This window comes from Rana temporaria, chromosome 8 (genome assembly GCF_905171775.1).
Source record: "Rana temporaria chromosome 8, aRanTem1.1, whole genome shotgun sequence".
NCBI lineage: Eukaryota > Metazoa > Chordata > Amphibia > Anura > Ranidae > Rana > Rana temporaria.
In genome coordinates this window covers 73,572,347-73,716,525 of record NC_053496.1, presented here as the reverse complement: position 1 = coordinate 73,716,525, position 144,179 = coordinate 73,572,347, and the positions used below count along the sequence as shown (strand labels likewise).

The 144,179-nt window shown below is 43.3% G+C and overlaps 2 protein-coding genes across 5 annotated transcripts in view; both read right to left on the bottom strand.

Annotated features, from left to right (window-relative positions):
• The window catches only part of FAM13C (family with sequence similarity 13 member C), a 250,535-nt gene extending 197,204 nt beyond the window's left edge, over positions 1–53,331 (bottom strand). For 2 of the 4 annotated variants that reach the window (XM_040362039.1, XM_040362041.1), the window contains exon 1: positions 53,182–53,331. In XM_040362039.1, coding sequence (XP_040217973.1) covers positions 53,182–53,224 — 43 coding nt within the window. In that variant the 5' untranslated portion in view covers positions 53,225–53,331. The remainder of the gene's footprint in view (positions 1–53,181) is intronic. The other 2 variants (XM_040362042.1, XM_040362040.1) reach the window with 1 other exon arrangement.
• A 40,953-nt stretch (positions 53,332–94,284) lies between these two features.
• Positions 94,285–142,176, bottom strand: SLC16A9 (solute carrier family 16 member 9). Its single transcript, XM_040362038.1, has 7 exons — positions 141,822–142,176; positions 130,052–130,109; positions 123,322–123,538; positions 111,708–111,851; positions 106,042–106,137; positions 98,232–99,110; positions 94,285–95,271 (listed from the first exon to the last, which is right to left on the bottom strand). Exons 3-7 carry the CDS (start codon positions 123,512–123,514, stop codon positions 95,093–95,095), a joined length of 1,491 nt encoding a protein of 496 aa, XP_040217972.1. The 5' UTR covers positions 123,515–123,538; positions 130,052–130,109; positions 141,822–142,176; the 3' UTR covers positions 94,285–95,092.
• Between the last annotated feature and the right edge of the window lie 2,003 nt (positions 142,177–144,179).

Genomic DNA, 144,179 nt, shown 5'->3' with positions numbered 1-144,179 from the left:
GTAACAGCCATTTCTGGCAAGTATAGAGAAAAAAAAAAAAGAGAAAAAAAAAACTTTTTAAATTTGGAGCTTTTTTCTCCAATTTTTTTCTTTTTTTTTTTCTTTTAGGGTGGACCTCCGCTTTAAGTAGCGAGATATCTGCTCTGTTAAACAAACCAAACACCAAAATGAAAGCTCCATTTAAAAGATGCCAAAAATATTTGACAAATTTAAGTTACTGTTGAAATTAATGGAAAACTTGCTAACACTGTGCCAACTTTGGGTGCTTACACCCAGTCTTGTCAATAAGGCAGTATTGGCTCTCTTATCCCCATAACCCAGTTTAAATTAAACCTGTGCTAGGCACCAACCATAACAATTGCTTCAAAGCCTTGGTAAACACTTGTGATTGGGTAAATGAATTGACAAAGATTGTTTTAAGGTAGACCTCCACCCGGAAATGCTCTCATCCTCTTTTCCCTTTTTTTTGGGGGGGGGGGGGGGGGGGGGAGACTACCTTTTTGTTGGTACCAACTCATACTTCTTTGCCTAGGCAAGGGTGACATCACCTCAGCTGCCCCAAGCAATCTGTTTAGATATCACACATCCTAGGAGGCTGCAGTAACAATATTTAGCTCCTGACTTTTGAAGTGGTTCTAAAGGCTAGACATTTTTTACACTAATGTATTCCCTGCATTAAGGTAAAAAATGTCCTAGTATTTGCATCCCCCCTCACACCTCTATATACTTATCTGAATCCAACTCCAATCCAGTTTTGTGCCCATCTGCAGTGGTGCTTGTCTCTGTTCATCTCCACATAGGCAGCAGGAGGAGCCATTGGCCACTGCTGCTGTCAATCAAATCCTGTAAAGGAGGGAGAGGGAGGGTGGGGCCAAGCCATGCTGTATGTGTCTATAGACGCACAGACACTAGCTCGGGAGTGAGCCCACACATCTGCCACATAAGCAAGTGGTATGTTATGGTGGCAGACACAGAAGAGGAGGAGCAGAGAGCATTACACAAAGCAGGCAAGTATAAAACATAACATGTTTGGTATTTTAAGCCAACCATAGACAATTCAAATCATGTATGGGTAGGCTGAATGTACCCAAGTTGATCGATCAACTTGGGTACAACCAGCTTGCCGGAATTTACATGCGATTAGTGCAAGTAGCTGTTGTAACCGCTAGCAATAATAACTGTTTTCCCAGCAGGGACAGCTTCCCCTGTCCTTCGTCAGGAGAACACAATGGCTCCGCTGTCAACATTGTCTGTGTTGATGGGGGCAGCAAGTGGTTGCAGGAAAGACATTTGCTTTGTCTATGGCCAGCCTGATGCCCTGTACACACGATTGGTTCATCCGATGAAAACGGTCTGATGGATTTTTTTCATCAGATATCCGATGAAGCGGACTTTTCATCAGTCTTGCCTATACACCATCAGTTGAAAAATTGATCATGTCAGAACGCGGTGACGTAAAACACAAGACGTGCTGAGAAAAATGAAGTTCAATGCTTCCAAGCATGCATCGACTTGATTCTGAGCATGCGTGGGTTTTTAACTGATGGACGTGCCCACAGACGATCGTTTTTTTCTATCGGTTTTTTAACCATCAGATCATTTTAAAACAAGTTCCTAATTTTTTCACCGATGGATAAAAAAAACGATGGGGCCCCCACATGATCGGTTCGTCTGATGAAAAACGGTCCATCAGACCGTTTTCATCAGACGAATTGATCGCGTGTACGCGGCATGAGAAAAAAAACAGTCAAGCCTTTACGACCACTTTAAAGAGCCTCAATTTACGCAAGACTCAAAAATCTAAAGCAGTGTATTTGCATTCAAAAGAATAAAAATAAAAATTGCATTGATAAATTTGCACACAATACCAAAACATCTCAAGGAACGGCTGTTCGAATTGCTCTTCTGGATGAAATACAATCTTGTGAATTAGTCTTGCATGGAATTAGCTTTCTGTTATTTGCACAGGCTATCTTAGTAATATAGGCTGAGTCAATCTGTATCTGGCTGCATTAAACTAACCAACTTTGCACATCTACAGCTGTCACCCAATCTGTTATTCAGCTCTGAGGCAATATTTGTGCTATCCTTGCTTCAATCGAAAATGTCCCTCTATTATGCAACCAATACTTCCTAAATATGGTTATTTCACATGCATGTTTGCTCCTATGACAATTATTTACAGTATGCATGTACTTTAACTAAAACATTGTTTAGAACATCTTTAAAAAAATGTGCAAAACAAAAATAATTCTAAAAAGGACATATAATATAAACAAAATGAAATGCATGCAGCTCTGCTCTGGTGATTGTTTCATCACAAGAGAGGAGAAGTGGCAAAATTAGTGATGCCATGTCTGGTTTAGATTCTGGACAGTCAATGTGATACCTACGTAAGGCCACTGCACCATTTCACTTTAGGGCGCATGCCAATGCACAGCTCTTAAGACCCACCTAAATCCTCAGCACCAGGCCCATAATGCTCTTAATCTGGCCCGGATCATAGTCCAAGCTGACTCCACAGCTTCCCAGGTGATTGTATACTGTATATAATGGTTTACAACCTGTTCAATGATATTTTGTGCTACAAAAGTCTGAACCAGTTAGAAGCAGTCTACAACACTAGAATCAAATCCAAGACTTGCACAAGGAAATAATAATAGAATACATGGGTCTGGCAAGGGGCTCAAAATTCTTGAGGGAGTGGAAATCCTAAACAGGGTCAATAGCTGCCTTGGGCAATGGGCAAATCCATTTGGGCATAAGTAGATGATCAGAAAAAACCTTAGCAGAATACTTAGGTTTTTAGAAGGCCATAGCAGCTACCTTGCCAGGAGGAGAAGATGGGTCTTAGAACTGCAAAGTCTTAAAGCGGGAGTTCACCCTAAAAAAAATGTTTAACCTTCCATTGATGCTCATGTTGTCTAGAGGAATTTTTTTTAAAATCGAAGCTGTACTTACCGTTTTAGAGAGCGATCTTCTCCGCCACTTCCGGGGATGGTCTTCGGGACTGGGCTTTCCTATTTTGATTGACAGTCTTCAGACAGGCTTCCGACGGTCGCATCCATCGCGTTACGAGTAGCGGAAAGAAGCCGAACGTCGGTGCGGCTCTATACGGCGCCTGCGCACCGACGTTCGGCTACTTTCGGAAAATCGTGACGCCAAGGAATGCGACCGTCGGAAGCCTGTCGCAAGACTGTCAATCAAAATAGGAACGCCCAGTCCCGCAGCCCATACCCAGAAGCGGCGGAGAAGATCGCTCTCTAAAAACGGTAAGTACAGCTTTGATTTTAAAAAAAATAGCCGATTCCCCTAGACAAAATGAGCACGAATCTATGAATGAATGAATGAATGAATGAAAACTTATATAGCGCAGCACATGCGAATTTAATCGCCTCTGGGCGCTTGTTGTTCCTGTCTCCTTTGGTATCAAAAGAGATGAGTCTTGATCTTTCTCCTGAATGCTAAGTGATTCTCCTCCAACCGAATGCTGGTTGGTAAAGCGTTCCATAGTCTAGGCCCTTGGACCGCGAATCTCCTTTCTCCTTTGGATTTGTATCTGGCTTTGGGTATCTGGAGGAAATTTTGATTGGTGGAACGCAGAATGCGATTGGGTTTATGAGCTTTTATTTTTTCGCATAGATAATGGGGAGCATTCCCATAGATACATCTATGCGTTAGACAGAGTGCTTTAAAAGTGATTCTGTCTTTTACTGGTAACCAGTGAATCTAAGGTTAAAAATTGTCATTTCCGGGTGAACCTCCACTTTAATTAAAACCTGACTTAGACCTGAAACAATCACATTTTGTCAGACTAGGAAAGGTACAAATTCCATCTTAGAGGTGTGTGCTTTAAAAAGCAAACCTTCTGGGCCAGGAAAGACTGTATATTTACAGCCTGAGTCAGAGAAGGAATAAGGATAAGGAAGGCAATTCCCATGTGCTTAGATGCCCTTTAAGGTAACAGAGTCCAAGAAAAAAAAAAAAGGTCTGCTAAAGGGGAGTTGTCATCAAGCACATGACAATTGTCTATTGTGTCAGACATGTTGCCAAGTTTAACAAAAGTCAGATAAGTAAAAAAAAGTAGATGGGCCTTTAAGGGGTATGGCCAAGGCCTATACTAGTTCCCAAACAGGTAGTGGGATACACAAATGGGTATGGACCAGCTTGCTGGCCTTTGGGTGCTGGGGTGGTGAGCCTGTAATCCTAAAGTTAGGAAGATAACCATGCTGTGTCCTGTGTGATGGGCGCTGACCCAAATGCAGCAGTAGGTCAAGGATTAGCCAAGCCTACGTACTAAATAAGAGAATCCAGGTATGAAGGGTCCTATAGTAAGGTAGCCAGAGACATTATAAATTTGCAGGAGCCTTGTTAAATACAGAGCTTTAAATGCAAATTAAAAGAAAGCTATCATCACTTTGAGGGACCAGTGAAGGCAGTGAAACACAACCACTAACTGCACAAGCAAATGTGGGTTTGGGAATCTGGTCCATTGACCCTGAAAACACACCAGAGAAAAGTAGGGTCAGGGCCACTCTGTGTAATTCCATTGTACAGAGCAGGCAAGTACTAATAGATTATATATCTAGATCTATAGCTATCTATCTCTCTCATGTGGCCCTTGCACCCAGAGCTTTTTTTCAGCTGGAACATGGCAGAACTCCGTTTCACCACCTCTGGCTCTACCCATTCATCACAAAAGTCTTGTGATTACTAGTGTTGCTCACGAATATTCGCATTGCGAATATTCGACTCGAATATAGCATATTCGAGAAATCGCGCTATATTTCGAAATTCGCGGTGAATATTCGCAATTCCGAATATTCGATTTTTTACAATTTTTTTTTTGAATCAGATCACATCCTAGATATCTCCATCGACGTCTAAAAGCATTGCTGGTATCATTAGAGACCCTGGGCCGAGTAGCTGAAGCGTTCATTGAATTTTCCAGAAAGATCGCAATGCGATTATTCGGCAAACGCAATATCGCGCGATTATTTTCCTCGCCCCGATCTTCCGCATCAGAGCGATTTTTACAGTTTCATTTTTAAAACAGATCACATCCTAGTGATCTCCATAGACGTCTGAAAGCATTGCTGGTATGATTAGAGCCATTGGGCCGAGTAGCTGAAGCGATCATTTTATATTGCCGAATATTCGCAATGCGAATATTCGGCAATAGGAATATTGCGCGATTATTTGCTCCGCCCTTTTGCATCAGAGCCAATCAGAGTTCTCCTTCCACACTCGTCACAGGTTAGCAACCAATAGGAACCTGCCTGCATGGACATTATATAAGCTCACTCCCAGCACCATTTCATTGCAGATTCAGAAGCTTGCTATAGAGTGTGGAGGCTGTTTCTGTGTTCCTGGTTTCCTGGTTTCCTGTGTCTTTGTTCTTGATTGATTTAGATCATCACCAGCATTGCTATTTAGTGATTCCAGTGGATCTTTTCCAGTATATCAACTGCTTTTTTCAAAGCAATAGACCCAAGAGCTTTTTTCAAAGCTACGTTTTGTGCTGTTTTGTGCTGTTTTTTTCATTTGTGTTACTGTTTGATCCTGCAATCCTCCCTGTTCAGTTATATTTGCAAGAGATTTCAGAACACATATTGATCTGAGCTTTATAAAAGAGCTTTTCTAAAAGCTAAGTTTTGTTCATCTTGTGTTACTGTCAGATCTTGCAGGTTCACTGTTCAGTGATATTTGATAGGCATCTCAGTTCAAATTTTGTTTAGTTTTCCCTAAAGAGCTTTTATAAAAGCTAAGTTTTGTGTTCAGTTTAGTTAAATTTTGTGTAGTAAGTGTACACACTGTTAGTGTACATTTATTTCATCTAGCTTAGCTTAGTGTGTGTTTAGTGTCTGTGTTTAAAAAAAAAAAAAAAAAAAAAGTTAGTGTTTGTTTAGTGCTTTTTTTTTTTTTCTTTAATTTTGTAGTCCTTGTCTGGTGTACTACTTTTCTTATAGTTTAGTAGCTGTCTGTGTACGTCTTTGTCTGCGTGCCTGTCTTGTAAAAAAAACACAAAAACACATTTTGTTCACATTTTCCCCCCCAATAAAGTTTAACCCCCCCACACACATATCAGCAATTATGAGCGGCATCCGTGGCCGTGGCAGTAGGGGTAGGGGAGTTACTCCCAGTGCTGGATCGCTGCCAGCACGGGGTACCTCTCGTGCCCCTACTAGTGGTAGAGGATCGGGTGCAAGGGGAGTACGCCTGATCCGGGAGTTCTTCCCATCGGGCAGCCGCCCGATATTGCCATCTCAGGCTCAAGTAGTGGTGGACTACATGGGGCACAGCAGTGCCACTGAGTCGTCGGTCCCGACTCACAGTAGTACCACCATTACACCGTTGCCTGTACTACCCCCCCCCAGCCCCCAAGAGTCCAGCATCTTACTGTTCGACAGCGACAGTGATAGGGATCTCTTGGGGGAGGCCATGCATCAGGCAGACCTCCAGCTCTGTCCTGATGGTCAGGACCTTTTTGAAGGGATGGATGAGGAGGATGGGATACCTGCTGGCAGTATCCCAGAGACATCCCTTCAAACTGGTGCTGCTGTTTTGGTGCAGGAAACAGCAGCACCTAGTCAGACCCAGGCGTGGGTGAGGGGACAGCGGAGCCAGGCTAGAGGCTCCATGTCACGTGGTTCCCTCAGACCAACACATCTCAGCCCTTGGTCTGACATCTCTGGGGGCGAAGAGGGTGACCCATCATGGTTGCCATCTGACGCGTCGGCTCACTACGTCAGTGACGACGGGGAAGGTAGGCACCCTGGTGAAACGGTGCGCCAGGTCACCACCAGGGAGACCATCGTCAGGGTCTCCACTGGTGATGGCAGCAGGAGGTGTCAGGAGGAGGAGCAGCAGCAGCAGCAGCAGCAGCAGGCAGCTCCACCTGTGCGCACCGAATCCCAGCAGGTGCAAGTAAGCGTCACCCCATCTGACAGGAGGGCGGTGCTGAAGTCACCTGTCTGGAATTTCTTTACCCTGGTGGCAGACAACCCTACCGTGGCCATCTGCCGGATTTGTAAAGTGAGGGTGAAGAGAGGGAAGTGTTTGGCTCGGGTGGGTACCACAGCCCTGAACCAGCACCTCAGGATAAACCACTGGGCGTTGTATGAGGAGATGAAGCGTGGTGGTGGTAGCAGCGCCACCACCACAAGTGAGCAGGGTACAGCAGCCCCTGCCACATCTTCATCTGTTTCCAGCAGGTCATGCCCCCCCGCTCCCTCTAGTAGAGGTACTGGTACCGGCAGCCAGACCTCTACTTCCACAGCACCCTCCACGTCTGTGTCCCGCACTGCCGTCCGGCGCCAGGCGTCGATTTCAGACGCCTTTGACCGCACCACTCCCTTCCCCCCTGGAGACCGACGTGTGCGTTCCCTCAATGGGCTCCTGGCAAGGGTTATTGCCCAACATCTGCTGCCCTTCAACATAGTTGACAGCAACCCCTTCAGGCAGATGTTGGAGCAGGCCCAACCCCAATGGCGTGTCCCCAGCCGCCATTTCTTTGCCAGGACTGGTGTCCCTGCCCTACACCAGCACATTGTTCAGAATGTAACCCTGTCGCTGGATCACGCTGTCAGCGACAGGGTTCATCTGACAATGGATGGCTGGACCAGCAGGCATGGGCAGGGACGCTACATCAGCTTCACGGCCCATTGGGTTTCCCTCCGAGGCGTCGGTGAGGGATCGTCGGCAACCGATCTTGTGGTGCCGCCCCGGGGTGTCCAGGGGAGAACTGCTGGTCTCCCTCAAGCCACTGTCTCCGCAGCTGCTGAGCCTCCCAGCAAGCGCCCCCGTAGCTACTCAAGTGTGGGGCACGTGCGCTGTCAGGCCGTGCTCCAGCTTGTTAGTTTAGGGGACCGGAGACACACTGCAGAAGAAGTGCTGAAAGCACTTCAAGCTCAGGTCCAGAAGTGGCTGACACCCCGAAGGCTCCAGCCAGGTATGGTTGTCTGCGATAACGGCAGCAACCTACTCGCCGCCCTCCATGCTGGCAGTCTGACGCACGTGCCCTGTCTGGCACATGTCCTCAACCTGGTGGTGCAGAAGTTCCTGCGCACTTATCCAGGGTTGAGTGACATTGTGGCAAAGGCGCGTAGGATTGCCAGCCACTTCAGGCGCTCCCCAACCGCTACCGCGTCCCTGTCCAAATTGCAGCGGAAGTACAATCTGCCCCTTCACAGGCTGATTGTGGACAGTGTGACGCGGTGGAACTCCACCCTCCACATGCTGAAGAGGTTGTGGGAGCAGCAAAGGGCGGTGAGGGAGTACCTGATGGAACTAGGCACTCAGAGGGCTTCACCACAACTCCCTTTCATCGCCTGTGCGGAGTGGGGGCAGATAAACCAGGTCTGCCAAGTGTTGTCCTCCTTCGAGCAGGCGACCAAGATGGTCAGCAGTGAGCAAATTGGCCTCAATAGCGTGCTGCCAATACTGTTCATGCTGGAGAGGACACTAGATCGCCTGCTCGAGGCTGGGGAGAGTGCCTTGGTGGAGCAGGAGGAGTCAGCAATGCTCCACCGAGACCAGGGCCAGGACCAGGAGGAGGAGGAGGAGGATGATGATGAAGAGGAGGAGGAGGTGGTTGCTGGTGTCGTCCCGGAGTCAGGGCCTGGTCAGGAGGGAGAGCCGGTGTTGGGGGCACCGATAGTCCGGGGGTTGGGCATGTCTGAGTTTGACCAGCAGCGCCTCAGGGAAGAAGAGTCGCACCTCATTCACCTGGCCAGCATTGAGGAGTCACAGCGGGCTGTGCTCTTCCCCATGGCTGCCCACATGCTCAGATGCCTCAGGAGGGACCCCCGGGTTAAGACCATCAAGACGAGGGATGATTTCTGGATGGCCACCCTTTTGGATCCCAGGTGCAAGGGGAAACTGGAGCAGTTCATCCCAGCCAGCCGGAGGCAGCACCGGATGGAGGAACTGCAGGCAGCCATTGTCAGACGGTTGGAGCAGGCAACTCCCCGGCCTCCAGTTGTCCCCCCTCATCTCACCCAGCAGGTGGCTGCACCCAGCTGCAGCCGAGCAGGGGACCTAATGGAAGAGATGAGGATGTTCTTCCAAACCGAGCGACCCAGTACCACCACCAGCAGCAGCAGCAGCAGTCACCACCAGCGGCTGGCCCACATGGTGGCAGACTACATGGCGTCCGTCGGTGCTTCTGACAGTATGAGCACCGACGACCCCATGGAGTACTGGGTTGCCAGATTGGACACCTGCCGCGAGCTCGCTCAGTATGCGCTGGAGTTATTGTCTTGCCCCCCCTCCAGCGTACTATCTGAGCGGACATTCAGCGCGGCAGGTGGGGTGGTCACGGACAAGAGGACCCGTCTGTCCACAGAGTCCGTGGACAGACTCACATTCATAAAGATGAATGAGTCCTGGATCGGCGGTGACTTTCTGGCACCCGTCGTCGGTTCAGGGCGCTGAAGGGTCCCTTGCCATGCATTCCCTGATGAAGCCCCGGACCTGATGTATTTACAGTGCTGAATATAACTATTTCAACATCAGAGAAAATCAATGTTAATATTTGGTACAGTAGGCTTTCTTTGCAATTACAGCGGTCAAAAATTTCTTGTAGTTTTACACCAGCTTTGCACACACTGGAGGAGGGATTTTGGCCCACTCCTCCACACAGATCTTCTCTACATCAGTCATGTTTCTGGGCTATCGCTGAGAAACACGGAGTTTGAGCTCCCTCCAAAGATTCTCTATTGGGTTTAGGTCTGGAGACTGGCTAGGCCACGCCAGAACCTTGATATGCTCCTTACAGAGCCAATCCTTGGTTATCCTGGCTGTGTGCTTTGGGTCATTCTCATGTTGGAAGACCCAGCCTCGACCCATCTTCAAAGCTCTAACTCAGGGAAGGAGGTTGTTGCCCAAAATCTTGCAATACATGGCCCCGGTCATCCTCTCCTTAATACAGTGCAGTCACCCTGTCCCATGTGCAGAAAAACACCACCAAAGCATGATGCTACCACCCCCATGCTTCACATTAGGGATGGCGTTCTTGGCATGGTACTCATCATTATTCTTCCTCCGAACACGGTTAGTGAAATTATGATCAAAAAATTATATTATAGTCTCATCTGACCACATGATTTTCTCCCATGACTCCTTTGGATCAGTCAAGACAATTATGTCAGCAGTTATTTCACACCCTATATACTCTTATTAAGACTGCTGTACATCATGGCAACTCCTGCCCATGTGATATGACTCTGTATCAACTACTACTGTTAATACTACTACTGCAGCTTCTGCTGCTGCTGCTGCCCAGTCAAGACACCTATGTCAGCAGTTATTTGACACTCTATATACTCCTATTCCTACTGCTGTTCATCATGGCACCTCCTGCCCATGTGATATGACTCTGTATCAACTACTACTGTTAATACTACTGCTGCTGCTTCTGCTGCTGCCCAGTCAATACACCTATGTCAGCAGTTATTTGACACTCTATATACTCCTATTCCTACTGCTGTTCATCATGGCACCTCCTGCCCATGTGATATGACTCTGTATCAACTACTACTGTTACTACTACTGCTGCTGCTTCTGCTGCTGCTGCTGCCCAGTCAATACACCTATGTCAGCAGTTATTTGACACTCTATATACTCCTATTCCTACTGCTGTTCATCATGGCACCTCCTGCCCATGTGATATGACTCTGTATCAACTACTACTGTTAATACTACTGCTGCTTCTGCTGCTGCTGCCCAGTCAAGACACCTATGTCAGCAGTTATTTGACACTCTATATACTCCTATTCCTACTGCTGTTCATCATGGCACCTCCTGCCCATGTGATATGACTCTGTATCAACTACTACTGTTAATACTACTGCTGCTTCTGCTGCTGCTGCCCAGTCAAGACACCTATGTCAGCAGTTAGTTGACACTCTATATACTCCTATTCCTACTGCTGTTCATCATGGCACCTCCTGCCCATGTGATATGACTCTGTATCAACTACTACTGTTAATACTACTGCTGCTTCTGCTGCTGCTGCCCAGTCAAGACACCTATGTCAGCAGTTATTTGACACTCTATATACTCCTATTCCTACTGCTGTTCATCATGGCACCTCCTGCCCATGTGATATGACTCTGTATCAACTACTACTGTTAATACTACTGCTGCTGCTTCTGCTGCTGCTGCTGCCCAGTCAAGACACCTATGTCAGCAGTTATTTGACACTCTATATACTCCTATTCCTACTGCTGTTCATCATGGCACCTCCTGCCCATGTGATATGACTCTGTATCAACTACTACTGTTAATACTACTGCTGCTGCTTCTGCTGCTGCCCAGTCAATACACCTATGTCAGCAGTTATTTGACACTCTATATACTCCTATTCCTACTGCTGTTCATCATGGCACCTCCTGCCCATGTGATATGACTCTGTATCAACTACTACTGTTAATACTACTGCTGCTGCTTCTGCTGCTGCTGCTGCCCAGTCAATACACCTATGTCAGCAGTTATTTGACACTCTATATACTCCTATTCCTACTGCTGTTCATCATGGCACCTCCTGCCCATGTGATATGACTCTGTATCAACTACTACTGTTAATACTACTGCTGCTTCTGCTGCTGCTGCCCAGTCAAGACACCTATGTCAGCAGTTATTTGACACTCTATATACTCCTATTCCTACTGCTGTTCATCATGGCACCTCCTGCCCATGTGATATGACTCTGTATCAACTACTACTGTTAATACTACTGCTGCTTCTGCTGCTGCTGCCCAGTCAAGACACCTATGTCAGCAGTTATTTGACACTCTATATACTCCTATTCCTACTGCTGTTCATCATGGCACCTCCTGCCCATGTGATATGACTCTGTATCAACTACTACTGTTAATACTACTGCTGCTTCTGCTGCTGCTGCCCAGTCAAGACACCTATGTCAGCAGTTATTTGACACTCTATATACTCCTATTCCTACTGCTGTTCATCATGGCACCTCCTGCCCATGTGATATGACTCTGTATCAACTACTACTGTTAATACTACTGCTGCTGCTTCTGCTGCTGCTGCTGCCCAGTCAAGACACCTATGTCAGCAGTTATTTGACACTCTATATACTCCTATTCCTACTGCTGTTCATCATGGCACCTCCTGCCCATGTGATATGACTCTGTATCAACTACTACTGTTAATACTACTGCTGCTGCTTCTGCTGCTGCCCAGTCAATACACCTATGTCAGCAGTTATTTGACACTCTATATACTCCTATTCCTACTGCTGTTCATCATGGCACCTCCTGCCCATGTGATATGACTCTGTATCAACTACTACTGTTAATACTACTGCTGCTGCTTCTGCTGCTGCTGCTGCCCAGTCAATACACCTATGTCAGCAGTTATTTGACACTCTATATACTCCTATTCCTACTGCTGTTCATCATGGCACCTCCTGCCCATGTGATATGACTCTGTATCAACTACTACTGTTAATACTACTGCTGCTTCTGCTGCTGCTGCCCAGTCAAGACACCTATGTCAGCAGTTATTTGACACTCTATATACTCCTATTCCTACTGCTGTTCATCATGGCACCTCCTGCCCATGTGATATGACTCTGTATCAACTACTACTGTTAATACTACTGCTGCTGCTTCTGCTGCTGCTGCTGCCCAGTCAAGACACCTATGTCAGCAGTTATTTGACACTCTATATACTCCTATTCCTACTGCTGTTCATCATGGCACCTCCTGCCCATGTGATATGACTCTGTATCAACTACTACTGTTAATACTACTGCTGCTGCTTCTGCTGCTGCCCAGTCAATACACCTATGTCAGCAGTTATTTGACACTCTATATACTCCTATTCCTACTGCTGTTCATCATGGCACCTCCTGCCCATGTGATATGACTCTGTATCAACTACTACTGTTAATACTACTGCTGCTGCTTCTGCTGCTGCTGCTGCCCAGTCAATACACCTATGTCAGCAGTTATTTGACACTCTATATACTCCTATTCCTACTGCTGTTCATCATGGCACCTCCTGCCCATGTGATATGACTCTGTATCAACTACTACTGTTAATACTACTGCTGCTTCTGCTGCTGCTGCCCAGTCAAGACACCTATGTCAGCAGTTATTTGACACTCTATATACTCCTATTCCTACTGCTGTTCATCATGGCACCTCCTGCCCATGTGATATGACTCTGTATCAACTACTACTGTTAATACTACTGCTGCTTCTGCTGCTGCTGCCCAGTCAAGACACCTATGTCAGCAGTTATTTGACACTCTATATACTCCTATTCCTACTGCTGTTCATCATGGCACCTCCTGCCCATGTGATATGACTCTGTATCAACTACTACTGTTAATACTACTGCTGCTTCTGCTGCTGCTGCCCAGTCAAGACACCTATGTCAGCAGTTATTTGACACTCTATATACTCCTATTCCTACTGCTGTTCATCATGGCACCTCCTGCCCATGTGATATGACTCTGTATCAACTACTACTGTTAATACTACTGCTGCTGCTTCTGCTGCTGCTGCTGCCCAGTCAAGACACCTATGTCAGCAGTTATTTGACACTCTATATACTCCTATTCCTACTGCTGTTCATCATGGCACCTCCTGCCCATGTGATATGACTCTGTATCAACTACTACTGTTAATACTACTGCTGCTTCTGCTGCTGCTGCCCAGTCAAGACACCTATGTCAGCAGTTATTTGACACTCTATATACTCCTATTCCTACTGCTGTTCATCATGGCACCTCCTGCCCATGTGATATGACTCTGTATCAACTACTACTGTTAATACTACTGCTGCTGCTTCTGCTGCTGCTGCTGCCCAGTCAAGACACCTATGTCAGCAGTTATTTGACACTCTATATACTCCTATTCCTACTGCTGTTCATCATGGCACCTCCTGCCCATGTGATATGACTCTGTATCAACTACTACTGTTAATACTACTGCTGCTGCTTCTGCTGCTGCCCAGTCAATACACCTATGTCAGCAGTTATTTGACACTCTATATACTCCTATTCCTACTGCTGTTCATCATGGCACCTCCTGCCCATGTGATATGACTCTGTATCAACTACTACTGTTAATACTACTGCTGCTGCTTCTGCTGCTGCTGCTGCCCAGTCAATACACCTATGTCAGCAGTTATTTGACACTCTATATACTCCTATTCCTACTGCTGTTCATCATGGCACCTCCTGCCCATGTGATATGACTCTGTATCAACTACTACTGTTAATACTACTGCTGCTTCTGCTGCTGCTGCCCAGTCAAGACACCTATGTCAGCAGTTATTTGACACTCTATATACTCCTATTCCTACTGCTGTTCATCATGGCACCTCCTGCCCATGTGATATGACTCTGTATCAACTACTACTGTTAATACTACTGCTGCTTCTGCTGCTGCTGCCCAGTCAAGACACCTATGTCAGCAGTTATTTGACACTCTATATACTCCTATTCCTACTGCTGTTCATCATGGCACCTCCTGCCCATGTGATATGACTCTGTATCAACTACTACTGTTAATACTACTGCTGCTTCTGCTGCTGCTGCCCAGTCAAGACACCTATGTCAGCAGTTATTTGACACTCTATATACTCCTATTCCTACTGCTGTTCATCATGGCACCTCCTGCCCATGTGATATGACTCTGTATCAACTACTACTGTTAATACTACTGCTGCTGCTTCTGCTGCTGCTGCTGCCCAGTCAAGACACCTATGTCAGCAGTTATTTGACACTCTATATACTCCTATTCCTACTGCTGTTCATCATGGCACCTCCTGCCCATGTGATATGACTCTGTATCAACTACTACTGTTAATACTACTGCTGCTGCTTCTGCTGCTGCCCAGTCAATACACCTATGTCAGCAGTTATTTGACACTCTATATACTCCTATTCCTACTGCTGTTCATCATGGCACCTCCTGCCCATGTGATATGACTCTGTATCAACTACTACTGTTAATACTACTGCTGCTGCTTCTGCTGCTGCTGCTGCCCAGTCAATACACCTATGTCAGCAGTTATTTGACACTCTATATACTCCTATTCCTACTGCTGTTCATCATGGCACCTCCTGCCCATGTGATATGACTCTGTATCAACTACTACTGTTAATACTACTGCTGCTTCTGCTGCTGCTGCCCAGTCAAGACACCTATGTCAGCAGTTATTTGACACTCTATATACTCCTATTCCTACTGCTGTTCATCATGGCACCTCCTGCCCATGTGATATGACTCTGTATCAACTACTACTGTTAATACTACTGCTGCTGCTTCTGCTGCTGCTGCTGCCCAGTCAAGACACCTATGTCAGCAGTTATTTGACACTCTATATACTCCTATTCCTACTGCTGTTCATCATGGCACCTCCTGCCCATGTGATATGACTCTGTATCAACTACTACTGTTAATACTACTGCTGCTTCTGCTGCTGCTGCCCAGTCAATACACCTATGTCAGCAGTTATTTGACACTCTATATACTCCTATTCCTACTGCTGTTCATGATGGCACCTCCTGCCCATGTGATATGACTCTGTATCAACTACTACTGTTAATACTACTGCTGCTTCTGCTGCTGCTGCCCAGTCAATACACCTATGTCAGCAGTTATTTCACACCCTATATACTCTTATTAAGACTGCTGTTCATCATGGCACCTCTTGCCCGAGTGATTTGACACTGTATTGTCAATGTCTACTACTACTATTACAGCTCAGTCAAGACACCTGTGTCCCAATTTTTTGGTACACTATTGACTACTATGACCACTACTGATGCTGTACAGTATTCCCCAAGTGTTTTTATGCTATGTATTACTATTACCACTACTGCTTGTAAATCATGCCTGTGTGATACTTAGTGGGAATGCTTTAATAAGCATTCCCAGTATGGATACCCGTAAATATATTAATCTTAATTAGTGTGAATGCTTTAATAAACATTTCCAGTATTGATATACGTAAATTTAGTAATCTTATTATTCCTTACGTTTTTTGGTTCTGCGTAACTTCGGCATACTTTCAGCTATTGAGACCATTCAACTGTAAAAATGTTCGTCTCTTTCAGCTAATGATGGGACTTCTTCAAGTTTTTTTCTACTTTTTACACTTTTATAAATTTTAAGCTTTTAGACCCTTTTTTTAACATTGAAGTCAATGAGAACATCCTTTTCCCCTTTGAATTCACATGCCCTGCCAAAAGTTTCAGCTACTTCATACTTTCACTTACAGACACTGAAAAAACTGTAAAGCGGTCACAAAATATTTAGCTATCCGGCTATGACTTTTCAGATCTTCATCGTTTACAATTTTTTGTTGAAAACGCAATTTACGTTTTGCGAATTTTTCACAAAAATGCGATAGGTTATAATGTAATCCTATGGAGGGGATTTAGAGTCTGTCATGTGACCTTAACATTGGAGATCTTTGTAATTAAAAATATCTTTACAAAAAGGGGAAACAAAATGGTCTCACGCCCACAAGATCTACTTTTCATACACAATTTTTATATCAAAACGTAGCTATGCTTGTCTGGTTTCTGGCAATGTGATCAATTCTGCGATACGTATTTTAGTTTTAGTTATTGGAGCAACAGCCAGAAATTATGTCTCATAGACTCTCATGTTAAATTATCTAAAAAATGTTGCTGCAAAACTCACAAAGACGCTGTTTTCTAAATCGCAGACATGGCCACATTTTTAAGTTTATCAACATAAATTTAATATCAATGCGTTCACAAGGGCCGTGTATTTCAAACGGTGTAGTCGTTGTATCGATCGCATGTACGGTTGAGGATTTATTAAGCTTTGTTTGGAGGCTTAAATCATGTATTTGATCTGTGAATTAAAAGCGTTTGTAATGTTATTTCTTTCCATAAATAACTTTCCTGACCTCAGTGCAATATTCCTCCTCACTGACCTGGGGGGGAGGGGAAACCTCTTGAGGGGGGAGGGGCGACCAGGAAGTCAGCATACTCTATACTTTGCAGATAGAGAAAGAAGCTGTGTGTCCTAAAGATAGTGTAGTGGTTATGGTGAATGACTTTGGCAAGGGGCTCAGCAATTAAGCTATTCAGCATTCCCACTCGCATTTTCCTCAGGAAATGCATTGTCTAGTTACATTATATTTTAATACTACTGCTGCTGCCTCCATGCTGAGTAAAGCTTCATGACCTCTCTGGCACAGCGGATTCACCAACAGCCTCCGCTTCAAGCTACCAGACCGTATCGTAACAGCAAGTGTAACTAAAACAATTAACCTTATGTTAAACCCTGGTTTGCGGCCTTTATACTGCAACCATTAGGCTGTCTGCAAGAGCAAATCTGCACTCTCTCTCTCTTTCTTGCTCTCTCTCTCTCTCTCTGTATATATATATATATATTTATTGTTGCTTTTGTTATGTTCATTTTTCAACAGTTTATTTTGTGTTCGTCGTGTCTGTGTCCGTGTGCTTTAGTTTGTCCTAGGTTTGTGTTAAATAAAATGATAGTATAAAATGTTTTTGCTTATTATGAAGTTAGATGTGTTGATGTTGATTTGTTCGATGTGAAGTTTGATGTGTTGAAAAACCTAAAAATCGATCTCAAAAAGAAATGAAACATTTCCAAAAAAAAACATTTTTTAATCAAAAAATTAATTCAGACATAGCTGAGCATGAGCTTCTGAAGCCTTTCCAGCTCAGCAATATATTCTAATTGCTGCTGTTCTAGCTGCGTATTTTGCTGGACCAGGTATTTAATTTGTTCATGATTTCCCTTTATCCTCTGATGTGTCTTCTTTAGCAGCGCGTGCTGCTGCATCATCTTTCTTGCTACTGTTAGGATATAATAAAAAAACATTTGGGTTTCAAAGAACGTTACCAAATAAATAAAATATTTTTTTTGCTTATTAATCAATCATTATCATGTGTATACACTTGTTATGTGTCTAACACATCCCGGGAGTGCAGAATTATTAGGCAAATGAGTATTTGGACCACATCATCCTCTTTATGCATGTTGTCTTACTCCAAGCAGTATAGGCTCGAAAGCCTACTACCGATTAGGCATATTAGGTAATGTACATCTCTGTAATGAGAAGGTGTGTGGTCTAATGACATCAACACTCTATATCAGGTGTGCATAATTATTAGTCAATTTCCTTTCCTTTGGCAAAATGGGCCAAAAGAAGGACTTGACAGACTCTGAAAAGTCCAAAATAGAGAGATATCTAGCAGAGGGATGCAGCACTCTTAAAATTGCAAAGCTTCTGAAGCGTGATCATCAAACAAAAGAAACGTGTGGAAAAACAAAGGCGCAAACTTAACTGCCCATGACCTGAGAAAGGTTAAGCGTGCAGCTGCCAAGATGCCACTTGCCACCAGATTGGCCATATTTCAGAGCTGCAACATCACTGGGGTGCCCAAAAGCACAAGGTGTGCAATACCCAGAGACATGGCCAAGGTAAGAAAGGCTGAAAGACGACGACCACTGAACAAGACACACAAGCTGCGACGTCAAGACTGTGCCAATAAATATCTCAAGAAAGATTTTTCTAAGGTTTTATGGACTACTGAAATGAGAGTGAGTCTTGATGGGCCAGATGGAAGAGCCCGTGGCTGGATTGGTAAAGGGCAGGGAGCTCCAGTCCGACTCAGACGCCAGCAAGGTGGTGGTGGAGTACTGGTTTGGGCTGGTATCATCAAAGATGAGCTTGTGGGGCCTTTTCGGATTGAGGATGGAGTCAAGCTCAACTCCCAGTCCTACTGCCAGATTATGGAAGAGACCTTCTTTAAGCAGTGGTACAGGAAGAAGTCACCATCCTTCAAGAAAAAAATGATTTTCATGCAGGACAATGCTCCATCACACGTGTCAAAGTACTCCACAGCGTGGCTGGCAAGAAAGGGTATTAAATAAAAAAAAGTAATGACATGGCCTCCTTGTTCACCTGATCTGAACCCCATTGAGAACCTGTGGTCCATCATCAAATGTGGGATTTACAAGGAGGGAAAACAGTACACCTCTCTGAACAGTGTCTGGGAGGCTGTGGTTGCTGCTGCACGCAATGTTGATGGTGAACAGATCAAAACACTGACAGAATCCATGGATGTCAGGCTTTTGAGTGTCCTTGCAAATAAAGGTGGCTATATTGGTCACTGATTTGTTTTTGTTTTGTTTTTAAATGTCAGAAATGTGTATTTGTGAATGTTGAGATGTTATATTGGTTTCACTGTTAAAAATAAATCATTGAAATGGGTATCTATTTATTTTTTGGTTAAGTTGCCTAATAATTCTGCACAGTAATAGTAGTCACCTGCACACACAGATATCCCCCGAAAATAACTAACACTAAAAACAAACTAAAAACTACTTCCAAAAAAATTCAGCTTTGATATTAATGAGTTTTTGGGGTTCATTGAGAACATGGTTGTTGTTCAATAATAAAATGAATCCTCAAAAAATACAACTTGCCTAATAATTATGCACTACCTGTATACTTCTAGCATCAATACCATATTATGGTTCTATAATCTGACAGGTGCGCTTTATATGTTGTCCATTTTTATATCTACATTTTGTTGTTGAAATGTTATTAATCATTGTGCACATATTTACCTTCCTGAGCGAGGCTCACAGGACCGCTCTCTTCCTCCTGCTCTTCCGCTTGAGAAGCTGGGGTGGTGGGGGGGGGGAATCTCCTCAGCTTGCTCCTCAGCAGGAGCTGGGGTTGGGGAGTGGGAGGGCCCTGGCTGCTCCTCTTCATCCATCTCCTCCTCTGCCGCATCCTCCTCTGCCGCATCCTCCTCCTCCTCCTCATCGGCCTGGCGCCTTCTGCGCTTGGCGCGGATAACTGGCATTGGAGCTCCTATAATAACACAATGTTCATATATTATAAAAATGTTTTCTAATGACGTATGCAAATTCTGTGTACTCTGCTGTATTGTATATGAATACAAATTGATTTATATAGACAGTTAACCAATGGGACAATGTTATATTAAAGGGTCTTGTGGGCACTACAGGGGACTGAGCGTGAGCTGGGATGCAACCATGTTAAAATGAGCTGTTTTTGTCTCCTTTGTTTTGTTCAGACCATCTCATGTTAAAAAAAGGGCCTGATGGAGCACACGGGATTACTATAACAACCCCACTCCTAACACAGGAATTTAGTGGTAATCTATATATATAAAACTCAACGTGTGTGTGTGCATAAATGTATGTATGTATGTATGTATGTATGTATGTTCCAGCATCACGTACAAACGGCTAAAGATATTTATATGAAACTTGGCACACAGGTTACTTATATGTCAGCCACAAACATAGGATAGGTGGTTTAAACCTTACCCACCCCCACTTGCCATGGTCGGGGTTTTTCTTTAAAGTCCCATGCAAAGCAATGGGAAAATTATGTTCCCACATAACTTCTGTGTTCCTGTCTGCTGCCCCATGTCTTTTTTCAACAGTACTATGAATACCTTGGCCGGTGGTGATATATGTTAGCACAACATGGCATCTTGGTTAACAACATCTGACCTTACATGAATTACATATGACCTTACATAACTGTCACCAAAGGAGCTGCGGTGGCTCCACGCGATTGCCACTGCACTGACAACTGATTCACCTCTGCAGCTAGGGGTTCGGATCCCGCTCTCGGCTACCTGTGAATTGAGTTTGGTGGTCTCAGCCCCGCCACTGGTGGGTGTGCTATGCGAGGTTGGGTTGGGAGGACCCCCTCACACCCGCCATTGCCAACCGGGGCATGGAGAAAGGTGGCAGATTGCCTCTGGGGGAGGCCTCCCAACTCCTGCAGGCCGGCTCCTCTCTCTTTCGAGTTCACGCACAAAATACACTTTTTTAAAAAAAAACATAACTGTCAACAATAACTTACCTGGATGATATTTAGCCCGAAGACGTCTGACATTACCCATTTGGCGCCTCTTGAGGTCAGACCACTTCTTAACAATGGCCTTGTGGTCATGTTGGCCGCCAAAGTCAGCGATTAGGGCGCTGACCACAGCCCTTTTCTGTGGCTGCCGCCGCAGGTCATCATATCCTGTTTCCAGGAACTTCTGCAAGATGAAGAACAAAGTATATTGTAATACTTCTGTTGACAGCCTTATGGATATATGACGTAAATGTATGCTATTCAACAATTGGAAGCATTCTCGCCTTATTAATCAATGACAGGGGTAACATGAAAGATTTTATATCCTGCCATTTCGGTCGCCACCTTTTTTGCATAAATATAGCAGCCATTATCATTTGCATAATTATGAATATATTATTAACAACACAGGATACACGTATAGGGGAGATATGCGTTGCTAACTCTTTTCCCTGTCAGGAGCCTAACGCCCCGGGGGGTCAGAGACGGGACCTTTTTCGGAGGACCACTGACGTATGTACCAGTCGCAGTTTTTTGTGATGTCACTCTTTAGGTGTGTGCACATTTTTCACTGCATCCGGGTGGAGTTTTTGGGTTGTGTTTTGCACGCCACAGGCTTTTCAACAGGAAAAATACAGCTGGAGGCAGAATGGTTGCAAAACACTACGTGTTTGTTACTTTACTCTGGGTTTCAAGACCAGTCCACCTCCAGCTGTTGCAAAACTACTACTCCCATCAGCCACGGTCTGTCAGTGCATGCTAAGAATTTTACTTTTGCTGCATTTAGGGTGCCACAGTTTAGAGACCCGTGCATAAAGGCCTGAAAAATGGGGGCCTGCAGAACTTACAATACTAGAAGTGCCAGCATTCCCAGGCATGCTGGAAGTTGTAGTTCTGCAACATCTAAAGGGCAATATGTATTCGAACGTCCTTGGGCCTTGAGGACACTGAAGTCAGGACGTTCGCATACGTCCTATGTCCAAAAAATTTTTAAATTCATTATGCTAAATAACAAGGAAAAGTGCCTAAATACACATTTGCCAACCAGGGTGTCTGCAGCTGTCCAGGCATGCTGGGACTTGTAGTTTTGTAAAAGCAGGAGACACATTTTTTGTGAAATACTAATATATGATCATATATACTAACTTTTAAACTAGACTAAAATGCTGGGCTGGGCTGGGACTTGTAGTTTTGTAAAAGCAGGAGACACATTTTTGGTTAAATACTAATATCTGATCATATATACTAACTTTTAAACTAGACTTAAATGCAGTTGAAGATGATGAAATAACAGTGGTCAAAATACTTACACAAATCAGCAACTTTTCCTCAGACTTAGTGAAATTGCTTCCAACCATGTTGCTGTGTGATTGCGCTGCGATCATAAGTTGGAAACTGGCAAGGCTCCAGGAAATGGTCGCGTGTTGTTCGCGTGTTGATTGCGCTGCTTGGACCGAGATGGGTCCATATGGCTTCGGCTGTATGGACCACAGTAACTCTTTTCCCTGTCAGGAGCCTAGGAGCCTAACGCCCCGGGGGGTCAGAGACGGGACCTTTTCGGAGGACCACTGACGTATGCAACCGTCGCAGTTTTTTGTGATGTCACTCTTTAGGTGTGTGCAAATTTTTCCTTGCACCGGGTGGAGTTTTTGGGTTGTGTTTTGCACGCCACAGGCTTTTCAACAGAAAATAACCAGCTGGAGGCAGAATGGTTGCAAAACACTACGGGTTTGTTACCTAACTCTGGGTTTCAAGACCAGTCCACCTCCAGCTGTTGCAAAACTACTACTCCCATCAGCCACGGTCTGTCAGTGCATGCTAAGAATTTTACTTTTGCTGCATCTAGGGTGCCACAGTTTAGAGACCCGTGCATAAAGGCCTGAAAAATGTGGGCCTGCAGAACTTACAATACTAGAAGTGCCAGCATTCCCAGGCATGCTGGAAGTTGTAGTTCTGCAACATCTAAAGGGCAATATGTATTCGAACGTCCTTGGGCCTTGAGGACACTGAAGTCAGGACGTTCGCATACGTCCTATGTCCAAAAAATTTTTAAATTCATTATGCTAAATAACAAGGAAAAGTGCCTAAATACACATTTGCCAACCAGGGTGTCTGCAGCTGTCCAGGCATGCTGGGACTTGTAGTTTTGTAAAAGCAGGAGACACATTTTTGGTTAAATACTAATATCTGATCATATATACTAACTTTTAAACTAGACTTAAATGCAGTTGAAGATGATGAAATAACAGTGGTCAAAATACTTACACAAATCAGCAACTTTTCCTCAGACTTTGAGAAATTGCTTCCCACCATGTTGCTGTAATATTGGGAAACTGGCAAGGCTCCAGGAAATGGTCGCGTGTTGTTCGCGCAATTGCGCATGCGCGATCGAAAAATCGCAATCGCAATATGTATTTTGGTTAAAATATCATACATATTCGATTTCAGAGTGCTGCTACAGCAGTTTTCGAAATATCTGCAATAAATTTCGCATTCGCATGTTGCGATATTTCGATAAAATATCAGGAATATTCTGAGCCAATCAGAGCGCTCCTCCAGCATATCTCGAAATTGCGCAATAAATATCGCAATCGCATGTTGCGATATTTCGATAAAATATCACGAATATTCTGAGCCAATCAGAGCGCTCCTCCAGCATATCTCGAAATTGCGCAATAAATATCGCATTCGCATGTTGCGATATTTCGATAAAATATCACGAATATTCTGAGCCAATCAGAGCGCTCCTCCAGCATATCTCGAAATTGCGCAATAAATATCGCATTCGCATGTTGCGATATTTCGATAAAATATCACGAATATTCTAAGCCAATCAGAGCGCTCCTACCGCAGTTATTAAAAAAATCGCAATTATTTTCGCATTCGCAATAGCGAAAAATCGCATTCAATTAATTTCGATAAAATATCACGAATATTCGAATTTAGCGAATATATCTCGAATATTCGAATATATATTCGAGATATATCGCGAAATCGAATATGGCATATTCTGCTCAACACTAGTGATTACAAGGACAGCTTTACCCTCAGCGGATCTCAGCCTTCCCTGCATTCACTCACAGTGTGGACAGATGCCAACCAATAATCTCCCTGCAAGTGTTAGAGAGAGAAATGTGGAGCCACCTACACTGCCAGGAGGTACTAGAGCCAGGTTTGGTAGGTGAGATGCAAGGAAGCTTTTGGGGAAGCGGGGGGAGATGAGGGCTGTGGAGGGAGATGTGTGCAGAGATTGGGGATGGGGGAAGAGTGCTGCAAAGGTCAGAGTCAAGGAGGAGGGGTGGAAGTGAGATATAGACATCCTGTGAAAGAAACCTGAATCCTGCACACTCCTCAACCCTGAACTCTGTATACAACGTGCTCCTCAACCCTGCACTCTGTATGTAGAACACAACTCAACCCTACACTCTGTATGCCACGCAATCCCAAACACTCCTGAACTCTGCACTCTGTATGCCAAGCACTCCTGAACTCTGTACATAATGCACCCCTAAACACTGCACTCTCTACGTAACGCACCCCTAAACCCTGCACGACCCTTTGAGGGCAACCATAATGCAGATGCGGCCCGCAATGAAATTGAGTTTGACACCCCTGTCTTAGCAGTTCAGTCCCCAAAGTGCTCCTCCTTACCTGGATTCAGATCCCTTTTTACATGTTTTGGGCAGTGCTCTTCAGAAAACCCTGGAAAACCTGGCCTGCAGAGTTAACCTTTAGGCCCCATTCACACCTGAGCCTAGTATTTTCAGGCAGAAAGTCGCAAGATTTTACAGCTTTTTTGCCACGATTTTGTACAGGTCAAAGGGACACCAATGTAAAAAAGCAGAAAAACGCCCAAATCTGCTTTAAAAAGTTCCAGAACTTTGAGCTTCAGGCGTTTTGGAGTGGAAATGTGAACCATCTCCATAGAGAATAATAGATTTTTTCCCAGGCTTCAAGCTACAAAATGCTCAGGTGTGAATGGGGCCTTACCTACCAAACAGCGCGACCTCTGCTGGGCAAAAATCAATTAAGCCAGTGGTTCTCAACCCCGTTTCTCAGGACCCACTATCAGGCCAGGTTTGCAAGATAACTGAAATACATTTACAGGTGATACAATTTGCTGCTCAGTGATTGCAGTATTCTAGTCTGCATCTGCCCAAGGCATCTGGCCTGTTAGTGGGTCCTGACAGGTGTTGAGAACCACTGAACTAAGCATTGCAACTTACACAGCAGAAAATACTTTTAACCCCAAAAGTACTGAATATAAGCAGCACAGGAATACCTCATACCGACATATGACAGTTGGTGGCAGGAAAAGAGATATGGGTGTGAATAAGGTTTAGGAGGGCACCATTTTCAATATGATCAAGAACATGGGGATTTGGCCTCCAATTGACAGGGGGGGGGGTGAATCTCACCACTAGTCTTAAAGGAGTTGTAAAGGAAAAAAAAAAAAATTGACCTTAATGCAATCTATGCATTTAGGTGAAAAAAATCTGATGATACCGCCCCCCCCCCCAAAAGCCCCCGTTTTACTTACCTGACCCGTCGAAAGTCCCACGCTCGGTCCCGAGATCCTCTTTTGCCGCTCAGCCTGGCCGCTGATTGGCTAGAACGGATGGATTGAGAGCAGCGCAGCCATTGGCTGGCGCTGTTGTCAATCACATCCAGTGACGCGGCGCGCCGAGGGGCGGGCCTGAGTGATACAGCCAGCGGCCATAGCCGCTCACTGTATCACGGGAGCGCGCCCGCAAGGATTCATCACCATGCGAGCTCTCTCACATGAATGTGGTGAGTTTATGCAGGGAGGACCAGAGACAGCCGCCGAGGGACCCCAGAAGACGTGGATCGGGGCCACTCTGTGCAAAACGAACTGCACAGTGGAGGTAAGTATAACATGTTTGTTATTTTAAAGACATTTTTTTTCCCCCTTATAGTAACTCTTTAAGCCTCATACAAATGCCTAGATTCTCAGGACTACCGTTTTTTTGTGGCATGCTAGTCTCATGTCAAAAGTGAAGAGGTTACACAATACGAACATTTTCGTACGTCAGAAGTGACGCAACGTGTTGAATAGTTTTGTATGTATTCTTTCGTTTCTGAGCATGCGTAGGCTTGCTCTTACGATTTTTTTTTTCATATGAAAATCGTACTAATGAAACGAAAATTGGACATTTGAATTCACATCCGACTAAAATTTTATGGTCTGCACATCCAGCTTTTGTCTGATAAAAAAAAAGCGAAAAATCGGCTGTCAAAAGCACCATACCAATGATCCAAAAATCGTCTTTCCATCCGATTATCGGATCGTGTGTACTGGCCTTTAAAAAGTCTTATTTTACCAAATCTGTAGTTGATGCTTGAAACAGACTTCCAGAATAGATAGTGAGTCGATCAACAGTAAGCGAATCATGCTTAGGGAAAAACATAGATCTATTTTCAGACAAAGGATTAAAAAAAATAATAAAAACAAACACACACACACACAATAGGGGGCAAACTCGAGGGATCACTTGATCTTTTTCTGCCATCATTCTTCTGTTCTTCCTACATTGGAATGTACCCAGGACTATGTACCGATTAAAATGGTCCATGAACTAGACATACCACTGAATTGAACTTTATGTGCAGTATGAAAATAAACCAGCTAAGGGTAAAATAAACTATCAAAGAACACAAAAGGCTGCATGTAACATTTTAATTTCTGCTTGAATTCTTTTCGCTTTTTGCTGTGTTGTTTTTGGCTCTATTAAGCTAAATGTTCTGCATACTGTAAACTTTGTCACTGAACAGTGAAATTTGCAGTCGTTGACTAATATGTGCTTCCTTGTTCCCACAGTGCTCAATCAGAAAGGATCTGGAAAATTATTGATAGTGTGCTAAAAGAAACCAAGGAAAATAAAAAATAAATAAATATGTGCATATATATATATATTATATATGCACATATCTCTGCACTTGCAAATGTGCAAAAAAGAAAATAGGAGTGTGAATAATAATAAAAAAAAAAACCCCGGACAAAGTCTTTCCTTTTATATTACAATTTAAAAAAGAAAAAAAAAAACAATGATAATATGCAATGCGCAGTTTCCAAAAATATTCAGATTTTGCGTCCCTGAAGTGGGATGTTGTATTTGTGCACTGCTTATTGCCTTATTACAGTGCCTTGCGAAAGTATTTGGCCCCCTTGAACTTTTGCGACCTTTTGCCACATTTCAGGCTTCAAACATAAAGATATAAAACTGTATTTTTTTTTTGAAGAATCAACAAGTGGGACACAATCATGAAGTGGAACGAAATTTATTGGATATTTCAAACTTTTTAACAAATAAAAAACTGAAAAATTGGGCGTGCAAAATTATTCAGCCCCTTTACTTTCAGTGAAGCAAACTCTCTCCAGAAGTTCAGTGAGGATCTCTGAATATCCAATGTTGACCTAAATGACTAATGATGATAAATAGAACCCACCTGTGTGTAATCAAGTCTCTGTATAAATGCACCTGCACTGTGATAGTCTCAGAGGTCCATTTAAAGCGCAGAGAGCATCATGAAGAACAAGGAACACACCAGGCAGGTCCAAGATACTGTTGTGGAGAAGTTTAAAGCCGGATTTGGATACAAAAAGATTTCCCAAGCTTTAAACATCCCAAGGAGCACTGTGCAAGTGATAATATTGAAATGGAAGGAGTATCAGACCACTGCAAATCTACGAAGACCTGGCCGTCCCTCTAAACTTTCAGCTCATACAAGGAGAAGACTGATCAGAGATGCAGCCAAGAGGCCCATGATCACTCTGGATGAACTGCAGAGATCTACCGCTGAGGTGGGAGACTCTGTCCATAGGAAAACAATCAGTCGTATACTGCACAAATCTGGCCTTTATGGAAGAGTGGCAAGAAGAAAGACATTTATTAACGATATCCATAAAAAGTGTTGTTTAAAGTTTGCCACAAGCCACACCAAACATGTGGAAGAAGGTGCTCTGGTCAGATGAAACCAAAATCGAACTTTTTGGCAACAATGCAAAACGTTATGTTTGGCGTAAAAGCAACACAGCTCATCACCCTGAACACACCATCCCCACTGTCAAACATGGTGGTGGCAGCATCATGGTTTGGGCCTGCTTTTGTTCAGCAGGGACAGGGAAGATGGTTAAAATTGATGGGAAGATGGATGGAGCCAAATACAAGACCATTCTGGAAGAAAACCTGGAGTCTGCAAAAGACCTGAGACTGGGACGGAGATTTGTCTTCCAACAAGACAATGATCCAAAACATAAAGCAAAATCTACAATGGAATGGTTCTCAAATAAACATATCCAGGTGTTAGAATGGCCAAGTCAAAGTCCAGACCTGAATCCAATCGAGAATCTGTGGAAAGAACTGAACCGGTTCACAGCTGAAGTGGCCTGATGGTCTGATTTGCGTACACACCATCGTTCCAAAAACCGATCGGGTCAGAACGCGGTGACGTCAAACACACGACGTGTTGAATAAGACCAAGTTCAATGCTTCCAAGCATGTGTCGACTTGATTCTGAGAATGCGTGGGTTTTGAACCGATGCTTTATGTACTAACCATCGGTTTGGACCGATCGGGCAGCGGTCCATCGGTTCGATTTTAAAGCATGTTTTAAAATTTTGGACCGAAGGACAACAGACCGATGGGCTATACACACGGTCGGTTTGGACCGATGAAAATGAACCTCGGTCCATTCTCATTGGTTTTGTCCAACCGTGTGTACGCAGCCTTAGAGTCAATCATCAGGGAACAGCAGTAGAGAAGTGTGGAATATGAAGTCCAAACACAAGGCAGCCCGATTGGCTGTGTAAGGGGGACAGGACTGCAAGTCCCAGGCTGCACTGCTCAGAGTCAGGAGGATTGTGGGAGAGACTATAAAGGACACAGAGCGGACCAAGCCAGAAAGCCTTGTTCCTGGATCCCATCGGGAGAGCAACCCTCTGTTTCTTGGTGAGGGGGATTGCAGCTTACCAAGGGGCACACCACCTGCAGCTCCAGCCCAGAGGAACAGAACCTGCATGCTTCCAGAAGGACGCTCTGCAGCGGCGCAAAGTGTCTTACTTATACAGGCCTTGGCTGACTAATATTAATCTAAGCTTTTCTTTGATTCAAGTAAACTTGGGAAAACAGAACTGTTTATGTATTATTGGGTTATTCCATTAATCATATTGCTAGGTGTGGCAGAGGGGCAGGAACAGTTCTTTGGGGGTCGAGAGGCAGCGTAACAGACTGAACAAATAAAAAAGCAGCTTCTTCAGGAATGTCGCTACCAGGGCCGTCTTTACCGCAGGGCAAATGGGGCAGCTGCCCAGGGCCCTGTCACTGTTGGGGGCCCAAAGCAACCCTCCGGAGGTCCCCAGGGCCCCAGATGGCAACCCCCCTTTTTTTATTTATTTTTAAATAAAAAAATGTTTTTATTTTTTATTAAAGGTCCCCAGGGCCCTATTGGCAACCCCCTTTTTTTTGTACTTTATTTTTATAAAAAAAATTATTAAAGGGCCCAGAGGTCCCCAGGGCCCCAGATGGCAACCCCCTTTTTAATAAAAAATATATATATATTTTTTATATATATTTTTTATTTCTTTTTTTCTTTTTATTAAAGGGCCCAGAGGTCCCCAGGGCCCCGGATGGCTACACCCCTTTTTTTATATATATTTTTCTTTATTTCTTTCTTTATTTCTTTTCTTGTAAAGGGCCCCCCGCTTCTAAATTCACGGCAGCCCCCCCTGCTTCTTATTTTCAGGCGGCAGCACCCCCCCCCTGGTTCTTTGCTCCAGGGGGCCCATGCCTGAAGCTGTGTAAGTGGCCCAATAATTCCTGATGGCTGCCCTGCCGCCTATTAAGCCCCTGTGCTGCCCACAAATCAGGCTGAAAATCATCAGCGGCACGCAGCCAGTGACAGTACTGCTTCCCTTCCCAGTGTTTTAAAATGTACAGCACCCCTGGCTTCCCTTTAGACGTGCACTTCTCCCTTCCTGCCACTGGGTGCTGCTTGTATATAAAAGTGAATTAGAATGTGATTTTATAACATCCCCAGTTTGCTCTTCCCGAGGCTGACTTCTTCATGTCCTGCTCCTCAAGGTATGTCACTGTTTGCTAATCTATATTGTAAATATAAGTTTTCTGTAGAGTGTGCCAAAGTCTTTATAATATTTGATGATTCACTGCAGGTCTGGTCAGTGTTTTAAAAAGTTCCTCTATTTTACACATGGCATGGCATGGGGTCACAGCACCGTCTGTCCATTCTGCTTTAGCACCATGGGACCCCATGCCATGCCATGTGTAAAATAGAGGAACTCTTTAAATCACAGACCAGACCTGCAGTCCAGGCTGAGTAAGGCCTCAGAGCACATGGCATTACTGTCTGTATTTAACTGCTTGATGGGCTTATTTTGGGCCTGGCTGGTTCACATGTATGTGTTTTGGCGGCCCACATTTGCGCAGGCACAGCAGCCCATTCATTTGAATGGGCCGCCATGCCTGCGTTTCCTGCAAAGAAAAGCGCATGCCTCATGTAATAGGCTGCACACGCGGCACACCTATGCCCATGAACCACTGAAATACAGCACTGTCTGTCCATTCTGCTGTCTGCTGTGACTTATCTGCAGTTCCCGCACTGTCAAACTTGCTGCATTTTTAGACGTTTAGGTCACGCTTTTAAAAACATAGTGCGTTTGTGTGTGCAAGAACTGCAGGTAAGTAGCATGGTGCAAAAGCAGAATGGATTTCAAGGCAACTGTATTTTTAAAATGCTGAATGCACCTTTTTTCTGCAGGAAACGAAGGCATGGCAGCCCATTCAAATCAATGGGCTGCTGTACCTGCACAAATGAGGGCCGCCAAAACATACATGTGAACCAGCCAGGCCCAAAAAAAATGTTTGCCCTGGGCCCAAACCATATTAAAGACGCTACATATACATTTCCAGCCTTGATTGAATGTCATGATTCAGCTAGACGCAGTGGTCATCAACCCTGTCCTGCAGGGCCCACTAACAGGCCAGGTTTTATGTATTACCTTGGGGAGATGCAGTCTAGAATACTGCAATCACTGAGGAGCAAATGATATCAGCTTTGATGTATTTCAGTTATCTTGCAAACCTGGCCTGTTAGTGGGCCCTGCAGGACAGGGTTGGTGACCACCGAGCTAGAGGAAAGGCTACAGAAGCTTTACGGTGCTCAGTCATTGTCATAGCTGCAGCTGTTGAGGGAGAAAGACACTATCCTTGTAAGTTTACGTATTTTGTGTCTCCCCCCTGCTGCACAGTATGTACCATTCCTGTTGCCCCCCTCCCATGGCAGTAAATCGTTAGGCTGACAGCTGATCGACCTATAGCGACTCACTGATTATCGACACAAATGCCGAGAATAAGAGCAACTGAGGCTGTGCAGAGGCAGGTGAGAGAGAGCATAGCTGTACGTGAAAAAGGGACTGGTATAAAGCGATCGATCAGGATAGAATTTTCTGAATAAAAAGGTTCACTTCAACGTAAAAAATGTTTAGCCTTCAGTACTACTTTTCCAACACTTTCTACTGCTATCTTGAATGCAAAGTGTTAAAAGAGGAAGCACATAGAAAAGCAGGTTATTTCACAGTTTTGTTGTGGCTGTGACCTACCTCCAGTTACAATGCAAAGAGATATTAATAAATACCAGACAAGCACTTCCTCCTTAATAATAATAATGATAATAATAAGTTGAGAAACACTGTGCAGCCGCCACAGTATGAGGCTGACCATTGGTCCATGTTGCTTAGTTTCCTTGACAACAAAGTTCAGGGTTATGATTACTGGTCTTCAGCATCATTGTTGTGTTTCCATGGTGACACTTTTTTGCCGTATTAAAGGAACATTAGATGCTTGATGTGAAACTGGAAAGTATGTGTCACTCTAAAAACAATTAAAGAACACATTAACAATCTTTCTAGATATTGAAAAACAAAACAAAATGGACATTCATCCTGTGGTGCATACTTATATATCGTATATACTCAAGTTTTTCAGCACATTTTTTGTGTGCTGAAAATGCCCCCCCCCCTCTGCTTATACTCGAGTCACCTTTTTGCGCCTGATATTCCCGTAGTTTGGGCACGCAGTACCGGCCAGTCCCATGGACCCCAAACTTGGCACACATGTAGCCCCACTCTTCCTCTACAAGTGTGCAAAGTTTGTTGTCTGGGGGACCTATGGCTGTGGTGCACCACTTCTATAGACTCCCATGTTAAATGTTAGTTTAGTCATGGACACAGTGAGGCATGGGCACAGTGAGGCATGCAGATGGACACCCTAGGCTTATACTCGAGTCAATAAGTTTTCCCATTTTTTTTGTGGTAAAATTAGGTGCCTCGGCTTATATTTGGGTCGGCTTATACTCGAGTATATACGGTAATCAGTTTTGCTTATAAGTTTACATATCCTTGCAGAATTTATGATTTCTTGACCATTTTTCAGAGAATTTGAACTTTTCCTTTCACTCATGGTAGTGTTTGGCTGAAGCCATTTATTATCAATCAACTGTGTTTACTCTTTTTAAAGGGGTTGTAAAGGTTAGTTTTTTTTATTTTCTAAATATGTTCCTTTAAGCTAGTGCATGGTTTGTTCACTTACCTTTTCCTTCGGTTTCCCTTCTAAATGTTTTTTTTTTCTTTAAAATAAAGAAAAAACTGCGCTAATTCGGAAAGAAAATGCCAAGCTGCTACATACAAACAAACAAAGCCAGCAAAATAGTAAACAGAAAATGTAGCGCTAACAAACTCAAAAATATATAGTACCAGGTGAGGTAACAACCTTCATATTATGAGTGCATGTAAATGAACTACTGACATGGAAAAAAGTAGCTCAAACGGTGTTCAATATAAAAGGAAAAAAGTCCATAGCTTAAAGTTGAATAAACATCAATAAAGGAATAGGTGCAAAGAAGCAGGTGAGCTGCTATCCAATGATGGAGATACAACAGGTGTACAAGTTGTCTGTAGGACTCTATGATGATCACAATCACATCTAGGTATGGAGTGGATAAAACACGCTTACCAGATGGGTTGGACTCTAGTACTGTACAGCAAAGAGTCAGCCAGACGTTGTGGTCTTTGGAAGCCGGGACCACTGAAACCGGAATAGGACCATAAGCGGGACTGGAACTCCAACGGAATGGACAACAGGAACCAGCTGTGCTTAAATGGTGTATTGCGTCAATACCACAAACTCTGAATACGATCCTTGGACCATCAGTCAGGAGGTGCAGGCAGAGAACGTAGCTATAGCTCCAAAGAAGCCATGAGATGGATGATATGAAATGGAAAAAGGAACTCCAATAGTGCAGGTCAATTAAAACCAATTAGGTTTATTTGTAAAAGTCATAGACAAAATATGACATGAATAAAAGTGATCACGTACAAAAAAAGGCAATGTGGGGTGCTCAATAGCAATGGGTATTGCACCCCACATTGACTTTTTTTGTACGTGATCACTTTTATTTTATTATCACTTTTATTCATGTCATATTTTGTCTATGACTTTTACAAATAAACCTAATTGGCTAAAAAAAAGAAAACTCAAGAAACAGCTGGAAACAGCCCCTCCCTGTAGGCGATCGCCTAGGACATGTGATAGACGTGAAACTAAAATGAATATTTTTGTGTTATGATTAGAACCACTGAAATGGAGTGTATATTTTCCTTGAAATGATTCTTCAGATTTTGTCAGATATGTTCTTAAAGTATATTTTAACTTGGATGGACATACAGAGAGAGCTGTTGAAATCAAAAAGCAACTCCATCCACTCACTCACTCTGTGTCCCCCCTCCCTCCTGGATTCCTCAGTTGTAACAGGAAAAGCCTTCCCATCCCCCACATCCTGACTTTTACAGACCCCAGAAGGAGCCTGTATGACTTTTGGAAGAACATGAAATGGACTTGTGAGGAGAAACCACCCTTCTATGAACTGGCCAATAAAAGACTCACAAGGGTGATGGGGAGGGATTGATGGGTGTGTATTTTGTGACATCATGAAGTCAATAAATCTAAGAGGAGAAGGCCCGCCTCTCTCTCCTCTTTCATTATTTTCTCACATTCTCTGTGTGTGCATCTGTCTGTTCTTCTCTTCTCTCATCTTCCTGCTGTGCACTTCAGCTCCAGACCACAAGAAGCTGTGTGTGTGTGTGTGTGTGTGTGTGTGTGTGTGTGTGTGTGTGTCTCTGTTTGTTTCTGCTTATTTTAACAGATTATAGCAGTGAATCATGGCAAATCTAAGTCAATTGACGCTCAACGTGCTTCTTTTGGACTTCAAGGACAGACTTTGTGGACGCACAAGAAACTGGCTGAGAATTGAGGGACCGTCTACCATTGAAAGGGGCGTCATGAACCCCTAAACACGGTAAGTGCGAGTTTTTTTTGGCTCCCTTACACCGTGTTACAGGCTGGACGGCCTCTATTCCCATCTAGTTTGTCTACAAATTCCGAGCCTTTGAAACAGACGGTATAATTCTGGTCCAGAAGCGAACCCCGGTTTGTGTTGATTCACTGCTATTAATTTTTTTTTTGGTTCTTGCCTGTTTGTATGCTGTAAGGGTGTGAGCTTGTGGGTTGTTTGCTGCCTGTGAGTAGAAGGGTGAGCTTGTGGGTTGTTTGCTGTCTGTTTGTGGTTCTGTAAGGGGTGTGTGAAATCGGCCTACTAAGTTAAGGTACTGGTCGTGCATCGTCTCGGATTAAGCCGATGTGATAAAGGTTGTGTGCACGGGGAGTGCATGCTGGCTGGGATTTGAGCCTGGGACAGCTCTAAGGAAGTTGGCTGCGAAGATATGGGTTTGTTTTATTTTATGCTTGTGAAAAAATATTCCAAACCTCCTTGTTTAGATTAATTGGGGAACTGGGATTCTGGGGTTTATTTGAGTATGTCTGTGGTGAGATATTGAGTCAGCTTTTCCACATTTTGTCCTTGCTTTGAATAACGCGGGGGTTTTTTTGTTTACTGAACTTCCCTGTGCTAGGAAAGGTGGGGGCTGAGCTGGAGGAGGTCGTTTTTGTGTGGCTTCTGCTAGCTGGCTATTTGTGTACATTTGTGTGTCTTAAATTGCTTTTTCCCTTACACTTCTGCCTTTTGTTACAGCTGGCTTGCAATAGCTAGCTTACTTAACCCTTTATCTGGACAAAGGCTGCTAAATTCTGTGTCTGGCTTCTTGCTCTGCTAACTGTGCTAATTTGTGACCTGAAACCTTTTGCTTTTCATCACAGCTGGATACCAATTAAGGGTTTTCTGCCTAGCAGTCTTAACTCTTTGCAGTCTGAACAGGAAACTTTTTCATTTCTGTGCCTTTCCTAGTTAATTTTTTTTGCTGGGATGATCCTTTTGTCTTTCTCAGTATGTATGTGTTTTTATTATGCTGGATAACTGTGTTTGACTGAATAGAATACCTGGCTTTCTTGTTGTATGTATTGACTGCTGTTGGCACTGACTTTTGTTTTTCATCTACAGAAGTCTGAAGTTTTTCTTTATAACTTCTGACTCCCCTTCTTCTTCGTCTTCCATTTTGCTTTTCTTTGGCTTTAGATTTTTCCCGCCTTTTCTGAAAAGCTCCTCCCCCCTCTGCCATCTTTTTCTTAGCTCCTCCCTTTCTTCTCCCTTTTTCATAGCCCCCCCCCCCCCCCCTCCGCAATCTTCTTCTTAGATCCTCCCGTCTTCTCCAAATCTTTGCCGCTCTTTTTTCATAGCTCCTCCCCTCTCCACCATTTTCTTCTTAGATCCTCCCGTCCAACCCTTTCTTTGCTGCCTACTACACAGCCCCCTATCTTCCCCTCCCTCTATGTAGCATGCTGATTGTACTGACTGTGCTAGAAGTGATTTGATTGCGTCTAATGGTACATTGTGTCTGTAACATATAACTTATGGTGTCTTTCTTTGCATGCATTTTTCGTTTGGGTTCTCAACTCTGTGCTGGAATCGAACTCTTTCTTTCTTATTTCTTTCTCCTTTCTTCAACCCTTTTTTTTCTTCTTCCCATTGAAATTCATTGATCCCTTTTCCCAATTCCTTGTTGGCAAGTGGTGAATGAATTCTTATTATTATTTTTGCTGTTTTTTTTTATATATATATTTCTGGGATGCCTCCCTGATATAATATATACTCCTGCCCCCTCCCTGGTGGGGGGATAGAACTGGGTGTGTGAGGAATGTGGGAGGTCCAGACCCCTGCATCCTGCCCGCCCTGAGCTCTGCCACATTTGCAAGTTGGAGGATAGCCCCCCTCTTCCCCCCCAGGGACGACAACCTAGGAGACAGTTTTTTTTGTAACACAGAGTTTTTTTTAACAAAAGGTTGACTTGGGATATTGCAACTGTTTCTGTACAATTAAAATTGGTCTGAATATGCCTGTTACATTGTACGCTGATTTATCAGATAATTCGATTTAACTAGAAATAATGGGATATTTCTCCTGAGGTTTAAAAAATATGGAACAGACATTTGATGCACATAATAAGCAATTGTTAAGTCTTTATTTTACAGTTAAAATCTTCTACAGAGAATTAATTTAGGTGAATTATTTCGTCCCGTTTTTTTTTTTATCCTTTTAATCGGATGGATTGAATGCGTGTTCTGTGGGGACCTGTCCCATCTGGGTTGCCCACTTACACTTACACTGACGATGCCATGCACTGTATTTTGACTTGATACATAGAGGGCTTTTTGCCAGTTTTGAAATTTATAATGTGATACCCAGGGCCTGTTATTGTCTTTTCATTTCCCTCATGTTCTGCCCACGATGCCTGCTGGAAGCATGGGCCCCGCCCGACTGCTTGAGGCCGTGCCCCTTCTTTCCCCTCACGTTCTGCCCAACTGTATGCCCCGCTGGAGGAAGCATGGGCCTGCCCGGATGCTCTTCCCTGCTGAAGGCTTTGCCTCGTTCTGAACGCATATGGTGTCGCCGCCCGCTGCCCATACTGGATTCTGTGCCCTCCGGCCCACGGGCCTTCTTCTTCATGCCCTCCTTAGTCTGTCCAGGGGGGGGTAACTACAATGCCACTTCGCTGGACAGACACGTAAGGGAGGAGAATGATGTAGATGGGAGTGGCAGACCTACCTGAAGGTAGAATCCGCTCATATGCTGTCCTGTGTGCCCCGACCTCAATTCCTTGACCTCATGGGGTGCCCAAAAGCGGTAGAGAGAGTGTGTAAATCCTGGCGTTCATGACTACAGAAGCTGCGTTCACAAGTCACAAATGAGGGATGAGGAGATTCTGGGTATCACATTGGAACAGTAGAACATTTTGCATAGTACATTTAAATGGTTTTATTCCACATGCTGTGCCATGCCATCCTCAGGGTTAAGTGGGTAAGTGGCCCCAAGGGGGGAGCATTCAATACATTATCCCTTTCTGAAATCTTGTTTGAGACAGTCTCTAGATTAGATTGTTATGAGCTATGATTATGTGACCGCTTTTGAAAATAGGTAACTAATATTCGTGTACGAGTTTTTTCTCGCATTCCTGATGTAGGTACCGATAATTACCAATATCCCCTGGGTGATGATTAAGAGGTTCCTTCGAAAATATTCTCTGGAAGATGAGTGATATTATGGATTGTGCCGCCCAAATCTGAATGAAATTATATATCTTTTTTCAAATACATGGGATTGTGACAACTGGGGTTTGTGGGTTGGAATATCTCAAAGGGGGGTCCTTGTTACATGGGGTAATTAGTTAATTAATGTCAGAGTGTAAAGAAGTTCTTTAATGAGATAATTAAGTTTAATTCTGCCTGTAAATGTTTATGAATATGTTTACTCCAACAACTGAAAATGTATTATGACATGTCAAAACATGCATGGGATTAGAACAAAGGTTTAATGGGAAAATTGTTGATTGAGATTGTGTGAAGAATTGTATACAATTCAGTAAATGGTAAACAACATGGTATTTTATGTTTAACTGAAATCCTACAGATCTGGTTGTAAGAATTAATAAGTTGAGGTTTGAGCAATGTTTACAACAGATTCTAAACTTGGGTTTGGTTTATTATAAGGTTCCCCAGAGAAAAATATTAAAATATGAAAGTTATGTTCAATCTAAAAAACTTTATAAAAAATATTATTATAAAAATTGTAAAAATAAAATTAAAAAATAAACAAGTGTTAAAAGTTATTATAAAATGACATTTCTGATAAAATATAGATTGTGAGTAATTATGAGTGACTTTATCAGTAGAAAACAATGGTCGGTTCATGCGCAGGGACTGGTCAGTGGATTTCATGAGATTTGTCCTCTAAGCGATCTTTTGTCGCTATTGGAAGTTAAGGAATGTCATGTTATAATGTGGTGTACATGATTTTTGGCAGATGTACAAACCAAATATGTTTTAAAATTTTTGAAAAAGAGTTAAAAATGAGAAAAACGATGCAATTCGATTGGATTGTATATGGTCTAAAACTTGTACAATCTGCTCCAAGCATGGGGGGGGACAGATGTTTTCCCTTAGAGGTCATTAACAGCAGATCAGGTTACAGGCTGTGGTGGTTTACAGGAGTGAGTGCTAGCTTGAAATCCGACTCCCAGTGTAAACATCCTCAACTTTGCCTAGTTTGAAGGGAAAAATAAATAAATATCAGAGTTTATGTTAAGTAAACTATGGAAGCGTATTATGAGGGTAAATCTTTCTTTAATAATAAAAGGTAATTTGTACACAATCATTAGAAGATCTGAAAGAAAGCCCTTATTAATAAAGTATTATTTTTCTCTTTCTTTTCCTTTCTTTCTTTTTCTCTCTCTCTCTTTCTTTTGCTCTTTCTTTCTTTCTTTCTTTCTCTCTCATTCTTTCTTTCTCTCATATGTTACTAAACTGTGTTTTTTTTGCACCATTTGGTTTGAAGAATACCTTACTTTGAGGGTGTCATTTTAAAGAGAATGATAATGGTGTTAATCTGCATAGCTTAAGAAAGTCAGTTAAAATAGTTTAAAAATAAAAATACAAATATGGATAGATGATGCGGTATGATACAGCCATATTTATGGATTAAAGGGTCATCTTCCAGGTTTTGGAGTGACGAAGGTGTTCAGTTGGAAAGGAGAGTTGTGTTTTGTAGAAGGATCCCTATGAGACACAGTGAATCTTTAAGACTGAACCAATTTATAAGAATATTCATGCTGCATGATCAGTCCTGAAAACTAGTGTAATGTAATAAAGTTTCTTTAGGAAATAAAATATTTAGGACAGAGCCCAATATAACATTAAAATGCTAATGAAGTGAAATATAGTAATTATGTGGGAATGGATGCTTTTATGAAATTGAATTTAGTAATGGGAATGTAGATTGGATAAATTATGGTTGCTATGGTCAATAGAGGTTTGTTAACTGTAAACAAGGATGCATTCCAGTATATTACTGAACACTTAGAGGCCACTTCACAAATGACTTTGTATAAAATTATGGCCTTATACAGGATATTAGGTGAACAAGGGGGGCATTTAGAATGTCACCTGCGGACAATATTTTGGGTGATAACACATTTGTACTCAAATAGGTATAGCAATTCTGTTTATATTGGTTATGATAATGTTTTGTTATATTGACCATGTCCTCCATTACCGTCCTTGTCTGTTAAGAAATAACAAAGAGAATGAACTGATGAAATATTCATTTCAAGGGGGGGCTGTGATAGACGTGAAACTAAAATGAATATTTTTGTGTTATGATTAGAACCACTGAAATGGAGTGTATATTTTCCTTGAAATGATTCTTCAGATTTTGTCAGATATGTTCTTAAAGTATATTTTAACTTGGATGGACATACAGAGAGAGCTGTTGAAATCAAAAAGCAACTCCATCCACTCACTCACTCTGTGTCCCCCCTCCCTCCTGGATTCCTCAGTTGTAACAGGAAAAGCCTTCCCATCCCCCACATCCTGACTTTTACAGACCCCAGAAGGAGCCTGTATGACTTTTGGAAGAACATGAAATGGACTTGTGAGGAGAAACCACCCTTCTATGAACTGGCCAATAAAAGACTCACAAGGGTGATGGGGAGGGATTGATGGGTGTGTATTTTGTGACATCATGAAGTCAATAAATCTAAGAGGAGAAGGCCCGCCTCTCTCTCCTCTTTCATTATTTTCTCACATTCTCTGTGTGTGCATCTGTCTGTTCTTCTCTTCTCTCATCTTCCTGCTGTGCACTTCAGCTCCAGACCACAAGAAGCTGTGTGTGTGTGTGTGTGTGTGTGTGTGTGTGTGTGTGTGTGTGTCTCTGTTTGTTTCTGCTTATTTTAACAGATTATAGCAGTGAATCATGGCAAATCTAAGTCAGACACATGACAGGTCCTAGGAGATCGCCTGTCCAATCAAACAGCGCAGCGCCGCGCATGCGCAGTGCCGCTCGCGCATGCGCAGTGGGTGCCCGGCAGTGAAGCCGAAAGCTGTCACGGGTGCCTACAGTGACAATGAAGACGCCGGCCGGGGAGGGGGGGAGAGGAGCGGAGCCCCGGCCGGCGCGTCGCTGGAACGCTGGAGCAGGTAAGTGTCTGTTTATTAAAAGCCAGCAGCTACACTTTTTGTAGCTGCTGACTTTTAATAAACATAAATATTGGCTGGAACTCCCCTTTAAGTCCATATGAACTTTGAAAGAGAATGCTGATGGAAGGAGGAAGCAAGGTCCAATAAGCAGACAGAGTCCAAGGTTCATCCACAGTCACCAAAAAAGGGAAGAGGAAGTTGTAGGAGAATCCCGATGGGAAATCTTCCTCACTCTTATGAGTGGGTTCCCTTACCGATAAGGTGGACCTCCTTATTAGCAAGGTAATACACACAGGCAGATACAGCCCTCTGCAGGGACAGATAAATCTCCTCAACCACAGGACTCTCCTCACTGAACTCCAATCTTTGTGACAATCAGCAAGTGGAAAAAATCCGGGACTCCAATCTGAAAATTTCACTCTTAGGCTAACAGGCCATAAGTGTAAAAAGACAGGTGTATCAACCGCATGATACATAAAAAAAATACCTGGCAAGCTTTAAAATACATACAGAAACAAGTGCCCATGTACCGGGGTCACGTGGGGCATATTAGCGTAATGGCGTCAGCACGTCGTGGCACCACCCTTGCTCTTTTGCTGGGTCTTCTCCCTCTGTCCGCTGTCTTCTGCCTCTGCTGGGTCTTCTCCGCTATCTTCTTGCTCTTTTGCTGAAGATAGCAGAGAAGACCCAGCAGATGCAGAAGACAGCGGACAGAGGGAGAAGAACCGTAGAGAGAGCGGAGAAGACCCGGATTGGGGAGAAGAACCTGCAGAGGCATAAGACATCAGCGGAGGAGGCAGAAGAGTAGGAGAGGGGAGAAGAAGTTCAAAGAGACGCCGGAGCTGCCATAATAAATGACATTAAAAACCTGTGTAAATTTAATTTTTTGACACTTTTTTTTTATTTTAGGTGAATGGGTAGGGGTACAATGTACCCCATACTCATTGACATAGGGTGGGGGCAGGATCAGGGGGCCCCCTTATTAAAGGGGGCTTCCACATTCTGATAAGCCCCCCCACTTGTAAACTTTGAAAACCAACAGCGAGGGTTGTTGGGAAGAGGCCCTTGTCCTCATCAACATGGGGACAATTTTTTTAGGGTGGGGGCGCAGGGGCCCCCTGCCCCAAAGCCCCCACCCCCCATGTTGAGGGCATGTGGCCTGGTATGTTTCAGGGGTGCCCCCCCACCCCAAAGCACATTGTCCCCATGTTGATGGGGACAAGGGCCTCTTCCCTACAACCCTGGCTGGTGGTTGTCAGGGGTCTGTGGGTGGGGGGGCATGTCAAAATCAACAAGGGGGCCCCCAGATCCCAAGCCCCTACCCTATGTGACTGAGTAGGGGGTACATTATACCCCTACCCATTCACCTAAATAAAGTAAAACAATATTCAAAAATTAAAATAGTACACAAGTTTTTGACAAAGAAATTTGTTGAGGCAGCTCCGGCGTCTCTTCCGATTTCTTCTCCCTTCCCGCAATGTCTTCATCCTCTGGTTCTTCTCTCTCCGCTGAAGTCTCCTTCCACTGCCAGTTCTCCCCTCTTAAAAAAAGGAAAAGTTCAGCGCTGGAATAATAATAACAATAAAACCAAAAATAATGCAAGCCAGCACTGAAGGATCAATTCAAATAAAAAGTCCCATAAGCAAATTTCAATAACAAATAGTGCAGCGCAAATAAAATAAATAACAATGAATATATAAAATAACTGTAAGATATCAAAAAAGAGTCCATAAAGTGCACTGGTGAAATAAAGTCCAAACGTGCTCCAGTATAAAGGTGACTGAGTGCAATTAATCCAAGATCAGTGACCCACAGGAAAGATCCTCCACCAATTATTAAAGATGGCCTCTCACCTCAGCCATTCGACCCATGGCTAGGTCACAAAACATTTTTACACCTCCAAACTATGGGCAATACACCTCCAGATCTCAATTAAGGGCAAGCAGCAGGCAGCTCAGCAGTTCCCCAGATCCACGGAGAAGTATATGCAAATATAGAAGAAGGGACAGACTAGTGCTCTCTGTATAGCAGACTAGGTTTAATTAAAACAAAAGTAAACAAACTCAGGCCGAGTGTGGAGCATAACAAATGAATCACGGAGCTCCAGGCTTCCGAATCCACAGACAGCTCACAGGTCAGCGCGTGAGGCGGCGAACGCGGGTGACGTCACGTGACTCCTCTCCCCTCTCCGCTGTCTCCTTCCACTGCCAGTTCTCCCCTCTCCGCTGTCTGCTTCCACTGCCAGTTCTCCCCTCTCCGCTTCCACTGCCAGTTCTCCCCTCTCCGCGGTCTCCTTCCACTGCCAGTTCTCCCCTCTCCGCTGTCTCCTTCCACTGCCAGTTCTCCCCTCTCCGCTGTCTCCTTCCACTGCCAGTTCTCCCCTCTCCGCTGTCTCCTTCCACTGCCAGTTCTCCCCTCTCCGCTGTCTCCTTCCACTGCCAGTTCTCCCCTCTCCGCTGTCTCCTTCCACTGCCAGTTCTCCCCTCTCCGCTGTCTCCTTCCACTGCCAGTTCTCCCCTCTCCGCTGTCTCCTTCCACTGCCAGTTCTCCCCTCTCCGCTGTCTCCTTCCACTGCCAGTTCTCCCCTCTCCGCTGTCTCCTTCCACTGCCAGTTCTCCCCTCTCCGCTGTCTCCTTCCACTGCCAGTTCTCCCCTCTCCGCTGTCTCCTTCCACTGCCAGTTCTCCCCTCTCCGCTGTCTCCTTCCACTGCCAGTTCTCCCCTCTCCGCTGTCTTCTCCCTCTGATCTTCACCCGACGCTCGCTCCTGCTGTAATGCTGGGGCCGCCATGTGCCATTACGTATATAGTCATGGGGCGTGGCCACCCAGTGAATGGCCTATGACCTCACATGAGGCAGGCCTCCGGATGATATCGCCGGGTGGCCATGCCCCATGGCTAAATAAGTAATGGAACACGGTGGCCTCAGCATTACAGCGGGAGTGAGCGGTGGGTGAGGATCGGAGGGGAAGAGGGAGAAGACATCGGAGAGAGGAGAACCAGCACCAGAAGAAGACAGCAGAGATAGGAGAATCAGCAGAGGGAGAAGACAGCAGAGAGGGGAGAACGGACAGAGGGAAAATACAGTGAAAAGAGGAGAACTGGACAGCGGAAGAAGACATGAGCGGAGGGAGAAGAATCGAACTGGAAGAAGTCATCAGCAGAGGCAGAAGAACCGGAGGATGAAGACATCGCCGGAAGGAGAAGGAATCCGAAAAAGAGCTGCAGTAATAAATCACTTTGTCAAAAACCTGTGTACACCCTTTATTTTTGGCACTTTTTTTGGGTGAAGGGGTAGGGGTATAATGTACCCCCTACTCATTCACATAGGGAGGGGGGTGGGAACTGGGAGCCCCCCAGGGTTGTCAGGAAGAGGCCCTTGTCCACCCCAACATGGGGGGGCAAGATGCTTTTGAGTGGGGGGCACAGGGCCCCCCTGCCCCAAAGCACCCACCATGTTGAAAGCATGTGGCCAAATATTGTCCGGGGCCCCCCCCCCCCTCGCTCAACCCTGACGTGCCAAGCTGTCTGCTTGGATAAGGGTCTGGCATGGATTTTGGAGAGACACAACCCCCTTCAAGATTCATACCAGGCACAAAGGGACTGGTATTGTTGGGATCAAAGTCAGATCCCATTCATTGAAGTCAGGTGGAAGTGGGAACTTCAAGTCGCAGGGCAAAGTCGGATCCACAGTCGTATGACTGTCATGTCATACCAGTGTGCACCCATCATAGCTCTCCTTTTTAATACACCTTATCTATGAAACCGTAATTCAAATGTCCAGTCCAGGCAGCTACAGTTGTTGCTGATACACAGAACAAGGTGGTCTCAAAAAGAACTTTTGGGTCTCTGAACTTTGAACAAAGGCAGTACACAAGAATATGTAGCCCACCACACTGAACGCCACAGTAATTTAGCGCAGTATAGCAGCATACAGCAACCTCCTTACAGTCTGCCAACTCTTTCCAAACTACTTTTAAACACACTGACAAATGGCTTTTGGGAACCCTTTCCTAGTGAGGGAACTAGCACATAACAAAGCCTCAATTGCTATCCCTTATAAGCCAGTTGACCCAAGTTCAAAGGCCAGGCAGTACATTATATTTACAAAGAATTCTGACAGGCGAAAGTCACCTTAAATTCATCAAGTACCTTGCTGCACCATATAACTGTATCCAAGCTAATTATATGACACACGGGTGAATAATGAAAGGAAAGCGTAATGAAATACTAAACGTTGTATGTGTAGATAATTAAAATACATGGGGTTTCCCATTAATCCAATTCAATTTCTGTCAATACTCACTTATCCCTAAGGTTTATCCTAACAGACATCAAGTGTTATGAAACTCAAAATGCAATTAATTCTCACAAGATGCACATTTGGAAGCTGTGTCAGTTTCCATGGCAACCAAAAGGCTTAGCTCCAGAAACGTCAAATTTGTGACACTAGATTTGCGTATAAATAGCATTAATTTCATATTTTTATTTCTTGCTGCAATGTTAAAGTCAGAGACCATCTAAAAATGCTATTTCAGATTTGGATAGGCATAGATAGTTCATTCCATACAGGTGAAACCAGTGGCAAGATTTTCTTACCCAAGTATGTGCCTCGCAACAATGGCAACTGCTATTTCTGATCTCCTTTTCTTCCTTGCTGCATGACTGCAATGCTGATTCATCAGTTTTGGAGAAGATTGAAGTCGCAACACCCAATCTGCATACTTCTTATAGATTAGCAACTCAAAAATAATGCCAGTGGATCATCAGCATGCTAGCCAGGCACCTAGCAAGGAGCATGACTATGTCAGTCTACATATCGGCCTCTGTTCAGCAGAAACTGGCCAATAGGGGGGGTGTCCACATGTCAGAAAACAATAGCTCAGTAGAGAAGATCAATGTACTAACATTAAATTGTTAGTACAGTGGCTCCTCCAGTTTTTTCATTCAGTCTGTTGGGTTAAGCGGAAAAAAAAAAAACTACTAGCGTGTACTACCCTTTAATTTACCTACATTGTGTGGTATGACACTAAGCCTCCTCACACAGAGAGGATCTTCAGGCAGAGAGGGAGGGCACCAGAGACAGTCACAGCAGGGTATAAGGTAGGTGATAGGCCTGCACTGTGTCCCCCTAGAGTGACATAAAGAGCATTTAAACCTTGTAAGGGTGCATTTTTTATTTATTTTTTATTCCTGGCCTTGCTACTGTTTAAGCTGTTCTGAGTGCCAAATGTCATCTTATGCCTAGTCCTTACCGTTATCACTTTGCATACTAAATTGTGTTATTACCATTGTTAATCCATTTTAGGAGTGCCTATTTACCAACCATATTGGGCGACAATATTATGGAAAAATGTTATTAAATACTTACCGTAATTTTCCTTTCCTGAACTATCCTCATGTAGCGTCCCCTTACTTCCAGTATGGGCACTACGCTAAAGTGAGTGGGGAATGGGAGAGTTATTTTGCTCCCATTCACAATTTGTCAAATTTGGGCTGCTGTCATTCCAGAAATGACCTGTAGGTCAGCTTGCACTCCAGAGGTGTTGTTTCCACCTCTGGGCGACAGGTGGCGCTAGAGGGGTTCTGGCAGAGCGACTCTCCCCAGCAGCCAATTAGGAGTTTTCCCTCGCGGAGCATGCTGGGGAGGGGTATATCTGTGGCAGACGCCATCTTTTTTCAGTCTTCGCTGGGTCCCGGTTCAAGGTGCGGCATCCACCTTTAGGGTGCGTGCATCCATGGACCCCGCTAGCGTGGCCCACCTGGCCAGAGTCGTACGCTACACGAGGCTCCATCCTGATGGAGAAGGGAGCCCCAGTGACATACTGGGTCCCCAACTATTCTAGGAAGATCCTAAGCTGAGGGCTGTACGGTGGGGGATCAGGGAGAACCCAGAAGCGGGTTATCCAGAAGACTGTAACGAACCATCTGGGATCTGGTCACCAAGGTATTGACAGGTATGTTACAGCTGTCAATTGGTGACCCTGTTTGACTTATGTGTAAATCTACTGGAGGATTCGCTCAATTTGTCCATTGAGCTCATCCAAAGTAATAGGCCTGTGGCAGAGGCCCTAGAGCCGGGTCTGTGAGAGATATCTGTTCCTCCCAGAAATCTAAAGTGACACTTCGGCTGCCAGGCTTGTGGCAGAAGTCTGTCCGGGGCACTTCACCCACTCTGGCTAGAGTGGCGACGAATTGCAATTTGGTACTACTGAGAGCAGGATTGCTTGGTTCTTATCCAGGCCTGATACCGCAAGGTTCTCTCTTTCTTTATCAACCTTTTCTTCCTATTTGATGTTGATGTTGGCCAGGAAATAAAGCATTGAAAAAACCTTTATTCGCTGTCTGGACATTCGCTCAATACTCTGTTCTTCAATTGCACCCCTAGACAACACTAAGGCCTCGTACAGACGAGAGGATATCCCCTTGAAAACGGTCCGCCGGACCGTTTCCAGCGGATAAATCCTCTGGCGGATTTGGATCTGATGGCTGTACACACCATCAGATCGAAATCCCCGCGGAATACATCCGCGGTGATGTGGCCTCGCCGTCGCCGCGACGATGACGCGGCGACGTGCGCGACCCTGGAAGGTAAATACTTCCTCACATGCGTCGAATCATTACGACGCATGCGAGGGATGGGAGCGGACGGACTGATCCGGTGAGTCTGTACAGACGACCGGATCAGTCCGCTGGACTGGATTCCAGCGGATAGATTTCTTAGCATGCTAAGAAATTTTTATCCGCTGGGAATCCGTCGGCTGGATTTTTATCCGCTGGGAAATGTCCGCTAGGCCGTACACACGACCGGATCTATCTGCTGGAACTGATCCGCGAATCAATCAGAGCGGATAGATCTGGTCGTGTGTACGGGGCCTAAGGTAGCTCAATACGCCAATCCCAAAACAAACCAGCAGCTCCTTCGGGGGTAGCGCTACACTCAAATCAGCACACAATAGGTAACACTTCCTCTGGAGCCCACACTGTTAGGATTGATTCACCTGCTTGTGGCACTGTGCTGATTTGGGCTGTTTGCAGTGTTGCCAACCACCCATAGATATACGGGCAGCCCGTAAAAAGAGGGCACTTTTCTCTTGTCCGTAAAAGTTCTTAGCTGGGGAAAAAGTGCCAGTAAAAATGGTGGCGATCGGCTCGGGTCAGAATTGCGCATGTGCACTTCCAGAAATTCCCGAGAACTTCTGATCCTGAGCCACCCGAGTCGGACCACGACCGAGTCTAACTCTCCTGCTGCCTCTGTGCCGCAAGCAATGATCTCAGTCATTTTTTCCGCCACACCGCCGACAGCCTTTAAAAAAATCAGGAGCTGAGTGGGAGGACGGAGGAGCCTTGTGGTGGAGAGTGGACAGAGCAGGCACGTGTGAATGGACTGCAGAGGGACGTGCAGCGTGGACTTTTTTCACCAGACCGGATGGACCCCTGCCTGGCTGAACCTGCAGCCCACCCTGGTGAGTGCAGTAGTAGTCTGTCTGCAGTTCTCCAACTTAAAATTCCAAAGCCGCCTGCCATAATCATTGCCAAAAAGGGTCGGACTCAGTCGGGACACAGTGACTGACAAACTAGTGTCTCTCTCTCTCTGAGAGAGACAGACAGGCCTCAGCCTGCAGGACTCATCGTCTCCCCCGTCGCCTCACTCCAGTCACAGTGCAGTCCAGTGATCCAGTCGGGACCACTTGAGTGAGGGGAGGTGCACTGCAGAAAGAGAATGTATTATAGTGACTCGAGTAAGTCCGACTCCAGTCACCAACTTGAATTTAGAGTCCCACACCGGACCCCTGGCCTGGTTGCAACATGCATCCATCCATCTCTTGACTGGATGCCATCTACGTGATGTCTACAGGCAGGTACAGGCAGCAGTTATCAGACAAGAATGGCAGTGGTGTGATTGTACAGAATTACAGATGTTCACAACCTCTGTCTTGCCATCTCCTGTATCCTGTCTGAATCCTCTGACCACCACCTGTACCATTTCCTCATCCTTTGACCACCTTCTGTATCCTGTCCACCATCCTCTGACCACCTTTTATGTATCCTGTCTGCCAATCTCGGACCACTTGTTCTGTATCCTGTCCACCATCCTCTGACCATCACCTGTATCTTGTCCGCCATCCTCTGACCACCTCCTGTATCCTATCTGCCATCCTCTGACCACCTCCTGTATCCTATCTGCCATCCTCTGACCACCTCCTGTATCCTATCCGACATCCTCTGACCATCTCTTGTATCATGATAGCAATCTCTGACCATCTGGAGTGAAGTCAAGAGTGAGAGTGACGCCAGGATGGGGATTATGGGAGAAGTCAGACGTGTGTGGACTGTGGAGGAGACTATGGAAAAAAAACAGCCACCAACCTGGAGCTGTCTGACTGAGCCCTGCATGGTGCACCTGAGAGGAGGCCAGTGACAGCGCCGCTAGGCCAGTCTGAAGAGGGGGGTCATTGATGCAAGGAGTGAATACAGTAATGTGAGGGAGCACTGATATAAAGGTCCCCCCTTATCTTAGTAACCACTTCCCCTTACCTTTGTGTATTCACTTTGTGGAAGGTGGTCTCTGGTCACCAGAGCCCCCCCACCACATCAGAGTCACAAGCATTCCCCTTTACAGCAGAGTCTGCAGGATTCCCAGCTTACAGTGCAAAGGAGAACTCTGCGAACCCTGATGTAAAGAGGAACTCTGATGTAAATGGGAATGCAGTGGACTCTGATGACCAGAGTCCCCCTTAGATCATGAACTGCAGCATTCCCCTTTACATCAGAGTTCCCTTGCACTGTAAGGGAGGGGGGGGGATTTTGCAGACTCTGATATATGAGGGGATCTCTGCGCTAGCTGTTTGCTATAGCTCCAGTGTGTAGGCTGTAGCAAGCAGTTAAACCAGTGTTCAGCTGCCAGGTGACTATTTAAAGGGTCACTAAAGGATTATTTTTTTTTAGCTAAATAGCTTCCTTTACCTCACTGCAGTCCTGGTTTCATGTCCTCATTGTTCGTTTTTGCTTTGATGTTGTTGAATTTCCTCTCTGTTCTGGACACTTCCTGGTTGTCGGTTTCCTGATCACCACAGTACTGGGAAATTTCTCACTGTGGTGACTAATCAAGGAGGTGTGTCTAAAACCCCTCAGCACCAATCCAGTTTCGTTTTGCAAAACCTTCACTGCCCTCTATTGGCTCTTTGTCTCTGTACATCAGAGAACCAGGAAACAACAACAAAAACGAAACTAAACTGCAGGTACATTATATGATTGGTTTTTATCACTTTTTAATCATTTTTAAAAGGAATCAGTTAACTATTATGTCTCTCTACCCTGTAAACAGTCATTTCAGCAAAACATTTTTTTTCCTTTAGTGACCCTTTAAGGCTGCTTCTTCCTCTCCTCAGCATTTTACTATTTTGATTGCCCCCTTGCTGTCAGATCCGTGCACTTATTTGTCCTGTTATCCTCATCCACCCGGCAACCATCTGACTTGCATCTTCTCCCTGGCGTAGTATCAAGTCTTGATCCCCTCTTCCTTGTACCCCTTCATTGCCTGTTACACTTGTCATTATATTTGTATATAGTCAGTAGCTAGGTTTATTAGTTATTTTTGTCATTGGGGCTTGTTCTTGTTTGCAGGAGTTTCCTATGTTAATTGTTTGCTGTGCATGCTTGTTTGTGTGTTTCACTTGTAGCACTACCCCCGGAGGAGCTGCTGGTTGTTTCTGGGGGCACATTTACCTCATGGCTCCCCCGAATTCCTAGGGGTGAATGATGCGTAATGCATTTGGTAGAAGTAAAGGAATGTCCGCAACAGGTGCTCTTTATTACCCAGCCGGGTAAAAACAATAAAACTTGTGGTGAGGAAAGTAAAGTTGAAGAAGAAAGGAGAATAGGAAGTTAAGGCGCGGTGATAGGGAAACAGTCCTGCTCCCAAGCGCAACACTTCTCTGTGCCACTCCTGCTTGAGTGGGATTAGTGTACCCAGACAGGTCTCTCTCACTGACCTGGCAGCCGGAGTATCACTCAGACATTTGTAGGATAAAGTCCCTGCCACAGAGCCTCCTTAGTGAACTTGAACTTGAGGAAAAGTCTCTGCCACAGACCCTCCTTGGTGAACGTCAGGGAGAAACCTCTGCCACAGGCCCTCTCTGATTTGTAGTTACAGAGGAAATCCTTCTTAGATGAATTGCGCCTGGATCTCCTTCAACTTGTCGCCCAGGTACCGACTGACAGGTGATCAATCCTTCAGTGTCCGGCTACCTTGATCCCCGGTGGTATGTCAAGGCCCTTTTGGACCGCCAGCCTCTCAATGGCGCACCTCAGACGGACTCCCCACCGAACAGCAATACAGCTTGAGATCCTCAAAGGTGGGAACCCAGTCGCTCACTGGGTCCTCGTCGCTGTTCAGATGCTCTGGGCCATTGTGGTCCAGGAACACCACGTGGCACGCATGCCCCGGCCAGGTAGGCCATAACGCCGGGGCGCCGTGATGTGGTCACCCTAAAGGTGGGTGCCACACTCGAAGAAGAAGACCCAGAACCAATGATGTCTGTCCCGTAAATACCCCTCCCCAGCATGCACAGCAAGGTCAAACCCTCCTGATTGGCTGCTGGGAAAGAGCACCCAAGCCTCGACTCAACTGCTGCCACCTGCAGCACAGGGGTTGGAAGAACACAGCACAGCCAAGCTGAGATAGAGACCCTGTTTAACACATAACAATTTGGATCAGAGTTTAAACTACACTCTGATCTTCCTCTAAATTTAACTAGCACCGGTACTGTAAAGTAACCAGGCGCTACACACTATAAACAAATCTCACTTTAAGGATATCTATATTGTTTGGTCTGTTTCCATGAGCCATCTGCCTTCATCCACTCACTTTAGAAACATCAGGTGAGCTTCAGGCAGCATTTCCAAAGGCAGACATCAGACACTGTTAAGCTGGATACACACTATACAATCTTCTCTAGATTTCTTCCCTCAGATTCACCAAAACCACATACAAAGAGGCTAAAACTTAAGGGCCAGATTCTGAAAGGACTTACGACGGTGCAGCGCCATGTACGCCGTCGTAAGTCCCAATCCGACCCGTCGTATCTATGCGCCTGATTCTTAGAATCATTTACGCATAGATATCCATTAGATCCGACAGGCGTAAGTCTCTTACGCCGTCGGATCTTAACTGCATATTTTTTTTGACCGCTAGGTGGCGCTTCCGTCGCATTCCGCGTCGAGTATGCAAATTAGCTAGATACGCGAAATCCCGAACGTACGCGCGGCCGACGCAGTAAAGTTACGACGTTTACGTTAGGCTTTTCCCGGCGTATACTTGCCCCTGCTATATGAGGCATAAGTGCGGCGTAGCAATGTTAAGTATGGCCGTCGTTCCCGCGTCGAAATTTGAAAAAGTTACGTCGTTTACGTAAGTCGTCCGTGAATGGGGCTGGACGCCATTTATGTTCATGTCGAAACCAATGACGTCCTTGCGGCGTACTGGAGCAATGCACACTGGGAAATTTCACGGACGGCGCATGCGCCGTTCCGCAAAAACGTCAATCACGTCGGGTCACAGTAGTTTTACATAAAACACGCCCCCCTCATCCAAATTTGAATTAGGCGGGCTTACGCCGGCCGATTTACGCTACGCCGCCGCAACTTACGGAGCAAGTGCTTTAAGAATACAGCACTTGCCCGTGTAAGTTGCGGAGGCGTAACGTAAAATCAGATACGTTACGCACGCACAATTTTACATGGCTGTACAAGAATCTGGCGCTAATAGTCTATTTGTATGCAATCAGGCAGGCCCTAGCACTACATGGCTTCGCTAAATCCATTGGAAATCAGACAAAAAAAGTTGCATAGTGTGTATGGGGTCTTATGCCGCATACACACCATCACTTTATGTGATGAAAAAAAACGACATTTTCTGTGAAGTAAAAAACGACGTTTTTGAAACTTCAATTTTCAAAGACGAAGTTGCCTACACACCATCGTTTTTTCACAATGCTGTAGCAAAGCGAGGTTACGTTCACCACGTTTTTCCATTGAAGCTCGCTTCATAACTAGCTTCTGGGCATGCGCGGGTGTAAAAACGTTGTTTTAAACGTCGTTTTTTGATACACACGGTCAATTTCTGTGAAGTAAAAAACGACGTTTTGAAAAACGACACATAAAATTGAAGCATGCTTCAATTTTTTTTGTCGTTTTTCACAAGACATAAAACAACGTTTTCCCCCACACACGGTCATTTAAAGTGACGTTTTTAAAAACGTCGGTTTTTTTTCCATCACATAAAGCCATGGTGTGTACGTGGCACTAGAGTCTGGGACAAAACCCAATCAGACTGTCAAACCCACAGAAGTACACAGCATAGCAAGGGAGCCAGAACACCACATTCAGAGACAGACAGGGGACTCGTCAGAATCTGAGGTAAGTCCTTCACCTCGCAGGACTGCAGAGAGAGAGGGAGAGAAACCCTCCCAATTGCAGACCTCCAAGATCATTTTCACCATTGCATGGTGTCTGGCGCTTCCCATCCTGTGCTGCCCATCTCCCTGCACCCTGTCACACCTTTCACAGCCGCTCTTAGACTGACAATAAAGCCAGGAGAGCAATGTGGTACACTGCATATAAAGACAGGAAAAAACAAAAGGGAGAGACAATGATGACACTGCAGAGGTCTTATAATTCCACACCTGTACAATATCAATGCTGTTTAAGCATCATTGTTTTTGCGGCCTTGGCACAAAAAGGCACCCAGTTTTTAAAAAGGATTTACCTTCAGCATTCAGGGTCTTCCAACTCCATGAGAGGCTGAACATGTTGGGGAAGGTTCAGCAGGGGGGATACAGCAAACAAATTATTTACCAACTGCAATCAACAGGTAGCCTGGAGCAGACCAAAAAAGAAGAACATCTTAGTTGGGGGAGTGGATGTCTTAATTCAGCTAGGTGCAGGTGGTCATGTGGGGCTTCAGAGGAGATGTTAACCCGTTGTGTGCTGATGTGAGGTGGGCCAGGAAATGAAGTTTCTGGGCCAGATTCACAAAGAGATACGACGGTGTATCTACAGATACACCATCGTATCTCTGACGTAAACTGGTCCTATCTATGCGCCTGATTCATAGAATCAGATACGCATAGATAGGGCTAGATCCGACAGTGTTACACTGTGTTACACTGTCGGATCTTTTTTTAAATTTAAAAATGGCGCCGGGGGCGTTCCCGCTGATTTACGATAAATAATATGTAAATCAGCGAGATACGCAAATTCACGAACGTACGCGGACCCGTCGCATTGTTTTTACGTCGTTTCCGTAGCGGTTTTCCGTCGTATACTTACCCTTTCTTTTATCAGGCGCAGCCAATGTTAAGTATAGCCGGCGTTCCCGCGTCAAATTTGAAATTTGAAATTTCCTACGTCGTTTGCGTTCGATTCACGAACACGCGCGTCGCAAGTCCCGCTCACGTCGCAACCACTGACGTCCTATTGACGTCAGTGGGAGCAATGCACGCCGGGAAATTCCCCGGACGACGCATGCGTATTTAAATCGGCGCGGGAATGCGCCTGATTTAAATATGACACTCCCTTAGCCGCGGAATTTGAATTCCGCTGGGGGATTTAGGATCCGCCGTCGCAAGTTTGGAGGTAAGTGGTTTGTGAATTAGCCACTTGCCTCCTAAACTTGCGGGAGCGGATCTTAATTCACGTAGATCGAGCGGATCTATAGATCCGCTGAGCTACGTGAATCTGGCCCACAGTGTCTTTCTTATTTTTATATATGTGTCATAAATAGGAAGTGTCCCATCCAAGGGATTTATTTCTATTCACAGACATTTATCCTCTCTAGTTTTCTTGGTGACCATTGTCACAACACAGAAAATGATAATGATTCTAAAATGTTCTGTTTGTTACTGGAACATAAGGTGAAGAGTAATCTTTCAATGAGGGCAGTTATTCTAAAGACAACTATCTAAGTAAGCATATATATGTGTACATACAGTATGTATGGAATGTTTGTGTACTTTATGGAATGCATGGTATGTTAAGTGTACCTACACTATACTTAAACAGCTATTTATTTTATTTATTTATTTGCTTGTCTTATATGTGTATTCTGAGCATATTTCAATAAGAAAGAATTATATCTCCTGGGTAGTTGAAAACAAAACAAGACTTATACCTCCTATGAAGTCAATTATTTTGAAGACAAGAGAAATAATTTCATAACTAGATGCAAAGGATGCATTTTCAATATAACCGCTTTGGTTACAGGAAAGATTAGCTTTACGGTGATTACAACTGAATTAGACCCCCAAAACAAAAATGTATTAAATTGTAGCTCACCAGTTCTTGGGCCCCTTTCACACGGACGGACTATTCAGGTCCGCCTGTCAGTTTTGACGGCAGACCGGAACGGCCGCATCTCTATGGAGCTTCGGATGTCAGCGGAGACATGACCTGATCCGATCTGCTAAAAACAGACGTATGGGGATACGTCCCCATCCGTCCATGGTGGATCGGATCAGGTGAAATCTGATGAAAACGGACATGCTGTCCGTTTTCATCTGATCTCTCCATAGGAGACAGTGGCGCCCGACAAGCCCCTCCCCGCTCAGTGAGCAGAGAGGAGCTTGTCATCCGCCAGCTCATCGGAGATCAACGGACTGACGGAGTCCGCCTCGTGTGGAAGGGGCCTTACATATGGTGGCTACATTTGTTTTCTTATTTAATTTCTTATTTTATTTTTTTCTACCTGTTGATCCAGCCAGTAAGTTTTTTTTTTTTTTTTACGTTCTTTAACAGACCAAGCTGACTAGCAAAAGTGGCAGCTAGAGGGTCGAGACAAACCATAACACGGACAGGGGTGCTTACAGTGGTCAAAACTTTTTGCTGTAACAGCTTATAAAGTGTTAGCTGGCGTTCAGGTTCAATTTGTTTGTCAAGTTCATGTAAATCTGCTAGTCTAACATTACTCCCTCCCCAGACTGACAATGTTGCTGCCCGCATGGCCGTGACAGCGGGTACAGGGAACATCTTCTCATACTGCTGTCACAGGGAGGCAGCAGATCGCCGAGCGACTACAGGAGCGGGAGAATGTTACATGTTCCACCCTAAAAACGGATGGAACATGTACATGTTCCGAAAGGTTAATTTATCCTTTAATCCTGCTTTAAAGTTGAACTTCACTCTCTCAATTAAGATAGATTATTTCTAATCCTCATGCTGCTAGCATTAGTATATAGATAGGAAAGTATATCATATTTAATTGTTTTAAATGTTTGTTCTCTAGTCATTTTCCAGAACGGCACACCTGAGAGATGACTGGTCCACTAAACACAACATTAAACACAATCAACACATGAGGTTAAAAAGCTCCTCCCTTCCACCTGCACCTCAGTTCTTAATTGTGTTTCCCGGCAGCAAAGCGTTTGTTACTTTTTTTTAGACCTGAAGTCGGTAGCAGATGGTCCCCCCCTGGGTGCTGGATGCCAAAGCCAGGGAGGGTGCGGGGTCCAGCTAGATTTCATTCCCACTTCAGGGAGTCCCCATTGCTAGGGGTCCTCCCCAGGGAGGGGTTTTCCGGTCACAGAGGAGTGTTCCTGGTGCTCCTGTGAGAACATACCTCCCCTATTACCTTCCACCTAGGTCAGGTGCTGTGGGGATTGAAGGAACCGGCGGGTCAGCTGGAGTACAGGTCAGTCAGGAAGGTGCGGATGGCTGTCTCTAGTCCTTCCCGCAAGTACTGACCACAGTCATGCAAGAGAGCTCGCATGGTGGTGAGTAATTGCGGGCGCGCTCCCGTGATACAGCGAGCAGCCATAGCCGCTCACTGTATCACTCGGCCCTGCCCCTCGGCGCGCCGCGTCACTGGATGTGATCGATGGCAGCGGCAGCCAATGGCTGCGCTGCTCTCAATCCATCCGCTCTAGCCAATCAGCATCCAGGCTGAGCGGCGAAGAGGATCTCGGGACCGCGCGCAGGACTTTCGACGGGTCAGGTAAGTAAAATGGGGGCTCGGGGGGGGGGGGGGGGCGGTATACACTGACGTTTTTTCACCTTAATGCATAGATTGCATTAAGGTGAAAAAACATTTTCCTTTACAACTCCTTTAAGACTCATCCAGTCTGAAAAGTCACTTCAGTCTTATATCACATGATTGATGTGACAGTCACATTTTTATAGTCTATAATTATGCAGTTCTACCCTGCAATTGTAGAAATTCCCTTTTTACTTTTCTTTAGTGAATAACCCACACTATACAGCACACAGTTAATACTGCTGTGAAATGTTCTGCTGTGTGCACAGAATACAAGGACATGCTTTGTGAATTAACACTGTTCATCATGCTATAGACATTGAAGTCTCAAGTTCAGGTTTAAATATAATAACAGTGATTACATCTAAGTGGCTGGTTCCTTTGCCTTTCTTTGACTTTTACTGGTAAAACTGTTAAAATGTCTAAGAATCAGTTACTGATCGCATTTTTCTTCTTGAAATCTGTGGAAAATAGTGCAGAAATTAAAGGAAAATTACTCACTAGTACACTAAAGGTTCTATTTATAAAAAATAAAATACATATTACTGTACGAATGTGAAAAGCATTCACACACCCGCAGGCAAAAATCACTGTATTTTGTCTAATATGATCAACACCATCTAGGTGGCCATAATGTGGTATTTCCCTTATTGAGGTATTTCAGGAAAATACGGCATTATGGCCACTAGAGGGCACTTACAATCATAGGAAATAATTATATTAGACAAAAATTCTAATATTCGAACAGCAATTTTTTATTTTTTTTTACTAAATATACCCTTTACTAAAGGAAGTGAAGTGACTAATTTGTTTTGGGCGAACTTTAGCTGGTTAGATATCCTGGGGCTGTATTACACGCGATTACATTAACTACTGTCAGGCTGTACCAGTTGTGCAAACCTTTTGTTTTAAAAGTAAATTTTTTTTATAAATGTGGCATGTACCAATAACAGTTGTAAAACTGGGAGCACCTGGCAAATTGGCTAAGATGTCGACATCCTCTGAAAATGGGGTCATGAACAGAAAAAGCAAAGAAAAAAAAAAGGTCTAGAGGGCAAAGGGTTGTTTACATATTTGTGCCTTATATTGTATCAGCTGTGACATAATTACTCATAAGTATTGAGAAAGACCCGTGTCTTCCATTCTGCGGATATGTCTGCCATTAGGCTTTTTTTTAACCCTTCACTACCCAATCTGCACATCTTTATTCACAACATAATGTCCACGTTCTTTTTCTCAAATGAACTGTGATCTCATTAGCACGTCAGCTGTGCACTTTGAAGAATTATGACCCTGGGTATGAAGATAAATGTATGGAAAAGCTTCCGAAGATACTAGTGTTTTGATGAGCTGTCATTTATTTTACGATAATTGTTTTTTATGATGACTCTAGTCGTAATGAGTAATGATGAACTTATTATGTCATCGGTTCTATGTAAAATGCAATAGGCTGAAGGTCTTTAACAGAACATGCCAGCTTTTTATACAGCTTGGCAAATGTCAGGAGGATTTAGGGAGCCAGAAGAAACAATATTTAGGAATGCATCTGAGAGACACATCGATTTCAAACAGTTCATCTGCGGAGCTCATCAATCAGCATCCATTTTACTAAAAGGAATATCTGCATTCATATTAGAATGCTTACTGCCATTAAAAATAAAAGCAATTTTAAAAGTTTTCTTTACCCATTATGTTTATCCAGGTCTATCATCTGAACAGCTCTACCAATACAGTACAGTCCCGGCTGTCAGAGAAAATGACCTGATTTCTTTTTCACCTGCTGTTTTGACTCACTTAGGGCCCTTTCAGACATGCGCTTTTTCATCCATCCGTTTGCGGATGAAAAAGGGACATACATTGGTCCCTATGGGATTGTGAGTGTCAGTGGATGAACATGGTTGGGATTCAAACCAACAACCCTTGTGCTGTTAGGTGAAAGTGTTAACCACTTATGCCCTGTACACACGATCGGTTCATCCGATGAAAACGGTCTGATGGATTTTTTCATCAGATATCCGATGAAGCTGACTTTCATCAGTCGTGCCTACACACCATCAGTTAAAAAACGGATCGTGTCAGAACGCGGTGACGTAAAACGCAACGACGTGCTGAGAAAAATGAAGTTCAATGCTTCCAAGCATGCGTCGACTTGATTCTGAGCATGCATGGATTTTTAACTGATGGACGTGCCCACAGACGATCGTTTTTTTTCTATCGTTTTTTTAACCATCAGATAATTTTAAAACAAGTTCCTAGTTTTTTCACCGATGGATAAAAAACCGATGGGGCCCACACACGATCGGTTCGTCTGATGAAAACGGTCCATCAGACCGTTTTCATCAGACGAACCGATCGTGTGTACGCGGCATAAGCTACTGTGCTTCCTTGTTTCTTTGACAATCTGCTTACTCTTTCTAATGCCGCGTACACATGACCGTTTTTAAAGTCATGGAAAAAAACAAAGTTTTTCTCTAAGTGATTCTTGTCAAACCTTCCTTGCATACACACGATCGTGAAAAATAAATGCTTGAGCAAAGAGCGGTGACGTACAACACGTACAACAGCACTATAAAGGGGAAGTTACATTCGGATGGCGCCACCCTTTGGGCTGCTTTTGCTGATTTTGTGTTAGCAAAAGTTTGGTGAGAGACGATTCACACATTTCAGTCTTTGTGCTTTTCAGTCTGTTACAGCGTGACGAATGTGCTATCTCCATTACAAATGCTAGTTTTACCAGAACAAGTGCTCCCGTCTCATGACTTGCTTCTGAGCATGTGCGTTTTTTCCCGTCGTTAAAGCCTACACACGACATGAAAAACGACAAAAAAAAAAATAGAGCATGTTCTTAATTTTTAATGGCCATTTTTCACGTCAAGAAAAATGCTCTGGAGCCTACACACGATTGTTTTTAATGACCAATTAAAAAAAAAATTTTTTTTCTCGTCATGAAAAATGGTCGTGTGTACACAGCATAATAGTAGCACAAGGGTGTTCTGATTAGCATCCCTACTTTGCAGTGCTAAGGTCCTCGGTGTGAATCTTGACTAGGTTACAATTGTGTAGGTTTCCTCCCACATCAATCAGCATGCATTTAACTGAAACGGATATCTCAATTTATTTTGGAATACGGTACTTATTGCCAATAAAAATAAAACGTAATTTCTCCACCCACTATGTTTATCTAGGTCTACCATTTGAACCAATAAAGTACAGTCTCGTCTGTCGGAAAGGAAACTGATTTTTTTCTGCTGCAGTTTTGATTAAATTACATGTCTTCTTTTCACCTCTACCTTGTGATTGGATGTACAGTGAATGGGGGATCAAAACACTGGTGAGGGTGAGCTTTATTTATTACAGGTACTTATATAGTGCCATCAATTTACATATATATTCACTGTCCTTAAGGAGCTTACAGTCTAAGGTCCCTAAATTCACATACATAATATACTAGGGCCATTTTACCTACCAACAGGGCCGCTGATAAGCCAGTACAACTGGCCCTGTTGTAGGGGGCCCGAAGGCCCACAGGGTCCCAGATGACAACTCCCCTTTTTTTTATTTATTTTTTATAACAAATATATATATTTTTTTTAATATATTTTTATTTTAATTTTTATTAAAGGGCCATTTTTTTTTTTTTTTTTAGAGGTCCGGGGGTCCCCAGGGGTCCGAAGGCCCCCAGGGCCCCGGATGGCAACCCCCCTTTTTTTTATTTATTTTTTATAAAAAAATATATATTTTTTCATTTTTTATTAAAGGGACAATTTTTTTTTCTTAGGGGTACGGGGGTCCCCAGGGGCCCGGAGATCCCCAGGGCCCGGGATGAAAACACCCTTTTTTTTTTTATAAAAAAATAAATACATTTTTATATATTTTTTTATTTCATATATATATATATATATATATATATATATATATATATATATATATATATATATAATATATATTATTAAAGGTCCCCAGGGCCCCGGATGGCAATCCCCCTTTTTTTATAAATTCTTTTTTTTTCATATTATTTTATTTCATTTTTTTTTCTTTTTATTCCTTGCAGTGCTAAGGTCCTTGGTTTGGATCTTCACCCGGTTACAATTCTGTGGGTTTCCTCCCACATCAATGAGCACCCATTTAACTGAAAGGGATATCTGAATTGATATTTTGCTCCACCCATTATGTTCACCCAGAGCTACCATTTGAACAGCTCTGCCAACACAACACAGTCCTGCCTGACAGCTGTGGGGACCTGATTTTTTTCCTGCTGCATTTTACCTCCCCCTGTGACTGGTTGCACTTTCCATCTGCAGCACAGTAGTGTACTGTTTTTTTGTTTCTATAGTGTATCCTGTATGTTGGTGCTGTCTGCTTGAATTGTACAGTTTTTTTGTGCAGCAGATTACAATTTCTGTTTATTCCTATCCTTTAAAGCATCCAATAACATACTTATACAGGTGGAAGGGGTCACATGGGTGAGGATCCAAATCTTCAACCAATTAGTGGAGCAGGACAGAGTGGTGGTCACGCTTGGCCCAGTCGTATCCTTGGTACCCATAATGCTGGGTATAAACATTCTAAGGAATCTGAGCCTGCCTCACCCACTGGCAGAAGCAGAGAGACATAACGAACCCAAACAAAACCATGGCTCAGGGACAGTGTGGCTCAATGTGGTACAGGCCTACAAAGTCCAACAGTAGGTGGCACAACGGCAGCCGGAAGGGGTAGGGGTGGTCCGCACGCCCCCAAAGCAAAAGCTGCTTTTGCCCCCTCCCTCCAGCAAGTCAGTTGGTCCCTACCCATTGGGTCCCAAAATAATTTACTGTATATAGAAAGTTGTTCCTGAAGTTTTCTAAGTCAAGTGGGCATCCCTTAACCTCCCATCCCCATCCAAGTTGTTAACCCCCCTAATAAACAACAAAAACAAAGCTACGCACTGTTCCCTGACTCTATTAGGTAGATTCAGTAAGAGTTAGGCCGACTTATCAGTAGATAAGCCGACCTAACTCAGAATCTACGCCGACTTATGTTTAAGTGTATGCTCAAACAGAGATACGCTTAAACATATCTAAGATACGACGGCTTGCGCCGTCCTATCTTAGATTGCAATATTTCGGATGGCCGCTAGGTGGCGCTTCCATTGCGGTCGTCGTAGAATATGTAAATGAGTAGATACGCCGATTCATGAACGTACGCCCGGCCGACGCAGTACTTTTACGCCGTTTACGTTAGAGATAGGCCGCCTAAAGTTAGAGCTTAGCCCTACATGGAATAGTGATGTTAAGTATGGCCGCCATTCCCGCGTCGAAATTCGAAATTTTTACGTCGTTTGCATAAGTCGCCCGTGAATCGGGATTTACGTCGTTTACGTCCACGTCAAAATCAATAGGCCCGTGCGGCGTACTTAGCCGCATTGCACACTGGGAAATGTAGGCGCCCGGCGCAAAGTTGCGGCAACGTACCTGAATCTAGGCATATGTGACTGTTGAAATTTGGTGTGCCTGGCTGTGCAGGAGTGAAGGATCCCTATTCATCTGTAGCTCCTACATGGGGTGTGTTTACATTATTATTATTTTGCTCCATTGCTTGCTTTGTACTACTGTATTGCTCCATCTCTCTTCATCTTCTTTTCAGTGATGAGTGAAAGTTTATAAGTATTTTAGGGATTGTATTATCACAAACCATTTAGAATTACCGGCTCATGAAGAAGCACACATTTTCTAGTCACATTTAGGAACATGTATTTAAACCGTAACAAACAACTGCTCATGTTTCAGATGATCACACTTGCACTGGTATTTCATGTGCTAATGCTGCACTGACTCAGCATCCCCAGAAATAGCTATGTAACGTGTCTCCGTAAGGTGAAGTTTGACGTAAGTCATATTTAATATCAGCACCTAATTCCTGCATAGTGGAAATGTTTTTCCTTCTGTCTTCCAAGTACCAGCAAATGATTAGGCTTTTTTTTTTAATGTGAGCTATTGGAGTAACTTTAATGCACTGGCTGATTAGGCCTAATTTATTAACTTGAATGATATATCTGACATAATCTAGGTGGAACTTTTCCCTTGAACACTACTATAAGGCTTTCGTCACAACTTTTGCACATACCTTACTTTATGGCTGGGCTCACACTAGTGCGGTGCGAATTTCAGCTCTCTTATCTCTGCAGAGAGATAAGAGAAGTGTTCAGCAGATCCATTGCGTTTTAGCTGCAGATTAGCTGCGAATTTGGAGACCTAGGAGAGGGGAGGGGGGGAAGTGTATTGAGCTGAATGAGACAAATACTGAAGAGAAATGAACACATCTGCGAATTCAGCTGCGTACCCCTTAGAAGATAATGGGACTGAATTTGCACCTGAGCCGCACCGCAAGACCTAAAAAATGCACACGGTTTGGCGGCAATGCGCAGTGCGAATGCATTGCACATATGTGAACCAGCCTCATTGAAAACAATGTATTTTGAAATGTTCAGGGAATTGGATGCGGTTTAAGCCGCACTCAATTCGCATAGGTGTGAACCTGGCCTTAAAAACCATGCTGCACTGTGTATTGCCTTTCAATCTGAATAGCACCCCAACCATATATACAGTATAAAATAATACACTTTCTCTTGAGCAGAACTCATTGGGGTTTATTTAGTAAAGGCAACTCCACGTTGCCAGTCGCACTTGGAGGTGCAGTCGCTGTAGATCCGATGGGGACATGCAAGGAAAATAAAGAAACAGCATTTTTGCTTCATGATTGGATGATAAAGTCAGCAGAGCTTCCCCTCATTTCAGATCTTCCCGTCAGATCTAAAGTGACTGCACTTCCAAGTGCACTTCCTAGTGCACTTGCAGTGCACTTGTAGTGAATAGTGGATTTGCCCTTAGTAAATCAACCCCATTGTGTATATGTGAATGTACTGTGTGTTGAAGTGCTGTGTTACCAAACAAATTATACATACTTTGTTTTGTAAGCATGGGTTCATCACAGGCTTATTTAAAGTGAATGAGCTTCCTCAAAGCAACGTGTAAATAATGTGTAAAGTCCTCTTGTACACACGCTCGATTTTCACAGCGGTAAAAAGTCTCCCGTGAAAACCAAGGGGAAAGCCGAGAACCGGCAGGAAAACTGCCATGGAGCTTTGGCCGGGAATCCCGGCCGTGTGTATGCTCCATGGGCACTGCCTCACAGTGTTTCCCATAGAGTATTAGTAAATCTGGCAGAAAAAAAAGCAGCCGGGAATCCTGACGGGAAAATAGAGAGCAGGTTCTCTATTTTCCCGTCGGGATTCCCGTCTGTTTTCCTGATGGGAAAAATGCGAGGAAGCATACACACGTCCGGTTTTCTCGGCCAAAAGCTCTCCTGGCAGTTTTCCCAATGGGAAAACCGGTTGTGTGTACGAGGCTTAAGGCTGAGAACCAGTGGCGTCACTAGGGTTGGTGTCACCCAGTGCGGTAAAACATTGTGTCACCCCCCCCTCTGTCTAGGCTGCCCAGCACCAAGCAGGCAGCGCACGGGCACGGGGCGCACCCCAAACCAGCCCCTGTAAATGATAGTATAGGGCAGTATAGTGGCAGGTTAGGGTAGTATAGAGTGGTATAGTGGCAGGTTGGTGGGGTGGTATAGGACAGGCATGTTGGGGTGATATAGGGTAGTTTGGGGTGGTATAGGGCAAGTTAGGGTTGCATAGGGCATGTTGGGGTGGTATAGGGCAAGTTAGGGTGGTACAGGGCAGGTTGGGGTGGTATAGTGCAAGTTAGGGTGGCATAGGGCAAGTTGGGATGGCATGGGAAAAGTTGGGGTGGTACAGGGCAAGTTAGGGTGGCATTGGGCAGGTTGGGGTGGTATAGGGCGAGTTATGGTGGCATAGGGCAGATTGGGGTGGTACAGGGCAAGTTAGGGTGGCACAGGGCAAGTTGGGGTGGCATGGGAAAGTTTGGGGTGGTACAGGGCAGGCTGGGGTGGTACAGGGCAGGCTGTGGTGGCACAGGACTGGCTGGGTGGTACAGGGCAGGCTGGGGTGGTACAGGGCAGGCTGGGGTGGTACAGGGCTGTTTGGGGGGGTACAGGGCAGGCTGGGGTGATATAGGGCTGTTTGGGGTGGTACAGGGCAGGCTGGGGTGGTACAGGGCAGGTTGGGGTGGCACAGAGCAGGCTGGGGTGGTACAGGGCAGGCTGGGATTGCACAGGGCAGGCTGGGCATGTCGGCTAAAAAAAAAAAAAACAACGGGATGGTGTCACCCCTCTAGCGAGTGTCACCCGGTGCGGACCGCACCCCTCTAGCAACGCCTCTGCTGAGAACACATGGTCGGAATATCGTCCATTATCAGACAGTTCCTGACATTCGGTCAGTGTCTACAGTTGTCTTTCCAACACAAGGGACATGCTGGAAAACCTGTACTTGTTTGACTTGGACAGTCCAGGTTTTGCAACTTGTTTCCGGGTTTCTGTCCACCTGAAACCTGGATACAACGTACCTTCAGTCGGGTAAATATCTCCCAATGCAGTGAGGGAACTCTGTTGGAATTCCTGTTGGCTGTGCCTTGCTGTCCTGTGTGCTCTCTGCACTGCTGCTGCCCCCCTACCCCCACCCACCCAACCAAATGATCTGCTTTGCAGTCATTGGTTGCCCGAACTGCAGGTGTGCTAGCGGTCTGTCAGGTTTTTTTTTTCCGGCCCCCTGGGTTCAACAACAAAAAATAAATAAATGTACTTGTGTACCTTACTTAAGCGTTTCTTCCACAAATAAGGGGCCTGTTCACATCATTGTGTTATGGTATACAGCAATGCAATACATTGCATGTGCAGTTTGCTGTGTTGCTATTCATTTTGAATGCCACCCGAAAACACTCCCACAATGTATCTGTGTTGCAGTGCTCCGCAATGCATGGTAACACTGCTATGCATTGCAGGGCGCTGTGTTACAAAAAATGCCGCAGGTATGACTATAGATTCATTGTGGTGCATTTGGCAGTCCATTTGAATGAAATGTGTTCCCGTTTTCTCAAATCGTGCTCAGGCAAGAATGACATGGGCTTGGACACGCCCCCTGGCCACTTGTGGGTGGGGCAAGTTGATTGGTACCCAAGATGGAGTAAAGGTACACAGAGACCAAGGAAAGTTGCACCATTATTATGTTGTTAATTAAAAGTAATAATTATCACATTGAAGGCAGGGGCAAGGTCTTTAATCCCAATCAATACTACAGGTGACTGATGTGCAATAGTTCTCAGCAACCTTGGCAGCACTTTAACACAGTCTCAACACATTTTATGTTACTGTAATAATGCTTGCGTTACCAGAGCAGCATCTGAGTGAAGGGGCTGTCTGATAGGCAGAGCAGCAGTGCAGGCGCGTGTAGTAGACTGATAGAAATATCCTTGTTCCAGCTCTCCAAATAGTGGATCCAGCAGTGGTAACCCTGCTCTGTCCCTCCTCACCAGGAACCTCTCCCTGGTGCTAAATACATTGGGCCAGATTCACATACATTTGCGGCCGTGTAACGTAACCCGTTTACGTTACACCGCCGCAAGTTTCCAGTTTTAGTGCCCGATCCACAAAGCACTTACCTGGAAACTTGTGGCGGTGTATCGTAAATACGTCCGGCGCAAGGCGTTCCAATTCGAATGGGCGGGTACAATTTAAATTAGGCGCTCTCCCGGGCCGGACCTGCTGCGCATGCTCCGTTTCATAACTCCCGCCGTGCTTTGCGCGAAGTGACGTCATTTTTTCGAACGGCGACGCGCGTAGCGTACTTCCGTATTCCCGGACGTGTTACGCAAACGACGTTAATTTTTTACATTTCGATGCGGGAACGACGGCCATACTTTAGACAGCAATACGTTTGCTGACTAAAGTTAAGGCACCAAAAACGACGCCTAACTTTGCGACAGGAAACTAGACTAGCGGCAACGTAGCGAACGCGAAAAACCGTCGTGGATCGCCGTAAGTCCTAATTTGCATACCCGACGCTGGTTTACGACGCAAACTCCCCCCAGCGGCGGCCGCGGTACTGCATCCTAAGATCCGACAATGTAAAACAATTACACCTGTCGGATCTTAGGGCTATCTATGCATAACTGATTCTATGAATCAGTCGCATAGATACTCTGAGAGATACGACGGAGTATCTGAGATACTCCGTCGTATCTCTGCTGTGAATCTGGGCCATTGTCTTTAACCATCATGGATCTTGCCCCTACTCTTTCCACTTTGCAAATGCATGACAACTGCAGTGGGACAGTGCTATTTATTAGCATTGCCCTCACTAAAGATGCCTGCGGAGGTCAACCAGTGTTGCAGCAATCAATCGAACAGCTTCTCCCTTGCTGCCATTTAAACCCCATACACATTTTTAGATTTTTGTCTTCAGATTTACCAAAACCATATAATGCGAGGTCAAACCTTAAGAGTTTCAATTTCTATGCAAGCAGGCAGGCCCTTGGTAAGTCTGAAGACAAAAATCTGCAGAAAATTGAAGTGTGTATGGGGCCTTACAGATTATGTGTTTGGTTTTAAAGCGATGAGGTGGCAACCCTACGGCCTACATACTTATCTTACTGAATGAGAGAATGCTCCACTGTTCTTTGCAATTGTTTAATGGAGGGCTTTTGATTTCTTCAACCACATCACCATAACCTACCTGCTAACATGTTGCATTGCTTCCATGACACCATAGTTACCATACACTACACTGATAATTGCCCAAAACCCAGGAACACATGTATGCAACTTGTCCTAAAAGGCTCTACTACTCTTGTTGCCTATGTCTAGTTAGAGAGATCTTTTTTGTACTAGGGACCACATAGGAATTACAGTATGGAGAATTCTCCCTCATGGGCCCACCAACAGCTATAAATATATTTTCCTTCTCGACTCTAGGCTTTTGGGATAAAAACATTTACTTGTAGTTCTGCTTTAACCACTTTAGCTCTCAGGCCCCGTACACACGACAGAGTTTCTCGGCAGAATTCAGCGAGGAACTCGGTCAGAGCCGGATTCTGCCGAGAAACCCGGCCGTGTGTACACTTTCAGCCCGATGGAGCCGCCGAGGACCTCGGCGAGGAAATAGAGAACATGTTCTCTATTTCCTCGTTGTTCTATGGGAGAACTCGGCCCGCCGAGCTCCTCGGCGGCTCCAGGACTGAACACGCTGTGTTTGGCACGTCGAGTTCCTTGGCCGTGTGTACGGGGCCTCACACCTATGAACTAGAGAAATGTTTGCATTTCTGCTATGGCCCTGTTATTTCTGCAATACTTGCCATTACCTAAGATTACAAAATGATTACATATACTGTATATATATTTATTTGTTGATATTTATATGCAAACATTATTATATTTTTATGTAAAAACACTTTGTGAATCGTTAAGTTTGAACCATTAATCAAAAGCTATATAGCCACTGATCATAATCACAGAGCGGGCATTGCGGTGCCGACCCCTCCGCCTACAGCGGCCTTCCCTCCCCCCATGGTTCCCAGGCATTCCCACTCTTACTAAGAGACCAGGACCACAACTGCTGGCTTCAGGATGGGGAACGGTGTGAGAATGAGGCATATTGATACCTCAATCTCACATGTAAGCAAAGAAACTGGAAGCAAGATTATGACTTCTGGCTTCAAATCCACCATTCTCTGGCTCTACAGCCAGGGGACACATCTAACGAAGCAGATCTCTGCTCCGTTAGATGGTGTGAAGGGCAGGGGAGACATTTGAGTCGATAAGACCCCTAATGTCTCCAAAAAGAGTACCTGTCACCTGTCCAATGCTATAACATTGGGGTTTATTAACCCCCTTTGATAGCAATCAAGTAAAAATAAATATTTAAATAAAATAAAAAAGTAAAAGAAATGTATAATTAAATGTATTAAAAAAAAATTGCTGTAAGTAAACTGTGGTTTTACCATATGTTTGACAAATCACTGCGAATGTCAGAGTGATTCTAGCACAAAAGCTCCTGGTTAACTCTAAACTGATGACCTGTAAATCTGTATAAGTTTCACCTATGGAGACCTTTGGGTACTGTAGTTTTTTCCATATCACAGGCACACACAGGACTTGGCATGTTTGGTATCAATTTACTTGACACAACCTCAATATTTTATATTTTACCAAAAAATGGGTATTCTGTTGTATGTGTTTGCACTAAAATTAATTGCACAAATATCATGTGACAAAAATTTGCAACTATCATTTTTTTTAATCTACAGGGCCTCTGCTTTCAGAAAATTATAATATTCTAAGGGTTTAAGTAATTTTATTGTTAAAAATTAATGTTTTTACATGTGTCCAAAAACTAAAAACATTTGCCGAACTGGTTTATTAAATAGTATTACTTTAAATAAAAAAGTACACATTTTATTCCATAATGTTTCCTGTTTCAAATGGAGCTGAAGTTATGGCTCTGGAACAAAGCATTGCATAGTTTTTTTTACAACAGAAATAAAGGCATTTTTATAAACTGTTGTATCTTTTTTATTGTGCTTCTATAAAAAGTGTGGAAACAAACAAAATGGTTACAAAAGTAAAGTTAAAAAAACAGCAGAAAAATAACTAGGGAGAGAAAAAGAAGGAGTTAATCTAGGGAAAATTAAGAGATATTAAGGGGTTAAATAGGAACAAATTTAATTTAAAATAAAACCCTTCACAACAGAGTTGTTGTTGTGCTTTGCATTGCTCACAACACAATATCAAGTGAAATAACATTGGTGGCATTTGGTAGGGTTGCATGATCATTTGCAACCATTTTTGTACAACACATCGCTGTAGCAGCGCTATACAGCACATTCCACCGCAGTGCAACACATCCTTATGTGATTGAACAGGTTGGAAAAAAAAGTGTTTCCATTTGCTGTCAGCATCTTGTTTTTCTACACTACACTCAATCAGCAACCTTGAAGGAAATGATGTCGCAGGAAAAAATCACACAATGCACCACAACTCAGCTCAACTAAAACTAATTCAAACTGCAAGTAACTACATAGTCACATAGTAGGTGAGGTTGAAAAAAGTCCATCAAGTCCAACCTATGTCCAAGTTCAACTGCATCGCCAACGCTTCCAAAACGCACATCAATGCGCAGATGCCGTAATGCTTGTGCTGGGGTGTGAACTGGTTCTAACCTGAAGCTTCACTGATTTTCTACATTTTAGCTATAAATACATGCAAAACATTTCCAAGTGCAGCCCATTACTAAAAAAATACTTCCTGCCTATAGTTAGCTGATATGGTCATAGCAAATTAATTTAATACGAACCATTGTATATATATATATATATAAATATATATATATATATATATATATATATATATATATATATATATATATATTGTATTCATCGCCCTATAGCGCGCACCGGCGTATAGCGCGCACCCCAAATCTAGAGGAGAATCCTAGGGAAAAAAAAGAAATACTGACAATTTACAGATACAGTTACTTACAGTTGCCCGGCATCCATCGGCGGCCTTGTCCGGTCCGGCTTTTGTCTGCGGCATTTGTGGTGTCCTCGTGGTGTCCTCCCTGCTTCTTCCCGCTTCTCCCGCGCTGTTTTTGAACGCCGCCGCCGACATATACCAAGTGCAGTACACTCGGGTACACTCGGCTGGGCTAGGCCATGCTCGGCTCCTCTCGCGGAGACAAGCGTGGCCGAACCCAGCCGAGTGTACCCGAGTGTACTGCACTCGGTATATGTCGGTGGCGGCGCTCAGAAAGCCGACATATACCGAGTGCAGTACACTCGGGTACACTCGGCTGCGCTCGGCCACGATCCGCTCGCGGAGCCGAGCGTGGCCGAACCCAGCCGAGTGTACTGCACTCGGTATATGTCAGCGGCAGCGCTTAGAAAGCGGGGATCGGCGTATAACGCGCACCCACGATTTTCCCCTGATTTTAAGGGGAAAAAAGTGCGCGTTATACGCCGATAAATACGGTATATAATTATATATATTTATATATAAACTGTATGTGACAAAACAAAGAAAATATTTATACATCACATACATTAGTACAATTGTATCAAACATGGTTTCCATTTACATCACAAAATGGGCCTTTGAGGAGTACAGCTCCAGCATTAGCAGTGACAGTACTGACACCATGTGGTGGGAAAAAAACTGATTATAAACTGACAGCACAGAGGTTTACTGGCTCCAAAGCTTTTACAACTCATGTGCAACTAAGATAATATTTTTAAAAAAATATACTGAATGTATTAAAATTAAAACAGTACAACTGCAAACTTTTTTTCTTTTATTCTTGATAGAACGGTGAAGGGTTGGAACCTCTGTTTTTTTGTTTCTCAGAGATTTCTCAAATATTGTCATTAAAGTGATTAAAAAGTCTTTTTTTTTTAAATAAAATAAAAAAAGTGGGTATACTTACCTGCTGTGTGCAATGGTATTGCATGGAGCAACCTCTTACCTCCTCTTCCAGGCAGGGCCATCTTGATAGCATTATGGGCCCCTGGGCAAAGTAATGCACTGGGGCCACACCAGCCTGCCCCAATTTACACACCTACTTTCAAGAAATAAAGTATAAATAGTTGATAGAATTAAACATGTATTCATTAGTACTTTCAATAAAATCGATTTTACAAAAGAAAAAAATTCCATAAGTCAACACAAAGGGCACAGTACAGGGGGGGTATGCAGAAGGGCAAAGTACAGGGGGGGGGGGGGTCAGGAGGACACAGTATAGGTTCTGGGACGCTTCCTGGGACACGACCATATCAGGACAGTTTAGTAAAAAGCATGACTGTCCCAGAAAATCTGGGACAGTTGGAAAATATAGTGTAATGCAAGGGGGCTCCCCACGTACCTGGGGCCCCTGAGCAGTGCCCAGGAGTGCCCTTGCATTAAGATGGCCCTGCTTCTAGGCCACACCCTCTGTTCCCTCCTTACAGGATTTGACTGACAGCAGCAGGAGTTATCATGAGAACAAGAGCGATTGTTTGCAGGGGCCAGCGACCCGTCAATATAGTAAACGGGGCTGGCAGCTGTACCTAGCCTTTAACAGCTGCAGCAGGAATTAGAAGATTCCTGTTCCTGCAATTCTCACCAGTCTAAATCAGCAGTGTGAATGTAGTCTAAAGGAGTGTCAAAACACTGATCACAGTAAGCACACCTGGTACTAGTTATGTAGATGTCATGGATTATTACTTTCAGCATGTTGGCACTGTCACTTTACAGAGAAAACAAAAACAAATTGCTGACAGGTGTGAATAGACTGCACCCAGAATTGCCTCCATAAACGTGTGATAACTATCAGTGCTTGCACTCGGCCTGAACACCAGGCAATGTTGATTGGTCAAAGTTCTGAAACTTCCTGGTAGTGCTGGAGCTTTCCCTCTCCCTTTCACCAAATATTCCTATTATACTGTAGAAAGGTGCAGTCTGATGTCTCCTCTGCAGGTGGTGCTCAACCGAAGCAGCAATGGAGAGGGAGAGGAAGTCATGGGAACAGGGTTCCTCTGTGGTTTTCTGGGTCACTGGGGCAGCAATCTGATTGGATGATGGCCGCCCATGTGACCCTGGCAGCCATCTTAGGTGTGGCAGAGTCTATTTGTCATGTTTACTCTCCTGGTTGGGCACAAGACGGCCAGATGGCATTCTGTCCCCACTCAACAGATGCTGTCATTTCGGATGGAACCTACTTCTTCACGTTATTTGTAAGCATGAGTGTGTCTGGCTGGGTAGCTGTCCTACCAGGTTATTGTTTAATGTTGCTGCCTTCTCTCAATTAACATTTTCTATTGCAAATGGCTGTGTTATTGCCGCCACACCACACTGCATCCCACCTGCAAGCCTATCAGTATTATGAGCTGCCTGACCGCCTCATATGAATGTGCAGAGGTGGGCAAGCAATACTACTAGAAGTGTCAAGCCTCGTACACACGACCGAGAAACTCGACGGGCGAAACACATTGTTTTGCTCGTCGAGTTCCTTGTTAGGCTGTCGAGGATCTCGGCGAGCCAAATTTCCCCATTCCCGTCAAGGAAAAAGAAGACTTGCTCTCTTTTTGGCTCGACGAGATCCTCGACAGTTCCCTCGTCGAAAAGTGTACACACGACCAGTTTCCTTGGCAAAAAAAAAAAAAAACAGAAAGTTTCTTGCTGGTTTTTGCCGAGAAACTCGGTCGTGTGTACGAGGCTTCAAAGTTTTACCTGATCAGAATGACACAGCATTAGGGTAGAGCAGGACTCTAGGTAGGGCTGTTTAGATAACTGAGTATATTTAGCGAAGTGACTGGCTGTATTAAAAGTCTGAACATACACTTCAATTAATGTTTTAGTAATAAGATAAACACATAGGCTACTATTACTGATCACTTATGCTGTAGAGGCCAATGCTATCCAACAAGGTATGTAATCAAAAAGAAAGGGTTTTATTTAAAAATACACAAAAAAATGACAAAAGATGGGATTTTTTTAAGTGCCAGTCACAAAAACGTACACAAAAAGTGTATTCATATATTTTTTTACGGGGGGGGGCGTGACCGGATGCAGGTGTGTGGAGAGAGGTGTGCAGCGTGAGGCGGGGATGTGAGGTGCGGTGAGATGTGAGATGTGAGAAGCCTCCCCTGCCCTGCCCTCCCTACCCCAAGTATCGGAACATGCTGTTTGATCCCCTGTTTGCGCTGCTCGTATGAATCCTTTTGCCTAACGCTGTAGCTGAGGAAGAAATCGTACCTGTGGCGGGGGGCGCGCTGGACGGGGATGCCCCCGTGTCTCCCCCGTGTCTCTCTTTGAAGCCCCGGAGATTGCCCTGGAGTTCCCCCTGGAGGTCCGTGGAGGTCCGTTTGCAGACCTGAGGCGAGAGCTCGCGATTGGAGGACGGCGGTCAGCTGTCAGGAACACGTGACCGGCCCAGCGAATCACTGCGCACTCAAGCCGGGGAGCCGGCGCTGGCATCCACTGAAGGCTGCTGAGGATCTCCTGGTGCTCCCCCTGTAGACCCCCCATCGCCTCTCGAGTAGAGAGAGCGGATGCGGGTGAAACCAGGGAGGGGCGATTGATACTCTGCAATACAGGGAACAGAGGAGCGGTGCAAATAACACCAAGGTGTAAATCAAGGAGGACAGCTCTTATAACACTGTGATTACCTGGGATAAGACAACAAGGAAGAGTCAGAGTGAGTACCCACCATAGCATTCGTGCATGGGACTGTTTCAGCAAATTGATTATTTAAAAAAAAAAAAAAACAACGCATCATGCAATGCATTATATTCTCTTTTTCTCACTTTGACTGTAATTTGCTGTGACCCCTAGGATCTCCATATTATTGCACGGTGGTGCAGAGAAAGGGGACTATAAGTCTTCTGCATTTAATCGTTTTACTACCAATAACATGCAAACATCCAGCAATAGTCCGCAACCTATATGATATGAGAGACTTGATACTAATTACCTGCTCTCAACTATTACGAACTCTTTTTCCTCTCTTTTTTTGCTTACTCCCTTCCTGATTTAAAGAGCGCAAAGAATCTGTGAAGTAAAGTGAAGGGAAGGCATACTGCACCGAGGATAAATGGGACTTCCTCACTATACACTTGTGATGCAGAGTTACTGATCTGTTATTTACTACTGGTTTCAATGTGACTATATATTGCTTATCAGGATCAGGATCAGCTGGAGATTGAGCATTAATGGTCAATTCATTTTTTTGTTTTGTTTTTTAAAACAGAAGTTTTTTTTTTTTCTTTCTTTCTTTTTCTATAATGTCTGGGCCGCAAGCATTAAGGTCAGCAAAAGACAAGGTGGGGGTAGCTGCTGCAGCAGCAGCCAAATTAGAAAAATTTGTTCTTTCAACAGAGCAAACCCCCATTAAAAATGGCTCAATACCCCAGGCCTCTACCAAAATAAACACAGATAGACGAAGCCAAGGCCAAACAGCGGCAGCTGCAGTAAGTAAAACTTCAGTTAACAAGAACACAGCGGCCATAGCTATGGATCCAAAAGTAACCCCTAGGTCAGAAGATGTTCCCACAATAAAAGATGTATTCCTAGTGGTGAATGAATGTAAAAAGGCACTGGGAGAACTGTGTGATCAAATGAAAAGTGTTAAGGAAGAACTGGTCTCAGTGGGACAGGAACTAAGGAAAACTAATGAAAGGATATCAGAGGCGGAGGGGAGGATCTCACAAATGGAGGATGAAATGCACCCTCTCAAACAAGATGTTAAGAACATGAAGTCCCAAGTGGATATATTAGAAGAAAAAATGGATGAAATAGAAAATAGACTCCGGAGGGACAATGTCAGGCTGGTGGGGCTACCGGAGAGATGTGAGGGGGCTAGACCAATAGAATTTTTGGAAAACTGGTTTGTAAAATTATTTGGTAAAGAAAGCTTCTCACAAGCATTTACAATAGAAAGAGCGCATAGAGTCCCCTTTAAGCCTCCCCCCACCGGGGGGCGCCCAAGATCAATGCTACTAAAATTTTTGAATTACCGTGATAAAGAGTCCTTATTGAGAAAGAGTAGAGAAATGGGAGAGGTTTTTTTTGAAGGCTCTAAAGTTTCATTTTATCCTGATTTCTCTCCCCAGTTACAGAAGAGGAGGGCGGGTTTTTTGGAGATTAAACGGAAAATGCAGAAAGCTAAACTCTCATATGCCTTACTATACCCAGCGCGGCTACGGGTGGTTGCGCTGGGAATGACATTATTTTTTGATAAACCTGAAGATGCAGCATTATGGATGGAAACGCAACTAAAGGAGGGAGGGGGGAGCTAGGAGTAAGGGGATTAATTTGCAATCCGTAAGGATAGTGGGGGGGGGGGGTGGGAGGAAGGGTGCACACTCAAACGAATGAGAGGAATTGGTCAAGAGTTGAATAGAGAAGGGAGGAATGTGAATGAGGAGGGGTGGGAGAAGTGGGGAGCGGGGGGGAAGGGGGGAGTGAATGAAGGTGTGTTAAGAGAGGAAAGGATGATATGGGAAACGGTCATAGGAAACCCCTTAGGGGATCACCTGGGTAGGTGCAGTGGGGGGGTGGAGGGAGGGAGGGGAAGGGGAGGGCGGAAGGGTGGGAGGGGAAGGGAAGATAAGTACACGATACATAGGGAAAAAATGTTCACCGCAATAAGTAAAATATATGTAAAACACGAACCAAAGAAGAGTATAGAAAGTAATGATAAGGCACAATGGAATGGGAAAATGGGAAAATGGCAAAGTAACGCACAAGGGGTACAAATTATGTATGGGAAAATAAAGTTTGAAAGCCTACATGGAAATAACACTAAATAGCACATACATTTTTTGGGGATGTTGGATCACAAGTTCTAATAGACACGGTAAATTAGTAAGGACTATTTACACACAAAGATAATTAGGGTAAAGAATAGTTATATAAATTATGTTTTGGGATTGATACCCCTGTCCCCTTATGGTATATCCTTGGTTGCTATATGTAAAGTAAAATGTTAAAATTAAGCTCATGGAATGTTAGGGGCCTGGGAACTGCAGCTAAAAGGGCTGCAGTCTTTGCCACGTTGGAAAAACATGGAATAGGGCTGATGTGCCTGCAGGAAACCCATTTAATGAAGAATACAAGTTACCTATTACAGAGTAAAAAATACCCTACCCAGTACCACTCAGTGCATTCCACATATTCTAGAGGAGTGAGTATTCTTGTGAGAACTGGAGTGGGATTTTCCTGCAGACAGGTCAGCATAGACGAATATGGTCGATTTATTTTCTTGCATTGTATAATAAACAATAAAACGTATATAATAGCAAATATATATGTCCCCCCGCCCTTTAGGATTGATATTATGCTCAGATTAAATGAATTTATATTGGGGAAGGAAGAGATACCGGTGTTGGTGGTAGGAGATTTTAATGAGGTCTTGGACCGAAGAGTTGATAGGTTTCCCACACCGTTGGTCCCAGACCTCATGAAAAATAGCCGCCTGGGTCAATTTATGGAAGAAGTTGGTCTGCTAGACTTGTGGAGAGTGAGGAATCCGGGGATTCAACAATATTCTTGTTACTCAAGTACGCACTCTACACTCTCCAGGATTGATATGGCCCTGGGGAATTATTTAGCATTACAGATTGTGGGAAAAGTAATATATTTGCCAAGAGGAGTGTCTGATCACTCTCCTATGGTTCTTACCCTAAATCAAGGTGGACAAAAAACTCAGAGAGATTGGAAAATCAATGCACACTGGTGTGAGTTAATAAAGAAGTCGGATGAAGTTCTGCCTAAATTGAAGGAATTTGTAGATATCAATGAAGGCACCACGGGCACTGGGATACTATGGGACACCCTGAAGGCGTACCTTCGAGGTGTCCTGATTCAGCAGATAGCAAAATTTAACAAAAAAGCAAGAGAGGCGGAGGAAAAATCCCGTAGAGAGGTATTAGAGGCAGAAAATAATTACGTGGGGGACCCAACGCCGAAGGGAAAGAAAATATGGCTTGAAAAACAACAAGTGTATAAGTCGGTAATTACAAGGGAAGTAGAGACCAGACGACTTTTCCTGCGACAATCCTCATTTGCAGAAGGGGAAGGTGTTGGAAGGATGTTGGCGCAGGTGGTAAAGTCTAATTCTTCCTCCTCCGGCGTTCGGTCCATCAGATTAACAAGTGGCGCGATAACCTCAGACACCCCAGAGATAGTGCAGACTTTTTGGGCATACTATCAAAAATTGTACACTACACAAAAAAGGGGAATGGAGAAAGAAATGGAGGACTTCCTGGAGAGACTAGAGATCCCGCTTATAACCCAATTAGAAAGGGAAGAATTAGAAAACCCAATAACACTTGGGGAGTTACAGTTGGCAGTAGCAGGTATGGCGAACCAAAAGTCGCCAGGACCAGATGGGCTCCCAGTGGAAATGTACAAATATTATGGAGATATATTGTTACCCGAGCTTATAAAAACATTAAATGGAGCGGCCATAGAAGGTAAACTCCCTGCTTCAATGCTGGAAGCAACTGTTATAATTATACCAAAAGATGGGAAAGATCCCCTGGACCCTGTGGCATATAGACCTATATCCCTTCTGTGCTCTGACGCTAAAATTATAGCAAAGGTCTTGGCAACAAGGCTTAACAGGGTTATTTCAAAATTAATTCACCCAGATCAGACGGGGTTTATAGCTAATAGATCTACCAGTATGAACATCAGGAGGACATTTCTAAATTTACAAACCCCAACACAGAATGAGGGAGCAAGGGCCGTACTGTCACTGGATGTGACCAAAGCCTTTGACAGCGTAGAATGGGGGTATATTTGGAGGGTGCTGGATAAATTTGGGTTTGGCCCGATATTTTCAGGGTGGATAAAAATGCTCTACGATAATCCTAGTGCTAAGTTAAAAATAAATAATGAACTCTCAAAAAAAATTGTCCTCGAGAGGGGGACGAGACAGGGGTGCCCTTTGTCACCCCTGCTCTTCGCCCTAGCGATGGAACCTTTGGCAATTGCTATTAGGTCAAATATCGAGATATCCGGATTCCAGAGAATGACGGGAGAAGAAAAAATCGCGCTTTATGCCGATGACATCCTGCTCTTCCTGGGAGACACGGAACAATCTCTGACAAAAGCAATGAGCTTGGTGGAGGAGTTCGGGAGTTTCTCGGGATTAGAAATAAACTGGGGGAAGTCCGAGCTACTGCCGATAGATCCACTTGGAGAAACGGCGATACGAGGATTGCCACAGTTAACAGTGGTGGACACAATGAGATATTTGGGGGTATTGGTGACGAAAAATCCTAATCAATACATTCATAAAAATCTTATCCCCCTACTTGCTAAGTTCAAACAAAAAATTTATATTTGGAAACGTCTCCATTTGTCAGTGGCGGGTAGATGTAGCTTAATCAAAATGATTTGGCAACCACAACTCTTATATGTAATGCACAATTCCCCAATATGGATTAGTAAAAAATGGTTCAATAAAATTGAATCCCTTTTTAGGGAGCTAATTTGGAAAGGGGGACAGGCCAGGATACGTCTTCGCACATTGCAACTCCCGGTGGGGGAGGGAGGACTTGCAGTGCCCCAACCCGAGATTTATTATCTTTCTGCACAACTGCAACAAATAGGGGGAGGTAATATCCCAGGAGGAGGTACCCCTAATGGGATGATAATGATGAATGGGGTTACTCATGACACTATCTTTGAAGCACTAGAGGCTGATTCCTTTAGTTAGTTGCAGTTGTTGCACAACTGCAACAAATAGGGGGAGGTAATATCCCAGGAGGAGGTACCCCTAATGGGATGATAATGATGAATGGGGTTACTCATGACACTATCTTTGAAGCACTAGAGGCTGATTCCTTTAGTTATAGGAATCCAACAATAAAAATGATAACTAAAATATGGAAATCGGTTAAAAAATTGATGGGTTATACCGGGTTTTCTGAACTCTCCCCACTGTGGAATAACAACAAATTGAAGGAAGTCCTCCAGATAGGAAAGGTCAGAGCATGGGAAATAAATGGTATTAAAAGGTTGAAACAACTGTATAAAGAGGATAAATATAGGAAATTTCAGGATTTAAGAGAGGAATTTAAGATACCTCAATATTCATTTTTTACTTATATACAGGTGGGGCATGCCCTTGAAGCCCAGTTTAGGACACAAACTCTAGTGTGGTGTGAAATGCCTCTTTTCCAAGATCTAGGCAAGGTAGGACCAACTAAGGGACTTATCTCTGAATTATACAAACAGATAGGTAAAAAGGCTAATATGGGCCTGCATCTTCTAAAAACAAAAGAGAAATGGGAGGAGGACCTGGGGGAAGTGACACAGGATCAGTGGCGGAGGGTCCTGGAGATGGGGCCGAAAGTTTCGGTCTCACCCCCACAGAGGCTCTCCCATTTGATGCTGGTGAATCGAGCTTATTATACACCTAAACGTCTGTTCAACTTCGGGAGAAGAACAGATGATAAATGTCCTAGATGCCAGGGGACTGGAGACCTAGTACACATGGTGTGGCGATGCCCAAAGTTGTTTCGTTATTGGGAAGGAGTGATAAATGTCATAGGGGAGACACATTTGGTATACCTCTGGAGGCGGAAGCCACACTATGTGTACTGGGATATAGAAGGGAACGGAATGAGAAGAAAAGCACCACAGTTGCATTACTGAGATGTCTATTCCAAGCCAGGAAATTAATAATGTCAAGATGGCAGGCGATAACACCTCCAACAATAAGAGAATGGGTGGGAGCAGTAAACGAGACGATATGTAAAGAAAGAGCAGTTTATACAAAAAGAGGTAACCTTAAGGAGTTTGAGGAGATGTGGAGACCTTGGTTGGAAGAGAAGGACCTGCCTCTTTAGTGGGTAAGAAATATAACTGGGATGAGGTAGAAATAAAACAACTCCCAAAAATAAAGCCAGATATGTGCCATTTCAGGAAAGTTGGGGCTGGCCTTGAAACCCCATTAGGGGAGAGAGGAAAACGGAGGGAGGGTCCAGGTATATAAAGCTAAGGACGAAGATATTAGGTACTAACCATACCGTGAACAGGTATAAGAACAGTTCCTCTGACTAATGGGGATGATCTGAGCATTTTATCTTTTTCTTTTTTTTTCTCCCATCCCTCATTTTTGTTTCCTTTCTATTGGATGTTGCTTTCCCTTCCCTTCACATAAATAAGATAATCAATGTATATACTTAACTTTTATACCAGCTGTATTGTATACTAAGATTAAGTAACAAATAAGAAATGATGTCGGTTCTTGGAACTTTTTTATGAAAGATTTGTTTAAATAATTAAATGTGTATAAAAAAAAAGACCAATAAAGAATGAAATTTAAAAAAAAATATTTTTTTACAATACATAAAATCATGACAATCTACTAAAAAACAATATAAAATTATGCAGATATGGTTGGTGTTAATCTGATACTTTCATTTCCGTCAACAAGAATGCTTGGTGTAGTCATCTCAACATGTTTTGCCTTGTAAATGGCTTCATCAGCAGAACAATCACTACAACACATAAGCTGAAACAAAAACATAGGTAAAAAATAATAACTAAATGCGGTAAATCTTACAAAGACAACATTGTTATAAGTTTGATGAAAGGCATCTCACTAATATATATCGTATACACAGACCATAAGTGATAAAACGGCAGGGATACAAAAATACCCCCTTTAAATCAAGTGCTCCATGAGTCCAGGGTGGTATTATTTGGCTATAGGAGGGACACAGGGATATACAATTTCTAATACATTGGTCCCCGGACTTTAAATGAGGCACATCACATAAAAAATATGATGTAGTTGGTACACATGACTACAAATGTTACTGTTCAATAAATAAACACAATAAAATCCAACTAAAAAGGATGATGATGAGCTGATTCATAGTATGTAATAAATAAACATTGTGATATTAATACATTGCTGGTCATAATATTCATAGTATTATTTTACTAATATTAATGCATGATTGTATAAGAGATTGCAATCATGGATTTGTTGCATCCCAGAACTCAACATGTTTCATGGATTACTGGCCACTTCCTCGGGAGTAGATGCAAGGTACTTACAGTATCTATAAAATATGAATAGATAGCAAGATATTAATATCACATAAGTAAATAGATGGTTCCCAAAATATAATGGATAGCCTAACTACTTTAGTTAGCAATCAACTCAGAATAAAACCAGCAGCATAGGGGCCAGAATGTACTCGGGACGTCTATCCCAGGAGCTGTTGCAGTATAACCCACAGAGACTAAAGGACAAATGGAAGCCAGATCGAGCGCTAGTCAAGTACAGATACATGTGTTATGGTTCATGATGGCACCAACAGTGAATACCGACAAATTCTGTGGGAAAGGTTAAAAAATTACTAAATACAATAAAATAAGAGTATTGGAATTCATATCCCTAAAACGTTTGGCAGGTGACTAATGTGCAGATGAAAAAAATAATCTGTGATCAATAATGTGCAATTAAAAGTAAAGTGCCTTAGAAAGGAGAAAAGGTAAAAGTAGGGGCAATGTGGGACTAAACCCAAAGGAAATAACCAGGGAATATATCAATCAAATAAAGAAAATTGAGTACTGTCCGTGGAATTAAAAATCACAGACAGTTCTCAATTGTCTCTGTCGTAAGTGCACTAATACGGCTAAAATCACTTCAAATAAAAAAAATCTAATACAAAATCACAAAGAGAATTAGTGCCATAATAGTCTTACATGCTGGAACTAAGGGTCCAAAAGGCATTCCAAAATAGCCCACACAAAGGGGGGTCAAAGAAAGAAATTCACTCCATCTGCCATTACCATTTATAACAAATGGCCAGCTGTGGGTCGCTCCCAAGTAGACAACACTTGTAGAGGGGAGGCACCCTCACCAACCGGCATAAGACGCTGGGGCAAGATGGCGCAGCAAACATCAGCCCCACATGACAGCATCAAGATGGCCGAACGCGCATCAGCGCCATGACACTACATGTGGTGACAGCACACATCGAGGGTGAGGGTATGGTGCGAATGTACAGCGGGAAATTCCCTGCCCGCACCCCGAATGGTGACAGGGGCTGGTGGAGGAGAACAAGCCCACACTGTGCATCACAGCTCCCAGGAAAGAAGAGCCCCAGCAACCATACCAACCCAAAAGAACCACTAAGGAAAAAGGTTACAAAAACAATTACGAGATCTCATGATAAATCCATATAATAGTTGTACCACCAAAATGTACATGGTGCAACAAACCACTGGGGGACCAAGGTGTCTTCCACCCAATTACACACATAAATAAATGAGATATTTACAAAAATGACGGCGCATGCACATAGACAACGACGCAGGCGCACTTAAGCAACAGTGATCGTGCTGTTCCTAAAGGAGGCCGTGCACATGCGTGGGAGTGACATCATTGCGGCTCCGGCGCCGGAGCCATGATACCCAGAAGTAACTCCCGGGAGAGATGTCGGCCGCACGAGCGGTGTACGAGGACAGCTGCGGGGGCTTCGATCTGAGGTGAGTATTACATAATGAGTTAGTATGCAATGCATACTAGCTCATTATGTCTTTGCAGGTGGTGTCTTTTTTTTGTAAAATTGGGTTTACAACCACTTTAAGCTTTGACAATAAAACCTGGACGCTGATTGGCTACTATGCACACCTGCACCAAATTTCGCACTCTCAAGTTTTAGTAAATCAGCCCCATTGTGAACCTTTAGCAGGGCTTGGTAGATGAGCGCAGAGGACCAGACCAGACCATACCCTAGCTCTAGTAGATTATCATGTTTCCATATATTGTGGAATATATGAATAAACTTTCTGTGTACATTTATGTATGTTTTGGTGGCTGGCATCTGAAAAATCTGAATGGGACACAATGGCAAAAAAAATAAACCTGATGGGTCATAACATATATCCACAATTTAAAATGTTTTCAGTTCTACATCTTTCTATAAAGATTTTTCATATTCCCCTCCACATCTCACCCATTCTACTCCTTGGGCCAGATTCACAGTGAGAGTACGCCGGCGTATATACTGATACGCCGGCGTACTTTCAAATTTGCCGCGTCGTATCTTTATTTTGAATTCTCAAACAAAGATACAATGGCATTTGGCTAAGTTCCGACAGGCGTACGGCTTCGTAGGCCTTCGGATCTTAGGATACAATACTTTGGCGCCCGCTGGGTGGAGTTTGCGTCGTTTTCCGCGTCGGTTATGCTAATTAGATGTTTACGACGATCCACGAAGCTACGCGCGCTTGTCCCATTCTCTTACGCCGGCTTTTCCCGTCGTAAAGTTACGCATGCTATTTCAATGGCTTATATTTAGACTAGCCATGTTAAAGTATGGCCGTCGTTCCCGCTTCAAATTTTGAATTTTTTTTTTGCGTAAGTCGTACGGGAATAAGAAAGGACGTAACGCACGTCGCCGTTCAAAAAATTACGTCGGTGCGACGTCATTTCGCGCAAAGCACGGCGGGAAATTACAAAACGAAGCATGCGCAGTACGTTCGGCGCGGGAACGCGCCTAATTTAAATGATACACGCCCCATTTGAATTAGGCGGGCTTGCGCCGGACGGATTTACGTTACGCCGCCGCAAGTTTACAGGCAAGTGCTTTGTGAATCAAGCACTTGCGCTGATGGGATACGTTACGCCGCCGGAATTCTACGTGAATCTGGCCCCTTATGTTTAAGTTTTTAATTCTAATGCCAGACCACGTGTAAAGACATTGCTTGTGCCTGTCTGTACCATGTCCATATCTTGTTATGTCTCTTTGCCTCCAAAATCAACGTCAGCAATGTGAACGATAAAAAAAACATGTTCTCAGTTTGTACAGATTGTGATTTATATGACTTTATAAATGGTTCACATATTTTATTTTCTGTGTGTGTATTCTAGCAAAAAAAAAAGTGAACAAAAGAAGTAATGAACATATTTTCTTTCAACAATCTAATGGAGCCATGTGGGGGTGGGGGGGGGGGGGGCAGGTCAAAATGGCTGTATTTTTTATTTATTTTTTGCATGATTTTTTTTTTTTTTTTATTGCCATAATGACAGATATTACAAAATGCAGAAACATAAAAGAAAATATTTTGTATAAGAATTGTTGTCGCGAAATCATAAAAAAAATAATAATGCAGGATGAACAATGGTTCATGTCTTGTCTTCCTTGCTTTGCACAACAAACATGTGAAGCTTATGTAAAGTGAATGTCAGGATTTTCTGTCTCAGTTCTATTTAAACATCTGTTTATCACTAATCCATTCTAACAGAAACAATCATTTATGATTTCATTAATCATTTAAAAAAAAAAAAAGTCCTAAGGAATTTGCCACAAACTACCATAAAAACAACTACAAATAATTTGCTACAAACTATCATGTAATAATCTAAAGAAATACACATTTCACCAACACCATGGGGATTATTTACGAAAGGCATATCAATTTTGCACTACAAGTGCAGACTACGGGCCAGATCCACGTACCCTGGCGCATATTTCCGTCGGGCGTAGCGTATCTAAGATACACTACGCCGCCGAAACGTACTTTTTTTTTTAAATCCTCAAAGAATGCGCGCCGTAAGTTACGGCGGCGTACTGTATCTTTGGCGGCGTAAGGGCGCGCAATTCAAATCGATGTGATGGGGGCGTGTTTTATGTAAATACGTTGTGACCCGACGTAAACAACGTTTTTTTTTAACGGCGCATGCGCCGTCCGTGGGGGTATCCCAGTGCGCATGCTCGAAATTAAACCGGAATGCTTACGACGGTGACGTCATTCTACGCAAATTCCTATTCGTGAACGACTTACGCAAACGACGTAAAAAATTAAAAATTCAACGCGGGAACGACGGCCATACTTAACATTGAGTACGCCTCATATAGCAGGGGTAACTATACGCCGGAAAAAGCCGAACGCAAACGACGTAAAAAAATGCGCCGGCCGGACGTACGTTCGTGGATCGCCGTATCTAGCTAATTTGCATACTCGACGCGAAATTCGACGGAAACGCCACCTAGCGGCCGCCGGAAAAATGCACCTAAGATCCGACGGCGTACTAAGACGTACGCCTGTCGGATCGAGCCCAGATGCAGTCGTATCTTATTTTGTAGATACAAAACAAAGATACGACGCGGGAACTTTGAAATTACGCGGCGTATCAATAGATACGCCGGCGTAATTCTTCTGTGGATCTGGCCCTACAAGTGCAAACTACAAGTGCAGACTACAAGTGCAAACTACAAGTGCAAACTACAAGTGCAAAGTTCACTTGAAATGGCACTGAAAGTGCACTTGGAAGTGCAGTCGCTGTAAATCTGAGGGGTAGATTTACTAAGGGCAAATCCACTTTGCACTACAAGTGCACTGGACTGGAAGTGCAGTCGCTTTAGATCTGACGGGAAGATCTGAAATGAAGGGAAGCTCTGCTGATTTTATTATCCAATCATGTGCAAGCTAAAATGCTGTTTTTTATTCTCCTTGCATGTCCCCCTCGGATCTACAGCGACTGCACTTCCAAGTGCACTTTCAGTGCAATTTAAAGTGTACTTTGCACTTGTAATTTTGCACTTGTAGTTTGTACTTGTAGTGCAAAGTGGATTTTCCTTTCGTAAATAACCCCCATGTCTGCTGCTTTCTCAATCTAGCCACTGGCTGGCACTAACTACTAAATTACGTCTAAATCTGTCAAGGTTTTGTTATTATAAAGATAACTTTTCTCCAGTGTTTTTATCTATCCTTAGATTTACTTTAACTTTCTATGTGCTGTCAGAGGACATTGACACTCAGCAGTGTCTTACCCTGCAATTCGACCTGGCCAATTATGGCGCTTTAAACTTTTACACCAACTGCCCTCTTACTATATTTTGACTATCTCTTAACAATTTGGCCTAAGCACTGGTCATAGCTGCTGCTCTTTGTTCCTGCAGTGGCATGCACCCGGCTACCCAGCAAGAAGTCTAGGGAATTTATGATCACATTTCTTTCTTGCTGATCTGTCTGACATTATGTTAACAAAATGTGCAGTTTTATTATCCTGGCAAAATTAACCACTTCCCGCCCGGGAAGTGGTTCTGACATCCTGACTGGACGTCTATTGACGTCCTGCAGGATAAAATGCCGGCGCGCGCCCGTGGGGGTGCGCAGCGCGGCGATCGGTGATGCGGGGTGTCAATCTGACACCCTGCATCTCCGATCCCGTTAAAGAGCCTATGGCGGAGGCTCTTTACCACGTGATCAGCCGTGTCCAAACACTTTTTGCTACAGGAAGCCTATAATAAGGGTTACCCGTAGCTACCCTGGATATCTCCTAAGCTTTGAACGGTTTAGGAAATATCCCCTGTATTTGCATGTGCCGACGTATTCGGCACATGCACACTGAAACAATGGCACAGAGTAGATGCGACTAATGACACAGATGATACTGATGAGGCTTCAAAATCTCCTTCTAACTGATTACCTCCTGGTGTAATATGCTTCTGGTGTGAATATTTTTGACGTGTCCTACCCATGCATGTACTGGCCATCGGAACTACCAGTGGGCTGGTCTACAATGACAGCTCCAGGTCTCTGCACTCTGCTCCTTATTAGAGTATAAGCGAGGGCCTGCTCCAATCCTCCCACACATCCACAGCCAATCAGCAGGCAGTGTAACCCTCCCCAGCCCGCCAAATTTGAATACACAGGTGCTGGAGTGGGGCTAAATGGGGGTGCAAGGAAGGAGAAACACACAGTATCTGAAGCTGATGAGATACAAGAAGGTATGACCACAGCTACAGCAAAACCAGTCCTGCGGCACACAGAGCGCAAGCTGAATGGGAACAAGATCGTGGGACTCGGGAGCAATGTCACATGTATACAATTTCTTACAGAAATCTATGCCTTCAAGCAGGACTGATCTGTCCCCTCTTCTCCCTCTCTCCCTCTAGTCTTGCTCTGTACTTTTTTTTAAAATTATAGCTACCTTTCCTGCACACTGCTTTAACACACTGATAAGATCTGCTTGGCATTCTCTGTCCAGTGACAGTGTGACACATGGCTGGCTGTTAACCATTTCAGCTTCTTTTCAGTTGTTTAGCCAAAGCTCTGTGTGTGCTGCAGGGTTTGTGTGTGTCAGGGCTGGGCTCAGCTCTTCCTTCTCTGAAATGGCCCCTCAGCTGTCGGCTAATTGCCAGCTCCTATTTCTTCACAGTGACTCACCTGTTGATGATCCTGCTCGTCAGTCCTGCCTACTTAAGCCTTCCAGTTCAATTGCTCTCTGCCTTCACTTTGGTCAACATCACAGAGACTATCTCCTGCATTTCTTTTGAAGACTTGTTTGGCTGACGTTCCTTCTGGCTCCTGATCCCGCTTGCTGTTCTACATGTCCTTCCCTGGCTCTCTGACATTTGGCTTGGCTGACTATCCGATCCGGTTCCTGTACTCTGGCTATGTTTTGACTACGTTTACTCTGTTTATCTTTGTATTATTATTATTAAACAAGTGTGATTTAACTGTACTTCTGTCTCGGTATGATTCATGGTTTCTGACAGTATGTGTTTTTTGGAAGGATTTACTGCTATTTAAAACTAGAAATTTCACAGATCCATTAACTGTTTACTGTCCTTTACTAATCCTGACCAGTTCACTGTTTGTAAGACCATTTGTATTTTGGGGGGAAGCTCTGCTGATTTTATCATCCAATCATGTGCAAGCTTAAATGCGGTTTTTTATTTTCCTTGCATGTCCCCCTCGGATCTACAGCGACTGCACTTGAAAGTGCAATTTCAGTGCACTTTCAAGTGCACTTGTAGTGCAAAGTGGATTTGCCTTTGCCTGAATGTCACTGGCAGGGAAAGAGTTAACACTAAGGGGCGATCAACGGGTTAAATGTGTTACCTAGGGAGTGTTTCTAACTGTGGGGGGTGGGACTGCCTGGAGGAGGAGACCAATTGCTGTTCCTAATCAAAAGGAACGGCTGATCTATCTTTCCTCCCCTAACAGAACGGAGATCTCTGTTCTGTCAGGAGCGATCGCGGGTGTCAGGCGGGCATCGTGGGTCGATGGCGGGCATCGCACCTGCCGGCCACGCGCATCGGCGCCAGCACGTGCACGCCCCCTAGAGCTCTTAATGCATCCGACGCACAGTTACGGCGATTCACCCAGGGGAGCCAACCTGCCGCAATATATCCGCGCCGACTGGTCCTTAAGTGGTTAAAGTAAACCTCTCAAATCTATAATGGTGGTGAACAAGGTGCAGTGCTCCAGTGATGGCATCTAACAGCGCCCAGACAACCTTTTAGATGGCTTCTTGAGTGCCTTGGCTATTCAGATATGCAAGTTTTATATGGTAGAGTCACCTCCTGCCTTACATTCGCATTGGCCCATCACTATAGGACGTGGCTTTACTGATCAGTAGAAAGGTGCCAGAAGTCGAAGGGGGTGAGCATCTCTTATTATTACAAGGAAAGTTAACATTTGCATAATTGAAGACTTTGTGGGTTTAAGACCACCCGGGCACCCTAGAAGACATCTCAAAGTACATGTAAGGACAAATAAACCCTCTAGTAGCATGTTACACCCTCTAGTAGCATGCTACTGACAACAACTCCAAGCAAATATAGAAAAAACTGATGTACATCCTCAAAAGTGTCATTGCCAGTCCTTATATCAACTTGAACCATATGTGGCAGGTAAATAGTTTTTATTTGTGCAGCTGTGTTATTTGATTGAAGTTGATGTTTAACACCTACACTGCATGATTCATTGCATAAAATCTCAATTAGGTTGATGACACATAGGAGTTTATTTACTAAAACTGGATAGTGCAAACATTGGTACAGCTATGCATGGCAGCCAATCAGAATCTAACTTTAGCTTAATTCAGCTCGTTTGATTAACCTTTGACAAAAAAAACTGAAAGCTGACTGGTTTCTATGCAGAGCTGTACCAGATATTGCACTCTCCCGTTTTAGTAAATCAATCCCATAGCAATAACAGCCTAAAAAGCCACTCTCTATATCTCTTGTGAAACTAGTAGGTGCCTCTAGTGAAAGATTTCTCTTCAAGGCATCTTGACTTTGCCATAGTTCTGTGAGATAAACGGTATGTACAGCGGAAAAAAAAACCGCATACTGTACATGTCGGCAGTATGCTGGTTGGAATGGCATATAATTGTTTTAGGGTAAACCTCCGCTTTAAATATCTTAATGTGGTTTTCTGGTCTAATTTCTGGGTGTCTCACTTTTTCTGAGGGATTTTTTTATGTAATACATTGGGGGTTATTTACTAAAGGCAAATTTACTTTGCACTACAAGTGCACTGCAAGTGTACTTGGAAGTGCAGTTACTGCAAATCCGAGGGGAACATGCAAGGAAAATAAAAACAGCATTTAAGCTTGCACATGATTGGATGATAAAATCAGCAGAGCTTCCCCTCATTTCAGAACTACCCCTCAGATCTACAGCGACTGCACCTCCAAGTGCACGTTCAGTGCAATTTCAAGTGCACTTGTAGTGCAAAGTAAATTTGCCTTTAGTAAATAACCCCAATGTATTACATAAAAAAAATCCCTCAGAAAAAGTGAGACACCCAGAAATTAGACCAGAAAACCACATTAAGATATTGATATTGATATTGAGATAAAGAATTCCATTCTTAATATTGGAGTCCCCAAGCAATATAAACCTACACATTCACATTAATGTTCATGCTGCTATGGTATAAACCACCCCTTTTCACTTCCTACATATTTACTATTTTATATTTAAGTGTTATCTTACACAGAAGATTTGAAAGAAGACACACAGACACAACGTCTTTATTTAAAAACTTTATTTGTTTAATCTATATCACATTAACACTTTCAAACATAATGAGTTCCGCTCTGAGCTGTCTAGGTTAGCCTAATCTTTAAATGTCAATTCCACCAAACAGTATATATCAGCTTTGCGTGGGCACTGGTAAAGAATCATGATCCAGTGGGAATATTAGGAGCGTGCCATACACAGCGATGAATCATATCTTTAAAAATGGCCAGATTAGTACACCTTACAAAGGTCTTAACCATTTACATGCAAACATATATTTACCCATTTGTACAAAAATTACCTATATACAAGGTCACAAATAAAAAGACATACTAACAAATATCACTATATAAATTACATACAAATCATAAACTTTGAAGAGCTAGTTGTACTTTTAAAGTGTAGTCTCTATAACAGACCAGAAATAAAGATAGATTAGAGAGTGGTATTAACAAAGGTTCAGTCCAAAAGATGTAAGGCACTGTACATTCATAATGATTTTATGGCATGAATAAGTACGTATACCTACCAAGGTAAATTGTATTATATTTATTTTTGTTATTAGACCCTGAATTTTTTTTCTGGGTCTGGACAGTAATGAGAATATTTTATGTGTGACCTATACATATAAGGCAGTTGCAAAGCAATAATGGGTTGTAGTGGTCACATGTCACCACGTGTCATCACATTCCTACTGCACCTCTGCACTTTGCATATGTTATACAATCTTATAATGTTGAGTATTGGGCACAGATTGTGTTTTTCACTGTAAATTTCAGGTCAGTGATCAGATCTGGCTCTATACCAGTGGTTCTCAAGCTTACTAGTGCAGTGACCCCTTGATAAAATTTCCCAAGTTGTGGGGACCCCTAACAGTAAAATTATCTTCATAGCGTGGCGCTCCCTGAGTCCCCTCCACTCGTACAGTATTAAAACCTCATATGGTACATTTTAGGATGTTCCCCTCTTTCTCTTTGTTCTCTTTTCTTTCCCTTGTATCTCTCTCTATCCTAATTTCTTATTTTTTTCACCCATCCCTCTCTTTTTTTGTCTTCCTCAACCTTTTTTTCCCTCCCTTCCATGTATTCTCTATTTTTATTCATTCTTTTACTCCTTAGTGGGGGGGGGGGGGGATGGGATGAGTGGCAATGCTGGGGGGAGTTCTGTTCAGCCAACTTAGATGCTCTTGATCAAGGTCATCTGCTGATCTGAGAATTGTAGTGGGGATTTTTAATGGCAACTATAATCACAGGTAGTGTTACTCACTGTGTCTCTGACTTTGTGGTGTCTCGTAGCAGTGACACCTATGCTGAAATCAGGAGATAGGGTCTCCTCCAGCCCCTCCCACCTCACATTCCTTACCAGTCAACTTACCTCTAGTCTCTGCCCCCCAGTCATGCTGTGAACTGAATGTGCGGCTGTAAAGAGGCTGAGTGGGTGGCCGTGGGCTGCAGGAACAGCCCAGCTGGGCGGCCACAGGCTCCAGGGACAACCATGCTGGGCAGCCACAAAACAGTTGGGAGAGTGGTGCGGGAACAGCCCAGGATTCGGTGACCCCTGGCAAATCATCATTTGACCCCCGAGGGGGTCCCAACCCCCAGGTTGAGAACCACTGCTCTATACCCTCTTCCAACTGTGTCAGGTTACCCCATGTTTGGACTATATTTTTAGTATAATATATACATTTATGTTATTGGTATTTTGAGATAAAGGAGGGGGTAGCCATCTAGAAAATGTATTACAATATATTAGAATGTAGAGTCTGTTTTTGTGTAGCATTTACTTAGAAGGGTGTGTAGCAGTGTGAAGAGGGTTGATTTAGAATACTGGTCACAGCTGCCCCTACAATGAAAGGACTGCTATAAGTCTAATGTTTAGGTGATAACAAATGCACACTGTCCATAAGTCTTTTTTATCAATGTTCTTGCAACTGTTATTTTGTGCCAAATAATAGATAGATAGACATGTCGACTCTTAAAAAAGGGTCTTCTGAAGTTACCAACACCTCCTATAAGTGCTCTCAAGCAAATGTTGGTAGTAGTAGCGTAATGTATCGTATTAGCTATCAGTTAATGCGGAAAGCTTGGAGTTTACAGCTGGCTACACAATTATACAATTTTCCTTTAAGTTTACCAAAACCCATATAATATAAGGTCAAACCTAAACACTTTTAAATTGTATGCAATCAGGCAGGCCCTTGCACTACATAGTTGAAGGTAAATCTAAAGGAAATTGAACAAAACAAATTGTAACATGTGTAGCTAGCTTAAGTGATACTCTTTATTTGCCTAAACATCTTATGTCCTAGTCAATTAGCCCAATAAGCTCTGGTTACTATAAAAATATCCTATTTACAAAAAAAATACTATTTATGTCAAGAAACATAGCTGCATTTCATTAATGATTGTATTTCATTTTGTTTCTCAGGTACACAGACATTTCAAAAGGACTCGCACTTCAAGTGAGGATTTTTTTTTAATCTTTAACTCAATAACTCCATAACACTTCTAAACGGATTCCTCTCTCTCTCTCTCTCTATAGCCTAACCTTTACAACCAGCCTTTACCATCCAAGTGTGTCAAGAAAAACATATTTTTTTGGGTATATATGTTTCATTGTTCCTTCTTGTAACTGTGTATACATATGTGGGTTCCACAACCATTTCTAGAAGGGTAGATAGCTTGAAAAAGGCATCTAAGTTATTCAGATTTTTTTTTATCGTTAATCGTTTAAAGTAGCTGCTAATGGGTATCACTTAAAGCGGATGTGCCACGGGAAAAATATATTAAAAGCCAGCAGCTACAAATACTGCAGCTGCTGACTTTTAATATTAGGACACTTACCTGTCCTGGAGTCCAGCGCCGATCGCAGCAGATGACGAGCCGATCGCTCGTCACCCTGCTGCTCCCCCCTCCATCCTCGGTGAGGGAACCAGGAAGTGAAGCGCTCCGGCTTCACTGCCCGGTTCCCTACGGCGCATGCGCGAGTCGCGCTGCGCCCGCCGATTGGCTCCCGCTGTGTGCTGGGAGCCGAGTGTTCCCAGCATACAACGGGGGACGGACGGGAAGGAAGGAAAAAACCCGTCCTTTGCCCGTATCGTAGGGCCGGAAGTGGGTGCAGATACCTGTCTGTAGACAGGTATCTGCACCCCCCTCCCCCCTGAAAGGTGTCAAATGTGACACCGGAGGGGGGGAGGGTTCCGATCAGCGGGACTCCACTTTAGAGTGGAGATCCGCTTTAACTACAAACTTTCTGCATAAAACCAATTTTTAAACAATAAAGTAAAAGAACATGTGCTACATAAACACTGTTTTTGACTCAAAAGTGCATTTGCTGGTTAAGCTGGCCATACACTCAGTTTGCGGGCTGAACAAAAGGAATCCAATAGATTCCTCCATCCACACTATACAGCAGGGATGGATGACAATTTCTTCCTGGACATTGTATTCTGACAACTGGCCACTGTGGTTGTCAGAATACACAAACAGTGCCTGCATCTAATTGGACGCAGGCACTATTCAGGTGACAATTTTCTACCCAGCTCCATCAACAAAAGTTGAATGAACAATCAACATTTGTCAAGCCGGGTGGTGCTAACAGGAGCACAGCATTTAGCCAAAAGTTTGAGCTGTATGTGACAATCTTTAGTCTTGACCAAAAGAACACCAGGTGTAGCCTTTCCAGTTACATTTATAAAAATGTCAGCATAAACTGAAATCTATTAAAATACCACCAACCACAAAGGACTGGTATACTTCCCAGCATAAGATAATTGTACATTAATAAAGGGAAAGTACCATATATTGCATTTCCCTCAGGGAATAAAATTCTGTTTGTTGTGTGGTAAAACATATGTATGACATATTACTACAAGTACATTCCTATCACTAATAGGTGTAGCTGAAAACTGGTTATCAGATCCACTGAGTCTTTTTCAGCTATAAGAATAACATTGCCCACGGAAGAATCTAAGTGAAAAAATAAAAGCAAGCTCTGATAGTATGTTGAAAAACTGTGAAAGTAATGTATGTGAGAATGATAAGATAGTATCTCAGAACTCTGACATATTTTGGCAGGGAGCTCTGAGGCCTCGTACACACGACCGAGGAACTCGTCGTAAATGAAACATCGTTTTCCTCGACGAGTTCCTTGTCAGGCTTGTAGAGAAACTTGACAAGCTTTCTTTGCGTACACACTGTCAAGACCAAATCTCCTCGTTCCCAAACGCGGTGACGTACAACACATACAATGGCTGGGGAAGTTCGATTCCACTGGCACAACCCTTGGGGCTGCTTTTGCTAATCTCATGTTACTGCGTGTTAAGTAAAAGTTTGGTCGGAGACAGTTTGCACTTTTCAGTCTGTTACAGCGTGAAAAAGTTGTCATCTCCATTACAAATGCTACTTTTACTCCCGTCTCATACTTTATTCTGAGCATGCAAGGGTTTCTTAGCATACACACGCTCGAGTTTCTCATCGAAAACCAGCCCGACGAGGAACACGACAAGGAAATTGAGACTCCCGACGAGAAAAAAGAGAACTTGTTCTCTTTTTTTCTCGTCGAGTTCCTCGACAGTTTCCTCGATAAAAAACGTACACACGACTGTTTTTCTCAGCAAAAAAGCTCTGCCACCAAGTTTCTTGATGGATTCTGTCGAGTTTCTTGGTCGTGTGTACAAGGCCTAAGAAGATTATTGCAGATACCTGATATACAGTAAATAAGGTGTTTTTTAGGTGGTCCCTGGCCTCAGACCTTTTCTGAGAGTTTAGAAAAATGTTAGTCCAAAAGGGCAGACATGATTCAGATAGTACTGACATGAATTTTCTTTCTTCTCATCTATAAAATATTTGTATTGCATCACAAATTAAAAAGAAAAAATGTCAGCATTTAATCCAAGGAGTGGCAGGAATTAAGATAAAAGTATGGTACTGGTTAAATATAAACATTTCCTGAGAAGATGCCTTCTGAGATAGAGGCATAAGTATTTCAAGCTGAGAAAACACTGTATTGATTTTTTCGTTTTTATCTAAATAAACTGTCATGATGTATTGCAGGAAAAGCACAACAATCTGTTGTATATAAAAAGCACCAACAATCCCAGATGTTTGCTAGCTCTCTGTTGCAATGTCTACCCCATAACCTTCGCAGCCTTCCTTTTTTTTGTGGAACTGCCACAGAGCATTATAGCAAACAGTCTGCTCCTCAATTCCTATGCTCGTGGACTATGGTGGTGGTTTCCTGACATCACCTGATGCCTGCAGCAGGATCTGTAATCAGAATTTAGCTAAAAAAAAGGCACAAGCTGGGGCAGTCATAGAAATCTTGCTTGTCCAGGCACACAGGTAAAAAAAATCCTATAGATGCTAATACAGTAGTACGAGGCCAGCATGAAGGTATATTAGCACTAATTCTTTAACAATAAGACATTGTTCTTCAGTCCGTCAGGCAGTTGCAGCTACTTTATAAGAGTAACTCTTTGAAAACGGCTCTGACTTATTTGTTCCACAGTTCTTCCAACATGGCAGTGCCACAAGCAACAAGGAAAGTCCACCCAAAAGAACAGAAATGCCGCAAAAGAAAAAGGCAATATCATACGTCCCGGTCCAGTCAAAGAACCAACCTAAAAAAAAGATAATAATTGTAAGCAAATCATTAATAAAATAATAATAACAATTAATAACCCAGAATAAAATATAAGGATGTTATAAGGAGCAACTTGGCCATTTCACATTATTAACCTACAGAATCTACCTCTTTAGTGTTACTATTGTGACATTACATGGAATATATCTTCCTTTGGCAAATTGTTTTTCACTTTTTATGTGAAATCAATCCCCATTATGTAAACAATTTGAATTATATACAGTCGGCACTTTAAGTCCCTTTCTCACGGGCGGTCTGATCAGGTCTGCCTTTTGGTTTTAATGTTAGTCTAGGGCAGTGGCCTTCAAACTGCGATGGGGCACGATTCCTTTCATTGATACCAATAATGGGGCACAATTCCATCCATTGACATCAACAAAATGCCACTATTCCTCCCACTGACATCAATGATGGGGCACTATTCCTTCTACTGACATCAACAATAATGCACTAGTCCTCCCACTGTCACCAAAGATAGGGCAATGTTTACTCTCACTGGATGTCAGGATATTTTCTACTTCCAATGGCCCTAGTCTGGCCCCCCTAAAGTCTGAAGGACAGTAAGCTGGCTCTTTGTTTAGAAAATGTGGAGACTCTGGCAGCTGGATGCAACTTCTGAGTCTGTCCAGGGCCAAAAAAAAAAAATTGAAAAGGTCTGTGACCTAAACATGACAAAACAGAGGTAACTGGATGAACATAAACACAAGTCTGTTTACGCCCAACTGCCTATGGATTGAATCTAGGTCAGGAAGACTCCAGTTTTTAATGCAGCAAAAAAATTCAGACATGTTTGTCAGAAAAATAACTTCTGTTCTACTCTGATTCGGCTATGGATCTTGTTACAGCTGTAGATCTTGCCCTATCTGGTCATCTGCTGATCGGACCAGATAGGGCCTGTCTGAAGGGGACCCAAGTGGAAAAAAAAGGACAATTCTGTGTTAGAAAAACTATTAAAAAGCGTCCTTTCAAAGAATATTCACTGTTGTTTATCTAATACACAGTGTCCAAAGCTTTCCTGCTTCCACCATAGTGTAAATCTTCAGAAACACTGTAGGATAAACAGAAAGCATACCAGCATTGTGTGACACCTTCATAAAACAATTATTTTTAAAATGGCATAGGCCGGTACTCACAAACATCTCTTTATAAACTTATCTTGTCAATTAAAAACATCTAGTAAAACAGCCGTTTAACTTTTGGTGCATTGAAAAAATCTCTGTAACTGAACCTGTTTGCGCAGCTTGTAGCCCCCATCTTCGCATGTTACCACTGACCAGTTTCAAGGGCAAACCCTCTTCATTAGAGCGCTGATGTTTATTTAGAGATGTTTGTGAGTACCAGTCTATATAATTTAAAAGAGAAGCTACGTTTTTTTTTGGAACTAAGGCTGAGAACGGAGTGATCAAACACCGCTGATCACTCAGTTCTCAGTGCTCTGTGAGCAGAGAGCTGGTGACTGTCAGTCACTGACACCAACAATGGGGCATAATTCTTTCCACTGACAACAAAAATGGGGCACTATTCATCCCACTAACACCAACTATTTCTCCCCCTTTTAACAAAGATCGGACATTGTTTACTCCCACTGGGCACAGTCCAGCCCCCCTAAAGTCTGAAGAACAGTAAACTGGCCCTTGTCCCTGCCTTACAGAACAAATTGTACCAAATTTACAGCTGTCCGTACACACGATTGGAATTTCCGACAACAAAACCTTGGATTTTTTTCCGACGGAATGTTGGCTCAAACTTGAGTTGCATACACACGGTCACACAAATGTTGTCTGAAATTCCAACCGTCCAGAATGCTGTGACGTACAGCACTAAGACGAGCCGAGATAAATGAAGTTCAATGATTCCGAGCATGCGTCGAATTGATTCCGAGCATGCGTAAGATTTTTGTGCGTCAGAATTGCATACAGAAGATCGGAATTTCCGACAAGAACTTTTGTTGTCGGAAAAATTGAGAACCAGCTCTCAAACATTAGTTGTCGGAATATCCGACAGCAAATGTCCGATGAGCATACACACGGTCCGAATATCTGACTGAAAGCTCACATCGAACATGTGTTGTCGAAAATTCTGATCGTGTGTACATAGCATACGTGTGACCTCAAATAGCAACATATATATATATATATATATATATATATATATATATATATATATATATATATATATATATATATATATATATATGCCAAAGTCCATTATTAAAGGTGTGACAACAGGAATCCAGATCTATGAGATCCATGTCAAAAATAAGAATGTAAATCCCACGAAAGTAGAAGCATCTGTTTTTCATTAAATATTGAGAGTATGTGACAATTATCCTTAAAGGGTTAGTAAAGGAAACATTTTTTTTTCCTTTAAAATAACAAACATGTTATACTTTCCTCCACTGTGCAGTTCGTTTTGCACAGAGTGGCCCCGATCCACGTCTTCTGGGGTCCCTCGGCGGCTGTCTCTGGTCCTCCCTGCAAGTACTGACCACAGTCATGCGAGAGAGCTCGCATGGTGGTGAGTAATTGCAGGCGAGCGGCCATAGCAGCTCGCTGTATCACTCGGCCCCGCCCCTCGGCACGCCGCGTCACTGGATGTGATTGACAGCAGCGCCAGCCAATGGCTGCGCTGCTCTCAATCCATCCGCTCTAGCCAATCAGCGGCCAGGCTGAGCGTCGAAGAGGATCTCGGGAACCGAGTGCGGGACTTTCGAGGGGTCAGGTAAGTATAACGGGGGCTCAGGGGAGGCCGGCAGCATCAGATATTTTTTCACCTTAATGCATAGATTGCATTAAGGTGAAAAAATGTTTTACAACTCCTTTAATTTTGTGTTGAGACTTTTTTTATATACTGTAAACAATCTTCCCCATAAGAAAGGTGAAGTCTATATAACTATTTAGTGAGTGGTTAACAATAATAGCAGCTGAAATATCTTACCAACTATAGGTGGTCCAAAGCAATTTCCGACACCCGCAAAGAACATCAGTATCCCATAGGCGTGAGTGAGTTTATCTAGGCCAACAGTATTTGTTGTTACGTATGGAAATATTGACCAATTGCCAGTAAAAAATCCTACTGTGCCAGCAATAATAGCCAGGGTGGCATATGTCTTGGCAAAAGGGACTGCAAGTACAGCCAAGCCTGTTGCCCCTATAGTAAAGACGTAGAGATATAAAGAATTTATCCACTTAAAATCAGCCAGGATACCTAAGATGAGCTTGCCGATGGCCATCATGATACCAAGGATGAAAACTAGGGGCACTGCCATCTCTTCTTTACTAATATTGGCACTTTTGGCTACATCTTCCAAAAGAAATCCTGGAGGAAACCCCCCTATGTCAAACAGCAGAATGTTTATGAAAAGAGCGGCAAACACTTTGTTTTTGAACAGGTTTTGCGTTTCCTCCCAATAATCCAGGTAGCTGTGGAACTTGTTTTTAATGAACTGTTTGCAGCTTTGTTTCTCTGCAGTTCCATGGTTGATGTTAACCATTTCTATATCGAGCTGAGTTTTTCTAGTCTTAGTATCTTGAGATTTGCAGTTCCCATTTAATGTATGGGATTTCGCAAGCATCCCCAGCTGTTCCTCAGTGTCGAGTTCTTTTTCATGATAAATGAGGTAGGTATCTGGAATTTTCTCTATGTCTGCTTTCTCTGGTCTATTGCTTGATACTTCTGGTAAGGGCCTCATCAGAATTCCACATGCCAATATATTCAATGACAGAGCCCCAATAATCAGCAAACAGCCATCGATTCCATAGAAAGATATCAACTCTTTCTGCAGACTTGCATATATAAAGGTTCCAACGCTAGAACCTGTAAAGTGTAAATACAAATAATTATGTACAAATAATGTTTTTTTACCATGTGTATATGTACCATATTTACATTCAAGCTTAAGCACAAAGACTCAAGGAGGCAGGGATGGACTGGCCATTGGGACTACAGGGAGTCTCCCGGTGGGCCGATGGCTCAGTGGGCCGGCTTCAGTGACAGCAGAACGCCGCCCCCCCTCCGCTCCTCTGTCTCTCCCTTCCCGCAGCGCTCACCTCCTCTTCCTCCCCGCAGCGCTCACCTGGGGGGAACAGAGAAACAGGGGGGACGACAGAGGAGCATGGGGGGAGGGGACAGACAGCTGACTCAACAGCTATGGCCTGGGAGTTTCTCACTTCTGTCTAATCTTGTCCCATAAGGGGGGCACCGAACTGATTATTTTCCCCGGGTGAAATAATGTCTAGCTTCCCCACTGGTACTGCCTATAAGAGTACCAGTACCAACCATTCTATTCTAATAAAGTAGAATGGCTAGTGGTTAGTGAAGGGGGTGAGGGGGCTTGGGTGGCCGGGGTGGGGGGGTGCGGGAGTTGTCCGGCCGCCATGGGAGAGGCCTGTCAAAGTGGGCCAGTCTGGATGAAGTCCAGGGCCAAATTTTTGTCCCAGTCCAGCCCCGCAAGGAGGTCTCATAAATGATAGTCAGAAAAATAACCACTGTGCCTGTTCTGAATTATTAGTCTATCCCTGAACTTAACCACTCAAGAATTGGAAGGATTTAATGACCAGGCCATTTTTTTGCAATACGGCACTGCGTCGCTTTAACTGACAATTGTGACGCTGTACCCAAATAAAATTGATGTATTTTATTTTCCACAAATAGAGCTTTATTTTGGCGGTATATGATCACCTCTGCGGTTTTTATTTTTTGCGCTATAAAGAAAAAAAGAGCAACAATTTAGAAAAACAATATTTGATACTTTTTGCTATAATAAATATCCCCCCAAAAAAGGAAAAAAATAAATGTACTTATCAGTTTAGGCCAATATATATTCTTCTACATATTCTTGGTAAAAAAAAATCACAATAAGCGTATATTGATTTGCGAAAAAGTTATAGCGTCTACAAAAAAAGGAATAGATTTTTGTCATTTTTATGGCATTTTTATTATTATTATTTTCTTTACTAGTAATGTGATCTGTGATTTTTTTGCTATAAAAATGCACGGATTACTGTGTAAATGTCACTGGTAGGGAAGGGGTTAACACTATGGGGTTACCAAGGCGTTAAATGTGTTCCCTCATGTGTGTTTCTAACTGTGGGGGGATGTGACTGACTAAAGGAGGAGACATATCGCTGTTCCTGATTAGTAGGAACAAACATTGTCTCTCCTCTCCTGTCAGAACATGGATTTGTGTGTTTACACACAAACAAATCCACGTTCTGGCTCTCGTGCCCGCGATCGCATGTGGCCGGCCACGGGCATCATGTCTTCTGCTGTGCAGCGGGCGCGCGCCTCCGGCCGTGCATGTGCGCCTGCCATAGCTGTTTAAAGGGCCGATGTACAGCTACGGCGATTTACGGAAAGGAGCCGACCTGCCGCAGTATAATTGCTTCCGGGTCCCATGCTGCCAGACTACTGTATTCTAAACACAGGAGATTAGACACTCAGCACAGGCACCATTCAGATGATAATTTGGATTTTCTAAATGAATGCAAAGTGTTCTCTAATTGGACCAGGAGAAGAGGCAGACAGAAATGTCGCACTGGGTCAATTTAACTATGAAAAATATACCATAGCTGGTAAGAAAAAAAAAACATTTGCAGTTGTGGATAGTTTTGAAGGGGTAGGACCCCTTAGGTTTTAAAGTGATATTAAAGTCTAATTTTTTTTTTAAATACCAAACATGTTATACTTACATGCTCTGTGAAATGGTTTGGCACAGAGTAGCCCCAAACCTCCTCTTCTGGGGTCCCCCGCCATTACTCCTAGCTCCTTCTGCCTTTGAGTACCCCCCAGCAAGCAACTTGCTAGGGGGGTACTAATGTGGACTCACGCCTGAGCCACACTGTATGTTTCCATTGACACCCTCGCCACTGGATTAAATTGACAGCAGTGGGAGCCAATGGCTCCAGCTGCTCTCTCTGACTCCAGTGAGAGAGAGAGAGAGAGAGAGAGAACAGCACTGGACTGGGATAGGTAAGTATTTATGGGGGGCTGGACCTTAAAAAATAAAAGATTCTTAATGCAGACAGAGAATGCATTAACTCCCCCATTCATGACTAGGCCGTTTTTTGCTATTCAGCACTGTGCAATTTTAACTGGCAATTGCATGGTCATGCAACAATGTACGCAAGTGCAATTTATATATTGTTTCCACACAAATAGAGCTTTCTTTTGGTGGTATTTGAATACCACTGATTTTTTTTTTTTTGCTATACAAATGAAAAAAAAAAAAAACGATATTTTCTACTTTCTTTTACAAAACATATAACCAATAAAATCTAATTTCTTCAGGAATTTAGGCCAAAATGTATTGTGCTACATGTCTTTGGTAAGAAAAAAAAAGAATGAGTGAATATTAATTGGTTTGTCTGAAGGTTATAGCATCGACAAACTATGGTGTATAGATTTGAAAATGTATTAATTCTGATGTACTGATGGCCTATCTCATTTCTCTAAAATGCCAGGACGGTACAAATACCCCAAAATGATCCCTTTTTGTAAAGTAGACAGTGTGAGGTATTTAGTAAGAGGCATGGAGAGTTTTTGAAATTGTAATTTTTTTGTCAAAATTTTTTTGAAATCTAGGAAGTAAATATTTTTTTTTTCATATATTTTTTTTACATACTGTCACCAGTGCAGTACAGCATTATCATATGACTCATATGACTGATGTGTCAGTGATCATGGATACTGACTGGTGACAATATGGTTATATTGTATATAAATGTATATATTTTTTTACATTTATTAAACTTTTTTTAGAACGTTTTTTAACATATTTGTTCCTGTTTTTATTACATACAGTATTTCCATCAGAGTAGTTCAGTGTCACCATAGCGAGACTGTAGTACTCTGGTTGGGGGCACTCTGGGGGTAGTAGTTCAGAAGGCTACCCCGAGTGCTCTGCAGCCTGGGGTGTGAAGTAATCATGCCTGTTGCAGCTAAAGGTTGGTGAAATCTCAACACTGTGGAGGCTTACAAGCAGGACAAACCTTTGGAGGATGCTGGGATGACTATAATCTAAACCGTTTGCCTTTGAGGGTAGCCTTCTGAATTGCTCCTGGATGACCCTGGCTGGCTTGTGTGGCCACATGCTCTGCTGACCTCTCTTTAAAGCGGAGTTCCAGGCTATTTTTAGTCTGTTAAAAGTCAGCAGTTACAAAAAGTATAGCTGCTGACTTTTAACCACTTCATTACTGGGCACTTAAACCCCCTTCGTGTCCAGACCAATTTTCAGCTTTCAGCGCTGACGCATTTTGAATGAAAATTGCGCGGTCATACAACACTGTACCCAAATTATATTTTTATAATTTTTTCCCCACACATAGAGCTTTCTTTTGGTGGTATTTGATCATCTCTGCGATTTTTATTTTTTGCGCTATAAGCAGAAAAAGACAGAAAATTTTGAAAATAACAAAATATTTTTTACTTTTTGTTATAATAATATCCCTTTTTTTTTTTTATATTGTTTTCCTCGGTTTAGGCCCATACGTATTCTTCTACATATTTTTGTTAAAAAAAAATCGCAATAAGCGTTTATTAATTGGTTTGTGCAAAAGTTATAGCGCCTACAAAATAGGGGATAGATTTATGATTTATTTAAAATTTTTAATTTTTTACTAGTAATGGCGGCGATCTGCGATTTTTTTTTGTCAGGCCTGCGATATTGCGGCGGACATATCAGACACTTTTGACACAATTTTGGGACCATTCACATTTATACAGCGATCAGTGCTATAAAAATGCACTAATTACTGTATAAATGTGACTGGTAGGGAAGGGGTTAACACTAGGGGGTGAGGAAGGGGTTAAATGTATTCCCTGGGTGTGTTCTAACTGTGTGGGGGGAGGGGGGTGACTGGGGGAGGTGACCGATGCTGTGTCCCTATGTACAAGGGACACAGATCGGTCTCCTCTCCTCTGACAACACGTGGAGCTCTGTGTTTACACACAGAGCTCCACGTCCCTGCTGTGTTACCGACGATCGCGTGTACCCGGCGGACATCGCGGCCGCCAGGTACACGCATCGGCTTCCCAGCGATGCGCCGGGACAGTGTTTACCCGCAGCGGCGCGCGTGGGTAATGTAAACAATAGGACGTCTAAAGACGTCCACTCGGCACTTCAGGTCCGAGCTGCCACTCACCTGTCCAGCAATGCAGCAGCACAAGGGCCTGCTCCTCTCCCCCTCCTCAACTTGGCACCTCCATTGAAACTGGGGGCACCCGGCCGTGACAGCTTGTGTCTTCACGGCCAGGTGCACACTGTGCAAGCGCCCTCGGAGTGGATAGGCGATCTTCTGGGACCTGTTACGTGATTGCCTAGAGGGAGGGGCCCCTAGAGGGAGAGGAGGAGTCACCTTGGCGGCCCTCTAGGGGGAGGAGGAAGTGGGACAGGAAGTCCCCTTCAAAACAAAGAACCCACCTCCCCTTCCAAAAAATAAATAAATAAGAGGGAGCGAAGCATACTTAAAGTGGAAGTTCCACTTTTGGGTGGAACTCTGCTTTAATTAGAGGGTCCTTTGTAGCTAGTAAGCCTGTATTTCTTACATGAGAGGTGGTGGTATCATGGTTTGCATTCCTTTTCAAGGTGATGGATGTCAATTGCATGCACAGATTGGTCCAGATTCACAAAGAGTTACGCCGACGTATCAGTAGATATGCCGACGTAACTCCGAATCTAAGCCCGTCGTATGTCTAAATGTATTCTCAAACTGAGATACACTTAAACATGCCTAAGATACGACGCGCCGTCGTATCTTAGGGTGCAATATTTACGTTGGTCGCTAGGTGGCGCGTCCATTGAGGTCGGCGTAGAATATGCTAATGAGTAGTTACGCCGATTCACGAACGTACGATTGCCCGTCGCAGTAAAGATACGCCGTTTCCGTAAGCGATACGCGGCGTAAAGATAAACATGCCCCCTAAGTGGCGTATACAATGTTAAGTATGGCCGTCGTTCCCGCGTCGAAATTTTGAAATTTAACGTCGTTTGCGTAACTCCTCCGTGAATAGGGCTGGAAGTCAATTACGTTCAGGTCGAAACCAATGACGTCCTTGCGACGTCATTTAGCGCAATGCACGTCGGGAAATTTTAGGGACGGCGCATGCGCATTAGGTTCGGCGCGGGAACGCGCCTAATTTAAATGCTCTACGCCCCCAACCCGGCTGATTTGAATTACGCGGGCTTGCGCCGGGGGATTTACGCTACGCCGCCGCAACTTTACAGGCAAGTGCTTTGTGAATCAAGCACTTGCCTGTAAAACTTGCGGCGGCGTAACGTAAATGCGATACGTTACGCCGCCGCAGATCTACGTGAATCTGGCCCCTTGTCTTGATTGATTAAGGAGAGGATCCACTCTTCAGTTTCACAAACGTTATATTTTCACATGGACTTTTCTTTGTATCTAATTTGAGTTACTTCCTAAATGGCAGTGACTGCACATATCATATGAATATTGTTTTTGTGTTTTTCCCATTATTTCAAGTAGCACAACTCTTTTTATGATAAATTAGATCGTACTGTGCTAATATCTTACGGTAGAGTCACTGTTTGTGTCACTATATTATTTTTCCTTTAATATATATATTTTTTTTAGTTTACCTCAAGTGGTTTATTTTGAATTTTTACGTTTTAATGGGTAAGGCAGCCAGAATACACAGTGATTGACTTTATCCACCCCTGTCATACGAAGCACAATCACGTTGAGCTGCTTTACACAGGAAGCCCAGAGAGAGGATTGGGGGCCTGACAATGGCTTAGAGGCAGTGAGGTATATTTGGGTCCACCAGCAAACAATGGATGTTGTTTGTCTTTCAAATATTGTAGTTTATCGGGTGAGCCACATTACGGTTTCTAATTTTTGCCTGGATTTCAGCTTTAAAGCTGAACACCATTGAATTTCATTTATGGGAGCTGATATACCTGCTAAAGGATTTATACTTCTGTCTATTCGGTCCTGAGATTTTCACAGACTTGCTAGACAGACCAGCCAGCATGATTACCTGACTTTCCTCTGCTGGAGTTATACAACACAGCTAGGCACCTCCCTGACCCTAACCTATGGTTGAACAGTGAAGCAGCAAAAACAGACTTATGAGGTCATCATTTTCTATCTTCTGTTATTAGCAGGCTTGTGAGGCCCCGTACACACGACCGAGTTTCTCGGCAGAATTCAGCCAGAAACTCGGTTCAGAGCTGAATTCTGCCGAGAAACCCGGCCGTGTGTACACTTTCGGCCGAGGAAGCCGACGAGGACCTCGGCGAGGAAATAGAGAACATGTTCTCTATTTCCTCGTTGTTCAATGGCAAAAGTCGGCCCGCCGAGTTCCTCGGCGGCTTCCACACTGAACTCGACGAGGAACTCGATGTGTTTGGCACGTCGAGTTCCTCGGTCGTGTGTACGGGGCCTACGTCTTTACAGTAGGCACTTATACTTGTTGCTTTTAAATTATGCTTTGTTATTCTTAATAGTTACATAACTATATATTTTTTTCTGCCATTGCATATGGCCACCTTCTGAAAATGCTGGTGGTCTGACTGTGTCTGTATCAATATTTCTAAATCGCAACCCTGTAACAAGAATGCAGCACCTGAGTTTTACAAAAATCTCAATATATAAATAGGCCAGGAGAGCTATCGGTTCTCCCTCATCTCACTGTTATATTGTATATTTGTGTAAGAAATAGTAGAATCTAATTTGCATTCATCTGAAAGCTGATACACCTGAAATGGCAACCAGATATGTCATACCTGTTGAAACAATTCCAAGTGCAAGTCCTCGTCGCTTTTCAAAATACTGGCAGGTTGCAGTCACCGTGGCCGTGTACAATAAGCCGCACCCAAAACCTAAAAAAAAAAAAAATATGTTCTTAGATCCAAATACTTACATGCAAACGTTTACACTTTTACACTTTATTAGAACATAAGATCACCAGATTTTTTCCAGTTATCATCAAAAGAAAAAAAGTATACATTGGGTAATCATTATACACCCGTGCGAAGGGCGGTCTTTACCAATGCGAGATTCACAGATCTGCATGGATCTTGACGCACATCCCATACTGTACATCTGTGTGGGTGTGATCCACAGATCAAAATTCACATGCGTTCTGATCTGTGCATCGGACTTTCACAGGGGATGCACTTGGAGACCCATGCAGGTCAGAGCAGCTGGACGCCTGTCATTGATTTCAACACGCTGCCTGTATGGAACACCTGTGTATCCCATGTGGATAAAAACATCCCCTCACACAGTTGTACAGATCGGTAGGCCTGTGTGAAGGAGGCATTACAGGAGAGACGATAGAATTTTTTGAGTGGTTATAGACAGGCAGATGTTTCAAAGAGAGCAACGCATTGGAAAGACATCTGCATATTCAACACACTGCTGTTTCCAACATAATTTGCCCATCAGACAGAAGCAGTATGTGTGGGGTTTAACACCTTTCTAACCTTTGAAAAGAGAGACATATTGGCACCATTGGACAGAAAATTTTCAGCAGATTCAAAAAGTTTAGGAATATGCACTCGTGACATGGAAAGCCTTCAATATTTCATGCTAAGAAAAAGAAGAAATGGCTGCACACCCAAAGTTTCCAAAAGTGCCTTTTATTGCAGACGGTCAAAATACCCCAGGGTCTCCAGGGACAAAATTCTATCGCCGCTCCTGTAATGCCTCCTTCACACAGGCCTACCGATCTGTACAACTGTGTGAGGGGACGTCTTTATCCACATACACAGGTGTTCCATACAGGCAGCATGTTGATTTATTTTGACCGTCTGCAATAAAAGGCACTTTTGGAAACTTTGGGCCAGATCCACATACAAATGGACAGGCACAGCGTATCAGAGATACACTACGCCGCCGTATCTTACCTGGCTTTAAGTCAAATCCTCAACGATTTTGCGCCGTAAGTTACGGCGGCGTAGTGTATTTCTGGTGGCGGAATTCAAATCGGCGGGTAGGGGGCGTGATTAATTTAAATGAAGCGCGCCCCCGCGCCAAATGAACTGCGCATGCTCCGTTTCGCAACAACGTCATTTTTTGAACTTAGACGTGAGTTACGTCCTTTCCTATTCACGGACGACTTACGCAAAAATTTCGACGCGGGAACGACGGCCATACTTAACATGGCAAGTCTATCTATACGCCGCAAAATACCAGCTTTAACTATACGCTGGGAAAAGCCGACTAGCGACGACGTAAGACAATGCGACGGCCGCACGTACCTTCGTGGATCGACGGAAAAAGCTAATTTGCATACCCAACGCGGAAAACGACGCAAACTCCACCCAGCGGGCGCCAAAGTATTGCACCTACGATCCGAAGGCGTACGAAGTCGTACACCTGTCGGATCGAACCCAGAAGCCGTCGTATCTTGGTTTGAGGATTCAAACTAAAGATACAACGCGGCAAATTTGAAAGTACGCCGGCATATCAGTAGATACGCCGGCGTACTCTCTTTGTGAATCTGGCCCTTTGGATGTGCAGCCATTTCTTCTTTTTCTCAAGTTTTTACGGAGGCGGGCCGGGGCCAGCACACCTACTTGGTTCCAATAACGGTATTGCACACACCTGGAGCAGCAGATTCCTCTTCTTTTGAATAGTGTGGATTTGCCTTTTGTAAATAACCCCCAGTATCCATTCCAGGTTCTTGTTAAACTTTATGTCAGTACAAAATTGTTAAAAATGCAGCACATGTCTGTAATTAGTGCACATTTATCCATGCATATCAATGCATTTTTATCACTTTTGGCCTAGGCGGTGTCAGCCCTGCCCAGTTGTCTTTGCTAAACTACTCAAATCCTCCCACTGTCCTATTTACGTCAACATAAAGATTCATTGTTCTGTGGTCTCAAATAAGAATTAGATGGGCTAATTTGACTCTTTGAGGTAACACAGGCTACAAGAGATAGCTATGAATTACTGAAATGCTTAACATGTATTTTTATTCACTTTTGAACAGAAATTAAAATGCTTTTTATTTTATAGTAGTAAATATGAGTAGTTAATTGTTAGGCTTTACATACATTTTAGTTCACCAAACAATAATCATAAATAAGACAAAGTGTAAACATGTTTGGCCATGAGAAAACGAAGTGAGCCTTGAGTCTCACATCCTCCTTGGCTAGTATTTGCAAAGTGTTTTTCGCTGAATCAGTACTGGCAGGCAGCCAGCAGTTTTATGCTGACTGTCCTATATGTGGTGTCACTTCTGTTCACACACAGAATAACAGTTAACCCGCAGAGTACAGAAGCAGATGTCCTCAAATGTTTTCTGTTACTAGCATTAGCAAAGTAAGATATTCACATCAGGTGCAATAAGACAATATCATGGGGCATATTAGTGTCATCTGCACTAGATGAAAAAAAGATGGCAATATAATAAGTGTACCTATAAGAATATGCTGAAATTCTGGCACTTCTCTCCTTCATGAAAAAATCATCATTTGTTTGCTAGAAAATTAATCAGAACCCTCAAACATTATATATTTTTTTTAGCAGATACCCTAGGGAATAAAATGGCAGTCATTGCAATTTTTTATCTTGCACGGTATTTGCGCAATCATTTTTCAAACGCCTTTTTGGGGAATTTTTTTAGCCTATTTTTTTTGTATAATGTGAAAGATGATGTTACGCCGAGTAAATAGATACCTAACATGTCACGCTTTAAAATTATGCACACTCATGGAATGGCGCCAAACTTCGGTACTTAAAAATCTCCATAGGCGACGCTTTAATTTTTTTTACAGGTTACTATTTTCGAGTTACAGAGGAGGTCTAGTGCTAGAATTGTTGCACACACTCTAATGCACGAGGTGATAGCGATACCTCACATGTGGGGTTTGAACAGCTTTTACATATGTGGACAGGACTTACATGCGTGTTAGCTTCTGAGTGTGAGCTACCGGGGACAGGGGCGTTTTAAAATTATTATTTTTTTTATTATTATTTTTTACTTAATTTTTTTTTTACACTTTTTTTTACATTTTTATTTTTTTGATCACTTTTATTCCTATTACAAGGAATGTAAATAGGAATCATTGTGACAGGTCCTCTTTATGGAGAGATGTGGGGTCAATAAGACATCTCTCCTCCAGGCTTGAAAGCATGCCGACAGCCGCGATTGCAGCTTTGTTTACTTCCGGGTACCCGGGCGTGACGTCACAACCACCGACGGTCATAGAGTTGACTGGTGACCATCTGGTCACTGGAAATCTCTATCGTCGTGAGCCGGTGCCGGCCGATTCGTTCTCCAGGCCCCCGATGGCACGGGAGAGCCCGGAGAAGCACCAGATGGCGGCGGGAGGGGGGACGTCCCCTCCCATCGCCTATAAGAATGATTAAGGGCTCTTTCACACGGAGCGGATCCGTATTGATCCGCTCCGTTAGCCCGTTTGGCTCAGCGGGGATTCCTCCGTTAATCCGCGCTGAGCTGTTGGCGGACAGGGCGGTCCCCGCACACAGTGCAGAGACCGCCCTGTCTCTCCTCCGCTCTCCCCTATGGGGAATCGGATGAATACGCACCGTCTGTCCGTATTCATCCGATCCGTTCCGCCAGACGGAAGAAAAATAGGGTTTTCTTCCGTCTGAAAAAGCGGAACTTTGCGGACGCGGATCGTTACGGATGTTAGCGGATGCATCATCCGCTAACGTCTGCAATCCCATAGGGATACATTACAAGTTCGTAAATGGACTTATAATAAACGGCCTGTTCGTCCACCTGTGTGAAAAGGTCCTAAGAGGCAGAACTGCCGCTATGATCATTCTTATCGTGCACAGAATCGCCGCCAGAAAACAGTGATATCTGAATGATGCCTGTAGCTGCAGGCATCATTCAGATATCACCGCACAAAGTCGAGGACGTCATATGACGTCCTCGGTGGAGAAGTGGTTAAAAAAAAAGTTCAGAGAGTACAAAGATATATTAATGTAATTCACAATCAAGGAGGTATATTATAGACAACCAATACATGCATTATGTTTAATATATAAGGCTCAGTGTACCAGATATTTGTAAAATATATACTATATGTTTATATACTCAAAACGTATTATGTGATTGGAATCTATACGATGCAGACACATTTCTTAACCACTTCCGGACCCCCGCACGCCGATATATGTCAGCTGTTTGAAGCAGGATATCTCTGTTATGGCAGCAGCTAGCTGCCATAAACCAGGTATCCTCCTGCAGTCCGGTTTCAGATAGTAGTGGTCTCTGTGGCAGATTCACTTTTATCGGCAGCGGCGGAGGTGATCGGGGCCTCTTACAGGCTGGGTATGGAGGTGAGTGAGGGGAAGATGGCCCCCACCCGTCTCCATACCATAGCAGGGCGGAAGCGACGTCAAAACGTCACTTCCACTCATAGCTCTTACAGGGACATTTTTTTTATTGCATTTTAGTGTAAATATGAGATCTGATGTCTTTTTGACCCCAGATCTCATATTTAAGAGGTCCTATCATGCTTTTTGTTCTATTACATGGGATGTTTACAATCCTTGTAATAGGAAAAAAAGTGACACAATTTTTTATTTTTTTTTAAAGAAAAGTGTAAAAAAAATAAATAAAAGGTAAAATAATAATAAAAAAAAAACGTGTCCCGCTGCTGTCTCAACCAATGAGGAAGGGATTTACGGACAGCAAAGTCTCTATTGCAACATGGCTGGATCAGCGGGAGCTCAGGTAAGTATTAGGGGGGCTGCTGCACACAGAACGTTTTTTTTTTTTATCTTAATGCATAGAATGCATTAAGGTAAAAGACCTCCTGACTTTACAACCACTTTAAAGTAAGCCCATACTGAGAAAATATAGAGGCTGACCTTTCTGACCTGCTATTGAAAACGTTAAATATTTGGCTGTCTCTGACCACGAGCCAGAATGCAAAAAGTGGGGGAAAAGCAAAGGCATACTCAAAAAGTTTTAGAGTCCTTAGATAAAAAGACAGCCAAAAAACTGTCATTCTCACAAGAAAAGGTCAGCAGTGGACACCTTCATATATTGAAGTCATATTGGCATATGCACAGCATATGTAATATTATACAAATATAGCAACAGTAACATTTTATTTAAAACTGTTTATACAATAATGTACCTTGTGATCTATATTTCACATGCAATACATTAACACTCTGGGGTTGATTTACTAAAGACAAATCTACTTTGTACTACAAGTGCAGTCGCTGTAGATCTGAGGGGGACATGCAAGGAAAATAAAAAACTGAATCTGTTTTGCTTATACGTGATTGGATGATAAAATCAGCAGCGCTTCCCCTCATTTCAGATCTTCGCCTCAGGTCTAAAGTGAACTGCACTTGTAGTGCAAAGTGGATTCGCCTTTAGTAAATAAACCCCTATGTTCCTATTCCAGTGCATATTGTAAATGTATTTTGTTTCATGAAACATGTTACTTACCAACCATAAATCCATATGAAAAATAAAGGAAGTAAATATTTGACGCAAAGCTGCTCAATATCAGACCCGCGCCTATCAAGAAACCACTGAAAATGGCAACTGGTCGAGCGCCAAGAGAAGAGACACAAGCGCTACACAGGGGACCTGCAAAGAAAGATAACAGACGTTATATTAGCTGTTTAGTTTCACATTCAGCATGAAGCACTAAATCCTTTAATTACTTTCTTGTCCCTTTTGGCTCTGTGAGTGCCCCACTAAAGTAGGTAAAAAAAAAACAATCATGTGTTCCGAGCACTAAAAACTGGGGATCATATGTAAATAAAAAGTGGTGGGCTTGCCTGTGCAGCTGCCAATAAGCACTATGGAAAGTACAACATATACAAATACACAACAACAATGGCAGCGCTCGGTGCCCTCAGTGGACTGCAGAAATAAGTATACCTGGGGAGTGACATTAACCAGGCCAATGTGTGAGTAAAAAAACACGTCAGTGTCCACAGCATGTGGAAACGAATCAGAAGTAGTGATTAAAAATTGTCAGAATTAGAGATTAAGAAGCCAACAATACCAGGCAACATTTCCAGGCATTGAAGAGATAAGGTCATCCAGTGACGCGGTAGGGGCTGCTGTGGGGGGGTACCAATCCAAAAGCCCTTGAAGAATGAAACGATGGCCGTTCAGGGAGCCTGGGTGATGTCACAATGGGCCGATTGGCATATTGGAACCTCTCCATCTTTCAACATGCAACTTTCATTATTATTTCGTATTCATGATCTTTACCTTTCTGACCCCTACCTTTGCGCCTGTTTAGTAAGCTGCAAAGTTACTCCTGTTTAATCGTCTGGCCAGACATCCTTTTTTGCTAAGTACACCTGAAAGCGTTGAACTGCTTCTGAACTATAAAATGAAACCAAAAGGTGCCTGCATGTAGATAAAGATTGGTTCCTGTGCATACCTAGGAACAGTGGCAGCCGGTGGCAATTTTTTTGGGGGTAGCAAACAGTATTACCCCGGTCAGTCAGCAGGCATGTATGGTGCACTTACCCTATCTATTTAGCGCTTCACTGGCTTCCCTTGCTCGGCAGTGGCGACGGCGACAGCTCTCCCTTTCTCTGCTCTCCACAGGCATTGACAGCTTCTTTTTCCTCCCTACTCCTTTTTTGGCCATTCGGTAGTCTTCTCTTTTCGGCCAATCGGAAAACGGGTCTCAGACCTGCTTCTGATTGGCCGGATTGAGGATCAGTGTTACAACGGCGAATATTCATTCGCTGTTGTAACACCTGGGTGGGCTCATGGCGCAATGCTCTGCGCTCCAAGCCCACCCTATTTTGAAGCCTATGGCTCTAATCAGGTGCTTCAAAAAAACACCCACGCCACTGTAATTCAGGCGCATGAATAGGGGAAGGCCGCGGCGACCGTGGATAGATTCATGACGGGCTGCCACTGCCTAGGAACCTATGTGACTGATGAGTTGGCTTAAAAGCAACCCTGCTATTACAAAAAAAAAAAAAAAAGATGGCTGAATGTCACTATGATACCCAAACAATCAGGCATTTTAAGTATGACCTGACACAGTGGTAAACGTGGAAATACCTAGATACATCCCCTTCTAAATGTATGGCTGGCATACCTCTGCATACTGACTAGTAGACTAGTATAAGAATAGAGCTACAGCACTGATATTACTGCTTGGAAGATGGTTGTTTATCTACGTACACAAGTGGACAAATGACTAATACTCCTATCGCTACTCACAGGAAATTTGTCATAGTTTATAGATGAGCGTTTTGAACAGATTGTTTACCAGTAAACACCATTTAAAAATAGAAAAAAAACATCTGGTTGCTTATTGCTGGTCACAGATCGCCCCATCCATGTGAACATCCCTACAGTTAAATCAGGGAATATAAAGTCTCATGCCTTGTACACACAATCGGGTTTCTCGGCGGTCAAAAGACCACCGGGAAACCCAACGGGATAACCAAGAACCGGCTGAGGCCTCGTACACACGACCGAGGAACTCGTCGGGCGAAACACATCGTTTTCCTCGACAAGTTCCTTATTAGGCTTGTCGAGGAACTCGACAAGCTTGCTTTGCGTACACACTGTCAAGACAAAATCTCCTCGTTCTCAAACACGGTGACATACAACACATACAATGGCAGGGGAAGTTCGATTCCACTGGCACAACTCTTGGGGCTGCTTTTGCTAATCTCATGTGTTTGCGTGTTAAGTAAAAGTTTGTTAAGAGACGATTTGCACTTTTCAGTCTGTTACAGCGTGAAAAATGTGTTATCTCCATTACAAATGCTACTTTTACTCCCGTCTCCACGACGAGCAAATTCAGACTCCCGTCAAGGAAAAAGAGAACTTGCTCTCTTTTTTGCTCGTCGAGTTCCTCGACAGTTTCCTCGATGAAAAACGTACACACGACCGGTTTCCTCGGCAAAAAAGCTCTCCCACCAAGTTTCTTGATGGATTCTGCCGAGGAAACCGGTCGTGTGTACGAGGCCTGAGGCCCCGTACACATGTCCGAGGAACTCGATGGGCAAAACTCATCGTTTTGCTCGTCGAGTTCTGTGTGAAGCCGCCAAGGATCTCGGCGAGCCAACTTTCCTCATTGAACAACGAGGAAATAGAGAACATGTTCTCTATTTGGCTCGACGAGGAACTCGTCGGCTTCCTCGGCCGAAAGTGTACACATGGCCGGGTTTCTCGGCAGAATTCAGCTCCGATCGAGTTTCTGGCTGAATTATGCAGAGAAACTCGGTCGTGTGTACGGGGCCTGAGAGCTTTGGTCTGGAAAACTGGCCGTGTGTAAGCTCCAGAGCAGTGTTTCCTCATAGGAAAACTGCGCGGGAAAAAACGCAGAGATTCGCGATGAGAAAAAAGAGAACAAGTTCTATTTTTTTTCCCCCCGCAGTATTTCTGTCGAGAAAACTGCTAGGGAGTATACACACGGCTGGTTTTCTTGACCAAAAGAAAACATGACAGTTTTCCGGTCGGGAAAACCGGTCGTGTGTACAAGGCATCAGAAATGATAAATCAAAGCTGACAAAAACCTCCCACATCCTACAGATCTTACAGTGTGCAGGAATATGTTTGACTTTGGAGATTATTGTTGAAAAGAATGGTATGGTTGCTATAGTGTTAAAGCGGAGTTCCACCCAAAAGTGGAACTTCCGCTTAATCCACTCCTCGCCCCCTTACATGCCACATTTGGCATGTAATTTTTTGGGGGGGGGAGTGGGGGCTTCAGGAGGAGTGGGACTTCCCACTCCCACTTCCTCCTTCCGCCGAGGGGCTGCTAAGGCGAATAGTCATATCGCCTTTTGGCAGCCCCTCCCTGTAGGCGATCGCCTGGGACACGTGACAGGTCCCAGGCGATCTCCTGTCCAATCGGATGGTGCAGCGCCGCTCGCGTATGCATAGTGGGTGCTTGGCCGTGAAGCCAAAAGCTGTCACGGCCGGGTGCCCACACTTAGAATGAAGACGCCGGCCAGAGAGGGGGGAAGAGGAGCGGACCCCCGGCCGGCGCGTCACTGGAACGTGGAGCAGGTGAGTGTATGTTTATTAAAAGCCAACAGCTACACTTTTTGTAGCTGCTGACATTTAATAAACATTAAAAATGACTGGAACACCTCTTTAAGGTGGTGATTAGAAAAGCTACAGTACGAGGAATCACGGTGTTCAATGCACAAATGAGCAGACCTCTATTTGCTCTTTTTAATCCACAGCCTATTGCTCCTGAGTCCTGACTATTGAGATAAGAGCGGTAGTAGCAGTGTTTACTGAGCACAAAAACATGCGTAGGATATGAGCATGTGCGCTCATGCACCTCTGTTATATCTAACGCCCACCTTCATCTTAAAACACCCATCAGTCACTTTATAGTACACAGAGCCTGATGGAAACCTCCTGAAATGAGGAGTCAACAACTAAAATGCCTATTAACCTGTAGCCATCTGTTCACCTTGAGCTAAATGTTCCTCAAATTGCTCTCATTATCATTAGCTACAACAAGACCAACGCACTTATTTCAAGGAACTGCCAACTGGCCATCTCAATAACTCTGACTTCCTAGTAAACAAGAATTCTGCTGGCAAGTTATATATAAAGAGAACAGTCCTTAGGAAACCTGTCATGTGTTTCAATACAAATAGTATCTAAGAAACCAATACCATGGCCTCATAGAAAAGTACAAGGAGATGTGCAATCAGCAGCTTTACCCTGAACATCCATTGCTGCAAGTCAGAGAAAACATCTTAGTGCTGTAATCAGGCACCCACAAGCTTTTTACTACTCACTGTCTGTTTACTTTATGGAGAACAAATAGATGAGAACATGATGGTAAAACCTGTTTCTGCTTTAGAATTTTAGATTTTCTACTTTTTTTTTTTTTTTTACAATTACCAGGTAAAATTACGATTTTAGTCCTTGGTTTTCTTTTTAAAATATCTTCTAGAACTGTAGATACGTTTACACCCACAGCATTTGGTTTAACTTGAGTGGAGTATAACAGTATAACAGGACAGGCAAAATACAGTAAAACCTTGGTTTGAGAGCGTTTTGCAAGGCAAGCAAATTTTTTTTAATACGTTTTGACTTGACAAACAAGCAATGTCTTGATATACGAGTAGCATCATGTCACAACTGAGTATAAAAGAAATAAGAGGCGCCTCTAAGTGTAGCAACATGGTTACATTCAATGAAGGTACAACATTTAGCAACTCACATGGTTGATGATTAAAGCAGGCATATCTAATTATGCAGGGATCCAGGGTAAAGCTGTCCACACAGACTGTCCTTGCACCGATGTTGGCGTCATCCCTAACACGCTGCGCTCCACGAGCGCTTCAAGCCTTGCTTTCAGATCTCACTACTGCAGGGTAGTCTTCCCGGTCACGATGGCAGACTGAGAGCGGCGAGAGCAGGCAGTGCAGAGGGCGGTCTATGTGGACAGCTTTACCCTGGATGCTTGTGCAGCGGTTGGTTGCTACTAGTTACAAACATCCACCAAATCACCCTGCTGCAAGACCCCCATATATCACTTCCAGGGATGGACTGGCCATTGGGACTACAGGGAGTTTCCCGGTGGGCCGATGGCTCAGTGGGCCGGCTTCAGTGACAGCGGACCGCTGCCTCCCTCCGCTCCTCTGTCTCTCCCTTTCCGCAGCGCTCACCTCCTCTCCCTCCCCACAGCGTTCACCTGGGGGGAACAGAGAAGCAGGGTGAGGACCAGAGGAGACGACAGAGGAGCATGGGGGAGGGGACAGACAGCTGACTCAACAGCTATGGCCTGGGAGTTTCTCACTTCTGCCTCATCTTGTCCCATAAGGGGGAGCACCGAACTGATTCTTTGCCCCGGGTGAAATAATGTCTAGCTTCCCCACTGGTACTGCCTATAAGAGTACCAGTACCAGCCGTTCTACCTGATTGAGGACACCGTCCCCGGACCAAGTCTGTCCCTGTTTTTTTTCTGTGCCCCCTTCTGATGATCATGTGCTGGTCGGAGCGGAGGGAATATTTCTTCAGTTTCGGGCACATGCCCATTCAGCTCCGCTCGCATGTTCTTCTACCTTGGCTCAAATCCTGGCCAGCCACCTGCCTATCTCCTTGCCTTCCCTGGCGGAGTGATCTTCCGCCGCTCCCCATTCAATAGTAGCCGGGGGCCCGAAGAGTAAGACTTGAGAGGCTATGAGGCGGGCGGCAATGGGCAGAGAGTCGCTGATTGTTGCCATTACTAGTAAAGAAAAAATATGTCCCCGGATTTCATTTTAAAAATCTCGTCACCTTAACTTAGGGGCGCCTCTGTTTTCTTTTATACTCTGTAGTTCCTGCAGGAGTTTGCATCTAATCCCTTTGTGGAGGCTGCCATTTGTGGATGGACGTTTTATGGTTACACAACCTGGTCACGTTGCTATAATCTTTTTATATGGACTATAAACTCAGTACAGCTCCTCCAATAATTTCCTCCACTCACCTCTTCTGTTGCACTTTACAGCAGTAGTTCCCGTTACAACAATCTTTATCAACCCAGTTAACACCAAGAATCCCCTGAAATACCTTTCCCTGCTCAGGGAATCCCTGCTAAGTACTATATCTACAGCTCAGGTAAATTAGTGTGACGATCAGTGGAAGGAATGCTTCTTACACGTGTGGTAGTTTAAAAGAAAAAAATATAATTTTTGTTCATGGTTACTTATCTGGAAGAAATTACTCAGGAAACTTCTAGTAATGTTTGGAGGAACTCTAGTTGAGAAAAGCAGCTTTAGACTCTATGGCCCAGATTCACGTAGATGGGCGCAAAATTGTGCGGGCGTAACGTATCTCATTTACGTTACGCCGCCGCAAGTTTTTCAGGCAAGTGCTTTATTCACAAAGCACTTGCCTGTAAAGTTGCGGCGGCTTAGCGTAAATCACCCGGCGGAATTCAAATTCGGCGGGTAGGGGGCGTGTTTCATTTAAATGAAGCGCGTCCCCGCGCCGAACGAACTGCGCATGCGCCGTCACTAAAATATCCCAGTGTGCATTGCTCCAAATGACGTCGCAAGGACGCCATTGGTTTCGACCTGAACATAAATGACGCCCAGCCCCATTCACGGACCACTTACGCGAACGACGTAACTTTTTAAAATTTTGACGGGGGAACGACGGCCATACTTAACATTGGCTGCGCCTCATATAGCAGGGGCAACTTTACGCCGGGAAAAGCCTAACGTAAACGTTGTAACTCTACTGCGTCGGCCGCGCGTACGTTCGGGAATTCGTGTATCTAGCTAATTTGCATACTTGACGTGGAAATCGCCGGAAGCGCCACCTAGCGGGCAAAAAAAAATTTGCAGTTTAGATCCGACGGCGTAAGAGACTTACGCCTGTCGGATCTAATGGATATCTATGCGTAACTGATTCTAAGAATCAGTCGCATAGATACGACGGCCCAGATTAGGACTTACGACGGCGTACATGGTGCTGCGCCGTCGTAAGTCCTTTGAGAATCTGGGCCTATGTTTTCTTTCTATACCACAAAAGGGAGCTATATTTGTTCTCCTGTTTTGCCTGGCACTAGTCCCAATGCCTATCTTTGTTCTCTCCATGCTGGGGAGGTGATGGATACATAATAAATCATTGTTGATGTTTCTTAATGTTAAAAATCAAAAACCATCTCCACACAGGACACAACAATATTGTTTTTTATTAAAAAGAAAAGAGGCATACTGTAAAGTACAGCATCCACAGCAACCAATCAGAATCTCCTATTGGTCTAGCTTCGCTAAAGTGTATTTTGGTTGGCTGTCATGGGATGTTCCCATTTGTGCTTTGCAATGTACCAAATTTGCCTGTAAGACAAGTGCATCAAGAAGACATCAGTGGATCTTAATAGCAGGGCTGCAAAGATAATTTTACCCCCCCCCCCCCCCCCCCAAGGACTTCTAGTGTGCATGGGTAATAACACAGCTTTGTTTAAGGAAATGGTTTGTTGCTTATGTATATATTTTGTTTATTATAGTCAGGGTTGAAAATGCAATACATTTTTTTGTAAATATGACATATTGCATGTGAATATTTTATATTGTCATTTTGAATACTCTCATAATTGAAACTATATACTGATTCATCTTTACACAGCATAAAGAAGCATTTGTTTGTGTATACATTCTAGTTTGAGCCATTGAGCTTTGTAAACATGTGACCCTAGCTTTCCCTAATAGGAAGCAAGATGAGTCACCTCTCCTAAAAGCAGAAAGGGAAAATATAGTACAGGCCAAATTATAATATGATTAAGGTTCCATAAAAATTCATCCCTGTGTGGATTCTAGTTTCTAGAGTGAAAATCCCATATGCCTCTCGTTCTATTCAACAGAGAGAAGCTGTCCACTCCTCTAATCAGGTTATTCATCTCTGTACTCTAACAAATTTAGTATTGAATCTGTTACCAAAATATCTTGCTGGTCTTAATTGTGGAAAGCTGATTTCCAAAGCGATCACTAAAACGCCTGGTCACCCTAGCTACATAATACAATACGCCACATGAAATGATATCTTGTGTGATAAATAACGAATTGTTTAATATGGAAAGAATGACTATTCTGACTGAACATGAACTGAACCGAGCTCAACATCTGACTGAACAATAAGGACATCACCCAGGTGAGCACATCTCCAACAACAAGCAGATCCATCCCTGCTCATAGTATACAGTCAGGTAGTTTCTTTTTTTTTTTTTATGAAATAAAACAAACTGGACAAAAAAACATTTCCAACTGTAAAAAGTAAGGGGCAGATCCACAGAGATCTGCACCCGCGCAGTGTATCAGAGATACGCTACGCCGCCGTAACTTTCCTGGCTTTGGTTCGAATCCATAAAGATTTTGTGCTGTAAGTTACGGCGGCGTAGTCTATCTCTGGCGGCGTAACATCGCGTAATTCAAATCGACGATTAGGGGGCGTGTTTCATTTAAATGAAGCGCGTGCCGCGCCGAACGAACTGTGCATGCGCCGTCCCTAAATTTCCCGCCGTGCATTGCGCTAAATGATGTCGCAAGGACGTCATTTTTTTTAACATAGACGTTAATTACGTCCATCCCGATTCACGGACGACTTACGCAAACCAAAAAAAATGTTTAAATTAAACGCGGGAACGACGTCCATACTTAACATAGCAGGTTTAACTATACGCGCCGAAATACCAGCTTTAACTATACGCCGAAAAAAGCCGACTAGAGACGCCGTAAAAAAATGCGACGGCTGCTCGTAAGTTCGTGGATCGTCGGAAATAGCTAATTTGCATACTCGACGCGGAAAACGTCGTGAACGCCACCCAGCAGACGCCGAAGAATTGCATCTTAGATCCGAAGGCGTACACCTGTCGGATCTAACCCAGATGCCGTTGTATCTTGTTTTGAGGATTCAAAACAGAGATATGACGCGGGTAATTTGAAAGTACGCCGGCGTATCAGTAGATACGCCGGTGTACTCGCTCTGTGGATCTGCCCCTAAGTATCTTCAAAGCCACTATACATATTATGGGAAATGTAGCAAAATCTATGGATTGAAGGGACAGATCTAGTTACTTTAACATGGATATATTTCCACAGAGGCCTTTGGATATATGGGAAGTCCATTAAATGGTTTAATTTACCATTATCCTCCAAGTTGTCTGGACTGAAGGTGAAGGAGGAGAACCAATAAGATTTTATCCTTAAAGGGGTGGTTCCCCCTAAAACAAATTTCTAACAATACATTCGGAAGACTGCTTACACTGCGGGTAGGCTGGCTTTTTTTTTTTTTTCGTACATACCTCGATCATATAGCATATCGCCGTTTCATCCCTCGGCTTCCAGGTATGAGTCTTGCTGGACCTAGTTGATTGACGTTCCTCCGACCGGCGCATACTGCGCGTCACGACTTTCCGACAGAAGCTGAACGTCATTGCGCAGGTGCCGTATAGAGTCGGCTCTATACGGCGCCTGCGCAGCGACGTTCGGCTTCTTTCGGAAAGTCGTGACGTCAAGTATGCGTCGGTCGGAGGAACGTCAATCAACTAGGAACGCCCACCGCCACAAGACTCATACCCGGAAGTCGAGGGATGAAACGGCGATATCGAGGTATGTACGAAAAAAAAAAAAAGCCAGCATACCCGCAGTGTAAGCAGTCTTCCAAATGTATTGTTAGACATTTGTTTTAAGGGGGAACCACCGCTTTAACCTTTAAATCTCCTCTAAAAAATATATGAAATACCATGTGGAGTCTTTGCCTATTTTTTAAATAGTACTATTAGTGGTCCTGCACCTTAGATAGTGTGTCCTTTATTGAACTTACAAACTATGTTATTTATATGACTTGCTAATAATTAATCAGATAACAACTCAAGATATTTAATATAAAGCTTTCCATAAGCTTAACACAATAATACAATAATGCTTTCTGTAATTCCTCTTTATTAAGGCCCTCAGAGTGTTTAAGTGTAACCCTAATTTTCCACTGCAACATACAAAGAAACCCTTGTATAAATGACACAGCCTCTCTGTAAACTCTATCCCGCACTTCCTCCTGGGAACAGCAGATATTAGTCTCAAGAAGCTAACATAACAGAATAACTGAATGGCCTTAAATGTGTATCCGAATAAGAACGTATTCTCAATGGTTACAAAAGTGTCATTTTTAAAGTATAGGAGACTGTGCCTCGGAAAGAATTTTAAATAATCTTTTACATAAACACATTTTTATACTAAAGCACACATTTAGAAGATTAATGCACCTATTTCAAGCTAGGCAATTAAGATTCCCCAAGCTAATGTTTCCCATTCAAAGAATAAAACCTTTACATAAAGCATAACTCTAGCAAAAAATAATAAGATAAATAAGAATAACCCATTAAAAGGGAAAAAAGAAAAGGGAAAAAGATGCCTTTTCTGCAAAATTCAGCTTTAATCCTGAGATTTCCCTCACTGTACTTTTTGCTGCTGCTAGATGGTCAGCATCATTCAACACGTGTACATAAAGTAGCTAAACAGCAAAATGGCCTCACTCCTACTGGTTTAACTTCAGACTTAAAGGGGTTGTAAAGGTAAACGTTTTTTCACCTTAATGCATTCTATGCATTAAGGTGAAAAAACTTCCGGCTATACTGGCCCCCCATTATACTTACCTGACCCCTCGAAAGTCCGGTGCTCGGCCCCGACATCCTCTTCGCCGCTCAGCCTGGCCATTGATTGGCTAGAGTGGATGGATTAAAAGCAGCGCAGCCATTGGCTGGAGCTGCTGTCAATCACATCCAATGATGCGGCGTGCCAAGGGGCGGGGCCGAGTTATACAGTTGGCCGCTCGCTGTATCACGGGAGCGCGCCCACAAGGACTCCACACAATGCGAGGGAGCTTGCATGACTGTGTGGAGTTCTTGCGGGGAGGACCAGAGACAGCCGCCGAGGGACCCCAGAAAACGTGGATCGGGACCACTCTGTGCAAAACGAGCTGCACATCTGGAGGTAAGTATAACATGTTTGTTATTTTTTATTTATTTTTATTTTATTTACATCCCCTTTAAAGAAATATTTTATTCCAGGAAGACAAGAATTGTACATGTTAACAAAACATGAGTATAAAAAAAAAAACGAGAAACAACTTTAACAGACAAAACTGAAAAAAAAAAAAAAAAAACACATAAAATCATGTATACTGTACCTACATATGAGACTAATTAGCATTCTCAGATTAATATTAGTGGCCTGATTACACTGTCAACAATAAAATAAGTAGGAAAAGGGCTAATAGAAAAAACAGCTGTTTCATGTCCCCATAATTAGAGAGAACAATAGTCATGCATAATTCATGTAATAAATGTGCAAAACAAACGATGCTGTTCTTTGAAGATCTAATTTTCAAGTAAAAATTTTACATAATACAAAATATTGAGGTACCTCTGCAGCCTGTTTCATGCAAGCTTTCCATATCTGATGCACACAATGGCCTACAAAGACTGCCATACATGACACATAAAAATCTATTGCAATATAACTTTCTACATGGATTAGAACGAAGATAGCTTTGGCTATATGCCAATCATATATGCATCACTAGTTCAAGTAATTTCAAGAAGAAGAAAACAACTTACTTGCAAGCAGTCCCACTCCAGCAGCAAGTGACCCAACCCATGCAGTCTTCCCTTTTCCTTCATCAAAGACATCTAACCATTCCACGTACAAGACACCGACAGCCAGTGGAGAACCATAGCACAGGAACTGAATAAAGAACGACGCAGTGACAATGATCCAGCCCCATCCTCCATCTGGTGGCTTCTGATACATTGTGAAGAGTGTCAGTCTAAAATTCTGTAATATAGTTAAAAATAGATATTAAAAAAAATTATATATATATATACACAGTATATGTATATACTTTGGGGGTAATTTACATAAGGCAAATCAACTTTGCACTTCAAGTGCAAACTACAAGTGCAAAGTGTACTTGAAATTGCACTGAAAGTGCCCTTGGAGGTGTAGTCGCTGTAGATCCAAGGGGGACATGCAAGGAAAATAAGAAATAGCATTTTAGTTTGCACGTGATTGGATGATAAAATCAGCAGAGCTTCCCCTCGTTTCAGATCTACCTCTCAGATTTACAGCGACTGCAACTTCCAAGTGTATATTTAAAAAAAAAATTCTACACTTGCTCAAAAAAATTTAGTTTTATAAAGCAGTCTTTTTATATTTAATGTAAATGACCCCCTTTGTGTGAATATATATATATATATATATATATATATATATATATATATATATATATATATATATATATATATATATACATAACATCTACAATAAGAAAAGGGTAAAGTTAATGCTGCAGTGCTATTTGTATGTAAAAAAAAAAAATAGTAATATTTTTATATTCCACTCAAACATGAACATTTGAAATTTAAACTCACTTAAAGTGTCACTAAACCCACATCATAAAAAACTATCAATAAATGGTGTATTGCATGCTGCTCATGCTCATGCTCACTCATTCATTACAAGATTTGCTTAAAACCTGGTTGATCCTGCTGCTCTCTATCTCCACCTTCTGTTCATGTCCCAAATACAGCTAGGGATTTTGAAGCTGTGGTGGCAACTTTGCACATACTCAGTTTTCAGTGAGTTTTTGTGTTGAGCATTTCCTCTCTATTACATCTGAGCACCTCATGTGACTATAGAGTCACACACAGGGCTGGGACAAGGGGTGGGCAGAAGGGAGGCAGCCCCTGGTGGAATGGTTCATTGCAGGGATGGGGGGCACCCTGACCCTACCCCTAAAGGGAAGGAGGGGTGCAGTTTGGCATCTTTGCCCTGGGCGCTGGATGACCTTGTCCCAGCACTGGTCACACATGTGGGCGTACACACAGTGGTAAATGACAGCCCACTCCCTCCTTCCTCCTCTATGCCCACTAACCAGCTAAACACAATGGGGACAGGATAGTACATGTAAATTGATAAAGGCTTCACCTCCCTCTTATTCTAAGAGCCCTTTCACAAAAGCACCTGAAAAGCTCACGAAAACTGATTTCAATTAAATCAATGAATTCTTTCACACTGGGGTGGTGTGTTGGCAGGGAGGTGAAAAAAACTACTGCAAGCAGCATCTTTGGAGCGCCTCAAAAGTGCCCCTCTCCAATAGGAAGTGCCTCAAAAGAGCCTCAAAATGGTTCTTTTTTTTTCACGTGACCTTCAAAAAAACTGCACTGCTAACACCTTAAAAGCGATTTAAATGCGCCAGAAAAGCGCAGCAAAAGCGTTCAGCGTTTTATGGGCAGTTTTCAAGCTCCTCAGTGTGCAAGGGCTCTAAGGTTTTCCACTTATGCGAAATGGATGTGAATTGGACATAATTTGTAATAAAAACATCTTTGCCATTCTAAAGATTCTTTCCAACAACTTTGTATATTATTTTATATCAGCTGAACTTGCACGATTTCAAACCCACCCTCAGTTTTAACGTGGGCTAAGAGACAGTGGGATTGATTTACTAAAACTGGAGAGTGCAACATTTGGTACAGCTGTGCATGGTAGCCAATTGACTTCTAAGGGCTCTTTCACACTGAGCGCCCGTACAGGTCCGCCTGCAAGTTTTTTAGGCGAACCTGAACGGGCGCTCCATGCTCCTCTATGGAGCCGCGGATGTCAGCGGTGACATGCCAGCTGACATCCGACCCGCTCCGATCCGCCAAAGTGTGACGGAGGAAAAACCTACTTTTCCATCCGTCTGGCGGATCGGATGAGGTGAACACGGACAGACGGTCCGTGTTCATCTGATCCCCCTATAGGGGAGAGTGGAGAAAAGACAGGGCGGTCCCTGCACAGTGTGCGGGGACCGCCCTGTCATCCGCCGGCTCAGCGGGGATCATTACTGATCCGCCCCGTGTGAAATGAGCCTAACTTCATATTGTTCAAGTAAGCTTTGACAAAAACTTGGAAGCTGATTGGTTTCTGAGCACAGCTTCACCAAATTTTGCACTAGTAAATCAAATCCACAGGAGGGAGCTCCAGATTGAAGGGGAATATTTCAGTATTTACTTTTTTTAGGCAGTTTAGGGATTTTTCTGTAAATTTAAAAAAAATTATATCCTTACCCTTGTGGTAAGGGTATCCCAGGCAGTACACTGAAATATTTAGGGTATTTCCTAACATTCAAGTAATATTACATTTTACCATTTAAATATAATAACAATAAATTATGTGGGGTTAATTCAAAGAAATGATATGGGAATAAAAAACAAAAAAACAAATGTGCATGTAAACCTAAAATCAAAAATGTAATTTATTGCAGATTACCATTCCTTGTGGTGGCTGCCTTTGTTTTCTTATTTTTAGGGCTCTTACCCTTTATCTCCATCTGTTAATCTCGTGAATAACAGGCTTCTGCCTCTTTATGCCTATATTAATTTTTCTTTGGTATCTACGAAAGGAGACATGGTTGTCACACAGGCTGGACTTAAACATGCCTGCCATTGTTCATTTTCTTTAGATGGATTGATAGGTTTAGTAGTTTTCGCAAGAAGAATAACAAGATTTGAGCTTTCTTTTCAGTTTACAGAAATTGACAAGTATGCTGCATTTCTGACAAGACCAGCTGCTATTTTCTGTCTGAAGGTATTTTTCTGCTGAAAATGTTTTTTGCCTGAAAAAAATATATGGATGCAGCCACAGGACTGGCAAATTGAGATATTTTACACTTTTTTTTATTAGCTTTAGATATGCTTTAAAGGAACATGTGCCAGAAACAATATAGAAGATGACACTGTGTATCTCATTGGGGAGATAAGTGAACTTCACTCTGAGCACACGGGCAGAATGAATGTTCCAGGAAAGTCACGTTAGATATTACGAAGGCCATTGAATTATCATAGCAGTCAAGCAACTAACATTTTCAGAAGGGCGACATAATTGGCCAATAGTATTCCCTTTCTTTTAAACATAATTATCATGTACAGGCAGTAAATGTACGCACACCAAGGGGTTACATGAGATACGTTGACTCATATGAGGAGTTCTGGCCCTGAAAATGTACACAGTAAAATAAAGTTGGTAAACATTTATGTAGCTCAGCTAGCAGTTCAAGCACCACCACACTGGATAAAGAAAATATGTACTTCCTGTCACCATTTATAATACATTTTTCCATAAAAAAAAAAAAGACTATAAGGAAACTTTTAAACAAGAAAAATGACCACCCCCAGGAGCTGAAATGTTAATTAGGTAAATCAGATGTTGTAATATCTTCAATGTAATTTATGAGCCTACATGAGACAGCAGCCCACAAACTGAATAATAGAAGGAATATACACAGTAAAACCGTAGATTGTGAGCATAATTAGTTCCACAAACATGCATGTAACAAGCACTGGTATATCAAAGCGAATTTCCCCATAAGAAATAATGGAAACTCAGATGATTCATTCCGCAACCATTTATTCATAGGTCCATTTATTCAAGCTCCACTCGGAACTCTTCAGATCTACCCTGGGAAACCGAATTGGGGCTATTCCTCCTCAGCTAGCAGCCTCAGATACTTTGGATGCCATAAATGCAGCTCTGCTACAGTCAGCCGACTTAGCAGCACCAAAGCGCAAACTCCGCTGCCGGGCAAAAAAGTCCAGCTGGTTCAATAACCAGCTGTCGCTATTGAAGCAAGAGCGCAGAAGGGCGGAAGCCGCCTGGAAAAGAAGTCCTTCAGAAGACCGCCTCAACTTCTACAAAGCAGTAACAACACGATATCACAAGGAAATTTTCAAAGCCAAAAAACTTCACTTTTCCATGGTGATTAACAGCGCAATGAATCGCCCACGCGAACTCTTCAGGATGGTCACCCAGACCATGAATCCGGGATGTCTTGAAGTCCCCACTTCAGACACCCAAGAGTTCTGCAATGAACTATCGGATTTCTTCATCAACAAAATTGAAAAAATTCGGGTAAGTATTCGGCAAAACAATACTCCACTCAGCCCCCTCTTCAATCAAAACACCGACGGAACGCCTCTACAATCAACGAAGTTCACTTTGGAACCCATCTCCATCGATACCACAAAAAAATTCATTGGTGCGCTGCGCAACAGCACAGCACCCAATGACATCATTCCCACCAAGCTACTGAAGGAATGTGCCGACATCCTGGCGCCTCCGATCACGCAGCTTATAAATCAGTCATTTAAGGAAGGCATAGTGCCTTCCCTGCTGAAAGAGGGCACAATCCTGCCGATCTTGAAAAAACCTAATTTGGATCCTATGGACCCAACTCACCGCCGTCCCATAACAGGTCTAAATGCTCTGTCCAAGATAATGGAGAAAGTGGTGGTAAATCAGCTGCAACAGCATCTGGACACCCACAACCTACTCGATCCATTTCAATCCGGGTTCCGTCCCGGACACTGTACAGAAACGGCCTTACTGAAAATATGGGACGATGCACTCGAGGCCGCAGACGAAGGAGAATCGTGTCTCCTGGTTCTGCTGGACCTAAGCGCAGCTTTTGACACAGTAGACCATAAATTGCTACTGAGTCGACTAACAGAAGTCGCCGGAGTCTCAGAAGATGCCTTACCATGGTTCTCCTCTTTTCTCGGAAACCGATCACAAACAGTGAAACTGGGATCCTTCACGTCAGAAAAACGCACGGTGCCATGTGGGGTCCCCCAAGGATCCCCCCTATCACCGGTGCTGTTTAATATCTATCTTCGTCCTCTCTTTGATATTATCAGTAGCCAAGAACTACTCTATCACTCTTATGCAGACGACACGCAGTTGTATTTTCGCATCTGCCATAAAAATGATCATCATCTCAGATTAGAGAAATGTCTCTCTTCAATAGAAAACTGGATGACTAAGAGTTATCTCAAACTCAATAGCGCTAAAACAGAACTCTTTATCTTCGATGCCAGTCGGAAGAAACAACCGACAACAAACTGGACACCATCTCCCATCCTGGGACAAATCATCTCCCCTAGCTCCAAAGTCAAAAGTCTGGGAGTCACGTTTGACACCTTCATGACAATGGACGCACAAATAGGGTCAGTAGTCAGCGGGGCGCACCATTTGATGCGCCTACTACGCAGACTTATTCCATTTATTCCCAAAGAAGACATAGCAGTCGTGGTGGGAACAATCGTGAATTCCAGACTGGACTATGCAAATGCCCTTTACCTCGGGCTCCCCAAGTACCAAATCGCTCGTCTTCAAGTCGTACAGAATACGGCCGCTAGACTGGTGACTGGGAAAAAACCTTGGGAATCAATCTCACCTTCACTGAGATCCCTTCACTGGTTGCCAGTGAAAGACAGAATTGCATTTAAAGCACTCTGCCTGACACATAAGTGCATCCATGGGAAGGCTCCTAGATATCTATGCGACAAGATCAAACCGCACAATTGCAATCGCATTCTGCGATCCACCGACCAAAATCTGGTCAAGGTTCCTAAAACCAAATACAAGTCCAAAGGAGAAAGAAGGTTTGCTTTCCAGGGCCCCAGGCTTTGGAATGCTTTACCAACCAGCATTCGGTTGGAGCAAAACCACCTGTCCTTCAGAAGGCAGATCAAAACCCTGCTTTTCTGAAAGGCATGAGACACAAACAACAAGCGCCCAGAGGCGATTCAGTTCGCATGTGCCGCGCTATATAAATTTTTCATTCATTCATTCATTCTTCAGTTTATAGTCCATATAAAAAGATTATAGCAATGTGATAGGTTGTGTAACATTAAAATGTCCATCCACAAATGGAAACCTCCCCAAGGGGAATCAGAAGCAAAATCCAGCAGGAGCTACAGAGTATAAAAGAGAAGAGAGGTGCCTCTAAAGCCCTGTACACACGATCGGTCCATCCGATGAGAGCGGTCTGATGGACCGGTTTCATCGGTTAACCGATGAAGCTGACTGATGGTCAGTCGTGCCTACACACCATCGGTTAAAAAAACTATCTTGTCAGAACGCGGTGACGTAAAACACAACGACGTGCTGAAAAAAAAGAATTTCAATGCTTCCAAGAATGCGTCGACTTGATTCTGAGCATGCGTGGATTTTTAACCGATGGACGTGCCTACAAACGATCGTTTTTTTTCTATCGGTTAGATTTAAAACAAGATTGCTTTTTTTTAACCTATGGATAAATAACCGATGGGGCCCACACATGATCGGTTTGGTCTGATGAAAACGGTCCATCAGACCGCTGTCATCGGTTTGACTGATCGCATATACGCGGCATAAGTGTAGCAATATGTTGCTAAATGTTGTACCTTCATTAAATGTAACCATATTGCTACACTTAGAGGCGCCTCTTTTCTTTTTTATACTCAGTTGTGACATGACGCTAATACTTACAGATACCGATTTAGATGACTTTGGTCTTCCAAATGTTTTCAGAGATCATCATTTAGATCTGTCAAAAGAGGAAAAGGCAATGAGAACTATGAAGAATTCAATGCCATGCTTGCCCAAATGTTCAGGAGCATGGGCACAAACGGGAAATCACAAAAAGAAAAGATAACTGCAAAAACAAAAGATTCATGCTCCTTTATGCCCCTGTCCCCAACAGAAACACACACAGTCTCTGCCCTGGTTCACCAAAACCCAAACTGGAAGTCAATCCTTGTGCCCACGTAACCTTTAAGGTGTAAGTTTATCTTTACTAAAAAGCACACTAAGGTGCTAAGGTGCTCTCTCTTGTGTGCCTAGAATGTGCTGGTCCCAACGGCTGCTCCATGCCTACAACTTGGGATGGAGCCATCACAGGCTGAACAATATGTTAAGAAGGCTTTATTTAAATGTCATTTTGGACTACATTCTTTAAACAGAAAGGAAGCCCCGGCTGAAAGGTAGGTTTATCACACTGTGAATTTTGGTCCCGTGAATTTTAGTGGGGTAAAACCCAAGAGGAAATCCATTGTGAAAGTTCTTGAAGAGGCAGTCTAGCAGTCCAATTACCAAAATGATCTGATCAATTTAAGAGGACTGATGCCTGTCCTGAAATCTTTTCTACAAGAAATAGAGGTGAATAGTCCACCTGCCAGTTAATTGGTCATAAATACTTTTTTGAATAATTCTTCTAAAGCATAGTCACCATCTGGGTTTTCTGAATCTCCAGAAAATAACCAAATGTAGTCAAACTCGTGTTGAGAACCAAGTTTTTGTTTATGAAATGTTTTAATCAGTCCAAAACTGTTTTGCTATCCTTCCACAACAGTCCAGTAGAATAATGTACATTCATAAGTTCTTCTTTTTACTCCCAAACAGGAACTTGACCAGTGCCTTATGGCTCATGACCACTAAAAAACACAGCAGTGATCAAGAAAACCCTGGTTACAGAGGGCCATATTCTCAAATAATTTACGCCGGCGTATCAGCAGATACGCCGACGTAAGTCCGATCCTATGTTTAAGTGTATTCTCAAACTGAGATACACTTAAACATGCCTAAGATACGACGGCCTGCGCCGTTGTATCTTAGGCTGCAATATTTACGCTGACCGATAGGTGGCGGTCAGCATAGAATATGCAAATGACTAGTCACGCCGATTCTTTAACGTACGCTTGCCCGCCGTAGTGTTTTAACGTCGTTTCCGTAAGCGATACGCGGCGTAAAGATAAACATGCCCCCTAGGTGGCGTACTCAATGTTAAGTATGGCCGTCGATCCCGCGTCGAAATTTGAAAATTTAACGTCGTTTGCGTAAGTCGTCCGTGAATGGCGCTGGACGCCATTTACGTTACAGTCAAAACAAATGACGTCCGTGAGACGTCATTTAGCGCAATGCACGTCGGGTAATTTACCCGACGGAGCATGCGCATTACGATCGGCGCGGGAGCGCGCCTAATTTAAATGATCCACGCCCCCTACCAGGATCATTTGAATTAGGAGGGCTTGCGCGGGTGGACTTTACACGACGCCGCCGCAAGTTTACAGGTAAGTGGTTTGGGAATCAGGCACTTGCCACTTAAACTTGCGGCGGCGTAACGTAAAGGACATACGTTCCGCCGCCTCAGATCTTTAAGAATATGCCCCAGAATCTCTAATTCTAGGGCCATCTATTCTCCCATAGACTTACTGTGGTGCCAGTGATAAATGAATATAGTATTTGAGGGCTCATCAGCATAGATCTGTAGGCAAGCGTTCACAAGCTAGATGTCAAACTACCCTGCGCACTTCATTAAAACTAGAAGACAAGTGGTCCAAAATCGCAGATAGCCGGCATTACTAGTAAAAAAATATATAATAATAAAAATGTCATAATTCTAACCCCTATTTTGTAGACGCTAAGACACAAACCAATCAATAAACGCTTATTGTGATTTTCATAACCAAAAATATGTATAAGAATACATTTCAGCCTAAACGGAGGAAAAAAATTGCATTTTTGAATTTGGCGCCGTTCTCCGCCCTGTGCGTCGTAACGTCGCAGAGAACGGAGATCGGCGGCACACAGAGACACTGTTTTTTTGGAATCAGCTTCTAAGTTTCCAGCAGCCGGTCTCTGAACTTCTGTCCTGTTCTACTTGGCAGTCTGTCTAGCACATTTATAGCTTGTTTAGTGTATTTGTAGTATTTTGCTTTGAACAGTTAATACAAGGTGCTACATCAGGAAATTCTAAATGCTGGAAGTGATAAGGGCCATTGCTAAACAAACGCTTCTATACTTGTGCCACCAAAGGTAACATTTCTGTTATACGGTGCTTTAAAGCGGGGTTCCGGGCATAATTTTTATTTTTTTTGCAAGCTAAAACGAATCACATTAAATAGTCCCTAAAACATATTGATAGCTCCCCAATGGTTCCAGAAATCATTGCAAACACTTGTCTTATATCCTCCAGCTCATGTTGTGGCCATATCCATCATATGTGTGGGTATGTGAAGCCCAGTTCCTTTTTCTTCCTGGTTTTTAGGCAGAGGTGCATTCTGGGCAATTTTTAGGCACAGTAATGCCCAGAGACTCCTGGGAAATTTGTGTCATCATTTCCCAGGAGGCAATGGGGTCTTAGGACAGGAAGTTGAACCACCTAGGACCAGGAACTAGGCAGATTACAAAATGTGCATAGCAACAGCCAGATAGAAGTGAGTAAAACATTTTTTTATTTTTTTTTATCTTTTTTTTTTAATATTAAAGGCAAACTGTTAATAGAAAGTTCATTTTAGGGTGGAACTCTGCTTTAATTAGAGACACACACTGTATTTCTATTGCAATCACTACACTGGAAAAAGGAAGTAAGTACATCATACTTCTTTGTAAACTACCAATTCTGACTAATGCTAATTCGCCAGCAATTAAAATATTTTTTTTTGGGGGGGGGGCACATGGTGGGGCACAGCATAATGTTGGGGGGGTCAGGGCCCCCTCTGCCCCCCCTAGAGTCGCCTCTGGTATAGAGGTCTGTTTATATTAAAGTACGTTACACAAAGGGATTCTGTTTGGGGTTAAGAGTGCCTGGGGCAACCTGAGTGTATAATCCTATGTACCTGTGCATTCCAATAGTAAAATTTCTTCTGAGACTTGTCCCAGTGCACATGCTTCTCTGTTGAGGAATCCCCAAATAAAGTGGAACTTTAGTTGGAAAATTAAGTCCTGCTAAATCACTTCATGTTTGCCGCTTTTGAAAGTATAGCTGTTTAAAAAACATCCAGCAATACACAGTAGTGTGCTCTGCACATGCTTAGTTGCTCTCTATTTTTTGCCACTGTGCTGAAAATGTAGAGGCCGATCTGCTGACAGCCTAAAGATTTACTTCTGCTCAGGGGCTCTGGCCGTCAGCAAAATGGCAACCTCCAAGAAGAAACAGGCACAATGTTAGAGGCAATTTACAGCAAACACTAATTTTAATAGCATAATTATTTATGTGGAATGTATGTTCCTTGCTAAAGAACATTATTGTTTATCAAGTTGTTATGGGTAGAGTTCTGCTTCAAGTCACAGATATGTATGCTATACAATAAAGCTGCCTTTTCTCAACCTTTTTATCCCAGTCCTAGCCATATTCTTCAATGGGAAACCCTAACCCTAACCCTAAGCTGAACCCTAACCCTAACCCTAAGCTGAACCCTAACCCTAACCCTAATAATCTTCAGGTCTTGGAGAACCCCTACTAAAAAACAATTTATTGAGGGTTAGTGTGAAAATGCCCCTCACATTGGTGGCCAGTGAAAAGAATGTCCTTTTTTTTTTTTTTTTTAACTGTAGATTTGGATTGTTTTCAGAGATTGATAAATAAAAAAAAACAGGAAAACCGGGAAATGCAACACACAGTTGTAAATGCATGCATTATACATAGGATAGTACATATGATCAGTGTCACAACAACAAATCTTTAGGGCCGAAGCCCTAGTGATGGGCAGAATGCCACCCTTACAGACAGCTAAAAAAAGATTATTGGTGTCATGCTGCTAGATTTGCCAAGTGGTATTTGCCCTGGCACTTTGTAGGCATAGTCAAATAGAAGGTTATTCAGCCACAGCTCAAGGAACCCCTAGCAATCAATATAGGGAACAAAGTTTACTGGAAAACGGCCCATGAAAAAAATCTTAAAAATGCAATGTCTCAAAATATACATCTAATGATGAAGATGAATGCTTTACTCGATTCTTCATAGGAAGAGCAACTGTCAATGTTTTCACTTTCAAGCCCCATACACACAATCAGTTTTCCTGCAGGTTTTTCTCTGCAGGTTTACCAAAACCATGTAGTGCAAGGGCCTGCCTGATTGCATACAAATTGAAACTCTTAAGATTTTACCTCATATTAGATGGTTTTGGTAAACCTGCAGGAAAACTGATAGTGTGTATGGGGCTTTATAATTGCTTCTTGCTCAAAAATTTGGCGTGCAGCAGATTAAAGCGGGGGTTCACCCGTACATAACACTTTTTCCCCTTAGATGGATGCTCGTTTTGTCTAGGGGAATCGGCTAGTTGTTTTAAAATATGAGCTGTACTTACCGTTTACGAGATGCATCTTCTCCGCCACTTCCGGGTATGGGCTGCGGGACTGGGCGTTCCTATTTTGATTGACAGTCTTCCGAGAGGCTTCCAACGGTCGCATCCATCGCGTCACGATTTTCCGAAAGAAGCCGAACGTCGGTGCGCAGGCGCAGTATAGAGCCGCACCGGCGTTCGGCTTCTTTCGGCTACTAGTGACGCGATGGATGCGACCGTCGGAAGCCTCTCGGAAGACTGTCAATCAAGAAGGAACGCCCGCTCCCGAAGACCCATACCCGGAAGCGACGGAGAAGATGCATCTCGAAAACGGTAAGTACAGCTCATATTTTAAAACAACTAGCCGATTCCCCTAGACAAAATGAGCATCCATCTAAGGGGATTCTTTGAAAAAATTGTTTTATGGGTGAACTCCCGCTTTAACCAGCATGAACTGTTCATATACTGGATGTAAAATGACGCATCAATGCTCTCTAGAGTTTTTCTTTTGACTTATAAGTAACAGACTAAGAAAGAACAGCAGAGGCAGCTGTTGACTTTGAACTGAGGTGCGCATCAGGCTTGCTAGCACATGACTGCAGGTTAATGGATATAAACTACAAAACACAAGAGAAACCAATAGGACTGAAAATAAACTGTTTTATCAAGCAAATGCTTCTTTTACATGAACGCTCCTATCCTCATTCATCTGTTTTATCAAGTAAGGCCCCTTTCACAAAAACGTTCTGATTCCCATCCGTCTGTTTTATCAAGTAAGGCCCTCTTCACAAGAACGTCCTGATCCCCATCCGTCTGTTTTATCAAGTAAGGCCCCTTTCACATGAACTTTCCGATCCCCATCTGTCAGTTTTATCAAGTAAGGTCCCTTTCACATGAACGTTCCGATCTACATCTGTCTGTTTTATCAAGTAAGGCCCCTTTCACCGAACGTTCCAATCCCCATCGGTCAGTTTTATCAAGTAAGGCCCCTTTCACAAGAACGTTCTGATCCCCATCCGTCTGTTTTATCAAGTAAGGGCCCCTTTTACATGAATTTTCTGATCCCCATCTGCCTGTTTTATCAAGTAAGTTCCCTTTCACACGAACGTTCCAATTCCCATCGGTCAGTTTTATCAAGTAAGGTCCCTTTTACATGAATGTTCCGATCTTCATCCATCTGTTTTATCAAGTAAATCCCCATTCACATGAACGTTCCGATCTACATCTGTCTGTTTTATCAAGTAAGGCCCCTTTCACACGAACACTCCGATTTCCATCCGTCTGTTTTATCAAGTAAAGCCCCATTCACATGAATGTTCCGATCTACATCCGTCTGTTTTATCAAGTAAGGCCCCTTTCACACGAACGTTCCGATCTCCATAGGTCAGTTTTATCAAGTAAGGTCCCTTTCACATGAACGTCCTGATCCCCATCCATCTGTTTTATCAAGTAAAGCCCCATTCACATGAACGCTCCGATCTTCATCTGAAACTCACTGATCACTATGTAAACAAGGCAGATCACCGTTCTGTGGAGGGGAATATGCTGATCCTGTGTTCTTGCTAAGCAGGAACACGGATATAAACTTATGAGCACAACTGTATGTGTATGTATATATATATATATATATATATATATATATATATATATATATATATATATATATATATACATATACATATATACACACCATAGTTTGTAGACGTTGTAACTTTTGAACAAACCAATCAATATACACATATTAGAATTTTATTCTATCAAAAATATGTAGCAGAATACATATTGACCTAAATTGATGATACATTTGCATTTATTTATTTTTCATTTGGGTATGTTTTATAGCACAAAGTAAAAAATATATTTTTTTTTTCAAAATTGTCAGTCTTTTTTATGTCTATAGCGCAAAAAAAAAGAAAACCAGCAGAGGTGATCAAATACCACCAAAAGAAACCTCTATTTGTGGGGAAAAAGGGACATACATTTTATTTGGGCACAGCGTAGCACGCCCGCAAAATTGTCAGTTAAAGTAACGCAGTGCCGTATCGCAAAAATGGCCTGGTCATGAAGGTGGGGTAAATCATCCAGAGCTGAAGTGGTTAATATAATTTGTACATAATCAATAACAATTTTTCCTTACGAGTGGTGAGTATAGCTATACAAAATATGGAGAAGAACAATTATAAACAATATGCTTGTGCTGCTCCAATGATAGACAGCACTGCTCATGAAATGCTGCATCATTACCACATTTTCAGCTGTGATCTATTCACTGTTGAATGAACAGGAGCTTTGGGACATCTCAGGTCACGGTACATGGTGTACACAAGCATTCAAATTATTGTTGTTATTATTATTACAGCATTTATATAATGCCAACAGTTTGAACAGTACTTTTCAAATCATTGGGAGAAAAAATAGTTTCAATACAAGAGGATTAGGAGGGTCATATTCATGGGAGTTTGCAATCTGAAGGTAAATCCCAATCTGACATGTCCTTTCAGATACTTTTAATTTCTAATATAATTTCCATGAAATTGAAAATGTATGCCGTAGATAAGTAAATGAAACTTCTTAGGCCTCGTACACACGACCGAGGAACTCGACGGGCGAAACACATTGTTTTCCTCGTCGAGTTCCTTGTTAGGCTTGTCGAGGAACTTGACAAGCTTGCTTTGCATACACACTGTCAAGACAAAATCTCCTCGTTCTCAAACGCGGTGACGTACAACACATACAACGGCAGGGGAAGTTCGATTCCACTGGCACAACTCTTGGGGCTGGTTTTTGCTAATCTCATGTGTTTGCGTGTTAAGTAAAAGTTTGTTAAGAGACGATTTGCACTTTTCAGTCTGTTACAGCGTGAAAAATGTGTTATCTCCATTACAGATGCTACTTTTACTCCCATCTCATACTTTATTCTGAGCAAGCGTGGGTTTCTTAGCATACACACGCTTGAGTTTCTCGTCGGAAACCAGCCCAACCAGGAACTCGACGAGCCAAATTGAAGCCTCGTACACACGACCGAGGAACTCGACGGGCGAAACACATCGTTTTCCTCGTCGAGTTCCTTGTTAGGCTGTCGAGGAACTCGACAAGGCAAGTTTCTCTATTCCTGTCAAGGAAATAGAGAACTTGCTCTCTTTTTGGCTCGTCGAGTTTCTCGACAGTTTCCTAGACGAAAATGTACACACGACCGGTTTCCTCGGCAAAAAATATCTCCCAGCAAGTTTCTTGCTGGTTTTTGCCGAGAAACTCGGTCGTGTGTATGAGGCCTGACAGCTACATGCTCATAAACTTGTCATTGTTCTGCTTTGCTGTCTGACAGAGCTTGTCTTCCTGCACTTTTGTCTTTGAACTACTATGCTGGGGCTCCGTAACATATGATTACCAGTACAGTATTAATTATACAAAATCAGAGACCTAATTAGACCTCATCCACAAATTCCACATCTCTGGTCTAAACCATCTGAGATTCTTCAATCCTAAGAAGAATATGCAAACTTACCACCTTTATCACATTTTAGGCTCCATGCACACGGGGCTAAAAAAAAAAACATCTGTTCTCTCTTGAGTAAAAAAACGCTCATATAGAGCATTTTTTGTACAAAGTTTAGTCGAGTTTAGGAGAGTTTTATGTGTTTTCTGCCAGTGAGCTCCAATCAGAAACACGAATGAGGCCTCGTACACACGACTGAGGAACTTGTCGTGAATGAAACATCGTTTTCCTCGACGAGTTCCTTGTTAGGCTTGTCGAGAAACTTGAAAGCTTTCTTTGCGTGCACACGGTCAACGCCAAATCTCCTCGTTCTGAAACGGCAGGGGAAGTACAATTCCACTGGAACAACCCTTGGGGCTGCTTTTGCTAATCTCATGTTACTGCGTATTAAGTAAAAGTTTGGTAAGAGACGATTTGCACTTTTCAGACTGTTACAGAACTTGATCTCTTTTTTTCTTGTCGAGTTCCTCAACAGTTTTCTCGATGAAAAACTGAGGCCCCTTACACACGACCGTTTTCCTCGACAGAATCCATCAAGAAACTTGGTGGCAGAGCTTTTTTGCTGAGGAAAACGGTCGTGTGTATGTTTTTCATCGAGAAAACTGTCGGGGAACTCGACAAGAAAAAAAAATAACAAGTTCTCTTTTTCCTCGACGGGAGTCTCAATTTCCTTGTCATGTTCCTCGTTGGGCTGGTTTTTGACGAGAAACACGATCGTGTGTATGCTAAGAAACCCGCGCATGCTCAGAATAAAGTATGAGACGGGAGCGCACCTTCGGAAAAAGTAGCGTTTGTAATGGAGATAGCACATTCGTCATGCTATAACAGTCTGAAAAGTGCAAATTGTCTCTTACCAAACTTTTACTTAACACGCAGCAACATGAGATTAGCAAAAGCAGCCCCAAGGGTTGTGCCAGTGGAATCGTACTTCCCCTGCCGTTGTATGTGTTGTATGTCACCGCATTTGAGAACGAGGAGATTTGGTCTTGACAGTGTGTACGCAAAGCAAGCTTGTCGAGTTTCTCCACAAGCCTGACAAGGAACTCGTCGAGGAAAACGATGTTTCATTTACGACGAGTTCCTCGGTCGTGTGTACGAGGCCTAAGAAGAATATGCAAACTTACCACCTTTATCACATTTTAGGCTCTATGCACACAGGGCTTAAAAAAACATCTGTTCTCTTTGGAGTAACAAACGCTCATATAGAGCATTTTTTGTACAAAGTTTAGTCGAGTTTAGGAGAGTTTTATGTGTTTTCTGCCAGTGAGCTCCAGAAACACGAATGAGAAGGTTTTTTTTTTCCTGCCTCTAAACATTGATCTCAAAATATGACTGTAAACGTCCCAATGTGTATAAACACCTAGGATAACATTGAGCTGCTTCTACAGGCAGAACACAAAACTCCCATAGAAGCAACATTTTTTACGCCAGTGTGCAGGGAGCCTTAATGTAAAATTTTCACCATAAGAGCATCAATAGTGCCGTAAATTGCAAATGCTAGGGGCCAATCAATTCCCAGTTTATTCAAATCAAACAATTTATTAGACGGTGATACATGATTGGTTTTTCTGGGTTGAGTAATTTTTCACAATGCCCTTAAACATTTATTAGATAACTTTTATAGCATTTAAAGGAAAATAAGTTGCCACCTGCATATTTATTATAAGAACTATACAGAACAGAATTATTATACTGTATGTGACATCTCCCTATTGTTCTAACCCACATACTATGTCTTGCCCTGACAGCATAGTCCAGGAAATCCTGTAGAATTCTATTGTAAATGTTAGTAATATGATTAATGTTCTGTGGTTGGTTTTAAAAATATGCACATTCATTTGTGCAAAAATAGGAATAAAAACCAAAAAAATAAGCCATATAGCATAGACCAGTAAACATCTAATGCCCCGTACACACGATCGGAATTTTCGTCGGGATAAACTCCGACGTATTTTTATGACGGAATTCCATTCATGCTGTCTTGCTTACACACTGTGACACCAAATTCCGACCGTCCAAAACGCGGTGACGTACAACACTACGATGAGCCAAGAAAAATTAGGTTCAATGCTTCCGAGCATGTGTCAAATTGATTCTGAGCATGTGTGTTTTTTCTCCGTTGGAGTTCCATACAGACAAACGGAATTCCTAAAATAATCCGATGGAAAAACTCCAATGGGGCACACACACGGTCGGAATATCCAATGAAAAAATTCCGTCAGACTTTTTCCATCAGAAATTCCGATCGTGTGTACAAGGCATAAGGTGTCCATACATCTACAATGGCTCAGCTACAACACAGTTTGAATTATTTGCCACTATATTTAAGGCTATACTCCAGGAAAACAGCCACTGTTGAAATACATATGGTTGTCAGTGTCGCCAACCTCCCGCAGCATTTTTTACTGACAAAACATGTAAAACTTACTGGCGGGGCACATTTTTTACTGAGAACCTCAAAAAAATGACAAACTCATAATAAAAACTAAGACAACTGCTATTTAAACAGTATAAACACAATATGGAAACACTGACAATACCCCTAACAAGTAATATGCCTGGTTTACACTTAAAAAGTCAACACAGCACGACAAATTATCAGCTTCTGATATTTATAGAAAGTTGTAAAAAAAATCTGATTTTTACAAACTGTCTGTAAATTTACTGGCGTTTGGCAGCCCTGATGGTTGCACTGTTTTATCTGTCTTGCATGAATCTGTCATTTCATGCTGCCAGTCTTGTGGTTCAGGGACCACTACCTGACAGCAGAGCAGGGTCTGAGACCTCAGTTACAACACTATGGCAGGACCTGAACACACCACCAGCTAGACCAGGGTTCCATGGATCCCTACAGTTCCTCCAGAAGTTGTTAGGGGTTCCTTGAACAATGATCAGTTTCGGCCTCTCTCAGCTATCTGTAAGGGGGTACCTCTTTTCAATGACAAGTGTAAGGAGCATTCTTTCCACTAATGTATCAGGAGTTGTAGATATTGGCATTTTTAGCAGGGGTTCCCTGAGACCAGAAAGTTATTTTAAGGGTTCCTCCATGCTGAAAAGGTTGAGAAAGGCTGAGCTAGACCATAGGGCAGTGATGGCGAACCTTGGCACCCCAAATGTTTTGGAACTGTACTTTGCAGTGTAGTTGATCATTATGGGAAATGTAGTTCCAAAACATCTGGGGTGCCAAGGTTTGCCATCACTGCCATAGGGCATTGTAAGAAGGTCATCCCTCTTGCTCTCTTATGCCGTCAGCATGCGGAAAGCCCTTATTGGTTCCAAATGCTTGCCTTCCCTATCTAAGTTCTGCTGCACAAAGGATTACAGGTGACACATTTTGCTACATACCCACTACAGTAGGTACATTTAAATAACATTTAAACAAACCCAAAACTGCAATAATTCTTTAGTTTCGAGTATGTCTGCCTGTAGGTAATGTAATTTCTAACAAATCTCCTCAGCTGAATTAGTTGTAATGCAAACTAACAGTCAGTCATAGGTTTACATTCCTAACATCTGTCATCTGGACAATTTTCTGCAGATTTGCTGACATTCCTTAGAAGAGGTTGCAGCAGCAGCACCTGCGATACAAACACATAAGTACAGGGAAGAACATAATAGTATAGTTTACTGTACTGTATATAATACTAAAGCAATAGTAAGCCGGTCTTAAAAGGAAAAAAGGGTGATTGTGCTGCTTTACCTGTGTGCATACTGCTAGCAGAGAGGATCTCATTAGGTGGCAGGCTTCAACTGTCAAAGTGGTGACAATGACAACCAGCACAGGACTTCCAGCTACTCCCTCCTGCTCTCTCATACAGCTCAGTGTAGTCAGTGAAAGCAATAGTTTTTTTTTTCAGCTTTGTATCTCCTATTTATTGCGTCCTCCTCCTCCTCCTCCACCCGCTTTACCTCCTTTGTCTGGCTGACATCAGTCCAGTCTGAACCGGTTCCTATGAGCACAGAGTGTGGCAGATAATGAGATTGGGGAGGGGGTGCTGCCAACGCAGTGACAACCCAGGAGCTTTGCCTGGTGCTGGAAGGGAGCTCACTGGATGCTACCTGGGACTAATAGTCACTGGTGACATAGTACCAGCAGCTGCACAGACCGGGGATTAGCTGCATCCTGCTTGTAAATGTCAATCAGTTCATGCTGCTGTGGGCTTGTTATTACATTAGGCTTCTTTCACACTATGGATTGTATGTCCGTTTTATAATATCCGTTACTACTGTTATTACACCTATTAACGGATGTTTATTAACGGATTTAGCCCAGGTTCACATTGGGTACGTTTTGCTTCGATTTGAGATGCGATTTCACATGTGAAATCGCATCTCAAATCGGCGGCATTTGCCGGCAATTGTTGGCAATGACACCGTCCTAATCAGTGCGACGCCGCATCTGCGGCGCTGCACCGATTTCAAAAAGTAGTTCCTGTACTACTGTTTGCGATTTCTGGCCGCGATTTACATTGACATCTGTGCAGAAACCTGTACAGATGTCTCTTAAATCGCGGCCGAAATCGGGACTGCCGGCAGGAGTGAAATTGTGCGAGTTCAGCTGAACTCGCACGGCTTCACTCCCGCAGCCCAGTGTGAACCAGGGCTCAATAACGGATACATACGGATAAATATTTTACCATTCTTCCTTTATTGAAAACAGATAATGTTTATCCGTATATATCCGTATACATCCGTTTTATCATTCCTTTCTAACGTCCGTTAATAAAAACCATTTCACCCTTTCTTGAAGTCCAGCTCCAGAAGTCTTTACTGAGCATGCTCAGTAAAATTAACGTCCGTTAACATAACGGACATTTACGGAGACATTTACTTAATATATCCGTTACTTGCAACGGAAAAAAAATTAGTGCAAGACCTGTCACATATTCCGTAATAACTAACATCCGTACGTTATAACGGACTATTACGGATCTTTACGGAACATAAAAAAATCCCATAGACTTTAATGATATGTTATAAAGGACGTATAACTTCCGTTTTTTAACATTATCTGACGGATTTTAATATGGATTATTAAAACGGATTTATTTTGTAGTGTGAAAAGGGCCTTAGTTGTAGTATTATTATTATATAGAATTTATATATGTTGAACAGTTTGCGCAGTGCTTTACAAAACAAAAAGGACCCAGTACAGTTAGGGCTGGTTCACGTGTGCAGTGAGTGCATTCTTGGCGCGGCACATTTTTATGCACGATTTTTCACGCATTTTTAGAGAGACTACCATTGAACTCTAGTAAAACATGTGTTTTCATGAAAGCACATCAAGAATGCAGCATGCAGGATTTTGATTTGCTTTTGTCAAAATGTGTGTTCTATTAGGCCTCGTACACACGATAGGTTAACCAGAGGACAACGGTCTGACGGAGCATTTTCAACGGTCAAAACCGATCGTGTGTGGGCCCCATAGGTTATTTAACCTCCGGATAAAAAAAAGCAAACTTAAATTTAACCGATGGATTGCTAACCGATAGGTATGCAAAACCTGTGCATGCTCAGACTAAATGAGGGTACGGGAGCGCTCGTTCTTGTGAAACGTTCGTTTTGGAGATGGCACATTCTACATTTTTAAACTTTAGTGCCTTGTTTATTGCAGCGCATTTTTTTCTTTGTGTTTTTTTCATGTGTTTGTTGCAATTATCTTTTTTTTTGGACATGTTTTTCTCCATGTGCTTGTTTGGCCTGGTTGTACTTTTGAACATGGCTACTTTCAGGTTCTAAGTTGACAAAGTGTAGTATTTTCCGTTCGTAGTAATCATCGTTCCGCCAAAATCTGATGTTTTCCGCAGATCCATGAAAACCACACGTGGTCATGCGTATTTGGCGTAAAACAACGTTTATAAACATTGTTGTCAAGATGATGTGTTTGTTCAACCTTACTAGTATGCGACAGGCAAACCGGATTCATTCACACAGTGATAATAAGCAGCTGTTTACACATCTGGACTCATGAGCACCTGTGTGTCCTCCATAACTAACCTTTTTATTAGGGTCTCCCACAAATGATACTTTTGGGGTGCCTCCATGTGTGTCACTTTGC

Excerpts from the sequence above, each read along its gene's own strand:
- SLC16A9 (XM_040362038.1), bottom strand. The coding sequence starts at position 123,514 with ATGTATCAGAAGCCACCAGATGGAGGATGGGGCTGGATCATTGTCACT. Across the intron at positions 106,138-111,707 it reads TTCATATGGATTTATGGTTG|GTTTTGGGTGCGGCTTATTG; the intron begins GTAAGTAACATG and ends TTTTTTTTTTAG. Across the intron at positions 99,111-106,041 it reads ACTTGGAATTGTTTCAACAG|GTTCTAGCGTTGGAACCTTT; the intron begins GTATGACATATC and ends TACACTTTACAG.